This window comes from Abramis brama, assembly GCF_963993115.1.
Source record: "Abramis brama genome assembly, chromosome: 7".
Lineage (NCBI taxonomy): Eukaryota > Metazoa > Chordata > Actinopteri > Cypriniformes > Leuciscidae > Abramis > Abramis brama.
The window spans coordinates 22,141,047-22,285,225 of record NC_139969.1 but is presented as its reverse complement, the minus strand read 5'-3'; the positions used below and the strand labels follow the sequence as shown (position 1 = coordinate 22,285,225).

Here is a 144,179-nt window from a genome sequence, read left to right as displayed (position 1 = left end):
AACCACAATAATGCCAAATTCTGTAATTTTATTTATTTATATGATTTTATTTACATTTTTTGCACTACTTTTCTAGTCTAAACTTTTCCACAGTATCCCCTTATCACTCCCTTGTGGCCCCCTGGGGGTCTCCGGCCCCAGTTTGAAAACCTCTGGATTAGACTGTCATGGGGTCCAACAGGATATAGTCATTTTCACGTCTGCTGTGTTATCATGGTTACCATCACTGTCTTGATATAAATGATCATCTATGATAAAAGTTTTATTTTTCTTCCACCATAATGTAGCTACTCCAAAAAAGCTCAAATGGTTTGTAAAATTGTTTATTCTTTTGATAAATGGCATTTTGCAATATTTTATTCTATATAATGTACTTGAGTCTGAAAATGTATAGGTTAAGTGGTTCAAAAATAAATATATGAAAGTATCCTCAATTTAATGACTAATTCAAGGCTTTGTAATCATTAGATGGCTTCAAATTATTTTATTTTTTAATGTTTGTGAAGTAAATTAGACGATACTGCTGAGACAAAAGAGAGCTGCATTTGAACACGAACTAAAACCTTTATCACTTTAAATTACATATTTAAAAATGTGAGTTTTGAAGTGTATTTAACAGAAATGTTAAAAGCGAGTGGTAAGTGTGGGGGGGCGTGTCTGTTGTCAGGGGTCATGTGACCATGTATAGTCATGTCACTAGTATAAATCCTCTATCAGACACGTAGCCAACTGCTTCTCTCCCAGCGTTTCTAACAGTGGACTTGCATCCGGTTCGGTCTAGCTGTTACATGAGTCATGGCAGGTAGGCAACATTATGGACGTCACATATCGTCAATGCCGGTAAAATGAAGTAAATTACAGTTGTGTTTGCGCAAGTTAAAAGCTGTTTGGGCATGCAGTCCTAACCACGCGCTGCTTCTGAGGTCGCAGGACTCGTTGGATATTAGAGCTTACATTTCATTTCAGCATTGTGTAGACTGCGTTGTCCTGTAATATTTGCCGATGTAAACAGTTTAGTGTCTACTATATTGCGTAAATGGCCTATTCGCCTCTCGTACGCAGTATGCGTGCAGCCGTTGGCCTGTCATGCAGGAAGAGCTGCCGTTAGTTTGTCACTTCTATCCCGGGTGAGTTCAGTATGACCGTACAGAGAGTAGGCTATCGATCACACAGCGAATATACGGTGCTAAAAGAGCGTTTTCCCTCGCTCGGATGTAACGTTATTGCAATCAGTTTATCTAACGTGCGCTAGTGCATAAGTTGTCTTTAAATTAACGCTAACATTAACTTGTTGTTGTGCAATAGTCATTGGCCATCTGTTCAAAATACAAAACGAGTGCAGCGACGCGACATATAATTCCACCTCAGCTCAAAACGTCCTGTTATCTTCCAGCTCCACTCCGGGTTTTGTGGTTTCTAGTGATGGAAGTCATGAAAACATGTACGCTGTGACTTTCAAAATCCGTTTTAGTCCGCATCCTCACATTTGCTGGTCTGAAAAAATCGAGTTCTTTATCAAGAGGAGTGATAAAAACAAAGTCCCAGTGCTATATCAGCCCTCTTGGATCAATGACGCTTGGCCAATCAAAGGATTTTAACTGTTGTATTCATCTTTTTCAATGCAAGACTTCCGATTCATTAAGGTTGAAATTAAATAAAAACGGAAGTCTTTTTTTTTCTTCTTTTTTTTTAATGGCGTCCTGCGGTATTTATACATAATTTATCCATGATGCACGTCATTATTTAACTCACATACCCTTGTAATCTTTAATCAAAATAACTTTCCTCTCTCCTTTCCTCTCCTCTGGTGTTGTTTACGGGCTCGAGGGCGGGACGACCTGTCATGAGAACACTAGCAAACTACAATGATCCAATCAATTGGACAAAATCAAGTCTCACCCTAATTTTTTTTTTTCTTGTTCGAGAAACCATTTCATTCGGACATATGAAAGCTTGTTTCTGCCACTGAATAAAAAAAAATTTAAAAAGGTAATTGCGACTTTATGACTTTTTCCCCCCATAAATGCAGAATATAAATTTGCAATTCTTTTTCCCCCTCAGAATTGTAGTTTATATAACTTGCAGTTGCGAGTTTATCTCACTGACAATTCTGAGAAAAGTCAGTAAAATAAGTGAGTAAAAAAGTCAGAATCGCGAGCAGACAAATGCTCAGAATTGTAAATTGTGAGGGGGGAAAATGTCAGAATTGTGAGATGAAAAAGTCGATATTATATATTTTGTCTTATTCCGAGGCAGAAACTAGCTTCAGTACAGATATGTCACAATAATGAGGAAAAGAATCGCAAATTCCGTTTCATGACGACTTTAAGTAACACAAAGCATAACAAAGCACAGTAAATGGTAAAACTATTTAGGCTACGATGATTTATAATAAATTAAAATAATATAACAAATACTAGTTTGCATTAAGCAGCATAACAGACCGGTTTGTACAGTTAAGACAAATTAATTTGCCAGGCTGCCTTTGTCAGACACTTCCAAGTTAAAAATGGCTGCACCCACTCTTTAGTTTTAAAATAAGGTTGATAATGGCTATTTTTTTTAATATGCAATATAAAGAAATTACATATGAGAATGCGTAAGTGATGGTAATGATTGTGTTTTTGTTTAATGTAGACCAGGCTTTTGTCACCCTTGCTACAACTGACAACTATGCCAAAGGAGCATTGGTACTTGGCAAGTCCTTGAGGAACCACAACACATCGAGGAAACTAGTGGCCATGATTGGCCCCCATGTCTCAGAACCCTCCAGGTAGAGTGTTTGCTGTGTTTTTTAGCACAGCACAAGTAAATGGGTTTTCAACTGCTTTGCTTTGTCCACAGTGCAGAGTGTTATCTATAGATCCGTCAACCTCACTTTGTGCTCTGTGTGCTACATTTCAGAGCAGTGCTTCGTAAAGTCTATGATGAGGTCAGGCTGGTGGATGTGCTGGACAGTGGGGATACTGCACACTTGGCCATGATGAAGAGGCCTGACCTGGGCGTCACCTTCACCAAACTTCACTGCTGGACTCTTACAGAATACTCAAAATGCGTGTTTATGGATGCAGATACTCTAGTGAGTGCTGCTTCTCAGTGCTGGTAGTGATGTTTTCATGAAGTCTTTGAGGGTTTTTTAACAGTGTTCCCTCTTGTCGCCAGGTTTTGTCTAACATAGATGAGTTATTTGAGAGAGAGGAGCTCTCTGCTGCACCTGATCCCGGCTGGCCTGATTGCTTCAACTCTGGTGTGTTCGTCTTCCGGCCCTCCAATGAGACGTATGGGAAGCTTCTCACCGCCTGCTCAGAGAGTGGCAGCTTTGATGGTGAGTGACGCTCTTTAGTCTTGTTATATTTATTGAAGAAGCTATGGGGGGTGTTTTAATATTCCTGGACTTAAATTGAGGTTTGTAAAATAAGCTTTACCATATATTTAGGAATTCATTAGAAAAAAATGGTCCCACTCCTCCAGCACAACTTGTAGGCTATACGATATTTAAACCTTGGTCTGTGAAAGTTGTGCAAACTTGAGCTCAACATGGCAATGACTGAGTTCTTTATCAGTCATGTAGGCTGAACACAAGGTGGCTCTGTGATTTTTCTTTTTTTTGGGTGCACCACTCCACCTGAGGGAGTTATTCCTAAACTCGGTGTGGGATGAAGTAAACAAAGGCCTCTTATACGAGAGACTCCTACTAGACCTTTGTGAAATCACTTTTGGTTGTGCTTTTGACTCTCAGGAATAGGGATGTCAGTTTTCACAAATTCCCATGATCGATTGTCGTTTCAATTAACGATCAATTTATCGATTAATCGTTAGCCTTAATACTGCAATTTGTGTCCACTGCAGTGGCATATAGCCAACAGCATGACAGGGTCTGCAAATGCAGCTCAAAACGAGATGTTCCTCACCAAATGAATGAGGTGGGTTTTTAATATAAATAAAGGGCTAGTAGGATTGTAAAATGTTTCGATGTGATTGATCATTTAATTCAATGACTTATTTAATAATCAAATATAACGACTAATACAACGTGTCACCAACGCCGCCTCAGAAGCATGCTTGTTAGAATGTGTACGCTCTTCCTGGGACAACGCGTTGAAAACGGTAGCTAAACCCAATGAATTCACAACGATTTAATAAGTGTTCTCATGTTATGTAATATGACAGTCCCAATCATAGTTATTATTAGTAGTGCATTGCTAATTGAGCTGCGTGCTGAATGAATACCGGTAAAATGGAGCACTTTGCTAGCGTGTTATTTAACTCAAAGAAACGCATCCTATATGAGATTAATCAGATATATACAAAATAAACATGATATTATAAATTATATCTGCACAAAATGACGCAAATGCACAAGTGAACTTGAACTAAGTTACGTGCGTGCCATTCAGAATGATGTGTTGTGGACGCGCTCTTCCTGGAGCAACGCAATGAAACATGGTAACTAAACCCAAATAATTCACAATGTTTTATTACAATATTGTTCTCTTTATAATGTTATATAATATGACAATCCCGTCATTATTAGTCGTGCATTGCCGTTTGAGCTGCGCACGCTGAAGCTGATCACGCTTTACTACAGCGTTAATTCTTTACCAAATGCATCCTATATGAGATAAATCAGATATGGATAGGCCTACATAAAATAAACACAATATTACAACTTGCATTTGCACAAAACAAAAGGCTGCGACTGCACACCAAAACTTATAGTCATGATGAAGGTGTAAAATGGTCCCAAACATAACTATTTGCGTTCGCTTTACATGTTTTGCGGTTGAGCTGCACGCACGCCCATGAACCTGCTTAATTGACGATCGATAAGTTTTATCGATTAAATGTATTATCGACAATTAATCGATCATCGATTAATTGTTAACTTCCCTACTCAGGAACCCTCAGAGTTTATACCTGATTACATGATATATCATGATATACCTGATAAACCTCAATCCCAGTGCATTTATGTGGCAAACTATTGAAGATGCTGTATTTGTCACTTTGTCAATGTTTCTGTGCTTTGATGTCTAACCCAAATTAATGGTTTGCTCTTTATTTAGAGACCTAATCTTGAACAAAGAAATGAGCCTCAGAAGTTATCAGCAGGCCTCTGTTTTGAAGGTCTTGGAGGCTGTCATATTTCTGTTTTATCGCAGTCACTCTGCTTTTAAAAACACAATTGCATCATGTTTTTATCTCTCTATGTATATATAGCACAACATACAGACTCAGAGGGTTCTTGTAGTGTGATTGATTAGTCCCAGTAACAGTGCCTAACAGCCTATGGCTCCTCATCAGAACTCATATTTTCAGATTTTCTGAGATGTTCACCTAAAAAAAGAAATTTGTTGTTCCAAACCCATATAACTTTCATTTGTCTTTGAAACACAAATGAGGATGGTTTTTAATGAACCATGAGAGAATTGTCTCACCATTGAAAGTCCATGGCATGTAACTGAAACGTTTGATGCTTCAAAAAGTTCATGAAGAGATTGTAAAAGGGGGAAAAAAGGTATGAATCAAGCAGTTTAATCCAAGCAAGCATGCTTGAGCTTCTGTTTATCATATTTTATGTGCATTGATCAATTTTTACATGTAAATAAAAACCTTAGTTAAATCTGTTCATTATATAAAGTGGTCTTGTCAGTAGACTTGGATTAAACCACTCAATTCATATGGATTCTTTAAGGTTTCATTAAAAATGTCTTCATTTGTGTTTTGCAGAGAAATTAAAGTTCTAAGAGTTTGGAATGACGTGAGGGGATTGAACTATCCTTTTTTTTTTTTTACATGTTCTCAGTCATAGTCATGTATAGGACATCATGTGCTTTTCATATGTAACATGAGTCTCATGTTCACTGATAATCTGAGGTCAGCTGTACTGAGGTCACTTTTCTTTGCTGACATGCCTGTTGAGAAACCAAGTAACAAGGTTAAGCAAACAGCAAAGCAAGTGTCTCTTGAAGCAATCTTCTAATTGCTTCATCTATTTGGGGAATATTACAACATTCTGTAAATATTTTTTCATACTTTTCACAGTGGAGCGCCTGAACCGTTGCCTAGACTTGAGGACTGTGCCATTTCTTATTCGTTTTGTTTGTCTTGTTTTCATCAGGTGGGGATCAGGGTGTTCTCAACAGCTTCTTCAGTGATTGGGCCACGGCAGATATTTCAAAACACCTTCCTTTCATCTACAACCTCAGCAGCATCGCCATCTACACCTATCTCCCAGCATTCAAGCAGTGAGTGAGATTTAACATGCTAGAATTCTCAAAGGGTTTTGGAAGTTTGTGTTCGAGCAGATGGGTTACTTAGTTCTTCACGTTGCCTTCATTTGTTCTCTATTTTTAATTTATGAATGTTAGGGTTGCTTGCAGATGTTAAGTATTTGTAATTAGCTGTGCCAAGGTCAAACTAAAACCCAATCACACAGCAACATTGAAACACAGCACCAGAAATCCTTTCTGTTCCTGGCCTTGCACTTCAACTTCCTCCAAATACATTCTGCCCTCCAAAAATAGTGGGGCTATTTTAGGGTCTATACACAGAGCCGAAATGTCATTTTGAATAGTTTGTTACATGATCTTTTTTCCACTAGCAACACATTCTGTTATCTGGTTAGTCAGGCTCCCATTAGGATCAAATTTAAATGCACAGTTTGTACCTATATACCACAAACTGACAAAGATCTTAACATACCCATGATGACTAACATTTGGCTTTATTAAAATAAGTTTAGGAGGCAATTTTTAGCAACATTAAATTAGTGCGTTGAACAAATGTGTATTATAACTGGCAGGTCCCTCTTTAGCACTTCCGGTTGGCCAGAGTTTGGGATTTCCGAATCCTTGTCATTTTGCCGGTTGCGATCTGATCATTCCTTATTCCCTTAGATACGGCCATGATGCCAAAGTTGTTCATTTCCTTGGCAAAGTCAAACCGTGGGATTACAGTTATGACACCACAAGCAAAAAAATAAAGGGACAGTCCCAGGATGCTTCTGACATGCACCCCAACTACTTGATGCAATGGTGGGAGCTTTTCTGTTCTTCAGTATTGCCCCTCATGAAGGAGGAATATGGTGACCAGATCTTCCTTTCCGGATGCACAGAGGTAAGCTCCGCTGCTGAGACTGGCACAGTGATCATTGTATAGACAGTTTTTGGCCAGTATTGTGATTTAACGTAAAAAAAAAAAAAGGAATTAATTTATATCCATTTGGAATTGATTGGATTGTATACGTGAATGAATGCTGCTTATTACATTTTTATAAGATTATAAAGACTAACTTGATACACTGAGACAATTTCTTTTAAACGTTGCTTTCTGTTGGTCAACACCATAAATTCACATGACCAACAGAAACGCATTGCAAATTCTGAGTGGAGAAATCTTTTTCCTTGTGAGAAATTCCTGATTGCATGAATTCCTATTCAAATATTTGATTTTGCCTGTGAACATTTGATAAACAGTAAATGTGAATGCATCCTGAGACTAAGAATGCGCTTTTTAAAAATTATTTATTTTTTTTGCTTTAAACTTCTAACTCTAAACGCCTTATGTAGTTTCACTTCACTACATTTGCTTTCTCCTACTGTGCAGGAAAGAAATAATGAAGCAATCCAATTTTTATGCAGAATTGTTATGCTAATTATCATATTTTAAAATCATCTGATTTGTTCTACTGAGTTTGTTGTTTGCTCAGTAGTGCCACTGCCATATATTACTAAAGTTATTAAATCCTTTATCTGTTATAACGTTACTGATGTTATTTTATAGCCTTTAGACATTTTTAAATTTATTTACTTTATTGTTTGTGATTTTTGCTTTCTTTTTCCCCCCTCAGGGTGATATTCACGATGATGTGGCTGAGATGCACATATCCCATCATCCCCCTCCACCTCAGATGTCGTCTCAGGAGCGGAAACAGAAGTGGGAACAGGGCCAAGCTGACTACATGGGACTGGACTCTTTTGACAACATAGAGAAAAGGCTAGATTCTTTCCTAAAGTGAAAGGTGCTTAGGAACAGATCATCAGATCTAGTTTTGTACTTTGTAGAGGACATGAAATAACATTAAAAAAAAAAAACCTCCTATGATTTTTATACCTGTCCAGATCATCTATGCAGCTCAACTACTCAATCTCTTACACAGTGTGATTGCGACACTTATTCGAATGAGACAGTATGATTTCGACACTTATTCGAAAGACACAGTATGTCACTTGCCTCATTTCCAGAGGAGACGGACACAATTCAGGCATTGTTTCTGATTTCACTGAACAAGACACTAGTTATATTTTTATTATCCAAAATCCTATAATATAGTCTTGTACCGTTCAGGTTTTACCTCTTTCATTTGCCCTTCATGTGTTTGTGAAGATCAGAAACATTTGTTGGAAAAGAGAAACGAACAGCAAACAAAACGATACTAAACCTTGTCAGTGACTTCAGCATCCCAGATATACTGAACACCACTCCAAATTCAATTTTAATCATCTAATGACCGCCTTTGCAATGATATTGTTTACAAGACACATTGTGTGCTGCCAACTCTCTTAAGTCGTCATTACTGGCTCGTTACACTTCAACTCTTATTGTATGAACCAATGTCACTCCGCTCTTGTCTACTGAGCAGTCACTCACTGTAGCAGGGAAAAGGTACAAGGGTTTTGCTACACCTAGTTACTACTGTTAATGCTGTAGCTGTTGATAACTAGTTTGTAACTTTCCTGTAACTCTGCCCTCGCTTGTAACACCTGAAATAAAGAACTAGTAACAATTCCTTATTTACTGTGGTTAAAACCAGTGTATGCACAAAGAAAGACTGCTTAGTGTTTATTGCAATGAAACTTGTTGGAACAACCATACAGACATTGTATAGATAAAGTGAATTTGGGGAAAACAACCTTACTGAACAATTTGCAAAAGAGTAAAAAAACGTGCTGTTTTTAATAAAGTAAATAATCTGAAATGAACAGACTGCAGTAAAGTTTAGGTAAAACTAAATCTCCATGAGGGTTCGGATCTCATCTATCCGTGCCTGTTTAAGGTTCTGTGTGTTTTTCCCTCCGAAAGCTTTCTCCACAAGCTCCTGCTTCTTCTTCTGAATCTTCACCATGTTCTCCTCCACGGAGTCTTTCACAATAAACTAAACACAACAGAAGACAACAAAAGTTGTTTCATTTATCAACTTTTTTTTTAACTTTCTTGACCTTTCAAAGCACACTCAAACACTGATTACCTAATATAAACCTAATAGCTGGATAATCTTTCTAGTTTATGTAAACTAGGAATTTATCAAGTTGATGCTTTAGTACTTTATTCCTGTCTGATTGAAAGTGGAATGTAGATTATTATCAAAATGTCACTCAGCTTTTGTCAATCCAAACTTACAATTTGGCCTCAGAATTCTAGACGATACTTGATTTATTTTTTTATTACAACAGACCTCTGTTGTGAAATGTGGATTTCACTTACTGTCATATTACACACCAATGAATATCAGTCAGTTATTTAATGAAAATTACACTAGTCTCACAAACTGGTTTATGGTTCATTTTGAATCTTGTATAACTGAAAAATAACTGTTCAATGTCATTAAAATAATCAATTAAGAGAATGGTCTGATTCAAGCTACTAACTCACTTGAGAAAATTTTGGGAATCTTTTAGTAATTTGTTAAGGAACTGGTTCATGAGTCTAATCAGGCTTGACCACTCACTGTGTCTATCAGTATGTGCAACAAAAAAAATAACATGCTTAAAGGGACAGTGGTTGCACTTTATAGACTGTTCCACATGTACATACTATGTACTTATTATAGCAATTACAATAACTAGGTACTAACCCTGAACCTAACCTTAACCTGTGTCGTTACCGTATATTACCCGTGCTTTCTTAGATAAGTCCACTGTAAGTACACGTACTGTAAAAAAAAAAAAGGATAACTGGGATTGTTCACAAAAAATGTTTACTCGCCCTCATGTCATTACAAACTTGTATGACTTACTTCTGTGAAACATAAGAGAAGATACTAAGAGAAATGTCTCTGGTGTTCTTTCTTTTCTTTTTTCTTTCATCTATACAATAGAAGTCAATGGTCTGCAAAACTGTTTGGTTACCAACATTCTTCAAAATATCATCTTTTGTGTTCTGCAGAAGAAAGTCAGTCATACAGGTTTGGAGTGGGAGAGAAATGACAATATACATGTTAGGGTGAACCATCCCTTTGTTCAGGAAACATCACACTCTAAAGATGTAACAATCCTCTCCAACTGTAAAACTATTTTTTTTAATTCTTGATTGTTTTAATTTTTTTATAAACCAAAATTGTGACCATTGTAGTCAATCTGGAGCCCTCATTGTTAGCCTCAACGTTATGAACTAATAAGGATTGTGTTCATCATGTTGTTGCATTTGTCGGCACTGTCTGTTACCACTGAGAAAAACGTCAGGCGTGCAATAATAGCAACTGGGATCAGTCGCTAACATTCCTCTGTGTGCTTGCCATGGCACAAACCATAGACTGTACCTTAGTGATCACCACATCTCTGCTCTGGCCCAGTCTATGACATCTGTCAACACACTGGTCTTCTGCTGCAGGATTCCAGGCCTGAACAAACAGTAGAATAAAGACAAACAAATGAGTGTGTAAGCCTCTATTCATTCCCCATTATAGATCCATTGACACAGAATCAAACCTCACTGCCACCTAGTGGCTAACACTATCCTGGGGATTTCAACTCACAGGATCCATCAGAAAGACGTGGGAAGCAGCGGTTAGATTAAGCCCAACTCCTCCAGCTTTGAGTGACAGTAACATGATGGTTGGGCTTCCTGGAGAGGAGTCTTGAAAGTCCTGAATGGCCTTTGCTCGGGTCTTCTGATTCATTGAGCCATCCAGGCGAGTGAAAGAGAATCCATATTCTCTGCAGATAGCAGCATCGTCAGCACACTAAACCACTAATGGCTACCTATTTTTTTCAGTATAGTGGAGTTTTTAGTAGCCTCAGGAATGAAAACTGTACCTCAAGGGAAGCTCTAAAACATCCAGAAACCTGGTAAACTGAGAGACCACAAGACTCTTCACAGTGGGGTCTTCATTGCGAAGCTTCAACAGGTTGCTCATCAAAGCATCAACCTGCATAAAGAAAAGCACTTTATTCAAACATGGCTGCTCACATGACCAACACAAAAGACTCTTTAATCGCTGAAGAAACTTAAGTGTTAATGTTTGCTCAGGACAGTGATTTTGTGTGCCTTTCTGAAGCATTTTCCCTTCTTATTTATTTATATTTATTTAACCAAAAAAGCTAAATGATGCCCATTGTTTGTCCACTGAATCTATATGAAATTATTATTATTATATTTTATATTATTTTATTTTTTTTAATGTTTTTAAAATTAGTCTTATGCTCACCAAAGCGGTTTATTAGATCAAAAATAAAATTAAGAGTAATATTGTGAACTGTTTTCTATTTGAATATGTAGTAAAATTTCATTTATTCCTGTGATGGCAAAGCTGAATTTCCCATCTTCAGTGTCACATGATCCTTCAGAAATCATTCTAATATGCTGATTTGGTACATTTATATGAATTATTTGAAAACAGTAGAGTGCGCGAGACTTTTAAAGTATACTCCTTTGGCCGTGAGCATTGAAAGATGCGTAGTGGACTTTGTTTTCAAGTGCTCAAGTCACTCGCACATACACTGCTGTACGCGCACGGACACAAAAATTGGGATGTCCGCGGACGGCCGAAGTATACTTAGGGCTTTAGTAGCAGGTAAACTCAACAAACACAATTGTAAAGTCCCCTTTGAGCTACATCCAATTTCAGATTGACCAAAACAGCCTAAGATGCATAAATGTTAAGGTTACTTTGGAACTTGATTGCCAATTCTCCCCAGTTGCTGATCGAGCCTCCACTTCCTCTCCAGGATACTCCACCAGTTCTTTAGTCTTGATCTGAGCACGACACAGGGGACATCTGGCCTGCTCCTGAGAGACAGGAACAATCAGTATGCAGAAATAACATCCAATAAAGGAGACTTCAGCAAACCTCTGAGATGCTGAAGTAATGCTGACCTTCTCCGAGCGGATGACCTCACAGATGCAGGGCCTGCAGTACACATGAGCGCAGTAGGTGATGACAGGCTGCCGCAGGGAGTCTAGACAGATGGCGCACTCTTCGTCCGAGCCAGAGTTCAGCACCAATGTGATCTTATTGATGAGGCGCTCCCGCAGCTCACCGGGGGTCCCAAGATCACCTAACACACATCCAAAACATTTGTTCCCCGAAAGACAACTGATTCTTCACAACACAACTGATTAGGCTGCTGCTGTGGCATTGTAGTTAAAGCTTTAAATTATTTTTAATGTAAGGTATGTTTTATTTATTAAGTGTAATTTATTTTAATTTAATGATATTTAATTGAATGTAATCAGCGACTGTCTAAACTCTAATTTATACCTGCCACTGTGTATTTGCTCACAAGACTGGGGTGACAGCAGCACTGCCTCAGACGGACCAGGATGGCCAGCACGTCGGCGTAGTTCGTCATGACCGTTCCTTCTTGGAAATACCTGTAAAGACAAATGGTTTCTGTTATCGGACTTTAAACCTATGTAATATTGATGCTCTTTAAATCTGTAGCAAAAGTGTGCCCACCTGCCGACGATGTTCCTGCCCTCCCTCTTGACCTGTTCATACTCCTCCCTCTCCTCCTCAGAGAGAGTCACATGCTGCACAAACACTCTCCGTTCGGGTAACTGCACCAGCGCGCGCCCAGCCACTTTACTGTTCTTGGTGCGCCTCAGTGTGATGCCCTTCACCAGTGCTTGCAAGTTCCTGATAACAGTTATACGATATAGAAGTTCATTCAATTCAATGCACTGAAAGTGTGATTTGGGACACAGCTATTAACATACTTTAGTCCAAATCTGTCACCCATGGTCACAGGTCTCTGAATGATTCTGTTCCACCACTCCTTCACATCAAAAGGCTTCAGCTTCAAAAAGGACAGCAGCATGTACAGATCCTTCAGGGAGTTCTGAATGGGAGTTCCTGAAGGTAAAAATATGCATGATTGACGTGGACTTCATAGGCATTAAGATTAATGATCTGTCCTTTTGATGATATTCACAGGTGATGAGGTAACGCAAATGAACGCACCAGACAGGATCCACCTGCGCTCTGACTGGAGCCCCAGCACAGCTTTGCTCTGAAGAGCACTAGGGTTTCTGATGACGTGACCTTCATCCAGCACCACCCTCAGCCAGTTCACTTTGTGCAGAGGACTGCTGGCTTTATTCTGCAGGCAGGGTCAAAGTTCATTTTTTTATTTCACCATTTGTCCAAGTTTTTTAGAGTGTCTACTTACACCAGTCTTGTTGACAGAGGCTATTTACACTAACTCCACCAACTAGTGTTTAGTTTAGCCACACAAAATGACAAAGGAAATGAAGCCAGTAACTGGGACAGTGTCGTGAAGAGTAACGGCCACTTCACACTGAATGCGCAAGCAGAGTGGAGGCAGCACAGAAGCTGTGCATATGCAGAGCATTGTGCTTTCACACTGGCCGCTGCTTGTGTTTGTGTGCTGCAAAAACAGACGAGCATCGTTCATTCTGTCACCTTTCAGGTGTTCTCTGACGACCACTGTCTGTCACGTGCTTTGATTTATGACGGGCAGCATACTCTGCTGCGATGCGGGAATAAATTCCAGTCCCAATCAGCACGTTTGTTTTAAATAAAACATATAAAAATATTCAAAAAGTGGAAATAAAGTGCCTAATTTGTATTCAATAGTAGGAATAAAGTGTTTAACATGTATTTAATAGGCTTACATTTTAAGTGCAGCCCATATTGTTGCCATGGCTCTCTTTCTAGAACTTCAAAGACACTTTTTCTGAGGAGCAGATCCAATATGGAAGGATATAATGATTTTAATGAATATACACTGAATATGTTATTACTGCATACCATTTTAAAATGTCCTACAATTAGGGATGTCCCGATCAGGTTTTTTTGCCCTCGAGTCCGAGTCATTTGATTTTGAGTATCTACCGATACCGAGTCCCGATCCGATACTTCTATAATACATAAAAAAGAATAAAGAAGAGCGAAAAAACAGACCCAGGATGTTCCTTATTTTTTATTTAATTCACCTCATTTTAACATTCAACAACTCTGTTAACAAACAGAGCACTTCTGTGAGGTAGCTTGAACAATCAAGTAATAAATAACATAAATTCTTCACTTTTGGACTTTAGTGCAACAGTAAATATAAAAAAAAGTCTAATATATAAACAAATAGCACCTCAACTTAAAATACCCGGCAGGCATGTAAACAAATAAAAAATAAAAGTGCCACAGTGTTTGCAAAGCCAAGACAGCATGAGAACTGACTGCGCATGCGCAAACCTACGTAAACTACGTTCTATGGACCAAAGAGGCACTGCTAACCTCTGCCTCAATGGCCATGGCCTTGAATTTCCTGCATGAAACAATGGTTTTAGGAGCAAACAATGGCAAAATGAGTATATTATATGTGTATTCCTGAAAATGTTTGTTACAAAAATTAATATTTGGAATAAAATAAATGCAATTAATAATGTGGTGAATTAATAAAGTTCTTGGAATTAATAAATGTAATGTCAACATTTCCTTTGGTGAGGCACTGCCTACCCTGCCTACCCTGCCTACCCTGACCGCACATCCCTGCTCCGAGTCCTGATCGGGAGGTAACGTCCGATTCCGATCGAGTCTGAAAACACGTGATCGGGCCCGATTTCCGATCACGTGATCGGATCGGGACATCCCTACCTACAATACAATACCAAGGTGTAAATAGCATCTGCCACTATTTGCACTAAGTAGCATCTAACTACTATTTCACACAATAAAAAATATTTTCACAATGTAAATACCATCTAACTTAGTGACTTCCAGCATGGCTCAGCAGCGTCATGTAATGACAATGTCTAAGCAGCAAGAACAGCAGGACTGTGTTTTAAATCCACCCACCCCAAAATCAGATGAAAGCACACTGTATGTTGTGAGAACCACATCTTGCCCAGACAGAAGGCCAACAGATCGGCTGCGCTCAGGACCGTAGTACAGGTACACTTTTAATGTGACATCAGCTCGAATATGTTGCTCAAACTGGTCCTGCACGCATATGAAGCACAAATGAGATCAATGCGAGTTAAATATTTTCCTTAAATTTTTCATAAAAACAGATTTTCAACACTCACCAGCCAGTTGCTAAGGACAGACAGGGGACATAAAATCAAAGTGGCTCTGGCCCCTGACCCCCCGCCGGCTCCAGATGGGCCCTTACCAGTGCCTACAACCCACACAAAGCAGATTGATTCCTGTAAAACTCTCTCATTCCATAATAAACAAACGGAAGAAATGGTCATTAATGTTACACCCACCAGAACTCTTCTTCGCACTCTTTTTTGCTGGCACAGCCTGTGAGGAAGTGCACTCCAGAGCGGCAGCGAAGTCCACATCATCCAGCAGAACCGCTCCTGTGTATTAGAGAGTGAGAACAAAGTCAGTTGACACTGAAAATATATCTAACAAATCTGCCTTTCAGTTTACATGAAAAACATGAAAAAAAACAGGAAGCAAGCATACCTTTCTTAGAGTTGGCAGACTTTTTAGCAGTTTTCTTTGTGGTTTTTGCTATAGGAAACACAAATCAACGATTATTATAAACATTTACATTTATGTATTTGGCAAACACTTTTATGCAAAGTGACACACTACTGTTTAACAATTTGGGGTCAGCAAGATTTCTTTTTTGGAAAGAATTAAGAAAATATGCATTAAATTGACTCTTGAAAAAGACTCATATTGTTTAAAAAAACAAAAACAAAAAAACAACAACTGCAGTTCTTAATAATCAAAGAATCCTGAAAAAAAAAAAAAAAAAAAAAAGATCACGATAGCAGCACAACTGTTTTCAACATTGATAATAAGAATAGTTATATGTTACTTGAGCACCAAACAGCATATTAGAATGATTTCATTCATCATGTGACACTGAAGACTGGAGTGGACAGCTTTGCTTTCACAGAAATAAATGACATTTTAAATTGTAGTAATATTTCACAATATTTCTGTTTTACTGTATTTCTGATCAAATAAATGGATCCTTGGTGAGCATAAGAGACTTCTTTCAAAAATATAAAAAAAAATCTCACCGACCACAGACATTTGTACATGCATCAGGACTTAAAAGAGAAACTAACCTTTCTTCTGAGGTGCATCTTCATCAATGGTGTCAGCAGTGGCACTGTTAGCATGCAGTCTTTTCAATGGAGACGACCCCACTGGTTCCCCTGACTCTTCAGGGTCTCCACTTTTCTCTGTAAATAAAAAATATATATAAAATGTGTGTATCTGTGTGTCGGTATTCTACAACAAATGTAACTTCTTCACTTCAGAATGGATTGCAGTTTTACAAATTTGTGACATTTTTTACCTTTTAAGGCTGCTTTCTTTCTGGTAGCAGAAGGCATGGATGATCCTTCCTGAAAAGTTGTATTTTTGATATGTTCATGATTAAATTCTGGCTGCAATACATGCAAGGTCACAGTAATCAGTTAAATTTGTTATATCAACAAAACTTCATTTACACACACATGCTTTATTTGTTTAAGACATTTTCATCTGCGTCTTACACATTGTTCCAGTGGTAGGGGTTTCCCATTGTGGAAATTAGAGACTATCAAGGCAATGGTGGTGAGGGTTTTGCCCTGAAACACAGCATAAAAGTTCTGAGCACTAGTAGGGCTTATATTGAGCACTAAAAGAACAAGTCTAAGATCATCTCACCAGCCCCATGTCATCAGCCAAAATCCCACCAAGCACTTTCTCAGGCCTCTCCTTCACTGCAAAGTTAGTGAGAACGTTAAAGTAAAGGCCATTCTTCTCCTCCCAGAACGGGGGCAGATCGTTGCTGTTTTCACGAGAGGTCATCCATGAGAGTGCCTGCTTTTGATGTGGGAGTAGAGGAGTGAACACTGCCTGTACGGACAGACATTAACAGAGACATCTGTAAGTGACTGATGGATGAGATTGACAGTAAAAAAACCAGCTGTGTTCTTTCAATCTGTGCTCACCTCTGCTGGCTCCATTTCTCTGGTTTTATCCTCCATCAAATCGTCAAAGAGCTTGTCAAAGGCATTTTTCAGCTGATATGATGTAACAAAAATGTAATTATTAGCCATTTCATTGAAGTTAAACAAACTTGGTTTGGTTTATGGTAGTTCTCAGCTGGTGTGTTGCAGCACTGTTTGGTCATAAACGGCATGCTAAAATAATAATAAATAATGCTAAATAAATACTAAATGCAACTAACCATATAAATGGGTATGGCTAAAACAGAACAATAAACAGACTTATTGCCTATTAAAAGGAAAGACAAAAAGCTTCCCATATTATGGCATTAACAGGTGTGCACCTGATAAAACTAAATTATGCATTGAAAAAAGTATGATACATACTACATTAAATAAACTTGTAATAAGAATAATTATGGTTATTTGTAATTTATTTCTTTTTTTTAAAATGTAATTTTTTTTTTTTATGTTTGATTATACAGACATTTTTGTTAGTACTGTGTTTGGTGTAAAAAACAACAACAACAAAAAAAGTTAAGAACCACTGATCTAGATTTTAACATACTAAAGCATACTAGACAAATAATAATAATTTATTTTGACATCTTATAGCCAACATCTGTAAAACAGACACTTAATATTCAACATTATTATTAATCTGCCTGCATTGACACCACTGTATTATAACTGAACTGAGCTGAGCTGGACAATGACATCACTGTTTTATCTAGAGTGGCTGTATAGATAAATGAGCTAAATTAATAACTAATGATATTTACAACAGAAATGAATCAACACTGAACTTACTTAAGCTGGACAATGACACTATTTTCTTCTAGAGCTGCTGTACAACCGAAACAAAACTTGTTGCATAATTTTCCTGTTATCACTGTAAAGCTGTATTATATCTTTTTACAAAACAAACTGTATTGTACAAAGCGCTATAGAAATAAATGTGACTTTACGAAATTTACCTCTTCTACAGTCAAAGGAATGGCAGATATTTTTGAGGACAATCCATGCAGATCTCTACGCAAAGATGTTTGGGTAGCACCTCCTAAGAGAATAAGACAAATAATGTCAATCATATAAGCATTATGTATTCACCAAAGAACATTAACTAGTGAATAAATAATGGCATCAATACACTGTCAGTAAAAAAAAGAAAAAAAAGAAAAAAAAGAAACACCTTTCAAGTCAGAGCCAAGTCTGAAACCATAGCGTGTCATCAGATTATGCACAGCTTCTCGCTTCTCCTCTTTGCCCCAGAACGTGAGGATCACAGGCATTGTGAATTTATTAGTATTCCCAAAGGGCACAACCCTATTAAGAGATCAAACACAAAAGACATCTGTTGCAATCAATTTGCAATAAAAAAAATCAGTTGCATATTTAATACAAATTACTTCAAAAATATTTTTTAGAAAAGAAGAAACTACAGTACCCTTCCACCCTCGCCAAGTTGTTGTCCATAATGTAGGCCATTGGGGCTGCCAGCTCTTTCTTGATGTGCCCCACCTGACTGCCATACACATTGGCAACCATCACTGCATTTCGGTCATAGGGATTCTGTGGCTCTCTCACCAAAGACACCATCTCTCCTTTATTGACCTACAGCATACGTCACAATCACACAATATTCCTGTTATTAAAGGTGAACTAAGTAACTTTTTTACCTTAACTGAACAGCTTCAGAGTCATTGGAATGGTTATATTACTTATTTCGGGTTGAATGGTGGTCGTTTCGCACCCCCCTGGTGCCCATGAGCGGAAAATCCGCACTTGCAACTTTGAGTCGGCGGGCCGCCGGCCGTCGCATCAGGAAGTATCGCGTGATATCAGGTCTCGCGATGTAAACAATTGCTTTACGGCCAAAAGAAATCTGCTAAAATGCTGTCATTATTGCGCTCCCTCACGCTGTTCGAACCCGAATGAAGAAGACGTTTTAAAGAATGTCCCATCTGCTTTGATGTCGTTGATCTGCTAGCCTCTGGTGTCTGAGAATCACCAACGAGTTTTTACAACAGTGTTGTCAAATATCTATTCCGAAGCTGTGGGGGGAGCTCTAGAGAGAAACCTGCGAGCAAAAAGCGAGAATACAGCGAAGAAATCCGGAAACTACTAAGCCCTGCTTTAAACGAGATTGAATGAACCTAATAGAATTATTCTGTATTTTGAATAATAAAACCACTAGAGGGCAATATACACTGTGTGGTGGAACAGGTGTGAGATGACCTGTTCCTGTCAGGTGATAAGGGCGGCAAAGGAATTAAGCAGGTACAGATGGCGGGAAAATACAGTTCATGGCGAAGATATACAACTATGTTGTACTGCAGTAAATAATACTGCATTCTTGTATATTAGGTTAGTATTAAACAGCAACAGGAAAATGCTTTTTCTGATGAGTTAAATGTGGAATACGGTCCTGTAGCAATACACTTAGAAACCCTATGTAGGCACACACACACACACACACACACACACACACACACACACACACACACACACAAGTATGTGTATATATATATATATATATATATATATATATATATATATATATATATATACACACGTGAAGATCCCTACCATTCCAGTGTAGTAGCGCAGACCAACAACTGAGCCTTGAATTGATCCAATCTGAACACTCTCCTCTGCCTCCAGGTCCTGCCCTCCATCTTCTGTTAGATTTGCAATTTCTTGGGATATGGTCACTGTGCCGCCGACATCCATGAAATCTATAAAAGCTGGTGTTGGGTGATAGGCATTATAATTAATGTTGGGCGTGACAACAATTGATTCAACACATTCGGAGGAGATATACCAGGTTTTAGTTTAGACTATAGTTTGCTAGGGACCATTATTAATCATATTCATTTCACAAATGTATTTGACATCTGCTGTTTTTCACCGTATCGCGGCGAGGCGCTGGTCGAGGGGTTGTGAGGGTGAGCACTTGTTGATTTGTTTGATGACTGCATGTCTGCGATCACAACACAAACAGGAAACGTCACTGAGTCAGGTCCTAACCAGAAAAACAAAGCGCCATTGTGTAATAAAGCAAATGTAAAGACATTGAATTGCATATAATGACACTTAATAGTGATATAAAAAATAAACTGATTAATCCAACTAGAATTAATTGTTCATAACAAGCGAACATGCTCTCGTGGATTAAGTTAAACTGTTCAGCTGCTGCAGGCCACACTCACCTCCCGTTTAAGACTCCAGTACGATAAAGGATTGCTGTATGTAAACTGATCCAAATCCAAATTCTACATGAGCAATGAATATTTCAGTACTTATAAGGGTTTATTTTAGTTCACTCGTCATTTGTTGACTACAAGTTGAGGTTTCAGGGACGCCTGTCAGTGGCGCGAGTGTTTTGAAACTGTACGCTTATTTCCGGCGCCAGATTCAGACTTCACGTCACTGTCACGTGAACCAACCAGCAAAGACTACCGAATGTCGTCACTACAAATCTTTTAAATATATATATGCTTTAGGCGTTTTAATCAAACAAAATAAGATTTCATCATCATTTCTAAAAAATAAATAAAAAATCTGATTAATAAAAAAACAAAACATGATTCTAAATATTTAGCGTAAAAGAGCCACAACATATTTTTGTTACTGTGGTTACTCTGGAAAAGTAACAGACTTTGTAGCTTGTATGTATTTTTGTGTACACCTCATAATTATATAGGCCTATATTGTAAGCACATTTTTTTATGAAATTACTGAAGGCATTAAATAAAAAGGACGAAAGTTCTATGCTTTATTTTTTAAATGTTACACTTATCAAGTCAATAAATGATAAGTAAAAGAAATCTAAAAGTTCACTGTGGAAGGAAGCATCATTCACAGTTTACAAATTGTTACAAATGACAAATTAGTGGTAAAAAAAAATGAGGAGGGCGGGGGAGGAAATGTAAATATAGTCTTGACCTCTGTAAAAACCCAATGTAGACTGAAGAGAAAGTTTTGGCACAGGCAAAAGAAGAACATAGCATGAGAATTCATGAAATCAATGCTGCAAATACAAATGTATCAGGTAAAAATGCTATCACACATGTGGTTTAAAGTTACTGTGTCCATTCTCTCACTGTCCTCTGAGGGGCTCGATCTTGATATTACTTGACTTGACTTGATATTAAATTAAACAAATTAAATGTAAAGGAAAAAAACCTGATTGCAGTGATATTTCATTCATTCTCCACTTTTTAAGTGTCTTGAATAATCACAAGAAGCCTATGAAAGTACATACATAAATGAAGTGAAGTGATTTTTTGGACTGCTGCACTGGAACAACTGTACAATTACAAAGATAGCTTATCTGATATTAACTGGAGTTTGCATTTAAAATAGCTGAATATCCCAAATTGGAGCAATGCTAAAGCAAACACATAGTACTGACACAATTGTAAATACACTAACATTTACATATAACCAAAGAAGTTTTCACACTTTCCCAATGCACAGTCAATATAGTTTCATGTTGTTGCTGATGGATGACAGAGTTAGATGTTGCTATTGTATAGGCTCAGTTTAATGCTTTAATCAGGTACAGTTTATCTCCCTGCTCACTGGTAAAAATGGGGGCCTTTTTGTAATGTTCCACCAAATCCTCAATGGAGCTGAACTTGCGCTGACCAATGCAGTAAAGTCCATCTTTTAGCTGCACCTTGAAATGCTTGTTCTTGTACACTGCCTTCAGAGAGATGGAGAAGTCGTTTGGCTGGAAAGTAAAAAATGAAATGTTTGTTCATAACAAAGCACAAACTAAATAAAAAAAGTACTTAAATAAATAAATAAACATGCAAAAAGGCTAAATTAAATTTCTACCACCAGAAGCTGGTAATATATAAATTATATTAATTCAAAAAACAACATAGATGTTTGGACACAGTTTCAATTGAATTCAATTACCGTAGACTCGCTGTCCCTGATGAGGAAGTCACCATCCGCACCCCTCTGGTTCAAGACCATCTCAGCCTGGTGCCGTGTCAGTTTCCCATAGTACCATTGTTTTCCTGCAAACTTTCCGTCCATAGAGGGCTTAATGTCATAGTTTGAAGTAGGTGGTCCTGAATTCCCCAGTTCTTTGTGTGTTTTCTGTACAACTGTAACATAGTTCTTGGGCACTAAACCCACTTGCCCATTTTCTTTTTTACACCTCCACCATTCAGGGTCGTTCTCAGGTTTCTCCAACACATCCATAAGTTCATCCTTGTTGAAATTCAGCTCCTCGACATTGCCGGAGCTGAAATGATAAAGTGCCTGTACAGTCTGCAGAACCTGAGAGCTGTTGTTATTGTGCCCCACTGATGCCAGTTTATCTTTGAGAGAGCTAGTGGAATCGTCCCTCATTGTCCTGTCCACATCCTCTGTGACATAATTGGAGGGAAACCACCCAGAAAGGCCATTATAGGTTCCTCGCCACCAACCGTCGCTGCACTTCTCCGTGACGATGACTCTTGTGCCCTTCACCAAAGAGAGCTCGTCCTCCCGCTCCGCGGTGTAGTTGAACTTCACCAGTGCGGGCAGGTTGAGGTCATACAGTCGCTCATCGCTGTCATATTTCTCTGAGCTGGAGGGCAAATCTCGCACACAGCCTTTCTGCTTCACCTTCCCAATCCCTGCAGTCATAGAAACTGTTAATATGAGCATATGGACAATGCTTTTTTTTTACTGTTTTTTGAAAAATGTGCTATTATGAAACTTAACTAATGATACTAGAATATTGGTTTCTTACAATTGCAAACTGACATTATTTATCTTTATAATGTGCCACATATGATCACATTTAAACAAGACTTTTTTTCTTGTTTCAACACCTTGAAATTAAACCCGAAGCTCATAAAAGCAATAAAAATGTTCTACCATTCAAAAGTTTGCAGTTGGTAAGATATTTTTTAATGTTTTTAAAAAATATATCTTATGCTTACCAAAGCTTCATTAATTTGATCAGAAATACAGTAATACTGTGAAATATTATTACAATTTAAAATAACCATTTTCTATTTGAATATATGTTAAAATATAATTTATTCCTGTAATGCAAAGCTGAATTTTCAGCATCATTACTCCAGTCTTCAGTGTCAAATTTATCCTTCAGAAATCATTCTAATATGCTGATTTTTGCTGCTCAATAAACATTTTTTTATTATCATCCATGTTGTAACAAATGTATTGGTTATTTATTTATTACTTTTTTTCAGGATTCTTTGATGAATAGAATTTTTTTTTAAAACAGACATTTTTTGTAATATTATAAACGTCTTTAATGTTTATCAATTTAATGCATCCTTGCAGAATAAAAGTATTAACTTCTTTATTTTAAAAAAAAATCTTACTGAGCCCACAATTTTGAATGGTAATTTAGTACATCAGAGTGAATATAGGTGAAGTCTGACAGTTACGATTAATCCCAATTATCCATGTGAATTTTCTTAAATGGTTAAAATCATTACTAAATTCAAAAAATAGTTAAGCATTTGGGTTTCAAGTTGATGATCTCACACTAAGGGCCGTGACATAGTCACTGGCGGGAAAAACCATAAGGAAAATTACATAGAGGTAGGGTGGATTGCCCTAATGTGGGACACTGCCTAATGTGGGACACCTAATGTCTAGTGTTTGTAGGTCCCCCATAAATACATGAATGACAGTGAAACTATGGGTTAGACAAAGCTGTGGTGTCATGTGATCAAAATCACATGACCTATCAAATGTCCAATCATATTTGAGGGTGGAGCAATCATCAAACAGGAGGCACCTTGTGTGAAGACCATCCGAAGGCCATTGACATAGAGTTTTAACAAGTTAAAAGCTGCAGATTTTCTCAGACGACTTGCAATAAGAGCACTAATATGTCTATAATTTATCTTATGAATGAGTTATCTGAATTTTCTCTTTTGATTTGATTAGGATACATCCTGGGTTTTTTAAAATGGTATTGGGTGTGGATTTAATGTTTTGGTTACACATCGCAATATGTCACAGAAGTCTGAAGTGCAAAAAATGTCCCACATTAGGGCAATTCACCCTACATTTGTTCATATAAACACATAAAAGTTTATTTACAGAAAATCCGAAAATTTCCCACTTTTTCCCAAAAGTCCCACTTTTGGTTCACTGGAACAATAACAGTGTTACTGTTGCACAATCACAGACCAGCTGACAGCCAAGTGTTCCAGACTTCATATCTGCACATAATTAGACTAATAATGTAAATATTGACTAACTGACATGTTTTTGACATGTGACAGGTTTACCATCTCGCATAAACTGTTTTACATGACTAATAAATCAAATCAGGAAAATACACCCTTATCCCAAAAGAGAGAAATTCCAATTTAATGATTTGGCAATGAAACATCAGTTTAACATACTCATTTCTGGGCCTGAATCCACGGAGTCTGTGTGTCTACACAAATGCTAAAATGCACACCCAGCACTATCAACATCTCCTTCTCCTTTCAGAAAAATGTGGATCATAATATAGATGGGAAATGACACAGAACTCTGCAGAAAAAAAAATTCACTACCGTACTAAAAGGCCGGAATCGCTAAGTTTATGTTTTTCAAGGAACTGATACTTGTTCACCAAGGATGCATTAAATTAAATTAACATATTCAGCTGAAGTTTCATCTGCTTTCTGCAGTGCTTCCCACAGGTGTTCCCATAGGCTTTTTTAGGGCATTTCTCACTGGCCTTGCAATCGAATTGTTCCCACAACAGCACACCTTCTTATTTATTTATTAAGTTTCAGATTCCACTTTATCTGTGAAACTCTGCCTTAAGGCCAGCAGCTTCCCAGAGGCTTCTCTTCTTCACTGTTGCTGATGAAACTGATATTTGACATGTACTTTTCAATGAAGTTGCCAGCTGAGCACCAATGAGGGGGGCTGTTTCTCAAACTAGAGACTCTGTGTACTTCTCATCTTGTTGTGCAGCAGGGCTGTCCACTTCTCTTTGTACTGGTTGGATCCAGTTTGCTCTCTTCTTTCAAGAGAGTATAGTTCATGGAAAAGTCTTCAGAAGAACAAGAGGCTGATAAGTTTCTAGAGAAATGTGTTTTCTTTTTTCCCATTGTTGAAGCCAAAATTGGACTTCAAAAATGTGACTGTCCTTAAAGGGATAGTTCACCCCAAAATGAAAATTCTGTCATTTATTACTCACCCTTATCGCTCAAAACCCATAAGACATGCGTGTTCAAACAACAAAGTCTGCTCCTGCGTTAACACAACACGCATGCGTCGTTGTGCTCTCGTGAACTTGCGTTAGAGGTTAATAGCCTACTTTGTAAATAATGTGATAAATTATGTTGTTGTTTTTTTGCCAAGACATAGCACTCCTGTCCAAAGACAAGTCTTTGCCAAGACATGTCACACAGACATAGCGCTTCTTAAATTTGAGGTTAAACCACCATACTTTTATGATGTCTTATACCTTTCTGGGGCTTGAAAGTGGTAGTTGCGTAGCTGTCAATGGAGGGACAGAAAGCTCTCAGATTCCATTAAAAAGATCATCATTTGTGTTCCGAAGATGAACTAAAGTCTTATGTGTTTTCAACGACATGAGGGGGTGAGTAATTAATGACAGAATTGTCATTTTTGGGCGAACTAACCCTTTAATACTACAGCAACTAAAGACATTGTATTTTACACACGTTGTAGCACAATCATTTTCAACTGTGCTAATAATAAGAAAGTTATCTTGAGTGCCAGTAAAATTATACATGAATAAATTTTAAATTATATTAAAAAAAAAAAAAAAAAAAACATTCAAAATTTATAAATGTAGCTATAGTGTACATTTTAAATTCTATTTTACATGTTGTAAAAATACATTTTAATAAAAAAAAAAAAAAATACTACTGTTAATTCAAACAGTCAAAATAATTAGATAAATTAAATGGCACTTTGGATAACAGACGTATTATTTCTTTTTTTCTATTTTACATTTAAAATTGTCATAATGATCCCAAACTTTTAAATAGGCTTTTAGCTGAAACATATTGGTGGTGTATGTAAATGGCATTTTTTTTTATGTAAATGGAATTTAATGTAAACAACACAAATTATCTTCAGATGCAATTCTTTACTATAGACTCAATCATCAACTTTTAATAAAATATCTATTATTCACTAAGAAGATCCATTCATGGGAGTTATAAACTTATTGGAATGTCCAAAAAAAAATAAAAAATGGCTAAACAAAAATATGTCCCCTCCAAATGAAAAGGAAATAAATTTTTTGCCCATCCATGAACATCAACAGGAAGAAAAAACGGAAGAGTGATAGAAGAGCTTCCTGTAAAAAACACCAGAACAAAAAAAAGGGCAGAGTGTTGTAACGTAGGCTAAAACAGCCTCGTGATCCAGTTAACTCATTCATATGTGTGGAATTACAGAGCTCATCTGCTCCATCAAAATCAAACTTTCCAAACTCATCCGTAACAGTCGTTGTATTCCAAATAACCATGGAAACATAAAAGTCACCGGCATAAAATTGGAGGGAAACAAGTTGTCAGTGATAAACCACTATTATGATCAATGTGATGCAACTGTTTTGAGAAGTAAAACCATCACGCGGATGTGTGGAAAAGCCAATAAAGTTGAAATTTTATTTCAATGGAAATTCCAGGCAACAGCAATGAAGGCATTACTGTCTTTATGACGTGACTCAAGGATGGAGCTTAAGGCACTGTGTCCTGTCTGCTTTTGTTTCATTTCCTCTGACAGTCAGAATAACGGCAGCTCAGCTTTCCAGTCAATTTCCCAGTTTTCCACATGCGGGAAAATATTCAAAAGCAGAGATAAGGCAGAATTCTTCCTAAAGTAAAAACCTTGGCATCACAGGTATATATTAAAACATAATTGAGACTGTCATAAAGTCTTCAGTTCTTCAGAGTTCAACCCAAAAGCTGAACAGAGATTTAATGTATATAGGGTTTGTAACGAGTTTGTATACGTCTGACAAAGTTTGCATGTGGCTTTTTGTGCAATTTCATAATTTTCCCCATGAAACACAACTGAACGTCTTGAATTGACCTAATTTTTCTGTCATCTGCCCTCAACACTGAATGAGATCTCTTTCTCAGCTCAGGTTTTTGATAAAGCTGAGTGTGATTATCAATGTAATGTGACCCGTGGCAAGCTGCTTTCTCATATCCACGACAGGAACCGAGCGAACGCAGCCAAATCACCCTGCCTTTGTTTCTGTTCGGGCTGAGCTCACTCCACTAATGACATCATAAGACAAATAGCCTCTTCACAAACAGATGTAGCGTCCAAGAACTGTCAGCAAAGGTAGCGCCGTTAATTCTCAGAGTGGCGCAATACACGCATCCATACTAATATAAACCCGTGATGAACTTTAGCATGTGTTTCTGTTCACTTTTGACCTCACAGCTGCTCTGTCCTTTTCTTTCTCATTTCAACCGACAATATTTTGTTTTGTGGCTAATTTTCCGCAACAGATTTTTGAATGCAAAATTACACAAATAGCACTTGAGACATTTTCTCTTTGTGCAGGAATCGGTCACGCCTCCGTTTGGTACAATAGGCTCTCTGAACTTCCACGGCATACTAATGCACAGAGAGAGAAAGAGAGGCAGACACAGAGAGCAAGAAAGAGAGCTGGCAGGAGGCCATCAGAGAAGCCTGACGTTTTTTCCCTCTTCTCCCGAACTTTCCCGAAAAGTCCGGCTATTCAAAAGTGAGCAGATAAAACAAGTGCAAAAAAAGAGAAAAGCAAATAAGGAGTCTCATTTGTTGAAGTGTTCTGTCCCGTCGCTACTGTTCTTTTGTCCTGCAGATCCGCTTGCTTCACTCTGCCAAGTCACGACACCCCACTGTCTTGTCCACTGTAATGTGGGGAATAAAACACTGAAATGCTGAATGTGTTACAAAGGGGAAGAAGAACGTAATGAGAGAGAAAGAAACCCAGAGTCAAAGGCCTCAATTATTCATTGCCTCACATCCTTCTGTTTTCCTGCACTAGAAATCTGCGTTGAATTAGACAGCTTCCGGCCGCCTTCACAGAGCAGCTCAAGTTGACAGTAGAGGAGGTTGAGGGGGCCTGCATGGGTTTCTGCTTTGATTTTTGTTTTTTAAGACTGTCCAAGTTACCCTGAAGAGCCTGCTGCTATTTCCTCCCTCTCTTATGGCCAGTTTTATAGAAAAAAGAAAGTATTTGAAGTACCTGGGTGTAGCCTAACTGCCCTTTAAAATGTATGTCAATGAGCTTGCTGTTGTGCGTATAATATGAGTGATTCATCTTGGTTTACAACCAAGAGCACAAACCAAAAACCAAAAGGTCATTAAGCACTAAACTCCCAATAATTTTTTTAAAATCTTAATATAAAAGAAGAGAAACACATTCAAAATTATCACAAACTGAACAATATTTCTGAAGAGTCTTTGAAACCCACTTTCAGCTGATCTTTACCCACAAAGAAGACAAGACAAACACAAGGACAGTTACACAGGACTGACAACATAAGTATATAACTTAAAAATCACATAAAGTATGAAGAAACTCGCAGAAATTGTTCTTTCTTCTGAGATTAAGTTAATTTGTCAACAGTACATGCAGGGCAATGGCAACAACTTTGTTAAGCTAAAGTGATATACTTAAGTGGAAAAGATTATAAATATGTACTCACGAAAGAAGTGTTTAAAAAGGTTAGCCATATCCATTCCCAGCTCTGTGAGCAGCACCCCTTCCTCACACACTACCGCTCTCTCTTTCTCTCTCTGTAACAGAGCAGCAGCTATTCCATGAGAACTTCCTGAAAGTCCAGAGTTATTGACAGAGGACTCTCCACCCCACACACATGACTGTCCTTAACCAATGGCTGTCAAGAGGTCCTTTCTGTGGACTCTAGTGGCTGGATGGACCTCAAACACTTACAGGGTCTTCTGCGGAAACTAACATAACAACACTGTAAAACATTTCCACCTATTTCAACTTAAAAACTTAAGTTCAGTTGCTGCATTAAATTTTTAAGAATAATCAAATTGTCTGTATAGTCATTTAATCTTAAATTATATTAAACTGGTTAAACTGAGTTGAATCTCGTATAACTTGAACTCATAACTAGATGAGTTAAAGTAATGTTGTGATGACTTTTTGATCATATAATTTTTTTTACAGCGTATAATTAGTTTACGAACAGAGTGCATGCTCTGGTGAGTCACAAAACATGTAACAATTATATTCTAATTTTGTATGCATGCATATAAACACACACACACACACACACACACACGCGCGCACACACACACACACACACACACACACACACACACACACACACACACACACATATATGTATATATATATATATATATACTCTAGCTTGTTTCCTAGTCTAGCTTTCTAATAAACTTGGCATTGTACACTATGAATATTGTTGGCTTTGTAACAAATTGCTTATGCTTCTCTATTGTAAGGTGCTTTGGATAAAAGCGGCTACTAAAGGCATAAATGTAACTGAAATAAAGACTGATACATATTCTATATTTACAGATTTAGCAGACTTATAGTGCATTCAAGGTATAACTCAGTACAGAAACTAATATTTACATGCATCTTTACACAGCTGAGTTAAGGCTGCTCTGTGGCTGCTTAAAATTCTGTGTAAAGATGCAATGCAGCATAAAAGCCAGACTAAATTATGCCTGCTCTGACCCACCTCAGCCCCTTGTATGACAGTTTGCTGTTAAAATTGTTGTGTAAATGCCTTTATGCCACCTCTGAGCAGCATTAAACAGTCTGTGTAAAGACACCTAATTGCCACTTCAGAAGCGCTTCTTTGCCACCTTTGCAGTGTACATTTGGCATAATTCTTGTTACTTACCCACTTTATGTTCCTGATTACCTTGCTAGCTACTGTAGTTACCTCATCCAAGTCAATCTCCAGTCATAACGTCATCCAAGTTATCTTCTAGTCATCCCTTGTCTCAGCGTTGTTCCTTCGTGTGTGTGTGTGTGTTCCAGTGATTCTGTAAGACAAAGACTCAAAGTCAACAATATAGTCTAATCTGCTAATGATCTCAAGTATCATCTCTTGTTTGTGCATTGTGTTACTGCCATATCTGCAAACAAAACTACCTGTTTGAGTTTTACCTCAGTTCTGGTGCTTTCAAGCCTGAGCATGACAAAATGAAGCTGAAACAAAATATAAATATTAGATGGAAAAACTGACTAGAAATGTTGCATTGGCAACTAACTGAAATAGGTTTAAGTTGAAGCATTACAATTACTAAGTGGAAATAAAAGAAAACTGAAATAAAAATACATAAAACTTAAATAGTAATATTTAAAAAAAACAATAATAATGAGAAAAGTACACAAATTAATTATCAAATTAAATGTATATACATTTATACTATATTATATAGCCTATATTTATATATATGCTGACTGTTGTATACCTTTGTGGTATACCTTGGTATACCTTGTATACCTTTGTGTAACTCTTTTTACAATACACATTCCAAATCAGCCTTACAGAAAATAGAAAAGGGGGTTTTAATGTAGGCCTATATATGTAATTTTGTTGACATTTTGTATGATAAACAGTTGTATTGTGATGATATTGTGTTAGGTGGTCAACACTGTTGTTAAAAATGTAGTTCATGACGCAAAACCAGTTGAGTTCTAATGATCTATAGATTGGTGAGTGAATCTAATGCTTTACATGGGCTGTACTTCAGTTTATTGACCTAATGTGGGTTTTCATGGGTTATTCAGTCCCCCAGTGGTACAATAATGTGTGTACTGTGAATAAACTACACTGAACATGAACAAGTTCTCACAGCTCTCTCAACTCTCCGGCTGTACAAGAGCTGTCATCTGTTTACAAACCTGCAGAGCTATTGTGAAAGAGAGGCTGTCAAATGCACCTCTGGAGCACCTGGTCCAGTGGACAGAGCTGTAATTGAAGGGAATGAGGTCACAGTTATGGAGCCGAATTGCTTCCTGAGGGGTGTGAGAAGGTTCAGTGACTGAAAAAAGGAACAGGCACAGCATGCTATAAGCAGCATCCATAATATGAAAAACAGACATAAAGAGGCAGAGATCCAGATAGAGAGCGAGAGAGAAAATAAAGATTCAAGATAACTCTCGCCAAATATGGAAACCCATTTCTAACATTTAATAAAATAAAACCATGCTTTGGTAAATCATGATTATGACATAAAAATTATAAGATACTAAAGCCCATATTATAGGCTACATCTATTCAATAGTACCCTATGTGTGATGTAAAGTTCGTCATCAACCTATTTTTATCGTGATAACTTGATAACTGGAGATAAATAGTGCTGACACTAGACGAGGTGATGAAACTTTCCAGTGTGCATGTGATCGGCTGTGTTCTATCAAATGTGTTCTTTTAAAATGGGTTCTATCAAATGGGTTCTTTTAAAATGGATTCTATCAAATGGGTTCTTCCGAATGGGTTCTTCCAAATGGATTATATCAAATAGATTCTGTAATGGGTTCTTTCAAATGTGTTCTATCAAATGTGTTCTATCAAATGGGTTCCATCAAATGGGTTCCATCAAATGTGTTCTATCAAATGGGTTCTTTCAAATGGGTTCTATCAAATGAGTTCTTTCAAATGGGTTCTATCAAATGGGTTCTTTCAAATGCGTTCTATCAAATGGGTTCTATAATGAGTTCTTTTGAATGTGTTTTATTAAATGTGTTCTATCCAATGGGTTCGATAATGGGTTCTTTCAACTGGGTTCTACCAAATGGGTTCAATAATGGTTTCTTTCTAATGTGTTTTATTAAATGGGTTCTATCAAATGGGTTCTATAAATGGGTTCTATCAAATGGGTTCTTTCACATGGAGTATACTTTGAAAGGCTACACATCTTGAAATGCTAAGTATACTTTAAATTGAGATAAAAGTTGAAATTCTGAAATAAAAAATAAAAATAATAAGATAAAATTAATTCTGAGATAAATATGAGATATATTATATATGCAACATTATTTTTTATGCAATAATTATGTCATATTTATGACAATATAATTATAGTATCATAATTTTACTCACAGATTATTTATCTCATAATTTCAACTTTTTGTCTTAATTTTGACTATTTGTCGTAATTGTGTCTGTCATAGTTTCGACTTATAATTATTACTTGTAAGTCATAATTATGATTTCATGATTAGACAATGATGAGATGTGTTGAACATGCAGCACTGGAAAATAAACCTCACTTTCACTTTGTTTTTCATTGCAGCTTGAAAGGAAGGATAACAGAGCCCACATAAAAGCACAAACACTTCAGTGCTTGTGACTCATCCAAAACCTACAAATGCAGGCCAGCTGTTTACTACAGGATTCGCCTGCAGCTGCCCTGCACTGGAAACGAGAGCCAACATGCTGAGCTTCATTACATGGATTTCATGCAACAGACAAATAAATAACGGAATAACAAATAAACAGCCAAGCATTCCAAAACATTTGTTAAATATACATTCTTTATTTTAAAACCAAAAACACAGGCTAAGTGACAAAATACAATACCTTTTAAGCTCTCTTGCCATGATACTGGTCCCATAAGTAATACCTCTTTTCTAATGTTAACCAAAAACGTAACCTTTTAAGTGCACCTATTATGTTTTTTTGGAATATTACCTTTCTTGCAGTGTGTAATATAGCTGTCTGTCTGTGAATGTAAACAGTCTGCAAAAAAGTCGAAAGTGCACAATAAAAAAGTTGTCTTTTAAAAGAAAGACTCAACTCTAAACGAGTCGTCAGGAATTTGAATCCCACTGTGTTACGGCTACATGTTGTCCGCCCACCCTCAAACACTGTAGATTTGTCGTATGATTAACATCATCTCAAGAAGATTGTCATATCCGCTGTGAAAGTAAATTTGCTTTATTTTCACTTCTATTTTCACTTCCAAATGATGACGCTGCAAAGAATCAGTGGTTAAAATGTATTTTTTAATGATACCACAGCAGTACAACTACAATCCCAATATTTTGCTGCTGGCAGCAAGCACCCTGAAGCTTATGTTTATGGACATACACTTGTTAATGATGATGGTGAGGAATTACATCTCATAATGTACCTCAAAATGAGTAGCGTACGACTGAGATACGCCCTGCTCAAGTCGTCCGCGATGGAGGTTCGGGCTGAATAACTAGTTCTTCCAATGTCTCATCATCTGACTCATGCTCGTATTGATGGTAAAATCGACACCATAGTTATTGTCTTTACAATGTGTACAATTGCTGAGCTTTAGGAAGCCTCCGGAGATGAAATTCAGTTATGGTAATGGGACTTTTGTTTCCCACAGGCGCTGTAAGCAGTTGACCAATCGTAACAGACTGGGCCGCCTGGCCAATCAGAGCAGAGTAGCTCGCGGAAAATAGGGATTTAGAGAGACTGAATCTACGGACTAGTCTTTTGAGAATCATTGAAAAATGTGGTGATGTACAATGTATATTATGAGATGTTTTTATTTTATTTATTTTTTACCTTTGATGCAGCATGCAAACCTGTTGTAGGAGACCTCCTAAACAAAATTAGGAACCTTTAACCTCTCACACAGCCAGACATTTGATGATCGGCATAAAGCCTGGTCCAGTCTGCTGCTTATTTTATCCAGGAACTGCATAGAGAGGATGAGACTGCCGGACCAATATTAAAAGCAACCAATCACAGTTTGTTGATAGCAATAAAAGACCATTGCAGAAAAAAAAGTGCAGAGTCAGTCTGTGATCAGAAAACATTGATGAAATTGTGTACAAATGATAAATAAACATAATTTACAAATTATGCACATGAAGTCAGGGCTGCTGCCATATATGTCTTATAGGCTCCACCTCAATAACAACAAATATTCTCATTTAACGGCTGGGTCATTGCATCACTTCAACTTCTGACACCAGTGAGGGAGAGCAATCTTAAGAGTGAAAAGTTTCTATTACCAACTATCAGAAAAAACAGGAACATCTAATCAATGTGGTTAGCCAAGTATAAACCAAACCATGTGTGCGCTTTCTCAAACACTGAGGCCTCCTTCCTCACAACACTGAACTTCCGTTTTCAGAAGCAGTGTTAGACACGTCTCACAGAGCGGGTGACATCCATAGAGACATGAGTTTATGGGACAAAACAGACCGAAATGAGTTCAGGAACGTGAGAGTTTGGGGATATCCAAAGCTATAAAGACAAAACTGCCTGTATGAGATATATGACATGTGAGACTTCACAGTAAAACCCTCTCACTTCAGGTTTACACATCCTGTTTTAGTTCTCCCTTCCTCTGCGGATCATAAAGTTGCATATTCAGATTATTTTCAGGAGACCTGAAAATCATCTGGTACGTCTGGAGGCTGGAAAGACCTTGATTTGAGAAGAATTTTTTTTAAATTATATTTCTAGCAAAGCTATTTTACTTTATTCATTTAATTTAATTTATTATTTTTTTATTTTTTTATCTTTAATGTATACCATGAGATAGTAGAGGTAGTGCTAATGATTATTGTTTTACTAAGTTCAAACACATTATAGGCTCTTTTAGATATGTTCTGATGAACATGTTTTCAAGCTCTGTGTTTTTTTTTTAGAATCAGGCAACTCTTAAGAATTAAAAGTCCATCTGAGTGATGTTGTGAGAAGAAGTCCACTGAGCAAGCGACCACATCTGCAACTTATGAGACCTCTGAGCAATCCCTTTGGACAATCAGAGAGCTAAACTCCAGCACACGCTCAGGTTTCAGTGAGCCATTCTTTGAAGCAGCAGTGAGAACACCGACTGTCATAGATCCTTGATCCAGACTTGTTTATTTCTCAGGGGAGACAATAAATGCTTGCACATGATGTTATGGGATAAAATTTAGCTCTGTGTTGAAGATAACAGTAAAGCTACAAATCTAAGCCTACAAATTTCAATGTGCTGACATTATTTTAATTTGCTTGCTATGACAATATGAGTGCACACTGAGATGATGTCATACAGTCCACAGATAAAATGACATATATAAATGTGTATGACATACTTTGTACTGCCATTATGTATTGGCTTCAGTAAATAAAACCTTTTAAAATTGAAACTTAATCAATAAAATGTAATTAAATGAAAAATATATTTTATTTATAAAAAATGTTATGTATGCATTTTATCATTTTTGAATCTATTAAAATATAAATTCACCACTTTCATCCGGTTTTTAATGTAATTATTCGGCCCATTCCTCCCACCTTGTGGACACTGTGGAAAATTCCTATAAAACGTTCAAAACAAGGACAAAAAGGTTGTGTTAGAACTTTTGTTTTCTTTTTACAGCTTAGCGAAAAGTGTTAGATTCTCATAAAAGGCACACTGAAATCAATACATGCTTTTATTAAAGAGAAAACAAATCATTGCAAATATTTCAGTTTGAAACAGTACACTGTTTGCTCTTATTTTTAAAGACACAATAGGGACATTCTCAGATTTGAGTGACGTTACTCTTGTTTCTGGAAAAAAAAGTTGTAAATGACATAATTATTATGAACAATGTTTGCATATATCATGCATTGGCTTTTTCATCCGCAGAAAATGAGTGTTTTCAACCCAGGCACGGTGCTTTTGTGATGTTACATGATCTGCTACAGAGACAATGCAAACATTTGGCTTTAACCTCAAATATGAGAATTCTAACTCCTTGCCAAAACATATAGGCTAACAGTTTTTCCCAATGGTTTACACACCAAAATTGGAACTTAAAACGCATTCACCAAAACCTGAATGCACCAAATCCCTGAATCATGTCTGCAAAATTGCAGGCAAAGTCCCTGCTTTACCCTCAGTTTTCAATTCTATATCACACTGTTTTCAAAACACTACACACAGTTCTCTATATTTGGCACAACATTCCAAATCTCTTTAGTTCCTTTGGAAAGCAACACCAATCACAATGCCAAGCTCTTTGCACCAATTGGCAAGACCAGTTCTTCACTGGTGTAAGAGCAGTTGCTAAATTATTCAATTAGAAATCTGAGCTTTGGTGCACTAAAAAGACACAGATGAGCTTTTCTTTTTTCGGAGGAAACTGGAAGTCAGTGGTGATGGAGGAGCTAGAGGTGAAGAAGTGAGAGTAGGAGGATGAGGAAAGACGGTTGTCTCTGATAAGTTCAGAGGGGGGTGGACCAGAGCAGCCTAAGTATGTTGTGATCTGGGACAACATGCATTTCCACCAGACTGCTCTGGTCTTCAACTGGCCACCCACGGTTCTGTTATAACATATTCATCATTCCTAAACCTAGAGTTGTTTTTATTTTTTGTTGTTTTTTTGTTGTTTGTTTATTTTTATGGCATGATGATGGAAAGTTTACAACTGCCTCGTATGCATGCCTCCTCTCAAGAGACTGGAGAATGCATGTGGTGAGGTTGTTGCGAAGGCTTTTGGCAGTTGGATCCATCACTCAGGTACTTTGACCAGACCAAAATGGGAGACAGGATGCAGCCTTATTTCTTTTTTCTGACATTTTTGCATGTTTTGTGTGTGTGTGTGTGTGTGTTTAAAGTTTTGAAAAAATGAGCCACTTTCATTTTTAACTTTTGTACAGAAAACCCTTTATCTTACTGTTTTATACAGTTTTCTCCAGGGTATGAAAAGTGTTACAAAAAGTGTTCAAATACTATTAAAGTAAAGTGTTTGGTACTGTATTGCATTTGTGTGTTTTACGTATATTTGAGTAGGAATTACTGTATATTACTGTATATTACGTATATTACTGTAGCAATCCTTCCATTATGGGATTTCATAAGTGTTTTCTGTTGAGCACATCAGTGTGTTGTTGGTTGGTAGACAAATCTCTTATATGATGTGTGTGTGTGTGTGTGTGTGTGTGTGTGTGTGTGTGTGTGTGTGGTATTCCCATACATTATGGGGACCAAATGTCCTCACATATTAATACCAGTAAATTCTGACCTGATAGGGAACTTTTTTTGGTCCCCATGAAGAAAACAGCTTATAAATCATATTTGTTTGGAAAATCTAAGAATGTTTTCTGTGATGGATAGGTTTAGGGGATAGAATATACTTGTACAGTATAATTATTATACATTTTTTTAAACATTTTGGAAAGGGACAAAACTGTTGAATGCAGTTTGCTTTTGCTAGATATTTGTAGAGTTTTGCATTTTGTGTTTTGTGTAGACGTTTGGGGAAATGTGCCAAAGATTCAGTAAACGTGTGTAAATAATTGGAAAAATTTGTATTAATACATTGGTGAAAACTTTTGAGATCTGAGTAGAACTCTAGAGTGAATAAGTGCATGACTCCAGCAGTGTGTTTCAATATTCCTCCTTAAACTGGAAATTATGACATCCTATGCCATGAGAAAAGCTCTGGCAGACACCAGCCTGAATCACTGTTGCCAAAACAGATTTGATTCACTCACTTTTAGGCTGTGCCAAAAAGTGTTGCTCCACTTCTCAGGGTCAAATGAGCACTATATACCAACAGGGGGCACTCTTGACCAAGTCAACATGGAAAATAGTGCATATGAAAGTATCCCGCGTTCTCATTGCAGCTCCTCTGCACAGACATTTATTTGGATGCACATAACCAAATATGTTTGACATGATAATTACTTAATAATGGGCAATAAAAATCAACAACCTCTTTGAGCGTCACATAATACAGCAGTCAAAGACAACTTCACAATGGCACTTCATCAATAGACACAAACTTCACATGGATTTTTTTTTCTCAGACATTCACGATAACCTCAACCACAGGTGGGAAGCATTAATTCAAGGCCTGAAAAATCAAACTCCACAAAAATATTTATAAAACAACAACTTTGTAATTGTTTCACTTTATCGGTGAATCGAGGATCTCTTCGTACTCCTGTCTTTTGCTCTTGCCCACCCAGTAAAGCTTTACGGCCGTCAGCACGACAACACTGATGATGATGATGACGCCCCCGATGATGTCATACACTGAAGGAACCATGTGGAGCACAATCAGCTGCAGAAGCATTGCCACAACAATTTCCATATGCTGCACGGTGCTAACCAGTGCGGGATGGAACTTGTTGAGGGCGTAATATACCCCCAGGAACGCCACGGTGGAGCAGACGCAGATGCCGATTAGATACCCCCACGTCTCTCCGTCCAGTGGAATGATGGGCTCCTGCAGGATGAACATAGTTGACACTCCCCACACCGTTCCAGTCCAGCCGAAAGTGAAAAGCGCTGTCCACATGCTCACCTTCTCTTTGATGGCACGATATATGATCATGGACAAGGCCGCCATTAAGCCTGCCATCACCGTCATGGTATAGCCGAAAGCCTCCTTCCAGAAACCCAGAGATCTGTGCTCACCTAAGATGTTGGGAATCATGACCAAGCAGAGGCCGAAGACGCTACTGACAACCGTCACCACATCCGTCATGCCTAGTCGCTCATCGATGAGTAAAAACGCCAGCATGGCGCTGAAGACCGTCGTGGTGGCCCTCCACATGATGGTGCCGTTGCTGGGCGGCACGATGGCAAATGAGGTATACGCACACGTGATGGAGATGACATTGCACACACCATAGAAGAAAAGACGCAGTCTGTAACCTTCGGGCCCGAAGGGAGGCTCCTGGTAGTAAAACACCACCGCAATGGACAACACCTGGATGACAGAGCGGATGAAGAGAAGCTCCAGCGACGGCACCCTAGAGCGGTCGGCAGCCAGGCGTGTGATGAGAGCCACACAGCCGTGGGCCAGAGCCGCCCCGAACAGAGCGGCCCACGTCATCCGTGAAGCGAACACGGAGGCCTCCCCGAAGCTCTGCAGCTGACCTCCGACCCCTTTGTCTTTTTGGTCTCCTGGCGGTTTGGACCGACTGTCAAGAGCACCGAAAAAAGTCCTGCCCGACTTGCTGTCAGTAAGGTTCTTTCTGTCTGAGGTCTCTTCGACAAATGAGCCAAAGTCTTCAAAAGATGGAGCGTCATCATAGCCCTCGTCTCCAGGCTGGGGGAAATGAGTGGCATATTTGACCGTCACTGTGTTCGGGTGGATTTTGACTCGCTTCTTCGAGCCAAGCAGATGCTTTGTTGGTGAATCCTCCATTTTCTTACAATACCAGCTGTCGTGTTGCTCCTGAATGTAAAGAGAAAGAATTGTATGCAAACTAAATACTTCAGAATTAATACTTAAGACAAGATGTACAGCTCAATATCTCAAGCAATGTTTTAAAATCAACAGAAATAGCACAAAGACTTCTCAAGCAAAGGTATCAATGGCATACAGTATGCGTCCTGGTATTTTTGGATCTGGATCGATTATCAATCTAACTTTGCCACAGCATGAAACCTAAGGCAAACTCTTTCTTTACAAAAACTGAGATTAGTTCATATTATATGCTTTTTAATTTTACATGCAGGTAAAATATTATTGCATATAAATAAATATGAATAATATTGTGAGATATTAATACAATTTAAAACAACTTTTTTCTATTTTAATATATTTTAAAATATAATTTATTCCTGTGACGGCAAAGCTGAATTTTCAGCATCATTACTCCAGTCTTCAGTGTTCAAAAATCATTCTAATGTACCCATTTGGTGCCTATAAGAAACATTTCTTATTATTATTGGTGTTATTTTGTATCAGAGTCAGAGTATCAGAGTGTCAGAGTATTTTCTAACATTATAAATGTCTTTTTTATCCCTTTGATCAATTTCATGTTTGTTTTTTTCTAAATAAAAGTTTTAATTTCTTTAAAAAAAAATTTATTTAACAGTGGTGTTTATATCAATATAGCCTACGTGCAACCTGTTTCTCAAAAACTGGTTCTGATGTGTTTTTCTCTAGCAGTTATTTTCCATGGTGGTGTCATCCACCTAGTTCATAACCACCGCAAATTATATTTTATGCTGTTTTTCGTTGGGCAAGTTTACAAATATATTCTAAATGTTAAGTAAGTAGGCTATACAGTTTATTAACAACAATATTCGTAGGTCAAAACAATGGTTTGATATTTTTTGTACATTGCCGTTTTGCTTTTCATTTCTGCTGTTGCATAATTGTTTTAGGCTACTTTTTACATTTTTGTTGTCAATTCTTTAAGGTATGCATCCATACCAGAAATAAACCTGAGAAATATTCCCTAGAGTAAAAAGTGTGACAACAAGCCCCGTTATGCCCTACAACTTAAGCTATTTTGAGGACATGGTCAATAATGACGCCTGCTTCGATGATGTCACATGACGCAGAAAGCAGCGGATGAAGCTGTCGAATGTGAGTGACATTTAGCAGAGAGGAATCGATTGAACTCCTGTTACTGATTTTATGAATGGAGCAGAAGGGACGCTGTGTCTAGTACTACACTGTATGTAGCCTATTCATGCTCCTCCTGTAATTCATACGGTAGCCTACCTACCGAACATACATGATGACTTACCTTTAATACCTAAAATTCCTTTTATATAAATCAATGTGACCATTTATAAGCAGGTGTGTCTTATATCTCTATTTAAAACCACCTGCGCAATGTCAAAGAAAATCGAAATCTTACCTGTCCTCTCAGATGCCTCTCGCAATTGAAGATCCGCGAATTAACGTATTACATCCAGCGATCATTGTTGTGCTTTTGAGGCAATATGTTTATTTTCCCCCATGTCTTTTCGTATGGAAATGTTTATAGATTTGTCTAAATGAATAACAGCAGGGCACCCCGCCTCCAGTCAGCTCGCAGTAGGTCTCACAGTGGCTTGTTTCTGGATTCTGAGATCTCAGTCGAGCTGCATGCATGGAATATGATGAGGAGCATTTGCTCTAAGCGTGCGTCATCATTCAGGAGGAGCGTGTCATTGACGCAGTACAACTTCACCTAACAGCATTTGAATCACTCTATCACTCTTGATAAGCCTATGAATGATGAATGATATTCTTTGACACGAATATCATATAGGCTGCATTAACAGAAATTAATAAATGCAAAAAACCTGAGTGAAAAACCTTTGTCCAAAACCTTATCTATTCGGTGAGCACTTAACCTCATCATAAAAAAATATCTACATTTCACTTTCCTTTAATTCCTCGCTATTCGTGCGTATAGCCTACTACTCTAAGCAATATCTGAAACTTCATATTTTGAGCTCTTATGTTTATTTGACTCTTCATGATGAATCGCTTGCTGTAGGCCTCAGTTGTAAGTCGCTTGGATAAAAGCGTCTGCGAAATGAATTAATGTAAATGTAAACTCATCAAGCGTATAGTTTTCAATGTTTATTTCGGAAGAGTCCCATAGTGGGTTCATTTATTTGTGAATTATTAATTCAATTTACAAACCTGATTTTTTTAGAGGTAGCCTAAGCAAAGATCACACTGAGTACAAAACCATGATTGACCAAAACCTCCATCCAGAATAACTGAGATCAGCTGGCATATATACATAATCAATTATCTGCAACAAGCTGCAATAGTATACACTCACTGTCCTATGACATAAAGCAAATAATTCTGTAGTATGCATTGCTGGGATATAGTCAGAATGACAGCCATGGCCACCATTCACTTATATAGAAAAAAGATGCAGTGAATGGTGGCTGTGACTGCCATTATTGTTTGCCTAACTTCTCCTTTTTTGTTCTATTGAAGAAAGAAAGACATAGAGGTTTGAAACAACATGAAGATGACAGGATTACAGCTTTTACACTTCTGTAGTATAGAAAATGAGAACCATACTGCCCTTTTCATCCATTTAAAACCTATACTTTCCAAATGTGATCAGGAGCCAAGAACCGCATCATTCATATTTCATGATATGATATGACCCCTGTAACTTGTGTAACTATAATGAGGGAGATCTCAGCATGTTTTGACCTCCCATCAGCTGGCTGATTATCTGACACAGCTTTGCAACCTTTATTTATTTTTTTATTTTATTTTTTTAAAAAGGTGTATAACCATTTATAACCATTCCGAGCATTATGTTATTATCACGTCCTGTTAGTGGAATTTTGCTTTTTCTCTTAAGCCTAACATTATTTCAAAGACTTTTTTTTTTATCTTAATGAAGCATTTAAAAATATATATTTTGACATTTTTGTCATGTCTTGAGTAAGTTTGTATTGCTCCTCTGTTTCTAATTAGACTCAGGCAGCTTTAATATTTATAATATAACAAGGGTGTGTGAAAATAGCAAGGCCCTGTTTCCATAGTAACTACACCGGAGAGTTCACCAGAAAATGCAGAGGACCAGCCATTTATCTTAAAGTGTGTTATTTTTCATGTTTAAATAGGCTGACTGTGAAGCTTCCTGAATAAACAACACATGGGCAATTTTCTACATGCTGTCAACATAGTCATCGAGACTCTCCTTCTGCTGTCATGCTGGGTTAATGAGGTTTTCTTGAGTCAGAGAAGAAGATACATCACATAGGCCTACGCTACGCACCTACTCATCAGCATTCAATTCTTATCGATTTCACTGATTTTTGGAGTGGATCAGGAAAATATTGCCTTTAGAGTCTCATTTTACATATAATGAATTATAAATGCATAAAGAAGACATGATTTTATGTGAGCTGCTGACAGCTCTGTCTGTTAGCGACCGTTTTCCTGTCATTGTGACAGATCAGTGAGCGTATCTAAACTCTTTTCCTCTCTGAGCTGGTGTGGAGAATGATGGATAAAACTCATTCCACAGACACAGAGAACAAAGCCAAGGCATCAGGGCCATTTTCCCTGTAGCACAGTAAAGGTGCTGGTGTCCTTTAAAGACACATTACTGGGTTAGTATTACACCGTGTCCTAACCAGATGCGATGTGATAAGATTCCAGCAACAAATAATTTGTCTGTCCACACTAGACGCGACGGGACTGCGAGATGCGTCAAAATCAACAAAACCCCCAGCCAATCAGAACAGCATGTGGCTGAGTGTCGCGGCAAGTGCACAGCACCAGAGAGTAATCTTGACGGCACTCGCAAGAAAATGGATGAGTAGGCTACATAATCAAATTAAAAAATATTACACCATTTAAACATTATTAAAAATACATAGGCTGAGTTACTAAAACAATCTTTGTCAAATAATACACTTGTTTGTTCACAGTTTGAACGTTCTTATTTCCATTTGTTTAATTTCAAGATCTGATGTGAATTATCCATTGTTGCTTTTACAGCTACAAAGCTGGGAGCACTAAATGATATTACTTGAAACTTACAGTCCCATGGGAAGAGGGGAACAGACCTTTGAAAGGAAGAGACGCCAAATACCAAGACCTTCTGCACGACTGTAGGGGGAAAGGATGGCAGGCTTGGCTGTTCCCGGTCGAGGTCGGCTGTGGAGGATTCCCTGCTTAAGTCAGTGTGGAGAATGCTCACTGCCATTGGAATGACAGGGAAGGAGAGGAAGGCAGCAGCTCGCAAGATGGGGTGGGCAGCGGAAAGAGCATCTTGCTGGTTTTGGAGCAGGAGGGAGGAGTTGAGCTGGAAGCCAGGAGGGGAAGATGGGTAGTGACCCACCATCGGGGAGGGTGTTGCGGATGAGGGTCCAAACACCCAATGAATGATGGGTACCGCCTGGTGACATCAACCCCTCCTGGCCAAAGCTACATTCACTTAAGGTGAATGAAGGTGAGAAGCATTTTCGGATGTATTTGTAATTTAGAAACTCTGGGCAACCAATGACTTCCAGGAAAGTCTGGGCGGCAACCGAGGAAGTTTGGTGATGCTGGAAAGACAGCTGACCTCCAGGAAAGACTGGTGTGGGTGTATGAGGTTAGCAACCTCATCCACAGCACTTGCAAGAGGGCACCAACTCAAGCTACGGAAAGTAATACAGAGCAATACCCCCAGAGTCTCCCGAGAGGGGGGGGGGGTGAGAGACTCAACAGGACAGACACATCTGTAATGGCCAGGGGGGCATTGGAAGTAAAGTGTCATTGCGGAAAGACCTGCAAGAACAAAAGAGGGCTTAAGATACACCAAAGCCGAACCAACTGTGTAAAAGAGGGGTCACATGAGCAGCGCACAGCGGTAACACCTGGTGAGACGCAGGAGAGCTCCAGACAGGAAGCACCGCAAAGTACTGGAGATCTCTCAGCACCTGTGTCACCTCAAGACCTCAGGAGGGACCCACCTGATGCCACCCCAGGGAGCCAACCCCACTCTGCAAGGGAATTAATTAAATGGCCCAAAATGAGCGATAACAAAGAGTGGTACCAACTAGACCAAGATCTCGACAAAGTGCTAGAAGCCACACTAGCAGAGACGGCTGAGCCATACTCTCACAATAATAACCTACAACATGGCAAGGCAGCGTTTTGGAATTAAGGAGAAGAAAATCAACATCAAGTCTGCACACCAGCCAAGCAGAAGAGAAAGGGAAATTCATCATCTGAGGGGAGAAATCAAGACTCTCACCAAGCAGTTTAAAAGAGCCCCTGCTGATGAAAGGGAAGGCATCAAGGACCTGATGAGTCAATTCCGGGAGCGCCTCTGCAGACTCCGAAAAGCAGAAAGCATTAGGAAGAAGAGGAAGGAACAATCTCACTGCAGAACAATCTCACTGCTAAGTGTAGAAGGCAAGATCTTCTTTTCGGTACTAGCCAAGAGGATGACCTTGTACATGAAAGAGAATGGATACATCAACACTGTTATCCAGAAAGGTGGAATTCCAGGCTTCTCTGGATGCCTGGAACACACCGGAGTTCTCAGTCAGATGATCCGTGAGGCTAAAGCCAGCAAGGGCAACCTGACTGTTGTGTGGCTGAATCTGGCCAATGCCTATGGATCAATCCCTCACGCCCTCATCCATGCAGCATTAGAACACTACCACATCCCGTAGCATATCAAGAGAATGATCACCAGCTACTTTGGTGGAATCCAGCTACAATTCAAGGCGGTCCATTTTACAACTCAGTGACAAAGCCTGGAAAAGGGTATCGTAACTGGCTGCACAATCTCCCCCATCCCCTTCGTCATGAGAATGAACCTCCTAATAACAGCTGCGGAGAAGGAAGCCTGGGGTCCAAAAATGGAGTCAGGCATCCGACAACCCCCAATAAGAGGTTACATGGACGACCTTACCGTGACGACCACAACCCATGTGGAGGCGAGGTGGGTGCTAACTGTTCTGGACCACATGGCAACGTGGGCCAGAATGAAGTTTAAGCCAAAGAAATCCAGGAGTTTGGTGATCAGGAACGGGAAGTTGACCAACAGATTCAAGCTATACATGTGCAAGGGGAAGTGATTCCATCGATAGAGGAGAATCCAATCAAGTGCTTCAGAAAGTGGTTCGATAACTCACTTAATGATGTTTTATTAACAAAGTTCGGGAGGAGCACGTTCAGATAATTAACGTGTGGAGAGCACTCAGCAATCAACGATAAGAGGTGTATATATATTCAGCAGTCTCACCTCAATTCATTGACAGTTTAGCAGCATCCCTCCACCACCCCTTCTACACACTTATAGTCCTAACCATTTACATACGGGGGTGGAGTACTCTGGGTTCGGGCTGAACTCCGAGCTCGGAGCCCTCGCCCCGGACAGCACGCCAAATACGCATTAAACTTTACTCCCTCTAATTGTATGTAAGTGTGAACTCGTGAACTGACAGGAACAACATAGCCAGTACAGAAAAGCAGATGGAGGAATGGCTGAGGAGGATTGAAAAATCAGGGCTCCCTGGGAAGTTTAAAGCTTGGCTCTATCAACACGGACTGTTGCCAAGACTCATGTGGCTGCTGACTGTGTATGAGGTCCCGATGACATGCGTTGAAGGAGTGGAGAGGAAGATCAAGTACCTCCGAAAGTGGTTGGGAATCCCTCCAAGCTTCACTGCAGTAGGCCTCTACATAAGATCAGGGCAGTTCCAACTTCCTCTGTCATCCATGGTTGAGGAATTCAAAGTTGCAAAGTGCAGAGTCGTAATGACATACAGAGACTCACAGGATGAACAAGTCAGACATGTAGGCATCATCACAAGATCAGGTCGCAAGTGGGCAGCTGATCCGTCTGCACAAGCTGAGAGCATGTTGAAGCTATCAAGTCTGCACACCAGCCAAGCAGAAGAGAAAGGGAAATTCATCATCTGAGGGGAGAAATCAAGACTCTCACCAAGCAGTTCAAAACAGCCCCTGCTGATGAAAGGGAAGGCATCAAGGACCTGATGAGTCAATTCCGGGAGCGCCTCTGCAGACTCCGAAAAGCAGAAAGCATTAGGAAGAAGAGGAAGGATAGGGAGAACAAAAGATCCTAGTTCACCAAATACCCCTTCCAGTTCACCAGAACACTGCTGAGTGAAGCAAAATCTGGAAGGTTGACCAGCCCCAGAGAAGATGTGGAGATGTTCTTGAGGGAGACCCACAATGACACCTCCAGAAACCAGGCCCTGGACGCCAACCCAAGCATCAACAGTATAAAGACCCCGGAAAAAGAGCTCAACATCAGTGAACCATCCTGGAAGGAAGTTCAAGAGGTGGTGAAGAAGGCCAGAACAGGGTCTGCCCCCGGCCCAAGCTGTATAAGAAATGTCCAATGCTCCTCCGGAGGCTGTGGAAGCTGTTCCAGAGGATCTGGAGAAAGGGTACCATTCCATCAGGCTGGAAGAAGGCAGAGGGCTGTTTCGTGCCAAAGGAAGAGAACTCCTCAACCATTGACCAATTCAGAACAATCTCACTGCTAAGTGTAGAAGGCAAGATCTTCTTTTCGGTACTAGCCAAGAGGATGACCTCGTACATGAAAGAGAATGGATACATCAACACTGTTATCCAGAAAGGTGGAATTCCAGGCTTCTCTGGATGCCTGGAACACACCGGAGTTCTCAGTCAGATGATCCGTGAGGCTAAAGCCAGCAAGGGCAACCTGACTGTTGTGTGGCTGAATCTGGCCAATGCCTATGGATCAATCCCTCACGCCCTCATCCATGCAGCATTAGAACACTACCACATCCCGTAGCATATCAAGAGAATGATCACCAGCTACTTTGGTGGAATCCAGCTACAATTCAAGGCGGTCCGGTGTAGCATGTTGAAGCTACGTGATATAATTGGAGTGCCATGCACAGGAAGACAGGGTCTTGGAACCTCCCATTTCCAACAGTGGAGGAAGGCAGGAACCAGTGAAAGAAGAGCCATGATTCAAGAGGAGGTACGGAACCTGGAAGAGGAAGGACGAAGGTCAAGGGCAGTGGACCATGCTTCCCAAGGAGCCTGGACCAAATGGGATCTTCCCAAGAGGAAGATTACCTGGGCAGACCTATGGAGACTGGAGCCGTTCCGCATCTCCTTCCTGCTGAGATCAATGTATGACACATTCCCAACCCCAACAAACTTGCACAAGTGGGGTATGAGAGAGGACCCATTGTGCAAGCTTTGTGGGGAGAGCGGCACCATGGCAAACATCCTGTCCGAGTGTAAAAAAGCACTCACCCAGGGAAGGTACAGGTGGCGCCACGACAGGGTGCTCATGACACTCGCCAACACCTTAGAGCAGGAGAGGAAAAAGAAATGCCAACCACTTTGGAAAACAACATCAATCCAGTTTGTAAGGGAGGAGGAAAAGCCACCAACCGCAGCAACAACAAGAACCAGTCTGCTACAAAAGGTCCAATCATGGAAAATGAAGGTCGACCTGGGAGGAAGGCTGCAGTTCCACAATTTGTCCAGACAACCCTGAGGCCGGATGTGGTACTGTGGTCTGAAGAGGGAAAAAAGATCATCCTCATAGAACTTACAGTCCCATGGGAAGAGGGGTGTGAACAGGCCTTTGAAAGGAAGAGCGCCAAATACCAAGACCTTCTGCACGACTGCAGGGCGAAAGAGGGGAAACAGATTGGCTGTTCCCGGTTGAGGTCGGCTGTAGAGGATTCCCTGCTCAGTCAGTGTGGAGAATGCTCACTGCCATTGGAATGACAGGGAAGGAGAGGAAGGCAGCAGCTCGCAGGATGGGGTGGGCAGCGGAAAGAGCCTCTTGCTGGTTATGGAGCCGGAAGCCAGGAGGGGAAGATGGGCAGTGACTTGGCCACCACTGCCGACCCACCATCGGGAGGGTGTTGCGGATAAGGGTCGAAACATCCAATGAACTGATGACATCAACCCCTCCTGGCCAAGGCTACATTCACTGAAGGTGAATGAAGGTGAGAAGCATTTTCGGATGTATTTGTAATTTATATTCAAAGTCACATTACACGCTTTTAACATTAAATAAAGAATATAAACAGTATAAACCTGAGATTATCATTGCCACACTTTGTGTTTGTTGTTCCAGCTGCGACATCGCAGAAAAATAGTAACCGTTTCTAAAGTAGAATCATCGCGTGTCGCTGTCACGGCTGGTTAGGACAAAAACTCTGATTAACATGGAAAAGATACCTTTTATCGCACGTCGCGTGTAGTTAAAACAAGGTGTTAACTTACAAAACTTATGCATATTATTTAAAATGTTCTTTCTTTAAACTGAATGTGTGTCAGGGTTCTGTTTTCCCTGTGCTTGTCATTTAACCCAGTTTCCCAGTGTGTCTGATTATTGATTCTATTCACCTGTCCTGTTAATTATCTAATTAATTCCTGTGTATTTACTTACTGTTTGGTTCTGTTCTTTGTCTGATGTCGTACGTTATGTTATCCATATTATTTGTACCTGTATTCTGTGTATTATCTGATTAATGCCTGTTTCGTGTATTCTTTGTGCGATAACTACAACACCCATGCGTTACAATGTGTTACTCTTAATTAAAAGTGTTTTAATTTTTGCCAGCCCCATATTTCAAGTTTTTCAAGTTTCATCGAAGATGAAAATGAAGTAAATTAAAATCATTTACTCAACCTCAAGTTGTTCCAAACCCGTGTGAATTTCTTTCTTCTGCTGAACACAAAAGATGATATTTGAAAGAATGTCAGTAACCAAACAGTTGATGGGCCCTTTTAACTTCCATAGTATTTTTTTCTCATGTGGTCAATGGCCATCGACTGTTTGGTTAACGACATTCTTCAAAATATCTTTTGTGTTCAGAAAGAAATTCATTCAGGGTTGGAACAACTTGATGGTGAGTAAATGACAGAATTTAAATTTTCATGTGAACTATACATTTAAGTGCCCATGGTATGTGTATCCCTGATGGGGAATTACTGTAGAATATTAATTTAGAGTTAGTCAAAATAAATGGGAATTATTATACACTTAGGGCGGTTGCTAGAGGGGAGTTAAAAAGCTGCTCATAATAAATAGACTAAATCTTCTCACTGTTATTATGAAAAAAATTAAATACATAACTCATTCCACTCAAGAATGCACAGGCAAATATTGATAGACTTATACAGGTAAGTGAAGCAGGAGGAACAATATAAACTACCATTTGACCGAAGAGGATATAGCAATTTCTTCTTTTATCCATTTCTATTCGGTCCTTTCAATATTTATAAACACTGATGCAAAAATCATTCTCTGTTTTATGCTTATTATCATAAGATATCATAAAATAAAACAAATTGAACATAAAGCTGATTTCATCAAGTCATATCAATCAGTATAATCAACAAACAACTGAAAACAAATTGCATATATAAAAATACTTAAAAGAGTTTAGATAGGGATACAAATATATCCTTGTTATTCCCAGTATATTCAGGGAATATTTCATGATATACATACATACATACAGATTGGCATGCAAACAAAGAGGATGAAGGTCCATTCTTCATACACAAAAGGAGCAGGTGTCATTATAAATCCAGAAGCTGCAGGCAGGATAAATCTGTCTTGTTGAATGAGGATGCTGAAATGCAGCTGGCATTCTATGTCATTGCAATCATTTATAGTGCTATATCTTTTCAGTGATAAGTGATGTTATTCTTGAACATAAGTTGCATCTTAGATTTTTGCAGATGTTTTTGAATAAAATCGTAGTTGTCACAGTTGAGTTCAAACTAAATAACACGATATTCATACACAGTTCAAATAGTGAAATATGAGCTCCTATCTGGTACAGCTGTTCTGTAGTGCGCCAGCATCAAGGCTTTTCAACAAGCCTGCTGTGCAACTCTTGAAAGAAACTGCCACATATCTCAGACTTAGTTATCTTGTCAGTTACAGACTTTTCCCCAATGCTACAGGAGCCGAAAAAAACGAACTAAGATGAACTACTGTCGTTCAGGACGTTCTGTTATTGATATAAAGACAATTATTATGTCTAATGGGATGCATTTTATATACCTTGATGTGCAATCAAAACATTTTAATATGTTTTTCCAAACAATTCCAGTGGACAAAACAATCAGAAAAAATTAGACATTGCAACCCATTGAACAGACTGCATGCAAGCCTCACAGCCTCGTTTTCATGAGTAATATCCTGAATGCAGTTTATTATCTTAACTGATAGACAGATGACAAAAGGTTTGTGTGATTTTACTGTAGACTTAGATGCCCTGGAAGCAGCTGGAGGCCTGCTGTCTGAGACACAAATGCAGTAAACATTTCTGGTAATTAAAATTGTTTGAGTTATTATTGAGTTATAAAAGTTATTTTAATAATTACAAACATGAATAAGTTGAAAATCCATTTAACTGACTGTATCAAAATGATGACAGTTGCCACAGTCATGTCCTTTTTAGTTTTATTGCCATGTTCTGTTGTTTTCAGTTCTCATTCGTTCATTAGTTGGTTCCTGATCACACATGTTCCTTCTTCCTATAATGATCTTTTCTTGTGTATTTAAGTTCTCAGTTTTCCTCAGTTCATTCATTGTCATTATATTGTGTCACGCATTTCGTCTGTTGGATTTACTGTTACAACGGTGTGAATTAAATTAATTAATTGTTGAATTCTCCATGTGGGTCAAAAGCACAGTTTTTAGGGGGATAAAGTTTAAAGGGGTGGTTGGTTATGATTTCACTTTTCTAACTTTAGTTAGTGTGTAATGTTGCTGTTTGAGTAAACAACATCTTCAAAGTTACAACACTCAAAGTTCAAAGCAAAGGAAGATATTTGCTTTTAAATAAATCATTTTTTAAGGACTACAACAAACGGCTGGTAGGGACTACACGAGATTCCTCCTGGGTTAGTGACATCACTTACCCTAAAATGTACATAAACCCCACCCCTGGGAACAGAGGAAGAGTTGTTATAGTACAGCACATTTGTGAGTCTGCTCAAGCTGTCGCATCCATCTTTTCACATAGCCTGGAAATCCAGACCTAAATCTAAAAGATTAATGGTCTGGCGTCAACTAATGAAAATCGCCCAGCTCGAGGGGCGGCACCAAGCGTGCATTTGAAAATTTCGCTGCAGCAATTGGATAACACTACGACCAATCACAACAATAAATCCCAGCTACCAGCGGAGCTAACCTTATTAGACATTCTCTGATTATACTCTTACCGTATCCGGTTGGCGAAACAGCAAAAACATCCTTGCAAAGGAACGATTCGAGCGGCGTCTTCTGTTCCTGTTTTAGATAAAAAGCCAAGTCTAACTCGTTCATTGTAGCGGTCAAAGCCGTTTCAAACAACTGGTATTCATCCATAGCCATCTTGCAATGTTTACTAATGACTTCGACGTCACAGCGCTGTCATCATCTGTTTAGCTCGCCTCTGGTCCGCCTATATCAGATAACCCGATGTGATTGGTGCAGCTCAGATCGAGGGGCATATTTAATGAGCATCATTATTCGACACCAGAGTATAACTCGCTGAGCAAATTCAACTTGTTCTCTCGCGAGAACTCTGGATTACCAGGGTACTTTTCACATGCAATACAGTAGGCTAAGTAACACAAATGCAATAGCATGTCACTCTGTAGGCATCTTACAACAGTTCCCACACAAGCGATTTTACATATTATCATGACAGAATATGCTAATCAAAGACTTGTAGATAATTAACTCCACATCAGCAACATAAATTCATCAACTAACCATTCGGAAACGTCCTGTTGCATTCTACATGTTGTCACTTCTTCTTGAGTCTCTCCATCATCGTCCGACTCCAGTTTAAACATAAAAGGCAGAACAGTTTCTGACATTTTAGCGTTTGTCTGCAAGGTAATCAGAGCTGCTAACACACACTCTTGAAGCTCTGCCCTCTGTGCCGGGAGCAGAAGCTCATTTGCATTTAAAGGGACACACACAAAATGACACGTTTTTGCTCACCCTCAAAAAGGGACAATTATAACATGCTGTAAAAAATAATCTGTGGGGTATTTTGAGCTAAACTTCACATACAAACGCTGGGGATATCAGAGACTTATTTTACATCTTGTGAAAAGGGGCATTATACCACCCCTATAAAACTAATTTTCATGCCAGGTTTATTTTGCGTAAGATAATGGTTTATCTAATATCCAATAGTTCTTTTTAGAAAACTGTTCTAATTCTTTGACAATAGTATAACAATAATGAAGCAGAGGAGTGATCTCATTGGAATGACTTTCAGAAAGATTTTCTCTAGATGAAGAATGAAAAAAAAAAAACAATCAATATCTATCCTACTTTAAAGAGCTCGAGCATTTCAAGCGGCAGAGGACATAACTGCAGTGCATGCTTATAATAAACATCATTCTGTGTTGGTTGGTGGGGGTGGGACATTGTGGGCCCCCCATACGCCCCTGCGGAAGCTACTATATTATTATTGTTAATGATCTTGATGTGAACGGGGCTTTAGGGTCTATGAAAGTTTCCAAGGATCCTATTTTTGCCTGCCTCTTGAGAAAATACGTCATACATCAAGTCCCAAGCAATTAATGGGAAGTGCTCCTTGACGACATGCTTGTAAGGCTGGAGGATAAGGGATGGAGCTTTAGTGCTCGGTTTGACCAGCCAATGATTAGCCATCATGATCATGAGTGTATATGGAGTTCCTAACCTCATTAATTTTTTATTGATGCAAGAGAGCGCAGACACCAACGAACAGGGAGGAAAAGCGAAAGAGCTGCTAAGGGAGCTCAGAGCAAGGTTACTGTGCTGTAAAAATAGAGATAAGCTGCTGGACATGAATGGTTGCTGTTAGCTGTCCTTGCTTCAAAGACATTTAGACATTGTGTGATTAAGGCTAAGGGGGTGACACTGTGTTGACAGCGTCATGCTGTATTGTTTTGCATGTGCCATCTTTTTTCTTATCGTGATGATGGCCCTGCAGAATTGTTAAACACAAAAACTGGAATCACAGATGCACATTTATGGACAGCTAAAGCAATAAATCCTTTATAACAATTCCTTTATAAGGCAGTGGCCTTTTCCCCTTGACATTAAATTGTACATATAAATGTTCTATGGACATATAATGACAATATAGCAAAAAAAAGCACAATATTTTTAATCCATACAGCTGTGAAAGAGGTGGTCAGGATGAAAAACTGCTTCAGAGGCTGTTACTGCAACAATAGGTCTTCAGATATTAGCTGTTCAGAGAAAATGCTTTAAAGATTTATCAGAGTAGAGACGTGTGCGACCTGTAGATGTTAAACTTATCAAACACTCAGACAACCGTGCATGTTCACTGCTTTCTGATCATTCTGCCTCAGTGCAAATGTCCTGCTCTGCTTGTTCGAGATGGCAGAAAGCATGTGTTACCGGTTTCAAATATATAGTAACAGCAGTAACAAAAAGATTATTTTTGTTTTACAGGGGTTCACTACTTTCACCTCTTGATGTCAGCCTGGAAAACAGAATCAGTTGATTAGTGAGAGAAAGAGCGAACCGCCATCTTCAGATCCAAATCTCAATATGAGAGAAAATATGTCAATAAAGTTTTCTTCATATATCAGTGTTCCTCTTTAAAACTCACATTCACAAAATACTGTCTTTGCAAAAATAAACATCACTCTCTTTAAAGTGCAATAATAATTGAAATAATATCACAAGGATAAATCATGCTTGTAGCTATATAGTTATATATATTTATGGTTATTTGTTTTCTATTAAAATTCAGAAATGCATCATCTCACTAATGCAATTATGTGAATTAAACACTCTCTGGCTGTAAATGAATATTTAAATGACTTCAGAGTCACAACATGAATAATACACATATGGAAAACTGTTCAACTCATTGTTAAACACAGATCAGACAGCTAACTGCTGCTGTAACTTCAGTATTAAATCTCTTTTAAGTTTTAAACAACATATCTCTCTTCTATTAACATTTACAGAATATTTATAACATGTCAGGATACCCAAAAACTCGAAATAAAGCCTTACTAGAGAGTGAGGACACTAATACACCGTCTCCCACATTCAGAGTCTCAATACACTCGCGTGTAACAGCCGCGAGCGCCATTGTTTACACAAGCTTTCTCCCGCGATTATAAACGCGGCTCTCTCACTCGGCTTTACACATCAAACATTCAATAACAAAATCATCACAGTTATAATACATCTCTTACACTTTAGGAGGAAACAGTCCTTATTGTCTTTTTTTATTTACGGAGTACGAACCTGGAAAACAGAATCAGTTGATTAGTGAGAGAAAGAGCGAACCGCCATCTTCAGATCCAAATCTCAATATGAGAGAAAATATGTCAATATGTCTGTCACTTTAGGCGGCGCGGTGCAACAATACTCGCACTTTGGTTCCGGTTTCTTTGGTTCCCCCCTAATTCATTTTGTTCAATACAATAAAAGTTGCGATTCTAATGAATGCTTTCAGATATTATAATGACATATATATATCATATAAAATATTAATTGTGTTACCACATAAAGGTGTATCACACACTCCCCAACAAATAAAAGTGGCTCCTGACACAAGATATTCTGAACAAATTCACTCAGAACACACACTTTTTTTTCTTTTTTTTTTAACACAAAATATTTCAAATATTTCAACTCTTAATTAATGTATCCTATCTGTCTAATAAGGTGTGTGCTAGATATCATTGGAGTATAGAATGTATGTATGTATGTAATTGTCTTTCATGGCTTCTCATCCACAGTGAGCTGGGTACACTACAGGTAGGTACGGATATGGTGGCATGGACAGGGGTTGGAAGTGGTGGAGGTATGGTCTACTGAGACACTGGTAAGTACGCGGTACTTGCTGGATTTCAACTGCGCTCACAGTGGGCTGTGGGTGATAAGCGGGTTGACCCAGGGATGGGTAAGTAAACACACATTTCGGCCGTCTCTCTCTCATAGACTGTCTCAGTGGAACCTGGTGTTCAGGCTGTGGTGTGGGGACGTTCTCTTGATGGACAGCATACAGTTCCTCTTGAACAGTTCCAGGTTGCTGTTGCTCCACACCCTGTTCATCCTCACTGGATGTCTCCTGTCCCTCGTCTCTAACACTCTCCCTGTCCTGTTCAGGTTCTGCATAACTCATTTCTCCCAGGTGTGTCTCACTCTGGTCGGATCTGTTTTGGCAGTCAGGATTCACATGCGGCACAGGTAAGTAACTCCCAGCTCTTAGCTTTTCCATCGGCATTCGCAACCAGTAACGAGGCACGCTTTCCTCTTCCTCAGGGTCACTTAATTCTGGGTCCTGTGTCTCGTGTATGGGTTTTGGGATGTCTGAAGCTCTCTTCTTTCGCTTTTGTGACTCAGCTGTGTTGGTCGTCGGGTTCTGAGGTGGCTCTACAGGTAGATCGTTGACTTGCAACAGGAGGTTCCTGTGTAGAGTGCGAACTGGTCGGCCTCCCGCCTCTGGGCTTACTTTGTAGACAGGATTATCTCCAACCTGTTCTCTCACAATGTAGATAATCTGCTCCCAGTACGGTCTAAGCTTTCCAGGCCCCCCCCGTTCACTCAGATTGCGTACCAGGACTCTGTCCCCAGGCTGAAGAACAACACCTCTGCTTCGTTTATCATAGTATGTCTTGCCTTTAGAGCTGGACTTTCGACTGTTTGAGTCTGCTATTCTGTATGCCTCCACCATTTTTCCTGCCCATTTCTCAGCATATCCTTTTGGTCCATTCGTTTCAGCTCCCTTATCTGTTATGAGACCGAAGAGGATGTCCACTGGTAGACGAGGATGTCGGCCATACAGCAAATAGTGTGGGGAGAAACCTGTGGCCTCGTGCCTTGTACAATTGTATGCCTGGAGTACATGGGGTAGGTGGTCTTTCCAATTCTCTTTCTCTTTCTCTCCCAAGGTGCGGAGCATCTGCAACAACGTGCGATTGAACCTTTCTGCAGGATTGCCCTGGGGGTGATACGGAGAAGTTCTTGAGTGGGCGACACCAGCTAAGTGCCTGAGAGTTCTGAAGAGTTCATTCTCAAACTCCCGACCCTGGTCATGGTGTAGTTTGGCCGGGTACCCGAATCTGGGAATGAAATCATTGAAAAGTCTGTCAGCAGCCGTCTTGCCAGCCTTGTTCCTGGTGGGGTAAGCTTGTGCAAATCGGGTAAAGTGATCAACCACAACCAGGATATACTCGTATCCACCTCGGCAGGCTTCCAGGTGAAGGAAATCGATACACACCAACTCAAGGGGCGAATTTGATGTAATACTTCCCATTGGTGCTCTTTCATGTGTGGCTGGCTTCTTCTGCTTAATGCAAGAGCACTTTCTGGTCACATACTCCTCTATATCCCTTTTCATGAAAGGCCAGTAGAACCGCTCCCTCGCTAGGGTCAGAACTTTTTCAACGCCAACATGGCACATGTTGTTATGCAGCTGGGTGAGTACTGTTCGTTTGTAGGTGGCGGGCAGGACCAGTTGTTGTCGACCTGCACTCTTCCTGTAGAGAAGGTCATTCTCTATGTGTAATCTGCTCCACTCTCTTAACAGCCTCCTTGCGTGTGTGTCCATTCTCTCTTTGTCATCCTCTGTTGGTGGTGTGTCGTTTTCCTTCAGCGCCATCACTTTCCCAATAGCGGGGTCTTTTCTTTGTTCCCTCACAAGCTCATCATGACTGACTTCCGGCAGAGTCTCAACTTGAGATTGGCTTTCGGATGTTAGGTTGAGGGCTGCCACCCAGGCCACGTCTCCTTGTTGTGCTCTCTGGCTTCCTTCCCATACAGCACATACCGCCTCCTCCGATATCTCTTCCGAACACCCAGCCATGAAGGTGTCAATGTCCAGTGGGCAACGTGATAAGGTGTCGGCATCGATGTTGGTTTTGCCTGGCCGGTATTTGATATCAAAGTTGAAATCGGCCAGTTGCCCCACCCACCGGTGACCAACTGCGTTCAGTTTGGCAGAACTCAGGATGTATGTGAGGGGATTATTGTCCGTGAAGACGGTGAAATGTGGAGCGTAGAATAAGTAGTCACGGAACTTCTCACATATTGCCCACTTCAATGCGAGAAATTCTAGCTTTCCGCTGTGTAGGTGATAATTTTGTTCCGCTGATGTTAGCGTGCGTGATCCGTACCCAATCACCCTCATCTTCCCATCCTGGTTCTGATAAAGAACTGCACCGAGACCTTTTTGGGAGGCATCTGTGTGGAGTGTAAAGGGGCAGTTGAAATCTGGATACGCCAGCACTGGGGGTTTGGTCAGCCGGTCCACCAGGTGTTCAAGGATCTGTTGGTGTTGCATCTTCCACTCTACTGGAGTACGGGAGGACTGCTGATTGCCTTTTGTTTTTCCTCTTGACGGTTTGGTTGGAGGGGTGCTGGGCTTTGACTGGAGCAGGTCATACAGGGGCTTGGCTATACGTGAGAAATCCTGCACGTATGTCCGATAGTAGCTCAGAAATCCAAGCAACTGCCTGACGTCCCCAACTGTCTGTGGAGTCTTGTCTTTCAGGGCCCGCACTGCTTCAAGGTCTTTGGGGTCCATTTTGACTCCTTCCGCTGACACCAGCCGGCCAACATACCGGACCTCCTTGCGGAAGAGCTCGCATTTCTCCGGCTTCAGCTTTACCCCATGTTGTTGCAAGGCTTGGAGGACTCTGCGTAGCACCTCCACATGCTCATCAAACGACCTGGAGAAGCACAACACGTCGTCAAGGTAAGGGATGCAGCATTCATCTCTCAGTGTGTCAAGCATACTTTCCATGCTCCTTTGAAAAGCCGCTGGGGCATTCGATAGCCCAAAGGGTATTCGAACCCACTCATAGAGCCCCCACGGAGTTATGAATGCGGTCAGGTACCTTGATCCTTCAGCAATAAAGCCTTGGTGGTAGGCTTTGCCCTGATCGAGGATCGAAAACCAGGCATATCCCCCCAGGGAGTCAGTGAGGTCCTGAATTCTGGGAAGAGGGTGACGGTCCGGCACGGTTTTGTTGTTGAGGAGACGATAGTCGACACACAGGCGTAAGGACCCATCCTTCTTTCTCACACAGATGACAGGAGCTGAATAAGGTGACTGGGACTTCACGATCCACCCTTTAACCAACAGCTCCTGGATGTACTCCTTCACTTCCCTGTAGAGCGGTTTTGGGATGGATGCATAGGCCCTCTGAACTGGGATGTCATCCTTAGTCCTGATCTCCATCTGTAGGGAGGGGATGCACCCTATGTCGTCACTGTCACGAGCAAATGCTCCACATTCCTCGTAGAGCACTTCCTTGACTGCCTGTTGATGTTCAGGGCTGAGGTGACTGATATCAACAGGAGGAAGCCAGGACTCAGGTGGAGAGGTGCTGGGAGAAACGACAGCCTTGACCTCGACCGATGTCATCTTTCTTGGCGTGGGATCAGCCTGATGTGACTCTGGTGCATCAGCCTCAATGACCTTGATAATGTTTTGGATGGTTCCTAGAGTGGTTCTCCTCGGCAGGGTGATCTCATGCTTTGAGTGATTGGAGATGGGCACCTTAACATAAGGTCGTCGGGTGTTATTAATTTCCAAGAGGCCTTCTCCTACACTCAACTGCTCTAAGATAGCGCTTCCTTCTGTTGGTTCATATAGAACAATGGGGTTCGAGACATCAAAGTTTGGTGGTACTCTACACCATACATGGACTGTTCTGCCAGGGGGAATGATGGAATGGTCTTGGCCCACTCTTATAGTGACTGGATCACAGTATGTTTTAGGAGGCACCTGGATGGAATTTACAAGGGCCTCCACCTGTTCCTCCTCTATTCCGAAGGCACTGCGGAGAAGACTGACCACTGTTGCAACTGCATCGCCTGAGGACTCTTTCCTTCTGATGATCTCCTGGAGTACATTGGCTCCTAGAAGGGGCTGGGGCAATGGCAGCGGGCTGACCAGGAAAGGGGCCTGTATAGTTATATTTGGGTCTTCATTCCCGGCAAGATTAACTGTGAGCTCAACCCATCCAGTGTAAGGGACAGCATGGCCAGTGACTGCATAGACGCCAAGTTCTTCCTCTAAAAGCTCAGAAAGAGGTCTCAAGATGTGAGTAGGAATGTGAGTGTCAATCCATTGTTGGTCAATTATGCTCACTTGTGAGCCTGAATCAAACAAGACTGTAGCTGGGTACCCGCCAATCAAACATTTCAGCAGACTTTTTTTTCCAATTAGGGGTGCTTTGCAGGCGATGTTACTCTGGCTGGTCAATACATGTGAATTTTGCTGTTTGTTTTGCTTGGGGTGTCTTGTTATTTGTTTGTTATTTGTTAATGTTTGGGACTGAAGCTGCTCACCGGTCTCTGGGCGTCCCTCGACAAAGACCGAGCTCCGTTTCCCTGCACCCTGACTCGTTGAAGGCACCCCACTGCTCTGTGTCCTGCCTCTCCACACACAAAGCAATGGTTACACTCCTGCACATTCTGTTCTGTACATTTCGGACATCGAGATGTTCTTCCTCTCACCTGGACTATAGATTGTCCCAGCTGTGGTTGGAGAGGTCTGTTAGAGGTTGGCTGAGAAGGAGGGTAAGGCAATCGAGTATTTTCTGTCTGCTGCTCCATCAAAGAAGCCACCATGCGTGTCAGGGTCTCTACCTGAGAACTGAGCTGTTGTATTGTCTGGCGATTTTCATTGTCTGATGGTTTATCTCGTGCCTTGTTGTTGTTGTTAAGGTCTCCCGTCTCAACCTTGGCGCTGTGTGCTTGGGTCACCTTTTGTCGGGTGGGTTGGCCCAGTCGGCGCTGGTGCTCATTCTCATCACTTAGTATTTTCATGACCTGGCGAAGGATTTCCTCGTCCGTGACTTGACTGTTTGAAATTAGAGGTCTTAGTCTCTGTCGGAGGTCAGCGTGTTTTGTCCCAAAGCCCTGGTAGATGGTATGGAGGAACACTTCCTGGATGGTCTTGGGATCATATGAAATGTCTGCACTGGCCTGTCGGGACTGGAAAAGGATTTTCTGCTTGAGCCCAATCATGCGGTAGAGAAACTGCTGTGGTGATTCTTGGTCTGATTGCCTGGCGCACATTAATTCCTGGAACATCTCAGTCGTTGCTTTCTCTCCGAGGTGGGACCTGAGGAAGCCTTTGAGTTCAGATACTGTAATTGAGTATTTGTTTACAAGCATATCTTTAAAAGCTCCTGGTTTGATGATCCTCAACACCCCTCTCACCACTTCTGCTTCAGCAAAGCCCTCTTTCACTCCCTCGTCGATTTGTTTACTGATGTTATTGTAATTTAAATCAGAGTTCTGATCCCCAACCTGACCACCATGTACTTTAAAGTCTCTGCGCTGCAGGTAAGAAAGGTCTTTCAGTAGTACTGGTCTCTCTGAGTTCATCGATGGCATGTAGTGTAACTCTGATTCACCCTGGTGGAAGTAAGTTGTGGGTGATGTGGTCACTGTACATTCTTGTTGTCTCAGTTTCTCACCCAGCTCTTCATAGACTTTTCTCAGTTCTTCTAATGACTGTGTTGTTGTATTGGTATGCGTGCTAGAGTGAGGTTGTGTTTGCATAGCGGTACTGTTAGGGTGAGAATGAAGTTGTGATGTAGGGTTTGGGACTGTAGTGGATGGACTTAAACTAGGTGTAACGTGTGTGCTACCATCACTCAATGTACCCACTGGAAAATTCACAGGATCATCAGCATTAATTACTCTACCTATCAAATCATTTAAAACCAACAACTGACCCATACCCTCATCCTCCAGTCCTAGCAAGGTATCAGATTGCATGTAAGAGACTACATACTCCATGCAGCTTTCTTCATCATTCGCATTCAACTCTTCTTCATTTTTACTGTTGTTAATTGCAATGTCTTTTGCAACCTGATAGATGTCGTTGCTTGAGAGTCTGAATAGTTGTTTCTTGATGGCCCACACTAATTCTTTACGAGCTGACGACATGGTGTATAGTTCTGATGTCCCCTTGTGGTTTGTGAGTTCAGTAAATCAACGATGTAGTGTTTTAATAAGTGGCGTGTGTGTGTGTGTGTGTGTGTGTGTGCGCGCGTGTCGACCTCCAGATCACAAATGAGATCTCTGATGCTGGCGTGCGATGACCACTGGATCAGCGCGTAGCCCTCCGGACAGTAGCGTGCGCTGGCCCCACGGCAAGTAGCGTGCGCTGGCCTCAGGATCAGCAGTGCGGCTCCCAAGCGAGACGGAGATCCCTTCTCTCTTTGACCTCCCTCCTCGGACACCCACGGGTTGGCTCCTGGCCTGCAGCAGCGTCTTGTCACCTTGGTCGCGTGGTTCTTGTATCTCTGGATCTGCTCCCCCAATGGTTGTGATGAGGAGAGATCCCGGACGAGCCCCCACAGTTTGTTACCGGTTTCAAATATATAGTAACAGCAGTAACAAAAAGATTATTTTTGTTTTACAGGGGTTCACTACTTTCACCTCTTGATGTCAGCCTGGAAAACAGAATCAGTTGATTAGTGAGAGAAAGAGCGAACCGCCATCTTCAGATCCAAATCTCAATATGAGAGAAAATATGTCAATAAAGTTTTCTTCATATATCAGTGTTCCTCTTTAAAACTCACATTCACAAAATACTGTCTTTGCAAAAATAAACATCACTCTCTTTAAAGTGCAATAATAATTGAAATAATATCACAAGGATAAATCATGCTTGTAGCTATATAGTTATATATATTTATGGTTATTTGTTTTCTATTAAAATTCAGAAATGCATCATCTCACTAATGCAATTATGTGAATTAAACACTCTCTGGCTGTAAATGAATATTTAAATGACTTCAGAGTCACAACATGAATAATACACATATGGAAAACTGTTCAACTCATTGTTAAACACAGATCAGACAGCTAACTGCTGCTGTAACTTCAGTATTAAATCTCTTTTAAGTTTTAAACAACATATCTCTCTTCTATTAACATTTACAGAATATTTATAACATGTCAGGATACCCAAAAACTCGAAATAAAGCCTTACTAGAGAGTGAGGACACTAATACACCGTCTCCCACATTCAGAGTCTCAATACACTCGCGTGTAACAGCCGCGAGCGCCATTGTTTACACAAGCTTTCTCCCGCGATTATAAACGCGGCTCTCTCACTCGGCTTTACACATCAAACATTCAATAACAAAATCATCACAGTTATAATACATCTCTTACACTTTAGGAGGAAACAGTCCTTATTGTCTTTTTTTATTTACGGAGTACGAACCTGGAAAACAGAATCAGTTGATTAGTGAGAGAAAGAGCGAACCGCCATCTTCAGATCCAAATCTCAATATGAGAGAAAATATGTCAATATGTCTGTCACTTTAGGCGGCGCGGTGCAACAATACTCGCACTTTGGTTCCGGTTTCTTTGGTTCCCCCCTAATTCATTTTGTTCAATACAATAAAAGTTGCGATTCTAATGAATGCTTTCAGATATTATAATGACATATATATATCATATAAAATATTAATTGTGTTACCACATAAAGGTGTATCACACATGCATGATTAACCATTAAAAAGCATTAAAATTGATTGAGCAATCAGGCAGTTACTCATGGCAATAGGCTGTGCTGAAAAACTGCTAGCACTTTATTTTACAGTCCTGTTCTCCATGTACATACTACATATTTATTATAGTAATAACAATAACCGGATAATAAGCCTGAACCTACCCCTAAACCTAACCTTAACCCATGTAGTTACCTTATATTATCCAGTACTTCCTTAAGTACACTGTAAGTACATGTTTAAGTGTACGTACAATAAAGTGCAACCGAAAAACTTGCCACATCACTTCCATGATATATATATATATATATATATATATATATATATATATATATATATATATATATATATATATATGTGTGTGTGTGTGTGTGTGTGTGTGTAGACATTCCTATTCTAAACGTTGAATTGACGTGTGCTACATTCTGAATCGCAGTATAGAGAGTATGACTCACTTATGACAGCATGTAAAATATGATTTTAATAGCTCATCACTGACCCGTGAGTCAGGTAAAATTGTTACTTTTCATTCCACCTACCATTGCTCCCTCCCACTGATTATGTCCCAGAGGAAAGGAAGCAGGGGATAAGCCATCTTCAAGGACTTTTGGCCAGGGTAATTACATCCCTTATGTCAAGTTGCTATGGAGACAAAGAGGAGAGCAGCAATCAGTGCAAACATAGACTGTGTCTGCTAAGAATGGCTTTGTTTGAACTTTGGCATCTGATTATAACTGAGAAACAATTATTTAGCTGTGAAATATCTTGTGTGATGACATAGCATGGATTTAACGTTTACATACAGCAGTGAAATGTTTTTTAAGCTGCAAATAATGACATACAATGAGAGAAAAATACAACGCTTTAAACAGTTAATGGCCCTAATTTGTCTTTCCACTTGTAAACGTCCAGGTTTTTATGGCCTGCAAGTGGAGTCAGAAATATCGTATTTATGAGTTCCGACCACATGAATGACCAAGCGAGTTGTATTTACAAGTGGTTGTATTTGCATAGTTGTTACATCGGACGGGGAGTGTTGATGCGAAAAAATCACTAAAGCATTTTTAATGAATGATTTAGAAAAAAAAAATTCTAATTATTATAAATATTCTGTGATTTATTTCAATAATATTTTACTTACAGCTTTTAGACAAAAAAGTAAAGTTAATCACCAACCTTATACGATTTACTTTTTGCAAAATATATTTTTACACACACGCACACACACACACACACACACACACACACGTTTATATATATATAGCCTATATATGAGCTATAAAAATGAAAACGATATAAAATATAAATCGAATAATACAAATAAACCTTTTATGACTTCTACTTATCACTAAACATCGGTGCTGGCATGGATGATTCCCACTGGAAGGCACTTGCTGCTACCAAGAGTCTCTTTATTCCTCTCTGTTTCTCAAAAGGAGGAAGGTGTCTGTGACATATTTATCTCCTTTGACCATGTGGGATGTCTGCAGGGTTAGTGCTCAGTGGAAAGACTGTGATAGTGAAGTACATTGATTGCTCTTTGAACTTTACACAGACGTTATGACAGAAGCCCAATGAATCACAAAATAGCCTATCATCTTTGAAGATGGCATGATATAAAAATGATACAAAAATGTTTTTGCTTTTAGCCCATGTCTTGTCTATTAGGCAAAATATTGTTGTTAGCAAGATCTCAAATACACTCAAAACTACGAAGCATGAGATCTTTGGATATAAAGTGGTTGTTTGGGAGTGTGTGTTCAGCGACAGAAGCCATGTGTGTCACCAGCTCTGTTTTCATCACTGAGTCATTCTTTCCACCCCTGGTCTCATTTCCATTTCCATCATTCTTCTCTTGGGAGAAGAATGAGGCCTAGTGAATTCTCTTTTGTCCTGCTCATAAATCTAGAGTCAGCTAATTGGGTTAGAGCATCTCGAATCCATCAGCGTAACAAAAGCCACCGCTGGGGAGAGATGCTATAGTGTACAGAAACAACACTGGGTCTAATTTGATGATAAAACCAGTTGGGGGAGGGAACAGGAGGCCTTGAACAGGAAATACAACTGGAAAGAGTGTGCTTGTAGATGGGTAAAAAAGCGCTCTCATTGGTCTGGGGTGTTTGTGAGGAGAAAGCTGGCCTGATTTTTATCAGCCTCACAAATGAATGTCATATCCAGTATTGTTCTGTCTCCAGGTATACTCTTAAGAAAAATGGTTCTAAACAGTACCAAATTAGGGTTCTTCAGCTTGTAACAATAGCAGAACCCTTTTTGGTGCTGAATAGAACCCTTTTTATAAGGTTCCATAAAGAACCATGCTTTGAAATTGCTATATAGGGCCTTAATGGTGTTATAAATAACATTTTCAACGATATTTATTTTCATTAATATTAGTATCTTCATATTAATATTACTATGATTAATATTATTTTTAATAAATTATTTATTAACATTGTTTTTTTTAGCCCTCTATCTGTCTGGTCTTATATCTTGTTGCTTCTGTTTGGGTTTTACATTAAAAAACATGCATGTTGTGTCAATTAGGTACTTTTATTTTTTATTGACATGGCAGATTTTTGCAAAAAATACAGTGCTCTAACAACAGAGGTTAGCTGAATACATTAATAAATAACAATTGACATTGAACATGATTTAGATGTAATGAAGACTAAGTTCTAGTGAAATATATTCATAATCCCCTATTCATTATATGTGTGTATTCTGAGTGGCAGTTTCTCTCTGCAGATGATGAGATTATGGTACGGGACAGCATCTGAAATACACAGTTGAGTTTAGCTTTACATTGTGTCTCTTCCATTTATTCATGAAGGCCAAAATTAGGAAAATGGACAGAATGAGCCCTTTACCATGTTAAAAGGAAAAAAAGTCATATAAAGTCATGGTATAGCTTTAATGTTTTTTTGTGACTGGGTATGTTTAGGCATAAAATCATGAAAAAAAAAAATCAAACAATATGGATCATAAATTCCATATCTCTGTTTCTTTCTTTGTGGAGAAGAGAAGACGAGTATCCTTTAACTGAACAGAGCTGCTCACACTTACATGTTCTGTAAAGTTAAAAAGAGAAAAATACATTATTGTTACAATTTTTAAAGTTATAATTTATAGACATATTAAGAAAGAAATCATTTACCTGTTGAGAGAAGAAAATTATAAACGCAACACTTTTTTTTGCCCCCATTTTTCATGAGCTGATCTCAAAGATCTAAGACTTTTTCTATGTACACAAAAGGCCTATTTCTCTCAAATATTGTTCACAAATCTGTCTAAATCTGTGTTAGTGAGCACTTCTCCTTTGCCGAGATAATCCATCCACCTCACAGGTGTGGCATATCAAGATGCTGATTAGACAGCATGATTATGGCACAGGTGTGCCTTAGGCTGGCCACAATAAAAGGCCACTCTAAAATGTGCAGTTTTATCACACAGCACAATGCCACAGATGTTGCAAGTTTTGAGGGAGCGTGCAATTGGCATTCTGACTGCAGGAATGTCCACCAGAGCTGTTGCCCGTGAATTGAATGTTCATTTCTCTACCATAAGCCATCTCCAAAGGCGTTTCAGAGAATTTGGCAGTACATCCAACCGGCCTCACAACCGCAGACCACGTGTAACCACACCAGCCCAGGACCTCCACATCCAGCATCTTCACCTCCAAGATTGTCTAAAACCAGCCATCCGGACAGCTGCTGTTTGCATAACCAAAGAATTTCTGCACAAACTGTCAGAAACCGTCTCAGGGAAGCTCATTTGCATGCTCGTCGTCCTCATCGGGGTCTCGACCTGACTGCAGTTCGTTGTCGTAACTGACTTGAGTGGGCAAATGCTCACATTCGATGGCGTCTGGCACTTTGGAGAGGTGTTCTCTTCACGGATGAATCCCGGTTTTCACTGTACAGGGCAGATGGCAGACAGCGTGTATGGCGTTGTGTGTGTTTTAGCGGTTTGTTGATGTCAGCGTTGTGGATCGAGTGGCCCATGGTGACGGTGGGGTTATGGTATGGGCAGACATTCCACAGGCCACAATGAACAACCTGATCAACTCTATGCGAAGGAGATGTGTTGCACTGCGTGAGGCAAATGGTGGTCACACCAGATACTGACGTTTTCGGACCCCCCCCCCGGACCCCCCGGACCCCCCCGGACCCCCCCAATACAGTAAAACTGCACATTTTAGAGTGGCCTTTTATTGTGGTCAGCCTAAGGCACACCTGTGCAATAATCATGCTGTCTAATCAGCATCTTGATATGCCACACCTGTGAGGTGGATGGATTATCTCTGCAAAGGAGAAGTGCTCACTAATACAGATTTAGACAGATTTGTGAACAATATTTGAGAGAAATAGGCCTTTTGTGTACATAGAAAAAGTCTTAGATCTTTTGAGTTCAGCTTATGAAAAATGGGGGCAAAAACAAAAGTGTTGCATTTATAATTTTGTTCAGTGTATGTTGACAGTAGCTGATAGCTGAGCTCCAGAAAATCAGTAATGAGGAGGTTTTGACAGAATAAAGAACCCTAAACTCTATCACAAAGAACCATTTCAGCATACAAAGGATTCTTCAGGACGATACGGTATAAATAAAACTGTCACTGTGTGTAAAGAACCTTTAAAGAACCATCTTTTTTAGAATGTAGTCTTTATCATCTGCAGTGTAAATAGTGTGAAACAGCAAATAGAGTGGGTTGGTTGTTAGCAGCTTTAGCCCGGTGTCGGATATCTCTGCAGTGTGAGCTGTGAGGTCTGCATTGTGGGATTTATCTCTTCGATTAGGATCTGTCCCCACATAGCTTGTGACTCTGCTGCAGCCTATAATAGCTCCTAATATAAAACTGATGCACTCACCGGCGACCAGGCGAGGTGAAACACATTCCCTTTTAATGCCTGAGCAGGGGAGAGGCAGGGAGATGAGGCATGAAGGAGATATACACCGTACGCTCCTTAAACATGTTAGCACCGTTCCAGGCGAGCTCTCACTGACTTTAAGTGATTCAGAGAAATCATTAAACCAGTAGACACCATCTGGCATACTTTATCTATCTATCTGTCCATCCATCCATCTGAAATATACTACTACTGAATTTGACCAAAGAGTCCAGGAGGGTGGAGGAGCAGAGGCAGACCAGGGGAGGGATGGAAGGCCAGGCCCATGAAGGGGAAGAGAATCTAGATCATGGCCTGGACTCTGAAGTGGTAGCGGGCCTGGGTCGTGGAGCACTGGCGGGCCAAGCTCCGCATCCGCTGGAGCTTGGTAGCTATAGCTCCCCCCAAAAAAATCTCCTGGGAAAACTGGGCAGTCATGATGTGAAGGTGAGCCGACCGCGACGGCTGGAGGCTCTGGCGTGGCGGCTGTGACATTAACAGGCTCTGGCTTGGCAGGCATGACTTGAACAGGCTCTGGTGTAGAGGGTACTTTGGGATGGCAAAACCCACAGTAAATGAAGAGCAAGTCAGGATTAAAGCATAGTCTATATTGACCCAAAGTCCCTGGGAAATTGCTCTCAGGCATAAGGTAACTTAGAAAGTAATTAAGTCCATGGCGAAAAATGTCCTTTATGGCAACCTCATTAAAGTCCCCCACATGGCAAAGCTCACAAAACTCTTCAACATAATCCTCAATAGGACGGTTACCTTGACAGAGGCAAACTAGGGACTGCCGGGTTCATTTTGGGGGTCTTCTGTGGGGGTTCATGATTCCACTGGAGGCGAGCTTGATGAACCCAAGTGCAGTATTTATTTAACATAAATTGTGTACAAAATAAACAAAGACTTGACTAAGCATGACTTGACTTGACTTGACATAAACTTACACTCACCAAACAGTGGTTACCATACCATATATATATATTTTTTTGGTAACACTTTACAATAAGGTTCCTTTATTAAACATTAGTAAATGTATTAACTAACATGAACTAACAATGAGCAATACATTTACTACTGTTTTTGTTAATCTTTGTTAATGTTAGTTAATCAAAATAAAGCTGTTCATTGTTTGTTCATGTTAGTTCACAGTGCATTACCTAATGTTAACAAGATTTTAATAAAGTATTAGTAAATGTTGAAATTAACATTAACAAAGATGAACAAATGCTGTATAAGTGCAGTTCATTATTAGTTAATGTTAACTAATGTAGTTAACTAATGAACCTTATTGTAAAGTGTTACCTTTTTTTTATTGGTATCAGTTAATATTAGATATGCTCATTTCAAATACTTACACATTTAAATAACATTTAAAACACCCCTGTCATCTTTTAACAAAGTTAAAAAAATCTAATGGTTTAATTCAAATGTAATCAATTTTATCTATTTTTTATAATGCACGTAAATAATGTTGTGATGCCTAAATTGGCTGGTAGTATTTAAAATGATTAATTTTATTTCGTTATACTGTTATAATATTATAAAAATGTTATACTATCTAAAAAACAAAACAAAAAAACATTTATTTTATTTCTGGTTAAAAACAGAAATGGTAAAAGTGGGTAACAGTTTATTTTACAGTGTCCTTGTTACATAATTTACATGTACTTACCATAGTAATAGCAGTAAATTATGCATAATTACATGCAACTAACCCTCAACCAAATCCTAATCCTACCCTAACCCTATAGTAAGTACATGTAGTTGCTTAATATTACTCAGTACTTAAATATATAATTACACAATGACACCTTAAAATAAAGTGTAACCAAAAAGTGTATATAATTTTAATCTGTTTCTGTCTGAATTGTTTGTCTCTATCAAATGTACCCAGATCTGAGCTATACAGCATATTTAAATTTTATTTTATTTTATTTATTGATTTATTTGAATAGGGACTGTAACAAAATAAAAAAAATAAAACATGGTTCCGAGCTGAAAAATATGCATTGCATAAAGAGGATAGCATGCTAATTTGCATCTCAGGTCTCTAAAAAGGCTTTTCTAAGAAAAATAAATAAATAAATAAATACCAGCCCTGCTTAGCTAGGTGAAACGTGTTACTAGATGTAGTAGGCTACATACATACAAATACAGTACATACCTAAATATCTCTAAAAAACATATTTTAAGGATACTTCCAACCCTGGAAACATGAATAAATGATTTAAACAATAATTAAGTAAATTTACATAATGTTTTAATATTAATATTTTTATGACAAGTAGCCTACTACAAACTAAACTACTACGAGAACTTTTTAAAATGAGAGTATTGTGCCTATTGCATTATCAAACAAAATGTGAATATACTATAAATGTTTTTTTGTTTGTTTTTTATTGTTTCACACACATTATATTATATATTTGATGTCTCAATTGTGTGTAGGAAAATAGCACAGAAACAGCAAATCAAGAAAATAACATGTCATCCCAATTTGTTTGGCACAGCATCTGTGGTGGTCTGACAGGTTGTTTTCATTGTGATTTTGGTCTTTCTCTTAATTTTGAATGACTCATCAGCCCTGCAACAAGACGAGAGGCCAGCGTGGACCAGACCACAGCTCTACAGGCCATCTCAGTGTGAAGACCACCCACATACATTACACTCCAATCCCCTGGTGCAATTACACAAAGATCAATACAGATTAGTCAATTACTGAAGACTGAGAGCTTTATTATTTTATGTTGTTTTTTCGAATAAATGGAAATGTGTAGAAGAGCAAAGAAAGCCAGCCGACAAGATTCAAATAAAGTGCCTCTATTATACTATTTTAAAGGTTCCTATGAGGTCTCCTACAACAGGTTGACATGCATTAAAAGTAAAAAAAAAAAACACTTTAATTTTCTCATAATATACATGGCAGATCACCACATTGTGCATTATGCAAATGTACCTTCTAGTGACGTAGAACCGTAAAGGATTCTAATAAAAACCACTCGTAAAGGCGGTTCAGAGTCGATTCTTTCTTTTGGGAGAAACTTTATTTAGTTAATAGGGGCACTTTAATGCAATCAGAAATAAAGAGAGAAATAGGCCTTAAAAAGGAAGTAGGCTAAAACATGACCATACTTAATGATAAAAACCAACTGACCATTCACTGGGATATGCAATGCTATTGAACACAAATTTATTTTGAAAGTTAAAAGGAATACAAATCATTATAATACATATTAGAATAACTGTATTAAGTTCAAAGAAAGGATAGCAGGAGTTTACAATTTATGGAGCTCCTGATACAGCACTTAGAAGAAAGAACAAAACAGAACCAAATTAAAGAAAAGAAAAGAAGAAAAAAATAGGAGGGGGAGAGGGTCTTAGTCTAATAGCCTAGCATAAACAAGTCCAAAGCGGAAAGAAGTTTCAGGGCATTTCTGTCATACATCCATTGAAGAGATTTTACAAATAGCTTCAAATCATTGTTCCATCCATTTATAGAGCTCCTGAAACATCAATCACACAATGAAATAGGCTATTATGCTATATCAATAATGTTGACCAATTATGTTTTATCATTCTATAGTTTAAACGCCAATAGTCATGAATAACTCGTCTTTCATGAGAAGAAACACATTAGCACCAAAATCGTGCTAATTTAGCGTATAAACAGCAGACATGCTTGTCCTTGTTTATATGAGGGTCTCTCCTCCTCCCCCTGCCGCCCGCCGAGTCTCGGCTACTCTCGGCTGTGTCCGCCAGAGGGCGCTCGGGCTCCGGTGTCAACACGCGCCATTCGATTGTGGAAAATGCCACCAGATGGCGGTTTAGGATTGCTGCTCTTCTGAAAGGCGCGGTTCCTTCTCCTGGTCCAATTTTCAATTAAAAAATCCATATTTAGCAAAACTTTTATCGAATTCCGAATAGCGGGAACGCCGACCTTTACGACCATGAGCACCCCAGGTGAGTTGTATGCGTTTTTGTGCCGTTAGTGGCGTGTGAAGGGTAGCGGGTCTGGAGATTAAAGATGGAGGACAGCGAGGCTGGTGGGGGATGGGCGGCTTCTCCTCTGCTCTCACACTGACTGCATCTCCTCAGGCCAGATCCACACACCCGCAGCCGAGCTCTGGCTGCTCGTCTGCGGCTCTGTGAGCACACACGGCTCGGTCATGAAGACACGGGCTTATTTTCTTAAGTGTAATTGAGCTCATATGTGTCTGCAGAGCTGTCTCGGGTTTGTCGCCGACAGAGAGCTCATTATATAATGATCACTTTATGGCACTGATTGCTGCGGGCTCGAGTAACGTAGATACTGGTTTGTTTCTCAAGTTTTTTTCTTAGGATATAATGAATGTCCCGTTATTTGATCTGTCAAAGCCAAGAAATTATTACAGACTTGTCAACAGCAGCCTTAAAATGTAATCTGGTGTGCCTGAGTCATGATAATAAGATTAATCCCAGGGTAAGAGACGGTGTGAGGAGAGAAGGACAGGTGTAATACTGTTGCTATAATAGAGGAATATAACGTGAGAGACTTTAGTGGGTAAATATGTGTGAGGGGGGAGGGGTTGAGTTTTCACCTTTGTTTTTTTTCGTCTGTACTTTCTCAGACTGAAGGAAGATCACACTAGTAGTGAAACTTCACAGTCAGCCCACACATCACCTGTGTTATTACAGTTATTTCTCTGTTTGACTCAGCATGTCAACTTGGCTAGTGAGGAAACTGACTTCTAAATGATTTTAAAGGCCCTTTGGTAAATGTGTTGTGGCTGAAATGTAATATTTGGGAGCAGTTATCCTCCTCAAAGTTCAGCTTCATCTCATAAACACAGAAACACTCCCAAATCTCCGGTTCAAGATGTTTGTGTCCACTGGTTTATGTTATACATGCATAGCAATTCCCAGATTTATTTTATTGTAGATTTTTTTGCTGAGAAAGGTTTATTGGCTTTCCTGGGAGGTAGTGAAATACAGTGTTTTATTGCTATAGTTTCATTACTTCAAATAAATCCAAAATAATACATTTTAGATGAAAATATTACAATAAAAAACATAAATTATATATTAATTAGAAATGGTGCCTTGGGAACTAAGTTGCAGTATTAAAGTTACTAAAACTGAAATCAAATAAAATTGAACTAAATAGAAGCTAAATAAAAAACTTCTAAAAATAAAATAAAATGTGAGTTGAAAATATAAAAATTAAAGCTAATTAAAAATAATAATAAATACTATAACAGTGTAAATATAATACTAATATAACACTGGTTTGATGATGGAAAAAATATGGAAATTAGTAAAATCTTAAAAATCCACTGAAAATCCACAGAAGTTATACAGATTTAAATATGAACAGAAAAGTCATTGGATACATAACATAATAATAATTAAAATCATAAAACATGTCTTGGAAAATATTTTTTCTACTTTTGTTTCTTATGTTTAGCTTTAAAATATGAGAATTTTCATGATATAATATATATATATATATATATATATATATATATATATATATATATATATATATTGAAAGGCTGAAATACTGTTGGTCAAAAGGTGTGGGAACCCTGAGTGTTATTCTGAAAGTACAAAGGATTGAAATGTAAGCCTATATTTAGCTCGATAACCTCATTGTCTGGTAATTGTTGTCCTGTGATTATCAAAACAACAACTTCACATTCTTGCATTTTCAAGCCAGACAGCCCTGGAAAGATTTGTGTCAGTTACTTTGGCTTTATTCTGGTCAAGGGCGTAGATTTGGTTTGAACATTGGGGGGGTTGAAGTTTGGGTCTGCATATTTTTCATGTGATCATGGTATAAATATTGGGGGGGTTGTAATGCATAGATTTAAATATTGGGGGGGTTATCTCCCCCCCAACCCCCCCACAAACTACGCCCCTGATTCTGGTTATATTTACTGATCATTCTTATTATACAGTCCTACAGTTTTACATTAAATCGTGAATTTTATGATTTCATGCAGTATTCACTGGACTGCAATGTTAAGACCTTATGCTGTGGCCTCTTTACAGTCTTAAAGGTCCATATTGTAATATTGCTGTAATTTTGAAGTGTGTCCCGCAAAGCGTTGCACTTCGGGACACGCAGCGGTCAGGAAAACCACTCGCTGACTTTTTCTGTGATGTGCAAATAATGTAACCCTTTTTTTTATGCAGAGTTACCCAAAGGAAATCAGCACGAGCACGTAGCACATCCTGTGGTTGAAAGTGTGGGCTTTAAAAAACCATCTGGAGAAAACTGACTCCAGTTCAGTTTGTGAAATGTGTAGCCTACCTGACTGACAAGAGACTTTTAAAACAAGCCAACCATGTACTTGCTTTCCTACTTTTCCTAATGGATTGAAAGTATAAAATCCTGCTATGCAAAGCTGAAAGGTGTTGAGTACCCCGTTACGTTCAGGCAGTGATCACATCAATGAGAACAAGATCTGTGATGTAGTTTAGAAACGTTTAACAGTGGCTCACCAAGTCCTTCAGCAGCCAAAACCTGTTCTGTGTCCACATCTCCATTTGTTTACTACTCCTCACAACACAATCATTATGACATCTTCCTTTTTAAGAGTAAGTTAGAAGGCATGTGTGTACTTGTACATGTCTTTCTTATAATTGCAATTGTGCTTGTTCAGAATGATCTGTTTGACATCAACAGGGTTTACTTTAGTGTCATGCCAGGCATGCAGAAAAGGCCAACACTGTCTGTATGTTATCTATTCTATATAAACCAGATGAGTCTGACATTAGTGCATGTATATAAATCATTTATAAATCATGCTTACTGTTACACTTACTGTTATGATATAAGTGGACATTTTGTGTTGGATCCTATTTCTGATCTTTAGCTCATTTATACATACTAGTCTTGATACAAAATTAATAATGACATAGGCTACCCTCTACTTTTGGAGGGTTAAAAGTTTCAGCTTCTTTTCATCAGTACATGACATTTTACCAGATCCATTATAATATTGCCTTATCTTTGCTGAAGGATTGCTGTACATCTGGGCTTTTATTCATGCAAAATGATAAACACAAAATTAGCTTTACCCAAGTTTATTTTGAATGGCTTTTGAGTCATTCACTTGGCACGGTGCAGCAGATTGCTCGCTACAGTTAATCAAGTGTCTTTGTCAGGCCTGAGGCCAAAAACTGTCTCATGAAAAGGGTGAATGAGCTGGAAGGTTCAGTCTGTTGATGCTAAAATTATATTAACATGCGAAAGAGGCTCTTTTACTATGAAGTATCTGCTTTGATTTACTTGTATACCCCTTTCACACAGAGAGTTGATCCCAGAAAATTGCCATATAATTGCTAAAGTGCCTTCCGTGTGAATGCAAACACATCCTGGGATCAGTCCTGTGCGAACAAAAGGCAGGACCAATGCCGGAAAGGGTGTGTTGTAGTGATGACACTGAAGCAGAGATAGTTTGTCAGCTTAGTGGAACGGTACACAATGTGCTAGTTTATGATTGAATCAGAAAAAAAAATGGTTTCTTGAGAGAGAAATTGCAGATCATAAGCAAACTTAGACGCTGTAGAGAAATTACTGGTCTGAACGCACCATAGACTGTAAAAAAAGATGGACGACACCAATCTCTCCCATTGGTGAAAAGTGAAGCCACCTAAGTCCTAATATGGCGCTGACATCTTGCACAGATTTGGGACCTGATTCTGTGCAGTGGTGAACGTGGGACCCGAGTCTGTTCAGTAGTGAGGGTGGAGTGCCTCACTCCCGCAGAAAGTTTACTGTGTGAAATAAAGTTATGAACATGTAGAAATTAAAGATGAAGCTCCAATCTCCTTCCGAAAATCCCCCCAAAAAGTCTGTTGGTGCCTCGGTGACTACTTCGTTTAGAGAAGCTGTCAATCATGACGTCACATTCCCGTTTTTATAGCATCAAATAACTAACTAAGACCAAACTAACACTTAAAACTTACACCAGCGTGATAAAAACGACCTAAAATGACAGAAAATTGTATTTGAAGTGTAGTTTAATTGTTTAGTTTCCATCGCGTCCCATTAGACTACATGAAGAGGGCGGGGTTTATGACCTATACTGGGACCAACCACCTGGGGGGCGATCGAGACACTTTGGCTTCACTTTTCAGGAGTTGTGCGACACGCTTGGGAACGCACGCACAGATTCTGGAAAATCACTGGCAGTGTGAATGAACCGAAATCCAAACGAACACATGATCAGTGTATTTTCTGGAATCTCTGTGTGAAAGGGCCTTTAGGATTTTCATCAGTTTTTGTCAGGTTGGGGCAAATTCAATCGTAGTTGGTAGATTAGGCTACAAAACAAGGTGTTTAACCAGACATGGCGAAACTCAAATTAAGTCAATTGCTTGAAAACCTAATAATTCTGACATTAGTTTTCATCATTGAACTTTATCAATCTCGAATTTTAACATCGGCTCAAAAAACTGATGGATAGTCATAAATGGTTTAAAAACTGGTATGAATTTTACTATATAAATATTGAAAAGGTACTTGTTTATGTCACTTTATTTAGGTTATCATATGTTATTGTCATAATGGCTTTTATAATGAAGATAAAAAGTTGCCAGGGTAAAATATTGACATAAATGTATTTAAAAAAAGTTGAAATTATGAAAGGCATGGTCAAATTTTCTACGATACTTTTAATAATGCCATCATATAACAAAAGAGGAAAACTGAATATTAGTTTTAATAAAGTTTAATAATGAGTCATAAAATTGGCCATAGTCTAAAACCCACCCTCGTTTTAGCAGTAACTGCTCCCCCCGTCAGCCGTGGGTCTGTAGCAGATCTGTGAGATTACCAATTATATCACCTGACATCTTCAGTTTGTCAGCAGACTGCTCCGATACGTCTACAGTACAGATATGTGATTATCTTCTCTGCCGATGTTACCCTCAAAACAGACGTGAATGGTCCTTTGTGTTCAGTGAAAGAATGTGATTGAAGCTTGTTAATGTGCAGCAGTTCTTGGAGTAAGACGGCTCCATGCTGAGTCTCTCCTCCCTCTCCTTCAGTCTCCATTTTGAGAGCGCCTGCAGCGGGGCGGCCATGACTGCTGCTGCAGTGACACCAACACAAAAGCACTCTGCCTGTCCCATTCAACTGCATGTGACCAGCGCAAACTCACTACTGTGGGGATGAAAGTGCTTTTGCTGTTGTTTAGGTTGCTGTCTGTGAAGGATTTAATGGTATTGTCTTCTGGTGAAACACATTTGCCAGCCTCTAGTGAAGCTCCCAGTGGATCTGTCTCATCAGTTATTACTGCAGTTTCTCACACATTCAGCACCAGCTGCTGGTGTGTATGTGTGCGCGTAACCTTAGAGAATGCGAAATGTCTTTCTCAGTCTTCAGGACCTTCTCTTTTTCACAGTTAATTTGTGTGAAAACAGTGTTTGGTGTCTCTGCTGAACAAACCCTCCAGAATAATGTCACGTCTCAAACTAAGCCACAGCTGCATTCACACACCCCACATTGTAAAGTGATTTTACACTAGAGTCAACAGTCTGCCTCTGTTTATCAGGTTTGATGTGCATTATTTTATTCATTTTATTAGTTGTACCAGGGTTTTGTATATGGATGGTATCAGCAAGGATATCTAGATCACTACATATCATATTATTATTTATAGGCTTAAATCAGGGTTCACCAATCTCGGTCCTGGAGGGCCGCTGTCCTGCAGAGTTTAGCTCCAACCAGCTCCAGCACACCTGTTTGAAAGTTTCTAGTATGCCTAGTGAGACCTTGATTAGCTGGTTCAGGTGTGTTTAATTGGGGTTGGAGCTAAACTCTGCAGGACAGCGGCCCTCCAGGACCGAGATTGGTGAACCCTGGCTTAAATAGTAAAACCATGCTGGATAATCACTACCACGGTCAAATTATATTATGGTTAAGTAGCCTAAACACACGTAAAAACTATACACGCACACACCTTCATAAAGAAACTGCCATAATTTTATAACAAAAATTAATTACCCACCTAATTAATGAAATACAATTTAAACAGGCCTAACTATATTCTTAGTACCAGTGGTTAGAAGATAACTGAAAAGTTTTGTGTAAGCCAGGGGTTTTCAAACTTTTTGGAGTCAGGGACCCCTTATAGGGTAGAATTTTTTTCCAAGGACCCCCACATAATTATAACAGTGATTAAACCCTAAGTTAATGTGTGAGAGAGAGAGAGTAATTAACATAATATGCTTGATTTATTGGTGCAAACAGTCCCTATAATAAATGTAGTTTTTAATAATAGGCTACAGCTCAATTTTATTATTTACCATATTTTCCAGAAGTTGCATCGGTGGAAGTCGCATTTTATTATTAGATTAAAAAATAATGTAAAATACTGGTAGGCCTAAATAAAACGAAACGTTAACAAACTCTAAATATTGTAAACATGTATTTTACCTCTCCTCACTCTAAATCCTTTCAATTTAATGGCTTTTAAACCTTTTGAATACCAAGACTAACAAACTTATTTAAGGTGAAACTGAAACTGCATTGCTTCAATGAACGAGTCGTTAGTTGCTATTTATCATGTATAGAAGGCTTTGTACTTCTCCCGTGTCCCAATAGCCACTCAAAATAGCATCCGTCACATACTCAAAAAAAGTGTTGGAATAACACCACGGCATGCTCACGCTGAGTGACACAACTTACATGTACAACGGGCAAATTAAATAACTTTTCTATGTTTCTATGAAAATGTTCACCTGAGATTTGGAACCAAATCAAAAAATGATTTTTATAATGATTTTACACTGAGATTGGTATTGGTATATTAGTAAAATCTGTTGACTTTAGCAAATTAGCAATCTTTGTTATATTATTTGCAATTGGTGACAATTTGCATACCTGTAACTCAAAGAGTTTTAAATATATCTTTATATCCTTTTAAATTTTAATCTTTACAAACTGTTGGTATCTTATTTTGAAAGGCTGTATATGGTTCATTTGCAGAGATAGAGGGATTTCAATGTGGCTCCATGAGTAAATTGTACACATTTTAAGGGGTCAAAACCAAATGTAGGTCACTTTGCAAACAGCTGATACTTTTTTTTAAGAGGAATGTCTGAAGAACAAATTGTTGAAACTAGTAATGTAGCTTGTTTCCCTCTATGAAAATAATTGCATAGAATATACCTGTAACTCTAGGGCCTGGTTTCACAGACAAGGCTTAGATTTAGCCAGGATTAGATCTTAGTTCAATTAGGACATCTAAGTAGATTTTATAAATGTGCCTTAGGAAAAAATAATAATACTGGCGTGGAAGGTGTGCATCTTGAGACAAAACAATGGCACTGACATATTTTAAGATATGTCAGGGCAAGTTGCTTTCAGTTAAAACAGCTCAAACATGCATTTTAGTCTGAGACTATTCTTAAGCCTTGTCTGTAAAACTGGGGGTGAAAGTATTAAAGATATCTTAATATTTATATTCTGGTTCCTAATGGTCCTTGCACACTGAGTCCAAAATTTTCCGTATGCATTTTTTTTAGTGCTGGGCAACGCGATTAATCACATCCAAAATAAAAGTTTGTGTTTACATAATATATGTGTGTGTGTGTATAATTATTTTGTATATATAAAAACACACATATGCATATATTTAAGAAATATTTGCCTGTACATACTGTATATATATTTATACTTCATTCATATGACATATACATATAAATATTTTATATGTAAATAACACATAGTTTCCCAGCACTAGTTTTTTCATATTTGTCATTTAGTGGCTCTGAATTGTCAAAACACCTCTCAAAATGCTTGCTACAGATGCCAAAAACACAGAAATTTTTTTTATGCCAGACGAAAGTTGCGGAGGCAGTGTGTAAATGTGATTGACACAACGTGAGGTCGTATTTATTTTTTTAACGAGCGGAAATTTCGGACTCAGTGTGCAATGACCTTAAGAAATGTTTAATTTGGAATCGTCATTTTTAAGGCCCTATCAATCTCAGGGATATTGGGATCCCAATGCAGCTCCACATCCAAATTGTTTATTTGACCCATTTTCAATGATTAAATGTTAACTGTGGGTAATGTATGAGCAGTGTAAAACATTAAATAAGATAACCCTGGATTCCCATTTAGCCGGGGTTTAGAATTACCCAGGGTGAAGCCCTTAAATGTTTAAAAGTTTGAGGTATTATCACTGATTCCACCAAATATGCCCCTTAGCAGTGGACACCACTCGATCTATGACTAATGCTTCACATATAATAACAATAGGAAATAAACGGAGCAATTCCGATATGGTCCTCACACCATCGGTGCTCGAACCCTAATTATAATACTTAAACAATCTTGGTTTATTGATGTGAATACAATGTGTGGTGAGATCAAACACACTTTCCTAGGAAGCATGAAACTTGTTCTTAACATGTAGTTACGAGACTGCATATTTGAAATCTTGCTAGCTTCAGAAGCTGTTAAAAAAGATATATATATATTCTTCCAAATATCTCTGAAATTGAATCAAATATAGAAACATATGAAAAGACTACTGCAAGTTAATGTGCCACAACTTGACCATTTCAGTGTATTTTTGGCACTCAGTTTTGATGAAAGGAAGCAAGCTACATTTTTAGTTTCAACATTATTTATTCTTCAGACATTCCCCTTTAATTACAATAACAAGTATCAGCTGTATGCAGAGCGACCCACATTTGGTTTTTGACCATTGAAAATGGGTAATATTCAACAATTTGGACATGGAGCCGCATTGAGATGCCCAGATCTCTAGGATTGAACTAGGACCCTAAAAATTAACACCTCACACAAGAAACATTAGCTAAGAACCAGAATGTAAAATCATATTGAGATATCTTTAATGCTTCTTGAGTTACAAGCATGCAAACATTGGGAAGTTATTATGTTACTCAGACAGGTATGTTTTATGCAGTTGTATAAAAAAAGAAAGAAAGGGAAACAAGTTTCAACATTATTTGTTCTTTAAGTTTAGATTTTCCTACAAACTATCATATGCATGGAAAGTGACCCATATTTTGTTTTTGACCATTGATAATGTGTACAATGTAACAATTTATTCTTTGAGCCCTATTGAGATTCTAATATCTCTGGGATTAAATCATAGAACCTTCATAATATAGATACCAAAAGAAAAGTTTTAGAACCAAAATCTAAAAGGATATCTTTAATACTTCTTGAGTTACAGACATACAAACTTTATGGAAAAAAACCCATAAGAAGTGCTTTTGCCCATTTTTGAACTGTTACCATTAGCATATAATGCAACAAACATGGCTAAAGTCAACAGATTTTACAAATAGACCTACCAATCACTGTAAAAATAAAAATCTTTCTAAAATAATTGTTACCCCCATTCATCCCCTTAAATGATATGGATGAATATTTGAGGACACTATTTTTGTTTGTCTTTTTTAAAATTGAAAAAATTTGAGCAGAAATTCTGGGAAGTTTCCCGAAATTTGGTTGATTTGACACGGAATGACCCATGTTTGTACACTATTGTTTCTATTTTATCCTGCAGCAATTCAGATTTAGGAGAGCCCATAGGACACACCGAGCAGTTTTTCTGCCTGTGAGCTTTTCCTCCTGCTGCTCTGTATTGTTTAGCATGAAGGAAGATTATAGCGAGCCCAGCGTTCAGGGTTAATCCTCTAGACTTCCCATCAGTGGAGTAAGATCCCTTATGATTAAGGGCTTCTCACGTCCCCTGGGCCCAGTCATCTGCTGTTTTAAGCACCTTATCTCATTACTGTGCAGTATTGTGTCTGTGAGATTTAGATGTTACACAGAATTGCTGCTACAGACAGTGCTCCTTCATAGTTCCATAGTGCAGTTAAATACTTAAAAATGTATGAATGTCATTGCATTAGACTTGAAACCAAGTGGCTTCTGCAAACACAGGATGCTAGACTATTCTCAGCAACTATTTTTACCTTTTTGAGCAAATTGCATTTCATCATTATCAAATTGTTCAAATGTAATATGTAAGTTACTAGGGCCCTATGATTTCCGTGATGCGGAAAACGCGGACGGAATCACGGAATTTACACATGAAAACGGAATTCTCTTATACGCACGGAATTTGCACGGAATAAAACAACAAACGTAGAAAGGTCTCTACCTAAACCCAGAGCCATATAGAGAGACATCTGTCAATACAGTTAATATACAGGGATGCAAACAGCGCGCTTTTCAGTATGCGCGCAAGCTTGAACCACTAGTGTTTCTTGCTGCGTATATTTACTGTCTATGGCAGGGGTCTCCGTGGCCTGATTGAATTTGGAGGTAACTAGCTCGTCAAGCGGCCGTTCACATGTCGTGTCTTTTGCGCGCTCAAGTTCGTTATTTCAAATGTAGGCGCGCGGCAAGCGCGCTCATAATTGAAGCGACGCGCTCATTTTTTCCAGGCGCAGCGAGATTAAAACACCTCAACTTTTCAGAATGCCGCAAGCGCACCGCAGTTCATGAGGCAAGAACCAACATATCAGCTTCACCCTTTCCGTAACAACATTGAAAGCTCAGTCAACATAAAGGATGGGGGTACACCACAAACACTACGGGTGTTTTTCTCTTCTCCGTAAATAAATCTTGTAGCAGAGCTACAGCAAGCGTTTTTCGGTGGTGGAAATCTATTAGCTACTAAAACTTCTTTGTCATTGTGGAGAGCGCAGAGCATGGTTGCATAGCAACGACAGACGCCACGGGAAAATCGGACCGAATTTTACTATTAATAATAAAAGATAAGCTAATATGCATTGTATTTGTAAATGTAAGTATCATTGTAAATGTTTATCTTTTTTGACTCATTCTTTTTATAAAAATGATTTAAAGGCTTAAATATGCAAGGTTTATCTTTTTATAAAACATTCTTTGTGAAAAATGATTTAAAAGCTAATTTAATCTTTAATTTAATACTCATCAATCCTACCTTGTAACTGTTATTTTTGGCCAGAGATTTGTTGAAGGTTTGGCTGAATTTTGAAGAATTTTGAATGTGCTTTGCTGAATATATTAACAGTTTAAATAAAAAAGCTGAATTGTGAGTTTAAGTAAATTTTTAAAGGTCAATACTGCTTAGAAGTGAAAAGAAAACAAGAAAAATCCAAAAATCCGAAAGGGCTAAAAAAAAAAAAAAAAAAAACGAATTTGAAAAAAAAAAAAAACGGAATTTGAGAAAAAATAAAACGGATTTCATAGGGCCCTATATCTACTTCCATCCATGAAACTTTGTGTTGAGCCAAGAAGTCAATACATTTAGATGCAACTTTTTTTTGTTCTGAAAAATGTGTTTGTACTACATTTCATTACTATAAAACTATTAAATATGAAAAAATGACACAAGAAAGTGTATCTGTAAAAATTTAATTAATGTATTTTTTCAATTGTGGCTATTTTGGGGGGCACTGTATGAAGATATTATGATTGCCTGTCTGTAATACAGTTAATATGTCTGGATTGGTTTTGTCTTAATATCTAGTGTGACTGACATATTGAGCATGGTTATTATAATAGTTAAGTAAAACTATAAGATATTTGTTACTTGAAATAAAAATATAATTCACTGAAATAAAATTGAGAAAAAAACGATAATAATATCTCAATACTAAAATAACACTATATTGAGCAAGCAGGCTATTTCAACTCTAACTGGTTCCTATTTTCGTCCTTAGCTTTTCTGTTTCTGTCTGTCTGTCTGTCTGTGTGTTTGCTTAAGATTGCAATTCTTAAAAAGTCTCTCTGCTCAGCCATCATCCCCTCACCTGACATTCCTCTCCCGCAGGTGAATGGCCTCTTTGTAGCGTACGTCTCAGAGCCGCGGTCGTGACGATGGCTTGTCTCAACAAAGCTCTTTTGTTAACACTGACGGCACTCGGCTGGTTATGTGCAGACTAAGGCTTTTACTTAATCATGTTCCGTATGTTCTGTATGCTCTGGGCTCTTTCCTGCGAACGAGACGGGGTCTTGAAATATGTGTGATTTAAGGAGAGCAGATGGTATTACAGACTGTGGTGAACAAATCAACAGTGAACTCAAGCTGCTGCCTTACACAGATCCGGTTTCATTATTGTGTTTTGTCATGTAATGTAGTTCTCCTGCTCTGTAAGGCAGAAAGTCTCCACTTATCCAGTCAAACAAATCATACGTTTTGACAAAAATACTAGCCTAGTGCTTTTTGCAACTGCACCTTTTTACGTGTATAACCTTGATATCTTGCACTGTCATTATCTTGTTTTTCTCCCTCTGCAGGACAGATGGGAATTTTAGTAATCATGAAAATGAGTGTAATTTCTGTGCCACTAACAAACAGTATTGCAAATAATCAGTTTTACTATGTTTTTTTTTTAAATGCCCATATTAGCCTTCATTTAATTTTCATTATTATGTCTGGTAATGGTGGACCAACAATCTGCAAGAGAGTCTTTCATGTAGTTTATGTACAGTATGTCAGAGATGAGGAAAACTAAAAAGCCTTAATGTGTGATCGTACAGCTTTGAAGAAATCCTCATTTCTCTTCAGAGACATCTGTTTCTGTAACCTAGAATGTCATTTCACCCTCTTATTCTGCCCGGTGTCACATTAAGAGGCGATCAGTTTAGCCTGTTCACCAGTCTCCCATCAGCCTCCATTGATTTACTCTTAATAGGGTTTCTGCCCTTGACTGAATGGAGGGAGAGTCATTCAGCTAATGTCTTCACATTTTGAACGTGGCTGTGATGTCTAGATCTCAAAGTGCCTGCCAAAGCATTTGTTCTTTCGTGAAAAATGTATGTTTATTAAAGTTAACATGAAACCCCATTTTACTGTGATGTAGGCCTAACTGTTGTTAATGCTGTAAAATGTATTCTTCCATTTCAACTGTATTCTTAATTTTCATTAAAGATTACAAAATATACGGCAACCAAAAAGGAAAGTAATTATTTTCTTGGCTTTAAAGGCAAATATATGGTTAAGTTGTTAAACAACGCATATTTCAAGGGAAAATTTTGTAAATATGCATCCACCGAAATTAAAATTCTGGGCCGAAACCGAAAATTCTGGATGCTCTTGGTCGAAAACCAAAACCGAAAATGCTTTAATAAATTTATTTATTTCTTATTTTAAATTAGCTTATTTTTGTATAATTGTATTAATATTAGACTAAAAAAAAAAAAAAAAATTCTTAATGATACTGAATTAAAAAAATACAAGCCAATATATAATGCCTTGTATTACAAGCTAATTACAAGCATAGATAAATACAGTATAACAAAGTTACAAATAAAAAGTCAGGTCTAACTGTAGTGTATTTAGGTTCAGACATGTAAAATAACACTATAGTGTTCACTGTATAAATTAAATAGATTTGTCTTTGTTAAAGCTGTGTTTTGTTGTTTGATTAACATGAATGACTTGGCAGCAGGTATTTATAGGCTGCTGTCACTTTAAGACCGAATGCACGGATCCAATATAATGATACACATCCAATTTCTTTCTCAACTCTTTATGTTCACTTAAGACATAACTGACTGTGTTTACGAGAATACTTGCCGAGACTGGTATTTTGGCATAATTATTATCGTGTATGTTCAAGTGCACAGAGAATCAAAAGAGGAATCAATTCTGATTTCATTCTGAAACTCGTATCTCTGTGTGTGTGTGTGTGTGTGCGCGCCCTTCGGGTGTGTGCAGCTATGCTGTGTGCACACAGATAACAGCGCGCGAGTACCAAATGGATGGTGAAACGTAGCAATTATTTCGCAAAACATGCCGAACCGCGGGGCCTGGTCCGTACGGATCAACTACGATCCGTTTAACCCTTACCAATATTGAGTGAAGCGTCACACAGCTCAGTGATAACAGCTAAAGTGATAGTGAAAACTAATCGCTGAACACTGAGGGGTGGGGCGGCATTTTCGGCTCATATTTTCAGCCGTTTTTCTCTTTCGGCCAAAAAAATGCCATTTTCGGCGGTCAAAATTTCGGTGCATCCCTTAATATAAACAATAAAATCTCACAGTGATTAAACCTACAAACCTAATGGACCAATTGCACATTTCCAGGGTTATCTGAAGCGGTCATAGTTGTGTAAACATCTATAGTGGTGAACGGGAGATGACAGCAAATTCAATTTTTGTATTCCCATTTGCTCCAATGGCAAAATAAAAAATCAGTGGCATTTCCATTACTCTCTAAAAGAGGGAAAATATCGAGAGATTGATTACAGCAGTCAGAAGAGAGAATGATGTGAAATTTGCCATCACTTCCTCAGCCGTTAAATTTGAAACACCCTCACAGCAACTTTTATTAGTCTTTGTAATTAACTGTCAAGGTAATATAACAAAGTATAGCATTACAAATGTATACTACATTTTTCAAAAATGCATATATAAAAGAACTTTACTGGATTTTCAAGGTTGATAACTGTGGAAACGTGTCATCACAGTCTGAAAAGGGTCCATTATCCAGATGGTTTTTGGGGCACATGTCACAGCAGGTCATCCACCCTGTTCTACAGCTCTGCTGATGTACTGTTGGGCTTCATCCCAATATGTTTTCTTTAAGAGCTGATGTTTTTATTCCAGTGCATTCTGGCTACATCTGACAAGTAGGCCTACAGCTTCTTGATAATTTAACAGCTGTCTGATACTGCACAAAAAAGCTGCTCAATAAATCAAGCAGTACATGAATAGGTAAATATGTTGTCTTTTTCTTTTCTAACTGTATAATATAACCATGTGCAGGTCTATATATAGATTTTGCGCTTTTCTAATATGATACAGCATTTTACTAATTTTATTATAACAATTTAAGTGAACATTTTCAAAATGTCTTTTGTTATGTCCCCATTTTTCTTTAATTGCTTCAGGATTGAAACTGCATGAACTCCACAAGTTTGTGTCAAACCTGAAGATCATGTTTTTCAGCAGATGATCCGCAGCATCTTGTGTGTCAAGGGAAGCAGAACCGTCTGTACAGTCACATCATCAGTGTCACAAATTTTTAGGGATGCATGATATTGGATTTTTGCCGTTATCTGACATGCCGATATTTTTCAACTCATTTTGGCCGATGCCGATACCATTATACATATCTTTTTTTCCTCTCTCCAGTGCAGGAATTCTAAATGAACTATTTTTCATTTAATTTCAGTCAACACGTGAAGCGCGGGTGGCATGACTTCAGTTGAAGAATGGCACCTTTAGCTTTAGACTAAAATTCTTTTAGAGCTCTTTGGATTCAGGTTATTTTCATCATCTGTTTAAAAAGAATAAATACAGATTAATAAAAAAATATTTTTTATAATTAAAGATTTTTATTCGTCATGTAGGCTGTAGCTTCTGACAATTAAATCAAATCAGACTCATGAATTTATGACATTACTGCTTGCTTTATTCAGAAACAGAAGTAACTTAATGTTATTTTTGTATTATACTTCTCATTTGATTAGTCTAACAACAGCGGACCCCTAAATAAATAAAACTCCATACATGGCGGGCACTAGGACCTGGGGGAGGCTGCTGCTGCAGAGACACTGCTTGCACTAGTGACTGTTGATGGGTGTATCGCCCCTTTCAAGGAAAGTCTGTTCACTCGGCAGCCATATTTGCTAGCCTCTGGACTATTTCGGGTATTCAAGACTAAGTCCTATCTATTTGAATAGGGAAATCCTTAAAGGGGTGATGAACTGAGAAATCAAATTTTCCTTGAGCTTTTGACATACAAGAGGTCATTATACTATAAGAATATTCTGTAAGTTTCAGAACTGAAAACTTCCTTGTTAGTCCAATAAAAGCTTTTATTGACACCAGGCACAGCGAACGACAGGTTTTTCAAAGTGGGGATCTATGACGTCAAAGGGTATCAAGCAAGAAGATCAACGCCTACTTCAACACTGCCTGTTTAGCCCCGCCCACCGATTCACACATTAAATGTAACTCATTATAATATGCAAAACTGTTATCCAATCATAGCAGTGGGTGTTTGCTTCCAAGTCTTCAATGCGGCACGCCCATAAAAACCGAGCGTTTCAACGACTTTATCAATCAGCGATTGGCCCTTTTATTTTGAAGGCGGGACTTAATCCGCCATGTTGGGCATTGCACTTTCTCCCATTTATAAATAATATGAGTACACTTTCTTTGTATATCTAAAGTCTTTGGTATCACACACAGGATGTGCTCGGTGCGATGATTACATTCTGACGTTGTTCCAATAATCTTGATTATTGTGACCTAGAAATTGTGCAAAATCGTAAATGCCTCTTTTTCATTTCAGCTCATTTTTTTTTTTTTTGTTATGCATTGTTAAAAATTCTTAAACTTTTTTTTATCCCAGATTTGTAATGTGGTCTCAGTGCTGTATAGTGTATTAACTAGTGTTTTGCTGTGGTCTTTTGAAGCTGGGTTAGGTGTTAGGCCAGTCTTCTCATGCAGTGCAGCCTTGATGTACAGCTGTATAATGTATACATTTCATGGATTCACTGTGAAAAGCCCTCGAACTCGCGTCCTTGTGCGATCCACCTCCTCAAAGACTGTAGTAAGAGTGTTTGCCCGGAGTGACTGAATGAACTTTTCTTTCTGGGTGCATCACATTACATGTAAGTTGACTGTAAGTGGATGTTATTTAATTAAAAAACGCCTCCTTGTGTAATCTTAAAGTAATTCTTCCTGAATCAGTCGATATTTGTTAAAGCACACATAGTGTCTCTCACATGTGTGTGTCGTTTGTGGCTGCTGGATTAATAGCTCCGTTGTGTTTGTGTGTGTGTGTGTGTGTGTGTGCGCCCGTGCACACGCACAAGTGTGAGTGAGAGGTTTAGTAGTAGTAGTAGTTGCCAGGGATGTGAACGTGCTCCACGCATGCGCGTGTTGCTTTTACTGTAAAACACTTAACATGCATGACATGTATTCCAGAAGGCAGGCATTACCATGGCAACCCTTGTAGGTCATAAGCTGCAGGTTTGATTTGATTGGCTGAATGAAGCAAGCGCACACGGGAGAGATCAGTCAGTGGCAAGGACTGTTTATCTACAGGATGTCCTTTTGGATCTACTCTACTTATCTGATTTCTCTTTTCAGCTTTTTATCCTGAGAAGCAATAAGAATTGTTCTGGCTTTCCGTATTAAAACATGCTCCAAGTTTCATATTTATTTTGAGAATTGGGATTGGCTTTGATGTGTCTGAACTTCAGTACTGGATGCTGTTTTAGTTTGTGTGTTTGTGTAAAGTCAGATAAGATCATCTTCTGATTTTTCATATGTGTGTTACTTGCAGTTTTCACCCTAATCACAATATGGGTGGGTGCCATGACCAATATGTTATATCACGGTATGATGGGTCATTTATTTCACAGTAATGGTATATCACAGTTATTTTGTTTATCACAATATCACAGTTAGTTTGTTTGTTTGTTTATTTATTTAATTTAGGCTATTTATTATAATCCATGTACTTTCTTTTTATGTTTAGATTATTCATAACATATTTAAATTAATACTTTTCAGCAAGGATGCATAAAAGTGTACATTCTTTTACATTGTCACAAAAGATTTATCTTACAAATGAATGTTTTCTAAACACAAAGAACATGTTTTCATAATAATTTATAATAATGATAAGAAATGTTTCTTGGGCACCAGATCAGCATATTAGAATGATTTTTGAAGGATCATGTGACGCTGAAGACTGGAGTAATGATGCTGAAAATTCAGCTTTGTATCACACAGGAATAAATTACATTTTAAAACAAATAGAAAACAGTTATTTGAAATTGTATTGTAAATAACATTTTACAGTATTACTGGTTTGCTGTATTGTTGATCAAATAACTAGCCTTGGTGAGCTTCTTTTAAAAACATACAAAACAATCACACTTAATGACTTCACATTTAATATTTTACAACTTGGGTAAAATATGATTTCTTTTGTGCTGTAGATTCAGCAGTAGTGGCCTAGAACACTGGTGCAGAAAACACTGTAATTATTGAGTTACTAACAAAAGACAGTTAAGCTAGTATTGTAAAATGAATAGTGTGTCAGAAGCAGTACATTTGATTTACATTTGATTTACATTTGATAAATCAACGTCATGCAGCCGTACATTAATGCTGCATGACGTTGATTTATTGGCAACTGTAAACAACTAACCTCTTGCAATGTGCCTAACACACACCCCTCATTCATAAAAGTGTGCCTGTTGACACATTTCTAATGTCACATGGCACACATGCACCCACTCAGTGTTTTTTATATCACAGTATAAAAATTGAAAATTGGTGTCTTGTAGGATTTTGTTAAATACAATTGAATAAAATAAGTCATGAACAATGTCTCCTCTTGATGAAAAATGTGTCTTTTGTAATTCAGAGGAGAAATCTGACATGATCGCAGCATGAGACTAAATTTATTCAGTCACATTTTTCATTTTACATCTTGGTCTGTTGAATGGCTATAAAACATCACTGCAAATAATTAATCCTTGCGGAGTAAGACAATGTCACGTAATGTTTTGTGGCCCATAGCTGCCACATACATATTTTCCACTTCATTATGTCACAATAAGGAGATGGTATGTCATTAAAACAATATATTTTCTTGTAATAACGCGATGTTAGCCTATGTCGTTAAAACATAATTTTTCTTGTTATAATGATATATTATATAGTTAAAACTACATATATGTACGTGACGTGACAATGCGGGACTTTATCACAGTCCGTGCGCTTGTCGTCACATGCGGCTTCGATAGCGTAATCAAATTTCTGCCTGCATTAGCCTACTGTCAATAGATAGTTGCCAGTTTTAAAAAGAAAAGTAAACTAACTTGGTTGAACTTGACAATAAACATTAGTATTTCAAAAGGTTTCTTTAGCTTTACACAATACCCTACAGTGTGTGTAATCTTCCATTTTTATGGTGCAACGTGAATGAGGCGATTGCCAGCGCTGCCGTTGTTGCCAAAGTCATAAGATAAATGAGGATCTGCACGCTGCCAGAGGAATAATTGGAATACACTCTTATAGATTTATTTTTAATGTTATGTTTTTATTATGATTCATCCCTAATCTGTCTAAAATATAATGCTATCCAATCATTGCACCCAAAGCCTGAGGTTTTGAATAGTTTAAGATGATCAAACTAGATATTTTGGGCTGGAAATGCTTCCTTATTCGAAACACTTCAGTTTGATTTAACACTTGATGATTGTATCGGAAAGTAACATTATCATCGTCTAATTTGTGGAGTCTTTACTCATAATTGATGTTTTATGGGATGCATAACCTTGTCTAATTGTAATACTGTGTAATTTTATATGTTGTTTGTAATCCATTCTTGCATTTCTTTAATAAAAACAGATGGTCAGACTTTGAAGTATTGTGCACACACAAGGCTTGTGCACGCCCCTTTAAATAATGACGGATGTGTCGGAAAATAACATGACAGAATTTTCCTTTGTTTCATTATACCCGACTAATGCAACTGTGGTTGGTGTGTTTTGATGAACAGTAATCACAACACACCAGTGCTTTCGGTACTGCCATTGATTCAGGCTACAACAGAATTTATTTTACTATACTATTTGAAGCTATTTGAAGAACGTGTTGTGGACTTTGATAAGGGCCTATTTCCCAAGTTGTCACGTTTTAACGATATACTATCTCGTTATAAGGGGAAAGCATAAAGTTTTTATGACATATTATTATTATTATTATTATTATTATTATTATTATTACGATAAAATATGTTTTAATGACACATTATACCGTTATTAGGAAAAAAACATATCAGTTTAATGACATAACATCTTATTACGAAAAATATGGTGTTTTAACAAGAAAAATTACTTTCTAATGAGAAAAATGACGCTTTAGCGACATAGCATCTCGTTATTCCGAGAAAATATGTTTAAATGACATAACGTCTTGTTATTATGATAAAAAAAATAGCAGTTAAATGACATATCTTGTTCTTACAAGAAAATATATTTAAACTACGTATCTCATTATCACTACATACTTGAGTGGAAAAAATATGGCAGCAATGTACCACCGTAACATTTACCTCAGGAAAGCAATTAATGACCTTAAAGGGGTCATATGATGGTTCTAAAAAGAACATTATTTTGTGTATTTGGTTTAATGCAATGTGTTAAATTATTTTACACATACTGTACATTATTGTTGCTCCTCTATGCCCCGCCTTTCTGAAACGCGTCGATTTTCACAAAGCTCATCGTTCTGAAAAGCGCGGTGTGCTTTGATTGGCCAGTGATCCAGTGCATTGTGATTGGCCCAAAAACCTTAAACGTGTGACAAATGTCAGCACTACCTTATCAATTCGAGCCCGAATCTGATCCAGAAAATGCAGATGACCAAGCTGATCGATCAACTTTGCCAGCGCGACTGGACCAGATCGTATCAGATTGGTAAGGTTTTATTTCATTGGGGACATAATTACTGATTATAATGACTTATACTGTCTTTTTACGTGTTGCGCCGCGCGATGGGTGTGTATGTAATCATAAAACTAGGTCTGCATTTGTGATCGTAGAAACGACAAGCAAGCACTACTCTATACTGCTCAAAACTCGCATTTGAATTGTCAGTAGCAAATTCTTAAAATAGGAAAACATACTTACAGGCTGTGTGAGTCAGAAGTGCCAGAATGTACATGCAAATATGGAATTGCTTTTTAGAATCAGCCTTTGTGCAAAGCTGGCCTTGTAGCTACTCTCCCAGGTTCTGGAAACAGTCCTCCAAAAAATGTGCAACACACAATCGAAAATTTTAGTTGTACTGTTCTGGAACAGTGTTGTAAATAAAGCTTAAGCACTGTTTTCTAATTGTGTCCTCTTTTGGAAGGCCAAACAAAGTAGTTTGGCTTTCGCAACAAAAAACACAGCGTCTCCACGACATGGCGGCGCTGGCGCAACAATAATACAGCGAGAATAAAAGTTCCGCCTTCTTTCTTTGCGTATACATTTGGGAGGTGTTATGAAACTCTGCCCCCACATACTGACGTAGTTTTGCGGGGGCGAGTTTAAACGAAGCGTTTTAGGAAGGCGTGGCTGAGCCTTAACTTTTACAAAGAATATCTCTTTAGGTTTGACACTTTGAGCTTTGTAACTCTGCAGATCTTATACTTGCACTAACAGCTACATAACACACTAAAGAAAAAGGAAAACATGAAATCGCATCATATGACCCCTTTAAACTCGTTAGCTAGAAAAATTTACTTTAGAGTGGAGCATTTTGCTAAATATATATACACTTTTACATATTCATTATATACGTAGCATATATTTTTTTTTACTGTTTTACTTCAATATTTAATGTATGTTTGAATACATTGATATTTCAAAAAACGATGTGGAGTTGAACCATAATTATGTACGTTAGTATTATATTTTATAAAAAAAAATTGTAATTTGTGTTTGTATAAAAATCAGTTAATTTTAACCTTCAATGTTATAGTAGTGTAGTACCAACTGACTCCTGTAGTTTACAGCATTAGTAATTTTCTGTGGACCTTATATATATATATACCTAAATGAATTGATATCAAATCGATTTGTAAGCTTGTGAGTCGAATCATGAAATTTGTGTCAATGCCCAGCTGATCTGATCTGTTTGGGTTCACACTTCACACCTGTGTGTTTTTTGTATAATGTATTTTTTTTTTATCACCATCAAGATTTTAGGTTAAAATGTATACAGGAAAGTATAATTGTTGGGTCCTGTAACAGTCATAAATGGGCTGTTAATTGGTCTCCAAAAGAATTATGAAGAACTTGTGGTTAAGTATAAATGCTTCACTCCACATTCATGCTGTTTACGCATGGCTTAATGCAAAGTAGGCTACTCTAGTTTCACTTTGTTTTAACATTCATATATTTTTGGCTGTTACAGGGTTGGGCTCCATGGAAGTGTGAATAATGTTGGACACAAAAACATTATTGCATAATATTTATCTCTAATATTATATAATATAATGTAATATCATTATATAATATTGTTTTGAATAGAAAGTGGATTAAGACTATAAAGAGGATCAAAATCAATAATTATTTGAAATATGTTTATTTATTTATTTATTTATTTATTAGTTTATTTCATAATAAAATATTTAAAACATTATCCATACTATCCCTGTGCAATATTTGTTTACTCTGTTTAGTGTGAAGTAATGTAGGTGGATGTTTTAATGCTGATGCTCACAGCTTTCAGTTGTCTGAATGTGTATGCATTATTTTGATGGCTTGAGCTGAACCCTGGCAGTGATAAAATGTCCCGTTTATGTCATTTTAAGTGCTGCTTGACTTCGCAGCTGGATGGTTCCTGTAATGAAACAAGTGTGCGGCTTGGAAAGAACCGATATTGGAATATCTTGTGGAAATTTAGCATCTTGAAAACAGCATCTGTGAACAGCGAACATGTTCCCACCGCCTAAAATCAGACTGCTAGGAATGCATTGGTGTTAGTGGTTATTACATAATGATGTTATATTCATAATTGTCATTGTGTTACGGTTGGTGCTTAATGTAATATTTGAAACTGTTTTTTTGCATTTGCATTTGTTTTTGTAATGTTGGACTAAACATGCTGCTTAATGTGTCCACTGTTATTTTTGCACTGGTTTTCAAATCTTTTTCATTCAAAACCATCTGAAAGGAGAAAATTATCAGAAGAGGAAGATGATTTTATTTAATCTTGACATGTTCTAGCTCTAATTTCTGCTTTGTCATGCCATCTGCAGGATTGTCAGACATTTTTAAACAGAACCATTTCCTGGAGCCGTATTACTCTAGAGACGTTCTCAGGTTGTGCAGCTTTATTGGAGACCAGACCAGCCCGAAACAGTTGTTTCGCTCAAAACACACTGTTTTACTGCTCGATGTGTCTTTAGAGGCTTGTTTTGGGCCAGTGCATTTGTTACAGGCCATTATGGATTAAAACGCAGCCGATGGTCAATAATATTGTCTCGGCTCAGCTTGGCAGCCGTCCTGGGTTGGCAGCCGGTGACTGAAGAGCAAACAGTAACACGCTGCAAAACTCTGACATAGTTTGTTTGCATCCCTTTGAGAATGGTGCACAATTTCTGCTCTGCCCTCAAACCACCAATGTAATTTAATAATAATCTGTTTGAGTAATAAGCAATTATGATGTGCCCTGGCAAGACTTCCTTAACGGTTCAAATGCTTACAGATCAAAAATAGCACTGAAGAGAGACTCACCAGCTTCACTACAAAAAAAAGTATATTGTTTGTTTTTCCACTAAAATTGTCAGACATTCTTAAAACAACATTCTAGTTTGCAGACAATATATCTTACATTTATTTTTCTTTCTCCATTGCCAGCAGGGTAATGGCTTGGTCACATTACTGACATTTTGGTGAAAAGGTCCATTGTCTATTGTCAAAAGTGCAGCAATCCAAGCAGCTCTCTGTTGTCTGTCAAATTTACGTGACTAGCTTCGGCCCTATTGCAAAATCTGTGTAGGGAACTATTTAACGCTCACGTGAAATTGAAATTACTGGATTTGTCCCACACAAATTCTTTAGCAATAAATAACCTTAAATAACCTTAAGCAAAATCAACTTTAATTTAGAATATTTTCCCTGGAATGATATTTTTGTCTCAAGTTAATTGATTGATTTTTTTTTTTTGGTCAATATTTTATTTTATTGGCTTTTATCTACCTTTCAAATAGTAAATTTGAAAATGTACTATTGTAAGTGAAAGTATCTGAGTTATTCCTTAAATTAAGCCATCAAAGTAGGACCAAAATCACAATGGGTTGTCCTGTTTTTGTGTTACAGGTACTGTGAGTTTACTGAGACTGACTGCATGTATATGATACTGTGAGTGACACAAGGACCGGATGCTCCGATCGATCAGCCGCAAACCATCGGCCGATAATCACATTCTATGACTTGATCGAGAGTCACTAAATTTGGCTGATCTCATGAACTGATCGCAATTTAATGACTTAAAACCGTAAAAAGTTGCCTCCGACACGCATGTAAACAGTGTGCAGATGCGGCTTTTGCGCAACGTTCTGCTTTGTAACTTTGCAAAATATTTGTAAACCATAGTAAATCACACATCTTTATTTAGAGCAGTTTGTCTCGATTCAAACGAGCCCACTCACAAAATAGCGTGTACTGTGTAGATCTTGAGAAAATCATCATGGATTATCATGACATGCTGTGTGGCTAAAGCTACAGGACTTCCGGGATCCAGTCACGTGTGTCGCCATTATGACGCAGTGTTTTCCAACATCATTTGAAAGTTCAACCAATGGAAACTGGATCTTGGGAATGGTGAAGGGACAATGTGTACCAAGCGGCAACCTTACGGTCTCTCTCTTGAATCCAACACGGAACTGCAATTCATCGACTGGCTGCTAGAGACAGGCTCCAAAAGAGAGTCAAGAGAGTCCCAAATACTCCCCATGTTAATATGCCCAACTTTACAGCAGAAAAAAGCATGTTTACAGCCTGGTACAAAAAGTGGTTTTGGGCTAATTTTACCCTTCATTACAACTGTGAGGGGGGTGAACTGTTTTATAACTCCTTTTTTAACTTAATAAATCCGTTTAAATTATATTAAGCCTTAAAGTTCTGCATAATTAAGGGCGTGGTCATTTGAGTGACAGGTGGATTGTCACTGCTGTCACTACTAGCCGTTTGTCTGCTGTCTGTTAGCCGCCACGTCACCTCAGCTGATCCCACCTCTGCCCATTTTCAATTATCCAGGAGTGACGCACGTTGAAGCGCTGCCAAGATGGCGACGGCCGGCTCCGCCCACTTTGGGCTTCAAAAAATGCTATTCAGAAACCTACGGGTGAAGTCACGGACACTACGGCCATATTTTTTTTTACAGTCTATGGTCAAGACCAATCGGACATTGTTTTATAACTGAAGCGTGCTCTGATTGGATTGATCGCTCACAATGTAAGGTCTAGATTTACTGTGCACCATAATCAAAAATTAACCCGAACTTGATTTTATGACCTGTCATATTTACTTTCTAATAGCCGTCATGTCAAGCATGAATAACAACAAAATAAATCAATAAATTGCATCCCTGTTTTCTGGGGTTTTCTCAGCAGTGTTGTAACTTAAGAACCTCCAAACATGATCTATTTGAGACTATGTACTTGATGATAACTTGTTTTTGTTACTAAAACTAAGCCATTACTTTTAAAGTCCAACTGAAATCAAAATTGACCCTATTTACTTTGTTAGCGCATATTACTAGTCTTATGGTGAACAATTAATCCGTGCAAGTTAAAACACAGAAAAAAATTGTTTGTCGTCGTAATCTTTAATCAAAGTCTGAAAAGTTACTTCCGGTCTGGAATGGCGTCCCTTCTCTGATGACGTAGGTTTGAGGACTTGGTTTGGGAAACGCTTAACCACTCCCCTCAAATCGTTAGTCTGTAATGAGTGAGAGATGGAGAGGAGGAGCGCTAGAGTAAAACCCTGCTCTCTGTTCAATATTCCGTTTCACTGGGAAATACGTCACAGCACTGGAGAAAAGACGTTTGCAACTTCCGGTTCACGCGGACTTTAAGGATGCCACTCATTTAAAGAGTTTGACAATCATTAAAAATACATAGGGTATATTAAAAGTACATTAGGGTATAAGGGGTTAAAAGTGGCAGCCAACAGAGGGTCACTTATATCCACTTTTTATAAAGCTTGAATGATCAGGATCGTTATCGGCCGATCATGATGAAAAGAAATAGGCAGTCGATATCGGCTGCAAAACTCCTGATCGGGGCATCCCTCTGCGCTTTTTATTTCGGTTAATTCAGTGTCCGTACATTTGACCAACTTATCAGTCTGTTTCATCAAAACCTGCAGCTCAAGTTTACCACTCTTCTAAACTAACGGGGTAGAAGGTTGAGAGATTTTTTTAAATGTATTTTATGGTTTATTAGGTTGAGGGAGGAAGGGGAAGGATTGCTCGCAAGGTCTGTGAGAGCTGTGAAACAAAGGTGATTAAATCAGAGAAGACAGATCTTGGGGGAAAAAAAGCACTATTTTTCCTCAGTAGTGCTCATTAATCATATCTCCACACCACTGGAGAATAAGAGGGAGAGAGAGAAACTGTAGAAGCAAACGACATTACCTGCTTTTTTAGATTTTTGAAGAATCTTTTCACGCTTTATGCCAAAAAAGGCATTAGGCTAATTCTCGAAAACCTTTAAAAAATTTCTTCCACTGAAATGCATTACATTTTTGGGTGAACTGTCCCTTTAAGAAAGGCATCGTTCATGTTCAGTACATTTAGAGATTCAGATTTTCGTCTGTTAATCGCTACATATTTATTTGTGATATATTAATTTTGACCATAACTGTTCTACTCATTCGTGTTCTCTGCTTCTCTTGCTCTGTTGTTCTATTTTCTGTTGTTTTGGCAATAGGAAGCAATTTTGTTATGCCAATAACTCACTTGAGCGAAGGAGAGAATGAAGGTCGGTCTCGACTGAATTAGCTGTTTCAATTCTGTTCCAATGAGGAACAGATGAAGGTCGTCTGTTTACACCCACGTTATTAATGTTTTCATGCTGTAACTTTTTGCTAGCTGTTTTTTCTTTTTTCCCTTCAAGAAATTCTCATGGTGTAGGTGTAAAGATTTTATTTTAGCCCAAACACTCTGACAGCCTCTCATTTTAGATGATGTTATATTTATTAAATATATATTTGTAGGACTTGGTGATGTGTATTGACTCATGTTTGAATTCATTAACACCAAATAAAATAAAGCCACAGATTCACTGAATCACTTCCAGAAACAACACTGATAAGCTCTCCAACACCTTTATTTAGACTTTGATCACTCATCCCTCCGCACAGCGGACTCAAACCAAAGCCACAATCTGGAAAATAGCTGTTTTGTTCTAGCTGGTGCATTGCTCCTTTTTTTTTTTCGGATTAGTGTATTATGGACTGTTTGTTAGCTGATACACCCTGTTTACAACCTGAAAATTAGAGTGATACCGGTATAATAACGTGCATTTCAGTGTAAGAAATCAACTTACTTAATTCTGTGGAACACAGATGAAATGTCTTTTTCTTTTTTGTCTATACATTTGGAATACATTGAAATCAATGGGCTCCAATATTATTTGCTTCCCAACATTTTTCAAAAGATCTTGTGTACTTTGACAGAATTTTCATTTTTGGATGAACTATAGTTTTAATTAGGGAGTAGTGATGGCCGTTTTGGTAAATTTGTCTTGAGGACAGATAAATCATCGTAGATACATTTATAATATCACACCAATTATGCTTAATCCAACAACATATAAACATTAATCAGGTCTTTAAATTGTAAATTTTTTGCACAGTTGCTCAGTTTTTCTCTGGACTTAAAGGCCTTTATTGGTTGTTTTGGCATTTTATTTAGTGTGGACATCTTCCATCATGCCTTTTTTTTTCTGCGCTTTTTAAGATTTTAAGATGGCATTTAAAAAAAGTGTAAGATAGAGCTGCACGATTAATCATTAAAAGGTCGCAATTTCTATTCAAACTATCTAAATGTCAGCGATTCGGCTTTGTCTATTAAACTTTTGATAAGGGCGATCACAGCTAACATTTAAATCAGCGTTGGTTGTCTTGAAGTATGAAACAGCTTCACACTTTTCAACCACACGGTATCTTTATTTCTGTTTTACAATAATTCATGATCTGAGAATATTGATCTCTATTTAAAAAATAAATAAATTGTGATTCTCAATTTATCCAGAATCATGTAGCTCTAGTTTAAGACACCTCAATATGCCTCCATTCAGTTGGACTTCATCTTGCCTTAACAATGTGTATGCGGAAGAACGTGTTGTGTTTGTGTGTAGACTCTAAGGGTATGTTTAATGAAAATGTTTTTCCTTTGCGTTTTCCGTGTACAGATGACAACAATGTCAAAACGATCCCCGTTCACACGGATCTGTGAAAACGACCAGAAGCAACGTATTGTACATGCCAGGCCAGTAGATGGCGATGTCGCTTTGTAAAGAAAAACTACGCGGCTATAGACTGAACATTTGCGTTTTGTAGTTTAGAGACAATAACGGTATTGTTTTCAAAGGTTTACATTTTCCAGCCCTTAAAACGCCATTGTCATGTAAATGAACGGCCAAAATGCATAAAAAGTTTTCTGTTTTTATTCGAAAACAGTGTCATGTAAACAGTCCCGAAAACAGTGGATTTTAACCAGGAGCCCGGGCCTACTATGGGGTCTTCCAAACTTCCGAGAAGAGCTGCTGTCATTCTTAAAACTATATAAATTTTGTTCTATTAACATAATCTAAATTTAAATGCTAAAAAAAACACTAAAAATAAAAGCTGTACAACAGTAAACCATATCTGAAAAATAACTAATGAAATTAAAATGAGAACATTAAAATTGTAGCTTTTTTTCATCAGTGTTCCATATGTACAAGTTGAGGAGAAAAAAGTCAGTTTTCATGATGAATCATTGCTGTCCCTTTCAATTACAATATGCAATATACTTTCACCTTTATGGTGGCATGTGTTCTTCTACAACCTATCTATAAAACCCATTACTAGATTGGCCTAGAATTGAATACTGTGAAATCTAATGTTACATAACGGAAATTATGAAGAATACGGGAATTAAAAGTGGAATTAACTACAGGGTTTAAAAAAAAACAGTGGCATTTTCACCTCAATGCCTGTTTATTTTCAGACACGTGTGTGTTGTTGTCTCAGTGTTACGGTGGTGTCAGCGAGGTGTAATGTGGCTGTGTGGTGAGCGTTTAACGGCAGTGGGGGAAGGGAGGTCATATTTAGAGCGCTCCCATGTGTTCACAACGCCACTGAGGACGAGGTTACAGGGTCAAATATCAACCAGATAGTTTTCCTACACTCTTTTACCTACATCTATACTGCTTTTTTCTTGTTAAAGCTCACATAATGCATAGCTTTGCCTCTCTACACAAGAGTTTTTGTCCTTGTGTCCTGACAGTTACTCAGTTTAACTTCACTGCAGACTCGCACCTGTAAAACCGAGTTCTCCAGGACACCTACAGCGTACAGCCATCTAGTGGCAGTCAAAAGAGGATAATATTCACCTCATCTTTACACCACTTTACACTCACATCCCCATCCTGTAGTGCATGTTTCAATGAGGTTTGTTTAAACTCATCATATAGTGATGGTCGGGATGAATATCTTGATTTATGCCATTTCACTTTCTTTTCCATTGTGACATTTCACCTTTCTTAGAGTACATATCTCTCTGTAAATCATTGGCACGGCCTGGTTTTCCTTTTGCATAACTGTGAGAGTTTTCTGCATCAAAGGGAGAGAGATATGGCAAACTAAAGAGAGTATTATGGTGTGAATCAAACTCGTGTGCATTTCCTCATCTGAGCATTAGTGAAGAACATTTTAATGAAAACTTTCTTAGCCTGCCCCCTACTGTTGCCCAAGAAGTGCTTTACATCCTCTGGAGTTCAGCATTCTGTTAGTGAGAGAAAACTCAGTCTAAAAGTGTGTTTATGATCAGTACTGTCTCTTACAGCCAACTGAACATTAATTAAATTTTTTATATGTTTGGAAATTCTCCATAAACACATTTTGTTATGCCATCAAAGAATCATTAAAGGTCAAGTACTTTATGGCTCATACTGCCCCTAGTGGTGATAGTTAACTTTAGTCAGAACAACATGCACATTCACACAAAAATGTAATCTTTTACTGGTTAACTGATGTTTTAAATGAAATGCTTATTATTTTGTATTAACAATCAGACAGAACCTTTTAGGCTTCTGTTGCTTTTGTGAGGCGAAAGCTTCATGCTAAATAAATCGGTTTAATTCACTTTTGCCCAGTCAGTGACAAATGAATTTAATATTTATCCCTTTAAAAAGATCAAACTGTTAATTTTATTAGAAAAGAGAATTCATACAATTATATCAAATATGGATTTTAATTTTTTAGTTTTATTTATTTGAAGCAGAATACATGTGTATAGCTCTTCCCTGTGGCTGTAGATTGACACCTCTGTTAATGATGTGCTGCTGCAGTTCATCAAATGACCAGTTGGTGTCGCTGTTTAGCCTTAATTTTACTTCATGTCCATATTACAACTCTTATAGAAGTTCTGCAAGGTTACAAACCCTGAACAATGTGTCAAGTTCATGGCTTTGACATCAATAAAATAGTGTTTAAGTAGCATTATTCACAGTATTTAAGTTTTTATGGAATATAAATCAATCACTCATTTTTAAATGAGAAATATTTCCTTTGTATAAAGTCATGAATTATGGAATCTAGATCTTGTTGGTGAAATAATATTTTATAAATAAAGTGCATGTTTTTCTAGTGCCTAAAGATCTGCTTTAACAAACAGATGTTTGAGGCTTTTTTTCCTTCTGTCTCCTGCAGGCTCAGAGTTGCAGTGTTAATACTGTCATCAGCACCTAAAGCACACTGAAAGAGCTCATCTCAGCAGAGCACTACACACACACACGCCAGACCTGTAACACGCCAGACCTGCCCCTCCATCATCATGATCACCTCAGAGCTGCCAGTGCTACAGTAAGTCCCCACTTCATTTACACTCAAACACTGGAGTTCACTTCAGCTACAACTAAAGTACATGTTCAGCTACAATGATTTCTCTTTCTCAAATAGTAAATTTCGGAAACATTTAGCCTAAAACATTGTGTCTGACCAACAACGTTTTAAGTGTTAATAAATTGTGATGTGCCATCTAAAACTATAATATATATATGTTTCTGTTTATTTTATGTGATTCAGTGAATATTTTATGCTTGACTAATCTTTTTAAGCTTAAAAACAAAATATAATGGCCCGGTTTCATAGACAGGGCTTAGATTAAACCAGAATTAAGCCTTAGTTCAGTTAGGGCATTTCAGTAGCTTTTATAAACGTGCCTTATAAAAAAAACATTACTGGTGTGCATCTTGAGACAAAACAATGGCACTGACATATTTTATGACATGTCAGTGCAATTTGCTTTCAGATAAAACAGCTCAAACATGCATTCTAGTCTAGTCCGGGGGAATGAGAGTTAAATGAGAGGGTAACTTTTGAACTTGGCACCTCTAAAGACTCAAATTATGTAATTGCATTTTCATTATGTAATTTAAAGTGACAGTTCACTATTGTTATGAAGGTAAATAAGTGGTGTGACAGGATCAAAACTCACAGACTCAAATTAATTATCCGGTTTTAATTCAAAATAATCACAATTGATCTTTTTGAATCAATTTCAATTTTTTTCTAAAAGTATTTTAAAGATAATTTTGCTGATTGGCTGTACTGACATTCTAATACAAAAATATACCATCATGAAGGGGTATTTTTAATTGATTTATATTTAATTAATATTAAATTCATTATTAGAATTAAGCTTGCAAAACTTAATAGCAGAATTTTGCATCAGATGTGGACACAAAGACTATTTCATTTCATGACTCATATGTTCAGAGTTCATGGTGTGTTGTTCTCACAGGGACTCCGGTGAGTCGGGTCAGGACACAGTGAGTCTCAGTATGAGCATGAGTGAGCTGGATGACCCTGGAGATGGAAAGACCAAGAAGAAGAGAGGAAGGCCTGCCAGACCACCTGTATGCCTCACACAAAAGCTGTTTTCTTGACTTACCACAGAAAAAATTAATATATTTAGCATTTTATGCAACTTAGCATTTTTATTCCCCCTGACTCCAGGCACCCAACAAGAAGCCTCGGAAGTCACCATCAGAAAAGGGCTTAATGGGAGCCCCACGGGGGCGGAAGGCCAATGGAATGGCTCCGCAGAATGGAGAGGGGGATCCCGTTACTCTGTTTGAAGTGGTCAAACAGGGAAAGAGCGCTATGCAGGTTTAAAACTCTTTAATTATAAGAGAAAACTGATCAACATGCAAATGAGCTTAAACTGGTTTTAGGTGCCTCATGTCTAATGAGTTATGATTACATTTCACCTCACAAAGAATGCAAATGACTTTTTTTAAATATCCCATCTGGGTTTGATTTATAAATAAATTATACATAATAAATGTCTTTCATTATTTACTGAGTAAAGTATGCTCCGTGCTCGAGATTTGAACGGTTTTAGTTAGTTTATAGAAATCACACAGAACAGAATGAATTATACTGTCAAATTAGATACATTTGTTTACAGTGTTAAATAATGTAATTGTGTTAAACTTGTACACTACTATTGAATAGTTATTTTTTTTAAAGATATTACTCATTTTATTCAGCAAAGCTACATTTAATTGATGAAAAGTTACAGTAAAGACATTTTGTAATGTTACAAGATTTCTTTTTAAAATAAATGCTGTTCTTTTGTATTTTCTGTTCATCCAAAAACAAATGTATTATAGTTTCCACAAAATATTAAGCAGCACAACTGTTTTAAACATTCGTAATAATAATAAATGTTTTTATTACCGAATCAGCATATTAGAATGATTTATGAAGGATCATGTGACACTAAAGACTGAAATAATTTCTGCTGAAAATTCAGCTTTTCATCACAGGAATAAATCACATTTTATAGTATTATTTAAATAGAAAACATTTGTTTGAAATTGTAATTATTTAAATGAGCATGAAATACCCAAACTTTTTAACAGTAGTGTATAATTAATTGCATGCATTAGCACATTAATTTAACAACTATAACTATAAAATATTAAACCGTGTGTAATTTTTCAGTGTTAAATGAAGAGTGAAATGTATAGCTGTTCTCCAAATGTTTCAGATCAGGAGCAGATGCTGGATATGTAACAGCTGGAGGTGTGCAGTTATTACAACCTCCATGTCAGACTCACTTAAGCCAGTTGTTCTGCTAAATAAGCAAGTGTTTAGCAGCTCGTCCGCTGTGTTTATGTAAATGGTGACACAGCTGTCCCTAAATCTTTCAGTCAGTCGTTGATGACTGGATCGAGTCGTACAAGCAGGACAGAGATATAGCACTTTTGGACCTTATCAACTTCTTCATCCAGTGCTCTGGTTGTAAAGGTACGAATAACTTATGTTATATAATAATGATATATTATTCATTCATAATAGTGATTACTGATCATCCTTCATTTCAGGCACTGTTAGAATCGAAATGTTTCGCAACATGCAGAATGCTGAAATCATCCGCAAAATGACAGAAGAGTTTGACGAGGTACCCTTTCTGCTGGATTTACAGAAGCTAGTGTAGTCGAACGACCTTTGAACTCCAGTCTGAGTAGGTCATTGTTTGTGTTTTAATGCAGGACAGTGGCGATTACCCCTTGACCATTTCTGGCCCTTTGTGGAAGAAGTTTCGCTACAACTTCTGTGAGTTCATCTGCGTCCTGATCCGTCAGTGCCAGTACAGCATCATATACGATGAGTACATGATGGACACGGTCATTTCTTTGCTCACGGGTCTGTCGGACTCACAGGTCCGAGCCTTCAGACACACAAGCACTCTAGCAGGTAAACCCAAATTTGTAATTAGAAGCAATTATAAATCTGTTTTCAACAAAAAATTCTGCCAAAATAAAAGTTCTATGATTTAAGAATCTGAACAAGGAAATGAAGACAGCCATGAATATTAGTATTTTACTCATTTTATTGTTGCTCTGAAAGATAGATGATATTATTATTGTTATTATTATTAAATATGTGTTTTTTTATTTTAGTTCAACAGTATTAATACTATAGCTATATATTTCTTAATTGGTTTAATTTTTGTAATTTAATGAAATAAAAATATTTTAATAATAATAAATGTTAAATAGGTCTAGTCATATTTAACGGGTTCCATAAAAACAACAGTGTGAAAGTGGCCTAAGACAACTGAAGTAGAGAGAAATATTTTTAAAAAATGAGTTTGCACACCTGTCCTCAGCCATGAAGCTCATGACAGCTCTGGTGAACGTGGCTCTGAACCTGAGCATTAACCAGGACAACACACAGAGACAGTACGAAGCTGAACGCAACAAAATGGCGGGAAAGAGAGCCACCGAGAAGCTTGAACTCCTACTCCATAAGAGGAAAGAGGTATTACACCTTAAGCTCTCCTGTCTTTTCATTTATAAACCCTTATTCCTTTTTTGTAGACTGTTAGATTATAACCAGGTCCACATGAAATCCAACGCACAGAACTTCAGAGAAAGATCTTCCACAGAATTTAAATGAAGACAGAAAATGTGAAAAGTCAGATTGTGTCAATATATGGTCCCTGCTGATCATTTGCTCATATGAACAAACTTTCTCACCAGCTTCAAGAAAACCAAGATGAAATCGAAAACATGATGAACTCGATCTTCAAGGGAATCTTTGTTCATCGTTATAGGTGATCAAAGTTGTATCTTCTCACAATAATAGCGTTCATGTAGCTGTGAGTGTCTGATCTCATCTTCTGTGTGACTGGCAGAGATGCAATAGCTGAAATCAGAGCGATTTGTATAGAGGAAATCGGTGTGTGGATGAAAATGTACAGCGATGCCTTCCTGAACGACAGCTACCTGAAGTACGTGGGCTGGACGTTACACGACCGGGTACGCCATATCCGAACACACAAAGAGCAGCACTTTTGCCCCTGTAATACTTCATTTTCTGTGTATTAACATCAGCATTCTCCATTTCAAGCAAGGTGAAGTACGCTTGAAGTGTTTGAAAGCCTTACAAAACCTCTACACAAACCGTGAACTGTTTCCAAAACTCGAGCTCTTCACAAACCGCTTCAAGGTAAGAACGCAGTTCAGGAGAGGTATTTCAATACTCTGAATGTCTTTATGACGATACAATCTCTTCACAGGATCGGATCGTGTCTATGACGCTGGATAAAGAGTATGATGTGGCTGTGGAAGCCATTAGACTGGTCACACTAATCCTTCAGTGAGTGAAGCTCAAGATGATATCAAATGCTGAACATAACTGCAGTCTGGATGCTTTCCTCCATTCAATGTTCTTCATTTGTTCAGGGGTAGCGAGGACGCGCTGTCTAATGAAGACTGTGAGAATGTCTATCATCTGGTGTACTCCGCTCACAGGCCTGTGGCAGTGGCTGCTGGGGATTTTCTACATCGAAAGTGAGCCAGCTTGCGTACTTTCTCTGTAAAATAAACTTGGCTTTTGTCTGATTATTTATTTATTTAATGTTTTATTTTATTTCATTTTAAATTTAATTAGTATGTATTATTTTATTTTTGTGTCCTCTTTCTATGCTGCGTCATGTGTAGGTTGTTCAGCAGACATGATCCTCAGGCGGAGGAGGCTCTGGCTAAACGCAGGGGCAGGAGCAGCCCAAACGGAAACCTCATTCGCATGCTAGTGCTCTTCTTTCTGGAGAGTGAGGTAAGGCCACACCTGATGATCAGCTGCTTATGATGAATTATGATTGGTTAACACAATATTTGTCTCCTGAGGTGTCACTAGAATTCAGCTAGTTTAGTTTATATTGGTCAGAATCTCTTGTATCAGAGCTCACACGGTGTACGTGTGTTTTGTGTTTCCAGCTGCATGAACATGCTGCCTATCTAGTGGACAGTTTGTGGGAGAGCTCTCAGGAGCTGTTGAAGGACTGGGAGTGCATGACCGAACTGCTGCTGGAGGAGCCAGTGCAGGGCGAGGAGGGTACGGTACCTGAGAGGGGTTTCACTACTGCACATAGTAGATCATAGTAGATTGAAAGCATAGTAGAGAGTAGGGCTAGTTGTCATAAAAGGCTTCATCCCAAAAACCTTTGCGTTTTCAAATGAAAGTCTAACTAGCCACGTTTCCATTACCCTTCAAATTGCGCAAATTCAAATTGCGAATTGAAAATACGCCCAATGGAATCACATACATTTCGCAAAAACTCCCATTTATCACAAAAAAAAAAAACGTTTTTACGCTCGCATGAGGTGGTTTTTCAGGCAATTCGAAAAAGAAATATTCTGACGTAGATGACGTGGTATGTTTCAACAGAATACAAGACAGAGTTCTTTATTAAATTCATATAAGACCAAAGAGTTACAGGAATAATGGATTCTAAACCTCAAATAATTGCCACAATCAAGACCTCGAAGCAGATAGGAGGGAGAAACACCCAGAAACTCCTCATATGTGCCACTCAAGTATAATAAGGGTCGTTCCTTACCATTAATGCTTTGAAAACACACATACATCTCCTTCGATTAATAATAATGGCTAGTGCAGTGGCTGGGATATAGTACATAAGCACACCAACGTCCGTTACCATGGTTTTTGGAATGATTTTACTTATCGCGAGAGGAAAAAATTAAGTTTTAGTTGCATAACATTGGTTAATGGAAACGCCGTCATTTCGCAATAGTTTTTTGTCGACATTTAGAAAAAATCGCAAAAGTTTTGCGCAAATCTGTAATGGAAACGTGCCTACTGTTTATGTTGGTTTTAAAGACAGTTCAAAACTCTTGTCATTATTTGTTTTATGTTACATAATTGGTTCACTGTTTAAATTTAAACATCCTATTAATTATTGGCTTTACAGATAATGACACGTTCCATTGTGACGACTTACACTGTGTAGTGTGAAAACATGCTAAGCTACATGTTTCATGAACTCTATCTTTTTTAACTAGGCAGTAAATGTTCTCTTCTTGGCTTTTTTGAAGCTGAAATTTGATGATATACACTACCTTTCAAAATGTAATTTTTTTAAATAAATTAATACTTTTATTTAGCAAGGATGCATTAAATTGAACTTGTTATTCATCAAAGAATCCTTAAAAAAAGTGTCAAAAATATTATAGCAGCACAACTGTTTTTGACATTGATAGTAATAATAAATGTTTCTTGAACACCAAATCAACATATTAAAATGATTTCTGAAGGATCATGTGACACTGAAGACTAGAGTATTGATGCTGAAAATTCAGCTTTGCCATCACAATATTTTGAAATATAATAAAATATAAAAAAGTTTATTTGAACTATTTTAACATTGTTAACCTCACTGTTTTTACTGTATTTTATCCTTGGTGAGCAATGAGCATAAGAGACTTCTTTTGAAAATATTAAAACATTTTTACAGACCCTAATCATTTGAATGGTAGTGTATGTTGATGCAAAAAATCACTTTGAAAAATAAACTCACTCACCCTGAGAAATATTCACTAGAGTTAAAGGTGCCCATCATCCATATTATCTCTCCTATTTCGGAGCCATGTTTCGTGTCTGTGTAAAATGCACATATCTACCCTTATATTCTCCTAAATCGCCAAATATGTGCATGTGCACCATAAGCACGGCTCTATCTCTCTGATTCTCTGTTTGTCTTCAGTGTTGTCAGACAGGCAGGAGGGTTCGCTGATCGAGCTTACTGTCTGTACTATTCGTCAGGCTGCTGAGGCCCATCCTCCTGTGGGGAGAGGGACTGGGAAGAGGGTAAGACCTTTATCTCACAAGCATTTTATTATAAACCATTTTTGCCATCAGTGTTTAGTTTAGTCTGTCTTGTTGTATAGGTCTTGACTGCGAAGGAAAGGAAGATGCAGATTGATGACAAAAACAAATTAACAGAGCACTTCATCATGGCTCTTCCCATGTTACTCTCAAAAGTAGGATGAAAAGTCTTCTGTTTTCACGAAAAGTCTTCTGTTTTCATCATAAACGGCTCATTCATATGCTGATAAACACGTTTTCCACTCACAGTACCAGACAGATGCAGAGAAAGTAGCCAACCTCCTACAGATCCCGCAATACTTTGACCTGGATGTGTACAGTGCTGGGAGAATGGAGAAGGTAGGCTGTTTCTCCAGCTGGATCTCAATGAACGCTGGAATTTCATTCCCCGTTAGCTGATAGACTGAATTTGAATGTTCCAGCACTTGGACGCATTGCTCAAGCAGATCAAGTTTGTGGTGGAGAAGCACACGGACACGGAGGTGCTGGAGGCCTGCAGTAAGACCTACAGTATCCTGTGCAGTGAGGAGTACACCATCATGAACCGCGTTGACATCGCCCGCAGTCAGCTCATCGATGAACTAACCGACCGCTTCAACCACTCGGTGGAAGAGCTGCTGCAGGCGGTGAGGGCTCTGTGGAGGTGATGGACAGATTTAGAGAGATTGTTAAAGAATTAATTCAGTTACAAAAGATAATCAGAAAAATTACAAATCTGACGTTATTTAATCAGCCTCATGTCATCCGAAACTTTTATGCTGTTATTTTTTTAAATTGCAGCTCTTTTCCATACAGCAGTGGTTCATAGTGTAGTGACGACAGCTGAAAAGTGCATCAAAAATGTGTCATAAATAATATGATGGCTTTGTGTGAGGAACGGACTGAATTTTTTTCATTATTCACCGATTATTCACTGCAACCAAATGAGCAATTCAGTGAGTTGAACTCAACAGCTTTTTTGAGCTGGCTATGATCCAGTTCACAAATTTGACCGATCAACTCGAATTTCAACATGTATGGCTTCAGAAACCTTGGTAAAAATCATGAGTCTTATATATAGACTACTTTTATGGGGCTTTTTGATGTTTTTTTTGTACCATTTTTGGTGGTTGAAGGATTAGTTCACCCAAAAATGAAATTTCTGTCATTAATTACTCACCCTCATATCGTTCCAAAACCGTGAGACCTTCGTCCATCTTCGGAACACAAATTAAGATATTTTTGATGAAATCCGAGAGTTTTCTGTCCCTTCATAGACTGCAACATTATTACCACTTTCAGGCCAAGAAAGGTAGTAAAGACATCGTTAAAATAGTCCTTGTGACTACCGTGATGGAGTAATGATGTAGTGATGAACCGTAATGTTATGAAGCAACGAGTATACTTTTTGTGCGCAAAATCATTCCCTCTTTTAAAAACTCTGAGGCTGTTATTAGCTGAAGTAGAGTTGGTGAACGACCGTGTATGATTCTGAGATTTGTGTCAGGGTCGCTGATCAAACTGAATGTCTGCCTCATTTACAGGGGGAAGAGGCGGATGACGACGACATCTACAACGTTCTCTCCACTCTAAAGAGACTCACAGCCTTTCACAAGTACGCTGCTGTCTTGTTAAATTACGGTGAAAACGAAAGTTACTTCTGTCCACTTGGAGTCATTGAGTGCTAATTAACAAGCAATGTGTCCTTCTCATCTCTCCATCAGTGCTCATGACTTGACCAGATGGGATTTGTTTGGGAACTGCTACAGGTTGCTAAGGACGGGAATAGAGCAGGGCTCTATGCCAGAGCAGGTGCGTCTGTTGCAGATATGAGATGGAGGAATCTCATAAAGCCTGTCAAGAACGTTACATTTCAACACAATTAATTGCATTATGACATTAGTTTCATAACAGTTCTCAGTACTGTAGTTCTCAGTACTGTAATAAAAAAGCAGCATTATTTTATTTAAATTAAGTATCTATACATCGTGTTTAGTATTTATACATTGTGGAAGTTTTTGTTGCCTGTAATTTACAAAATTTTACAAAACAGTCTCAAAAATGGATGCTTTTTATTAGAGTATGGAGAATTGCACATTAAATATTGATTTATTTCAGAATATCTATCTATCTATCTATTTTCTGATTTTTTCCCCATTTGATTTTAGATTTATTTTTTCTCTCTCTCCGTGAGATTCACCCAGTTATTGAAGATTTTCTGGTGACTAATGCAGATTTCCTGTAGATCATGTTATGTCCTGAAGCTGAGTGTGTTTCATTGTGTGGTTTGTAGATAGCAGTGCAGGCTCTTCAGTGTTCTCATTACTCTATGCTGTGGCAGCTGGTGAAAATCACAGAGGGATCTCCATCCAAGGTCTGTGAGGCATCTATTTAATGCCTTATTATTTAGCAGGTGGTTTTGAATACAAACTGATTATTGCAGCTTTCAACCAAAAACAATTTTTCTGTTCGATTTCAGGATGATCTTCTTGCATTACGGAGGGTTGTCAAATCTTTTCTAGCTGTGTGCCAGCAGTGTTTATCAAACGTTAACACGCCAGTTAAAGAGCAGGTAAGCTAAAGACCTTCATCCTTTCATTCAGGAGCGATGTGCCTGTGCAAGAGTCATTCACCTGCCCCTTTCTTCCGCCCAGGCGTTCATGCTGTTATGCGACCTGCTGATGATCTTCAGTCACCAGCTCACCACAGGGGCCAGAGAGGGTCTGCAACCTCTGGTCTTCAATCCAGACAGCACCCTACAGAACGAGCTGCTCAACTTCATCCTAGACCATGTGTTTATTGACCAGGATGATGAGAATCAGAGCATAGGTGAGCCTACAGACAGTGTTAATGATGTGTTAAATTAAAAATTCAAAATATAATGTGTTTGTTGGAAAACATTTGCACGTGTGTGTGCACGTGCATGCGTATAGTTTGTGAATGAGACCCAGTGAATAAGATGGATGTATCCAATGGGATATCCGTCAGATACTGTGCAGATGTAAGAGGCTTTTCAATAATGTTTTGAAGTCTAGCTGATGCGTTTTCATGTTTTTTTTCATAGAGGGTGACGAGGAGGATGAAGCTAACAAGATTGAGGCCTTACACAAGAGGAGGAACCTTCTAGCTGCCTTCAGTAAACTCATCATTTATGATATAGTAGACATGCCAGCTGCTGCAGATATCTTCAAACACTACATGAAGGTAAGACAGCCAGTCATCACCTTACCTGACGTGTCCACTGGAGTGGAAGAAATCTTGTGGGGTTGTCTTTTATTTCTGCATCGCCAAATTATACATATACTTTTGTCCAATCACAATGATGAAAGCATTCAAAATTTTTATTAAAATCAAGCGTAGCATCAGATCTGGCAGGTCACGTTAGTCAAGCTCGCATCAGCTGACTCTCAGCTGATCCACGTCTACCTATAGGAATACGACGCCTATCACTGTATACATAAGCTCCTTATCTTAGTATTATCAGCAGCTATCGCGTTTCTCAGGAGATAATTACCCTCCTCCATCCCCAGCTCCTCTCGTCAGTCAGGATTGGCCCTGAATCAGACTAAAATTCTCTAATTATGTTGTACATTAGAATTAATTAATGATATCTGCAATACATTCATGTTGGTTCTGTTCTGTTTACCCTAAGGGGGGTTATTGTGCTCTCCCTGCTCTTATCCATGCTAGGCTGCATGGATGCACAGGGAGTTCTTGCCCAGAACAGAACCATACCGCCAATCTTAACTATATGCTAATTGTCAATCGTATTCGACGATAGTGGTCCTGACAGAACCTATTGTACTGATTTGCCGCTGTCTAGTGTTCTAGTGTTAAGTTGAACATCTCTTAACATCTGTTTTGTTAACCACAATCCCCCCACGCTGCTCACCTCCCATAGAAAATGAAGTGAAGGTGTCTGCTGTTCTCTGCTCCAGCGAACAGATATATTACTTAAACTGTTACGCCAACAAACATTCTGCTTTCTCTACTTGTAAATTACTTGCAGTACTACAACGATTATGGAGACATCATCAAGGAGACGCTAAGTAAGACCAGACAGACGGACAAAATACTGTGTGCCAAGACACTCATTCTGAGCTTACAGCAGGTGAGATGACAGCTTCCATTTTGAGGGATATTCTGGCATAAGATGAACATGATATTCGCATTATCATTTTAATCATATGATAATTGTAATAATCCTGTTGTTATTTCTGTTCTTCAGCTCTTTAATGAGCTGATCCAGGATCAGGGGCCTAACTTAGACAGGACCTCATCTCATGTGAGCGGCATTAAGGAATTGGCTCGTCGATTTGCCCTCACCTTTGGCTTGGACCAGATCAAAACCAGAGAAGCTGTGGCCACACTGCACAAGTAACTTCTGTTTCATGTTTGAATTATTACTCATCAAACACCAAATAAACCTCTTCTTTATTGTACCTCTCACAAATATTTTTGCTGTATTCAGAGATGGGATTGAGTTTGCCTTTAAGTATCAGAATCCTAAAGGACCGGAGTATCCCCCTCCGAATCTGGCCTTCCTTGAGGTTCTCTGTGAATTTTCTTCCAAACTACTTCGCCAAGACAAGAAAACAGTGTAAGTTGGTCTAAAGAGCGCTTTGTTTAAAATGTTTGTTTTTTTATGCTTATATGTTTGAGCGCTGCCTTGCTTTTAGTAATAGAGACTCTGACTGTGCATTAGAACATATCTTTCACTGAGTAAAATTTTCATTGAATGGAACCTTTGAGAACCTGAATAGAAACATTGTATTATAAGGTATTAAAAAAGAAAAACGTATAAAACTATAAAAGATATAGAATTCTTATATTATTTTAATTATACATGTCGTTTTTTTTGTGTTCTCTCTTTGCCTGTACAGGCACTCATTAATTATATAAATAATAAGAGAGAAATATGTGTGTGTGTGTATATATTTGGCTGCGCAACAGTATATGATCACGCTATCATTCATTCAAGTGCTATTAAACCATTCAAAAGACGCAAAAAAGATCTTAAAACTTTAATGTTACGATGCGATTAATTCGTTATTAATTGATTAATTAGATTAATTAATTGATTAACACTTCCCGTGCCCCTGACATAGTATATATGTTTGTGCCATTGTGTTTTCTCTTTGACTATACAGGCACTCGTATCTTGAAAAGTTCATGACAGAGCAGATGATGGAGAGACGGGAGGACATCTGGCTGCCGCTCATCTCCTACAGGAACTCTCTGTTGACGGGCGGAGATGAAGATCGCATGTCCATCACCAGCGGCAGCAGCAGCAGCAAAGCCGGCTCCATACGAAGCAAGAAGGGCCGTCCGCCCCTGCACAAGAAACGCATCGAGGGTGAGGATGCCAGTAGATGTAACCATACTAGTATAAGACGGGAGAACAGTGGGTTGGTTCAGTTGACTAAGATGCCTAAAAGTAAGCAGTCATGGGCTGTTTTGTGTGTGCTGTCGTGGTTCTGCAGAGGAGAGTGTGGAGGGCTCTTGGATGATGAGGAATGACACCCTACAGACCCCTGGAGCCCTGCAGACACCCCAGCTCACCTCCACCGTGCTCCGAGAGAACCCTCGACAAGCTGCTGAACTCCTCCCTGACCAGGACTCTGAGCCCGGGTCTGAATCCGACTATATTCATAAGTAAGTGACCAATCTTAAAATACACTACATGGTTAAAAGAATGCAGACACTTAAGCAACGCATCCATTTCATTTTTAAAACCATGAGCATTAATATGAAGTTATTCCACCATTTTGGCCATGCTGTGAATCTAATGTTGTTTTTAGTGTTATTTTAGTATTATTTATATACTATTATATTTTTTGATTAACTTTTATTTCGATTTTTTTAGTTTTAAGAGTTTTACATTTTAGTGCAAGTTTGTCATCTTATGTGCTTTTTAATTTTTATTATTTGATCAATATTTCTATTTAGCTTTATTTATTACTTAAAATTATTCTAATTCAGTTAGCTGCCAAAGCATTGTTTCTCATTTTAATATTTAAAAATTATTTTAGTTTACAATAACAACACTTGATTTATGTCAACTAGTATGTGCCACAGTATTATGTGGTTTTCCCCTTGATTAGTCCTCAGATGCAGATGTCCTGGCTTGGCCAGCAGAAGATGGACGAGGTCAACAGGAAGGAACGCACAGCCATGAACTACATGAAGGCCCGTAGCGGAGGAGTACGACAGACTGTGTACGTGGAGAAACGCGTGTGGGATGTTAAACAAAGGAGGAAAGTGCTGTAGTAAATGTTACTTTGATTTCTCTACTCTAGACGCGGTCTCATGGAGGACGACGCAGAGCCCATCTTTGAGGATGTCATGATGTCGTCTCGAGGACAGCTGGAAGACATGAGTGAGGAATTTGAGGACACCATGGTCATTGATCTGGTAAGGTTCAAGCTGATGACTCCACAATGACACACACAGACTATCCCGAGGGACATGTTTAAGTCCGCTTCACACTTCTAAGAGCCCTCCAAAAATTAACCCCTGGTAAATCATCTATATCATGAGACATTAGCAATTTGTATTTTGCTTACAAATGACCGTCAGTGGATAAAGACTCTCTTTCCACCATAATGGTGTAGTTACATTGCCCAGCACTTATAGATGATACTACTAAGTGTCTCAGAATACTTGTGTAATTAAATATAGAAACAAAAGTGTTAATTACATTGTCTTAAATCCTGTGCAGCCTCCATCCAGGAACAGGCGGGAGAGAGCCGAGCTAAGACCGGACTTCTTTGACTCTGCAGCCATGATTGAGGACGAGTCGGTAAGAACGAGTCGCTATTTGCTAAAGCTTTCAAATCATTATTCTTCAAGATAAAACCAAACATTGCATTATGGCTTAGTGTGATTATCAAATCGCAAAGGCTTTAATTCAACTAAATAAATATATATGATGCACGTTTCAGCATGGCACAGCATGTTTCCCATGATCCGATGTTTTCAGCGGCAAGTAAATGCCGCTCCACACAAATTCTTTCTCTGCGAGCGCCACATCACAGTAACGTGCATTCGAAAACGCAACGAACCAACCATTTTCCCAAATTTCTATTGAGAATCGTTTTTTAAAAATATGTTGTCAACAAAAGAGAAGCTTTAAGGTTTAACATTTGAAAGCAAAGAAATTTTGCAATTTTACAGCTGAACTATATTTTACAGCAAAATATTACAATGGTAATATTTATTTTAATATTATCATTTAGTAATAATAATATATTATTTATTCGATTTATAATATAGTCACACTGATATATAATCACAAAATGTTGCCAAATCGTGCAGCCCTACAGACAAAAAAACTTTTTTAAATCACAATTTATCTCAGAAAAAGCACAATGAAAAATTTCCCCAAATCATGCAGTCCCAATTATCACCTGATTATTATTATATATATATATTTTTTTTTTGTCAGGGTTTCACGATGCCCATGTTTTGAGGTGCCACAACAGCTGGAAAAAGAGCTTTGCCATCAAGAGACATGAAAGAGACATTCACAAAGGAGCGGAAGCACTGGTGATGAGGTTGAGTGATTCTGGAGCGAACTCTCCACTCTTTTATCAGACGTCACAGAGAAGCTTTTATTCATCCACAGATTATTTTAACAGTCCAATCAGGTCACATATGGTGAATTGTTCTGTCAAACAGGTTCTTCATAAGCTCATCTGAATCGCACTGGATGGGATTTACATCATGGTACAGATCTATCATGTAAGAATGTACGGTCCCATATGTTCAAGATGTACATATTTGTGTTTATCCATCCTACTATGTAGATGCCCTGTACAGTTAGATTATGAAGTTGTTTTTAATATCAGGTCAACGAACTTATTCTTCCACCAAAAAAAAGCAGTATTAAACATTGGTAAATCTTCAATCGGTCTAATTTACATATAAATAACACTTAACAGTTTTCAATAGGCATAATTATGGTAAATGACAAAGGAAGGTGAGAAAAGAGTGTTAAAAATGCAGTTAATATTGTCAGAGAGCCAAAAAATCTCTGTGTGTGACACAGTTGTCCTGAAGGGGGCGTTACATGTTGTGTATTTTGGCTTTCAGAAACATTTGAATGGTCAGTATTTTATTTCCAGTAGATTTAGGTGAGGTTTATTTGTGTGAAATGTCTATACGGCAGGGTTTTCATCAGTTACTCTTGTCCGGATCAAACAGCAGATGCTGTTGTGCCGTGTTTGAGCGAGGCCCGTTCAAGTATTGCCTCTGTTGAAGTGCTCTATGGTCCTGTGCTCTCATAAAGTGAAATGTTATACTGTCAAGAACACGAGTTTCCCATGATCGTCATTACTCCCCACCCTGAGCCCCGGTTAGTTTTGCTAGTGTACCTGTAAATTGTACATTTTCAATATAAAATGGTTTTCTTTTGTACGACCTAGAAATGATGTACCACTTTCCCTTTTAATGGAAAACTGTTCTAAAACTTTTCTTCAGTGAACTTATGGAAAACTCACTTTTTCAGAAAATAAATAAATATGTAATCATGAACCGTGGGAGTGTTTTATTGACTTGAGAATGTTTAAATAACGACATAATGCATACGAGTGGGAATAAGGCACAAGGAACCATGTGTAAAAACATGATATTCTCTCCAGTCTAACCACAGTTGTGAAATGCTATAAAATTAGTGTTGAGATTTATAAGGGAATGTTAGCGTGTTTTTTCCAGGGGTTGGTCTGTTTCTTGCTGGCGAGCACCTCCAGATCTCTACAGATCCTCTTGCGTGTGGTTGAGGGCTGAATGATATCATCCACAAAGCCTGTGAAACACATTCAATGTTATACACACATGTAGCAGGAGAACCGAGCACATCTGTATGTATTGCAGTGATGACAAACCTCACTGGTACTGTGAAGATTAATGTATATTGTGTCTGTTAATAATAAAAATGTTCTGTGCACCTCTGACAGCAGCGGGAAAGGGATTGGCAAACTTCTCCACATATTCAGCTTCAGCCTTGGCTTGATTCTCCTTTCCTCTGAAGATGATCTGAACTGCACCCTTAAAAATGAAATGATGTATTATGTAGCACATTACATAAATATAGGGTTTCACACTTTATTCACATCTATTTTCATGATTTGTCCAGTTATTACGAATCTTTAAAAAATTCAATTGTCAAATTTGGAGCCGAAGAAATACCTATGCAGTAAAAACAATAGTTTTCTGTTGTAATATATTTCAAAAATGTAATTTATTCAAAGCTGAATTTGTCAGCATCACATGATCCTTCAGAAATTATTCTAATATGCTGATTTGCTGCAAAAAAACAGATTTCTTATCAATGTTAAAAACAGTTTTTGTGGATTCTTTGATGAATATAAATTTTAATATTTCACAATTACTGTTTATCGTCTTTTGATCAAATAAATGCTGTTGAGCATAAGATATTTTTTAAAAGCGTATAAAATCTTAATTATTCCAAACTTTTGACTGATTCAGTGAGCAAAATATTGTGGAGATACCACTGATAATATGTCTCAATTATTATTTTCAATTCATTTGAAATAGAAATATGTTGTAACATACATGTCTTTACAGTCACTTTTGATCAATTTAATGCATCCTTAAACTCTTACTGCCCCCCCCAAAAAAAATAATATTATATGGCTAATTCATTATAGGAATATCAATGAGCATCATTGTTGCTTTAGCGTCACTAATGAACACCCAGCAGAAATATTTATAGTTTGTACTTTAAACAGTCAACATATGATATGATCTGTGCTATCCAAACTCTGAGTCAGCAGCACCTGTTACTCAACTCACAGCTTGAGCCTCCAGCTTAGAAATGAAACGAGTAGAAGGGACATTCACAAGCAGCTTAATCACTAAAGAGAGCCAAGCATAGTGATCATTGCTGCTGTAAGAGTATATCTGGGCTGAAGCTCTCTGAACGCTCTCATGTCCATCTGATACTCCTCTGCACTGGTTACAGGATAAAGAATTTCTTAAATCTAGCTTCTTGGACAAATCTATTTATATATATATAGCCCACAAAATATTTAGCCATCCTGAGATTTAAATACAGCTCAATGGTAGGTTTGGCTTTAAGCTCTTAAATGCACTGGAAAGCCCCATAATTCACCCACAATGCCTATTATGCAAGTGCATTGGCCATGACACTTGTTTCAGCTCATTAGTCTTCAGTTTTACCTTTGCACCCATCACTGCGACCTCAGCGGATGGCCAGGCATAGTTGACGTCTCCTCTCAAATGTTTGGAACTCATCACATCATAAGCACCTCCATATGCCTGAAGACAGGACACACAGGATTCAGCAGACAAGCTAGTTAGAACCATCCACACACACAAGCATCATTCTGCCTCCTACCTTCCTAGTGATGACAGTGATTTTTGGAACTGTGGCCTCGGCAAAAGCATACAGCAGTTTGGCTCCGTGTCTGATGATGCCTCCGTACTCTTGAGCTGTGCCTGTGGAAACACGGAACGTTTCTGTCAGTATTTTATTTAAAAAGGGAAATGCATGTTGGCGATTTAGGCTACAATGATTTCGAGGTTAGGATAATATAAAGTCTCCAGACACCTGGCAGGAATCCAGGCACATCCACAAATGTGATGATGGGAATGTTGAAGGCGTCACAGAAACGAACAAAGCGAGCCCCTTTAACAGATGAATTTATGTCCAAACAGCCTAAAATATACAAGAAAAAAAGGACATAAATAATGTGAAATGTATGTTTATATAATATGTAAGAATATTTTACATGTAATATCCGCTACTGTTCAGAAGTTTTAAAAGAAGTCTCTTTTGCTCACCAAGGCTGCATTTATTTGATTGAAAATGTAGTAAAACAGTAATATTGTGAAATATTATTACAACTTCAAATAACTGCTTTCTCTTGTAATATAATTTAAAATGTAATTTATTCCTGTAATGGCAAAGCTGAATGTTAAGCATCATTACTCCAGTCTTCAGTGTCACATGATCATTCAGAAATCATTCTAATATGTTGATTTGCTGCTCAAGAAACATTTGTTGAAAACAATTGTGCTACTTAATATTTTTGCGGAAACCATGGTCATTTTTTTTCAGGATTTTTTGATGAATTGAAATTGAAATAGTTCAAATTTTTTTTTTTTAACAATGTAAAAGAATTTACTTTTGATCAATTTAAAGTGTGAATAAAAGTATAAAATAAAAGTACAAAATAAAAGAATCACCCACCAGATGCCACTTTTGGCTGGTTTCCCACTATGCCTACAGTCCGACCATTCATCCTGGCAAATCCCACCACAATATTTTTGGCGTAGCTGGGCATAATCTCAAAGAATTCTCTCTCGTCTACTATCTGTAAGAGTGAAGTGACAATCATAAGCACTACCTGATGAGTTTTTGCATGACTTTTTGAATTGTTTGTTCACTAAAGATGCACATACACCATGAACGATGTCCAGCATGTCATAAGCTTTAGTGGTTTCAAAAGGAACGACAGTGTCCAAACCAGGAACCAGCCGGTCGCTGAAGAAAACAAATCGACATGATAGCAGCAGACTGACAAAAGCTGGTCAAGATAAGTTGATAAAGAAAGAATTATTTTACAAAAACAGTTTCTCACCGAGGATCGTGGCACTCAATGACTGGAGATGGATCTTTGTTGCTCAGTGGGAGAAAGTTGAAAAAGTCTCGCAAGTTCAGAAGGGCATCAATGTCATTCTCAAAGGCCCGATGAGCAACACCTGAAAGAAAACAAAAAGCTCTTTATATTACAAGAAAGCCAAGATAATCTTTAGTCAGATTAGAGAACAAATACTTTTAAAAAAAACTGTTCAAACGCCAAAAACAACTTGATAAAACACATTCTGATGTATTCACAGACTAAATGGATAGACCTACCCGACACAGTGGTGTGGGTTTTTGCTCCACCTAGCTCCTCCTGGGTAACATCCTCGTTTGTTACAGATTTCACCACATCTGGGCCTGTGATAAAAAGGTAGGAGGTGTCCTGCAAACACAGGTTCAAGTTTTTCATTATAAATTGGTGTGCCAGCAGGGACCTGATTCTAAAATTAAATATACACAATAAATCTGAATTCAAATGCAATATGCATTTATACTCTAAACTTTTCTTTTCTTACCTTTACCATGAAGGTAAAGTCTGTCAGAGCAGGCGAGTACACGGCACCACCTGCACACGGGCCCATGATGAGAGAGATCTGAGGAACTACACCTGAGGCCATCACATTCCGCTGAAGAGCAAATACCATTGTGCAGAGTTAGTCCTGGAATATATGTCCGCTACCATTCAAACGTTTGGGGTCAGTATGATTTTTTTATTCATATTTTTATTCAGCAAGGAGGCATTAAATTGATCAAAAGTGGAAGTAAAGACATTTATGCTACAAAAAAAAATAATTTTTTTTTAAATAAACACTGTTCTCATGAACTTTCTATTCATCAAAGAAACCTGACAAACAAAAATATTAAGCAGCTGTTTTTGACACTGATAATAATAAGAAATGTTTCTTGAGCAGCAAAATCACCATATTAGATTGATTTCTGAAGGATCATGTGACACTGAAGACTGAAGTAATGATGCAGAAAATTCAGCTTCGCCTTCACAGGAATATATTACATTTTAAAATATGAAATATTTCAAAATTTTACTGTTTTACTGTATTTTTGATCAAATAAATGCAGCCTAGGTGAGCATAAGAGAACAGTAAAAAAATATATATTATCAAGCCCAAACTTTTGAATGGTAGTGTATGTATCAAATATATAGCTGTGGTCAGCTATTCAGTTTACCAAGAATATGTCAGCATATCCTGCAAGGGACTCGACGCCTTCCTGAATGCGGGCTCCACCAGAGTCATTGAGACCGATTACTGGGGCTCCGACCATCATAGCCTGGTCCATGATCTAGGAATTAAAACGCAGTGATTTAACTGTTTGACAGAATTGTGCCTATGCATTTTTTTTAAGACTTTAGTCAGATCCAAACCTGACCAGTCTCACCTTGCAGATCTTCTGAGCATGAGCCCCAGATAAACTCCCTCCGAACACGGTGAAGTCCTGTGGACAGAGGAGCATTTCACTCATGACAAGAGAATGGAGAGATTCAAATAAAACATTTTAATGTTGCAAACCTATGGTCAAAAGCTAGTATCATACCTGGCTGAAAACATAGACCAGTCTTCCATTGATTCTTCCCTGTCCGGTCACTACACTGTCTCCTGGGTACTGAAAACAAAGATCATGTGTCATTAGTGTCCTTCATCTACAAGTGTTAAAAATAACAATGGGTGATGCTAACATTTACTGTGCTGTTATAGACATCAAATCGTAACTAAAAATTTCTTCGTGAAATTTGAGCTGTCACCAAATCTCTTCTCCTTACTGTATTAGTAAATATGCACGTTTTAAAACATTTGAAATATATAACAATAAAAGCTGGCCTTTTTTATTACAGGTATATTTATTAGAAATGTATTAACACTTAAACCATTATAATTTCAAGACAATAATAAAGGCCCTCATATCTCAGCTGGCATGTACGTCTGTAATATAAATAAAATAGTTTGTTGACATACATCTTTTTTAGTGTAGCATTTTATTTTTAGAGTAGTATTTTAATTAATAATATGTTCATTTAACTCATTTTAAACAATTTATGGCTTATTGTGGGGGCCCTGGTTGAGAAGCACTGACTTAAAACTCTTTATATTTGGTTAAAAGGTTGTTTAAAGGTATTTTAAAAGCGTCCGTTTCATAGAATGACACAATGTTGCATTTGCATTCACTCGAGAGTAAAGACATTGAACGCTGTTGTTATTTCATAACTTATGACATGGAAAAATGTGAATATTTCTGCATTCAGTATGAAGTTTCTTTGACCTGCGAGGTGGAGGTGACATACCTTATTATGATCTGCCTCCATGCCGAAGTCCGAACAGCGATGCTCCACAAACATGTCATACTCCACGAACGAGTCCTGGTCCAGCAAGAGCTCCACTCTCTCTCTCGCTGTCAGTTTACCCTGCGCACAGGCATTACGCAGCTCTTCTCGGATTGTTGTGCTTTCACTTATGTCAACTGCATTCATTCTGCAGAAGGTTTTCATAACTTACCCTTTTGTGCTGTGCAGCTACCCTCAGCTGCCCTCCTCCTATAAGCGCTGCATTTCGCTTCTCCTCAATTCTCTCCTGCACAGACAGATGACCGACAGAATAGCATCTTGCATTTTGCAGTACTTTCGATTGGGTAATTGCTCCAGCGACTGCGCCGTACGGAATCTGACCTACACTTTTAAAAGAACATTTTAGGCCATGTAATAGTCCCAGACTACTTCTCATTAACGTGTAGGTCGCCATCACTGCTATACTGAGGACACAGCAGGACAGACGCTGTCGGAAACCCCTATCGGTGTCTTCAGCCAATCAGCAACAATCGCTTACTTTTCAGAACCAATTACTACTCGGTTAGCTAAGAGGGCGTGAGTGAGTGAGCCAATCACTGCAGAGGTCTGCGTTTTTAGGCGAACTTGATAGATGTAGTCCATATTAATGTCAACAATGATAAACTACAGTTCCCAACTGCTACCCAGCGGTAATGAGAATCGCATTTGAACAAATGTAACGTTAGATTCCTAAATGCATTTGAAAAAAATAAAGATGAATAAAGGCTAGATTCCTTAATGCATTTTAAAAGTGAAAGGTAAAGGACACCTCCCTCTATATGCAAATCTCTATTTTTCTCTTATTCGGTGAATCGTCTTTCTGTAGGCTACCTATTAAGCAAAGGAAAAAATAAAAGCAAAATTCTGCTGTAAAACCATTAAAACCATTGAAGATTTGATGATCCTAATTCCTCATTAAATACTACTTTTGAAGAAGATCTTCAATAGGGATGTCATTCACAAAAACTTTTTTTCTTTTTAGTATAAGTAGTCCAAAAGACAGATTAACCCCTTAGCTGTCACCCCCCTTTTTGAGAATGGACATTAAAATGCACTATTCAAGCTTAAATGGTTGTAATTCAAGAATGCTTTGGAGTATAGACCCAAGTTTGGTCTTGTTTTAAAGGTAAAAAATAGCAGATTATTGCTGAAAGCACTTCAAAAAATTAAATTATGAAAAAGTTATGGAAGTTTAAATTTACATTAAATCAAATATAATTTATTTTATATTTTTATTTTATATAAAATATATATTTTACAAAATATGTTTTACAAAAAAATTACTATAAAATCAAAGTACTCTTAAAAGTGAGAGGCGTACAGGCAGAACTATCAAATAATAAATAAAGGAAATTGACAACATCATTATATTTTTATTGAGTATTGCTGAATGTTATGGCATTTTACGACGGACAGTAATGAATTATCTCAGTGTGTAACCAACCACAGAGCCGATTTATTTTTCTTAATTTATTGTATGTTTAATTATTTTTGCTCTACCTCTAGTTTCTTGTTTTTTAAGTGCTTTTTTGTGAGGTATGCATCCCCTGTAATCCTTGTTCAATAATAAAAAACAAAAAAAACACAGAGCCTCGTAGTAGCGTGTGCTTTATACAGTCTCACACTAGGGGGCAGTACTTACTGGAGGTCGTGTTTAATTCCCAGCGCTCTTTTACTCTTGTTTGGTATTGTTCCTCTCAGGATGCAAAAGTTAACAGAGGAATAATAAGCAACTGGCTCTAGCACGGGCTAATGTATGGGAATATTTTGCAGAGTAGGGAATTCAGTTGAATACTATATAAACAAATCGCTCAAACGGGAGTCTATCGCACGCGTTAGTGTGAGAAAAGCTCTCTTATTCAACAACCCGAAGAAAAGTGCAGTCTGTATTAGCTAGCTAACGTTAGCGAACTAGCAAGCAAGCGGACTGTGTGGTCTGTTCAGTTAAACTGTAAATAACCGCTGTGGTTGATAATTTCAAGGATCATACTTTTTGTGCAACGGATTTTTTGTCTTCTGTTTTTCCAATTGTTATTTGTGGACGGATTATTCGCAGAGCTCGTGCCGCCGACTCTAACGTTACACCTCGGGCCTGTTGTGTTTCTCTCTAAAATGCTGTTTATCGCCCAGTCCTTCATCTCTGTGTACTTTATCACAAACGTGCCGCGCTCTTCATATTGAGGTAACGTTAATCGGGATCTGACACTAATGGAAGTCAGACTATAGTCTGTGCTATACATCGCTTACAGCAGCCGGGCTGACCGACTCTGGGAGATCCTCTAAACATTGACATGTTAACAAGCAGACGACTCAAAGCCGCTCATCTGCTTGCGAGTCATGTCAAATTACACTCTTTGTTTGAGGCGTTGGGTCAAGCCTGGTTGATTGTGTTCTCCCAGTTATTCTGCTTTGGGAGTCAGTTCATCGGTCGCTTTCAGTAGCTGATCAGCCCGCTCCTCTTGTCCTGCTATTGACTGAAGTCGCTGAGATGAACCCGGTAAACGCCACCGCGCTGTACGTGTCGGCGTGTCGCTCTCTTCTGCAGTGCGACCCGAAGGATCCGGAGACATACGGAGGGCTGTTCAACGTCCTGCCTTTCTTTAGAGACTCCCTATCCTGCCTGGTCTGTGGTGAGTAACTTGCCTTTAAAACTAACGTTAAGCAATGTACGAGAGGCCGTGCTATGTTTTGGATATAGTCACGGCTAAATAACGTTGCATCACGGGCAGCGAAGTAACGTTAGCCGTTTCAGAATATACAGCGCAGACTCGAGTTTGTTATTGATTTTATTAAAGGGTTACTGCTTAATAAAAGTATTTCAAACATATTTTAAGCAAACTGAGTCGCGTTCTTCCACTAGAACATATAGTCCGTGGCATAATCATAGATATATTCATATCTATGGCCATGGGCACAACAACGTTGTTACGCAAAAAAAAAAAAAAAGAGAGAGAGCTCTTCTGTGGGTTCTGCGCAGTGATATGATGGAGAGCTGTAACAACCAATCAGCATCCAGGAACGCTTTGAGGGCTTCCAGGGCTTTTTCAGAGAGTCTGCTTGCTGCAGAGCCATGGGTGGAGCGTGAAGTCCAGCTCCCCCTCTGGTCCAACCACACCATAACCCTACCCATAACTATCCCTCCACCGATTAGATCCACAGGGGTGGGGCTGGACTTCGTCAAGCTCCACCCATGACGTCCAGAGTGGGGAGCTGGACGTCATTTGGCTCTGCAGTGAGCACCACATGGACTTCTTGGTTTATTATTTAAATGTCCCATTTTCCCCCCATTTATTTATTTAACTCTAAAAAGTTATTTTAAAGATTTATAGGTCATGAACCAAACCAACCTGTGACAAAGTGAATCACAACATTACAAACTTTGATTTAAAGCAAAAAAGTTTCAAGACTGCATACTTAACTGCTTTAATGAAGGAAAAATATATCAATCCCATGAATCACTTCGAATGATATAATCAAATTAAAAACAATGGAGAAATATAAGACTAATCAATTAAAGATTTATATATATAAATCTATCTATCTAGATATATAGGAGCATTGTTATATTAACAATCTATAGATAGATAGATTGATTCCCTGATTGGTGGAGATTTCTTTGCAGAATCATCATGGGTGATGTAGTTTTTCACAATGAATTCCAGCCGTTAAATAGAATCCTTTAAATATAAGTTGAAATAATGCGGTCTAATGGCTTCAACAAAAGCATTTACCATCGATTAACAACCTCATAGCTCCCAGGTCTGTCTTTAATGGTTTATAAGTTATCATTAAAAGTAAATTTCCCTGTGTAGAAAATTAATGGGATTTTTACTCGCATAACCCATCTGTTGCACTCTATAGAACGGAATATTACATGATGTTATTTTGTTATGCTCAATTGTTTTAAATGAATCTATTTTTTTCTTTTCATCTAGGAAATTTGCTTCAGGAGCCGCTTGCTCCAAAAGATTCCTCCTGCCAGCACTGTGTTTGCAAGGGTTGCAAAGGCAAGAAAATGCTATTGAAGCCATCCTGCAGCTGGTGTAAAGACTATGAGCAATTTGAGGAGAATAAACAGCTCCAGATTCTGATCGACTGCTACAGGAGTCTCTGCGAGTGTGTCTCGGTGTGCGTCATGACAGAGCAGAGTGCCTTGGGGGTCAAAGGTTACGCTGAGGTCAAGAAGATGCTGGAAGAGGTGTTGGGGGTGAAGCAGGAACAAGAAGAGTTTTGTTCTGTCAAAGACACTGCATATGTTCCTCATCTCAAAACGGAGACCGACTCAGAAAACTCTGCTGACATCAAACCGACTGTCTCTGACAAACCCTCTGAGCAGATCCCAGCTGAGCTAGAGGCCCCCGAGCCTGTCAGTGCCGACGAACCTCTGAGATCTAACTCAGAACTACACATGGGTACCGTCACTGTTAACGCTGTAAAGTGCAAAGTTAGTCAAGACGAAAGCGCTGAATCCGTGCACCTCAGTGCGGAGAACACGAGCATCCTAGAGGACCTTAAATCTGACATTAAGAGCAAGGAGGTGTCTTGTGAACTGACTAAATCAGCAGCAGAGCTATGTCAGCACTCACAAACCAGCGGCGCCCTTACGCCAGGACACCCTCCACAGCCTCAGACGGGCCTGACGTGCCTCGCCGCAGCCCACAGAAAAGTGCGCCTGAGCCGAAAGCGTTCTCGCTCTGAGAGTGACCGCGAGATGCTCCAACCTCTGCCCATCACCAGCCTCATCCAGGGGCCATCGGTAGCGGCCACAGCTCCGTCGAAAACAGCATTTGAACCGAAAGCACCCTCCCCGCCGCCTGTCGTGGTCACTAATGGAGGCGTTTTGAAGGTCAACAAGGCCATGCTGGATTCAACGAAAAATATCCAGATAAACACAGACCTGGCTAATAAGAAGGTTCAGGTCAAGTCTAAAGTGGCCGTCCCGAAGGCGAAGGGCAAGGCGAAGGACAGACTGCTCTCGGCTAGCGTGTTGCCCGGCCAGCCTCCTAAAGTGGTATACAAAAAGACACAAGAGAAAAAAGGCTGCAAGTGTGGACGAGCCACCCAGAATCCAAGTGTTCTTACCTGCAGGGGTCAAAGGTGCCCCTGCTACTCCAACCGTAAGGCCTGTTTGGACTGCATCTGCAGGGGCTGCCAGAACTCGTACATGGCCAACGGGGAGAAGAAGCTCGAGGCTTTTGCCGTGCCTGAAAAAGCCCTGGAGCAGACCAGGCTCACTCTCGGCATTAACCTCACCAGCATTTCGGTCAGAAACGCTGGCACGAACGCTGCTGGAGTCCTCAGCCTGTCCGCGGGCTCGCCCATGGCCTCTTTCCTCGCGTCCAGCGCCGATGAGGACCAGAGTTTTGAAGATGCTCTCGAGATGCATTTTGACTGTTGATGGCTGTCCTGCTACTGATTTCTCTCTTAACAGTGGTCGATTCGAACAGAAATTGTTTGCCAAAACTCTTGTCTGTGGTTTTTCATGTTCAACCTCTACCATCAAACACACGCACACACTGCTGTAATAGAAAGTTACTGTGAAGTTGAGCTTTATGGCATATTTTGTTTTTATTTTGAAGGAACTGTATGCCTCTGCATGACTGTTGTAATCACAATGAACTAAGGATCTGATAAACATCTGCTTTTTTTCTTTAAATGGTCGATGACCCAAACCTTAAAATGAATTTCACATTTATTTGTGATACATTTGTCTGCTTACACGTATGGCTCATTATAAACTCTCCCAAAGCTATTCAGTGATTAACATTTGTTTACATTGTCTTTTTTTTTCTTTTTTTTTTACATTTATTTTTAAATATATATAAATATGAATATATTGCATCTAAACATTCATTGAAGGTAAAATTATACACTGCTATCTGTAATGTAAAAAACTTTCTTATGGTGAAAAATGTAGCACTTAGTCCCAATAGTGTTAATGGGTTTAGACACCTTTTCTGGTTGCTGTAGTGATCAGTTCCTGTGTCATTTTGACTTTCATTTATAGGACAGGGATGTCCCATCAGGATATTGAATTATTTTATTTTTTTGTTCAGTAGATGGTTCCTTATTTTTTTTACAGAAAATAGTGCTATGTCACTTTTTATTCGTCATGTTCAAGCTTTGAAAGAAAGATGTTCAAATTCCACGTTTGTCAGCGGTTTTATAAGGATAATGAAGCACAAATATGTCATGACAGAAATGTTCCTCCAATTTTGAGAGTTGCTGATTTATTTTATCCTCACTATTGTTCATTGTTAGTTCAGACAGAGCTGGCTGTGTCATCAGTAGAAGATCTACAAAGATTTCTGAAACAAGTGAATGTAAGAGTGTTCAGTGTGTCACCTGAGAATGTATTCAAGGCAGTGATAATTTTAAAAGCAATATGAGAATCGAAATGAGAGAGAACCATCTTATAAACCCTTTCCCCACTCGAAGGCATCATATTTGTTTTGATGTAAACGAGTATTTCAAAATGTTCTGTTGTTTAAATGTATGCCTGAGCACCTTTTAGCACCCATTGATGCCTCTTTACTCTGATCCTGATTAGTTGTGTTTGTCTTGCAGTTGTGTTGTGATTCCTGTTTTAGGGACCAAAACTAGAAGTATGTGTTGAGAAAGGTCAGTGAACACATCTTTACTGTTACACTGCACCGTTTCATGTCTTATGTAATGAAGCAGGGTAGGCAGTGCTTCATCTGTGTCCTTAAATATGCTTGAAAACACTATCAGTAGGGCTTTGACCAAATAATGAAAATCTTCTTAGTTGAGTCTTGGATCTTAGTGGGATATTGTGTTGTATTTTCAAAACTTATAGTTTGGTAGCGTCGTTTTATTCCTCCCTTTGCTTTTCAATGGTCATTACTTGAACTCTCAGATTTTAGTTTATTGATTTTTTTTTATTATTATTATTATTACTGGAGAACCTCTTATTATTGCTGGTTTATTCACTGCCACAATGAAATAATGAAAATTGCAGAAAGCAACAAAAATAAATTATAGTTTTTTATTTCTTGTTTTTCAAAACGGTGTGTTGTGTCATGTGTTATGAAAGTTATGTCTAATGCAGCACAAATTATTTTCTATTTTGTTTAAGCCTAGCTTTGATGTACGTCATTTCAGCCGCTAGAGGGCAACATTGTTACTATATATTAATTCCAGTTTAATATTTAAATTATGAAATTATCCTTATACCCAACATATTTTCATGTTGACATTTTAATGTTTTTCCTTATAAATGTAGAGGTTAGAAGGACCTTGATTAGCACAATTATCCAAAAGGCGTAGAACTACGACTATATATTTACTTCCAACAAACTGCTTATGAAAGGAACATAAAACAGCAAACATAAATGCAGTTTTTCTCATCGTTATTCAATAATGTGAGAATATTTGAAACGCCACAATGTTGTGCTTTCTTGAATTACTAATGCAACTAGGCATAATATTTTTACATTTTTATTGCAGCTTCAATACAAGTTCCTACTTTATTCACTCAGTGTTTCACAGTAGAAATATGACTCAGTTAATTGCAGGTCTTTGGAGTGAAAGTCTAGCACAAATGTAATGAAATGTATGGTGATATATGACTTCTGTTTGGTGAATGCAGTAGTAAAGACGAAATGTAGGCTAAGTATAATTTGAATACTTTAACGTTCTGTACACCTACTTGTAGGCCCTATATTAATGATGTTAGTATATATATTTTCAAGAGAAATTCCATTGTCATTTGGTTCTTAGTACATTAGTTTAGAAAAATGCTTAAATGTGTTAGTCATTATTTGAAAGACATTATACAGTTTCAGTTTGTTGATTTACAATATATACCATGTCATGCTGCAAAAGAAAGCATCACAATGTGAAATGTGGAAATCCCTAATAATAGACGCATTTTAGACGTAGCCTAGCCTACGTCTTCTCACATTTAAGTCGAATACCTACAAATGTTCGTCAAGCCAAGCAACATAATTGTGCACTGCCCTTATTCCCACAGAGAAGTGTAAGGGCCAGAAAGCAAAGCTCACACAGCCATGGAAACCATCTTCGTAATGGTCATTAGTGACAGAGACCCCTGCCAGCTCCAGCCTGCGCGCATACATCATCCCATCATCCCTCAAAACATCGTGCTCGCCGGTCAGAATGTAAGCACGTGGCGCCTTGCGCAAAACCTCGTCGCTCGCCAGTAACGGAGCAGCTCTGGAATCCAATAATGCCGGTACGTCCTTTAAGATACTAGGAGAGCCAGTCAGCGGGAAAACAGGCTTATAATCTTTTATCACTCGTTTGGGGAGGAGATTGGTCCAGTTCAGCTTTGAACGATTCAAGGACAGCAGGCTTTGGTCTTGGGCTGTGTGTTTGTTCAGCATAATGGAGTGCATGAGGTCAGGGTCGGCGTCTAAGTACTCCAGCCAGAAACGAGCCATTAGCCTGCGATACAGGATGGGAACATTGTGGTTTTGTTGATAGGAAGCTGTGTTGAAGTCTAGCGCCTGGAGCACTGGGTAAATCAAGACCTGCAGTTTGAATTTCACAGAAGAACTGTTGTCTATTCCAATCTAGTGAGAGAAAACAAAAATGCAGGTTGATTACCGCAACCACAAAGGTTAACTGAACCAACAGTTTGTTACATTTAAAGGAAGCTGCTGCATTCACGACAAAACATGACGTTCTACTCGGAGCTGTTTACGAACTCGGAATTTGCTTTTCTATCAACACCAAAATGAATCTGCAGCGGTCACGTGGAACAAGTCAGAGTTCTCTGAAAATTCCGAGTTTACAAGTTGCAATTAAGAGTTCTACGAGGACGTGAACGCTTTTTACAGGTCCGAATCTTCTGACAACGCACCAATAGTTCACCTAAAAATAATATAATATAATCTAAAATATTTCTTCTTAAGTCACCCATATGTAGCCCATTTCCACCACATAGCCTACGAACAATGTCTAAATTATGAGATAGTAAGCCATAATTAAGAGATACAAAGTCATAATCAAGTCGAAATGATGATACAGCGTCAATTATTAGATACTGTCATTGTCATCATCGTGTTGAAATGATGATACAGCGTCAATTATGAGATAGTCGAAATTATGAGATACTGTCATAATTATGACATAAAAAGTCATAGTTATGGCAAATTTCTTGCCATAATTTTTAGTTTTTATGATCACGGTCTGAATGAATCCTTTCTTTTCAATAAATCTCTTGACTGAGTAAACAAAACTTGTTTACTCAGTCAAGAGATTTATTTCACTACTTCGATTCTCAGTGATCCAGTAACAGTGGTTAAAACATCAGATTAAAAAAAAAAAAAATTAATGAATTTTATGAAAAACAATATGCAAAGCTATCGTATGACTTTGGACATCATGAAATAAAGCTTATAAGTTTTATGGACAACAGTTATGATACTTGTGGTGTTTTTTTCAATTTCCGAAGCTTAAAGCTCCAGTCCCCGTTCATACGATCAGAACAATTATTTACATTTCCTCTGTGTTCCACAAAAGAAAGTCATACAGGTTTGGAACAACATGAGGGTGAGCAAACACTGACAGAATTTTCATGTCTGTATAAACTATCCCTTTAACAGACAATATGACCTAAAATGAGGGCAATAAAAGTGGAAGTGTACCCGCTGAGCCACTGCAGCGGCCAGGTTCCCTCCAGCACTGTCTCCACACACTGCCACTCGCTCTGGATCGACCGAGTACTTCGCCAGCACTTCAGGCTTCAGGAAGTGCTTAGCGGCCTGCACACACTCCTCATACTGCACTGGGAAGTGCACATCAGGAGCCATGCGATAACTGCACAAAATGAACACTCAGTGTGGCTGATCTAATCCATAGATGATTTTTCTCTTCCTATGAATGCGAGTATATACTCACTCCACCGTCACAACCACTGCATCCAGATCAGCTGCCATCTGTCTGCAGAGACTGTCATATGACCCCAACTCTGATGGCAGATAAGCAGTCACATGAAAACAAAACTCACACATAATCCCATGAATGTCAAAATAGGACAGAGGGATTCCTGCTACCTGATTTATCATGAAAAGTGTATAATGGTTAATAAAGTAACATTCGGACATACTTGGAGCACCCAAGGCCCATCCACCTCCGTGGATGAACATAACTGCTCTCCTCAGCTTTTCTTCCCGTCCAGGAGGGTGGTATACACGCACATGTACCCCATCAAACAGGATATCTTCAGCCTGGATCTCTTGGTTTGTGATCGGCACCAAACTCTCGAAATTGACTATGGCGGAGTTGATAACGTGGACACTATGGCTCAAACCCAGTGAGTGAGCAACATCTCCCTACAAAAACAACAAGGTCAGAAAACAGTGATCTGAACTAACCGTTCCCCTCATTATGGTTTTGAAATGCAGTTCACATGATATTTTTGGTGCATTGAAAAAGAGAGAAAAGTTCATGAAGACAGAGAATAGAGAACATTTCATTCTACCCTTGGGTATTATCTACAGTTGTGCCAAGTTGGTCAAAGTTCATCAAACAGGCAAATCAAGGTCACGTCTCTTCAAAAACAGATGCTCCTCTATTAATATCAAATACTGGATGTGTCTAAGTTTTATGCTAATTATTTTATATCATGCAGTATATATCAATAACCCTGAGATGTTATATACTAAAAGCAAAAATCATTAAATGAGGAATATATTCTGCTTAAATGTAATAGCAAAGCAGGTATAAACTTTTATTATTGTTGTTTTGATTCTGTTAAAAAGTCTTATTTTAGTTGAGAATGGAATATAGACATATTTCCAGCCAATCAGAATGTTCCTTTCCTTAATTCACCTGGTGGACTGTTTAAAGTGTGATACTTACCATACTCACAACTCCTCGAAATGTGGCATCCAGCACCATCAGTTTCCATTGTTCTGGGATTTCCCTAGGCAATGGGATGTAGATGTAATAGGCAACAGCAACGGCTAATAACAAGGTAAAACCGCAAAGCAACTTCATCATGAAGTGATGTCTCTCTGCCCTTCTCTCTGGAGCTATCAGGAGGTTAGACAATATAACATTGTGCAATTGTACAAATATTTTTTTTTTTGATGTTACTGTTACTTCCTGTGGATAATCCTACAGCATTCTGGGAAATGTAGTTTTGCATACTGTGCTTACAAAGTCAAGTCACATTTGTTTATATAGCACTTTTTACAATACAGATTGTTTCAAAGCAGCTTTACAGAGATAACAGGAAAATAATGCTACAAAGTTTGTTTCCAGTAGAAAATAGCATCACAGTCCAGTTTAAGTAAGTTCAGTGATGTTTCATTTTTGTTGTAAAAAAGTTATGTTATCATTTATATAGCCGTTCTGGAGAAAACCGTGATTAGTCATCATCCTGCTCAGTTCAGTTCTGGTGTCAATGCAGGCAGATCAATATTATTGTTGAATATTAAATTAAAATGAAAATTTAATGTCCCCAACTAAGCAAGACAAAAGCCAATGGCAACAAAGGTGAAAAAAGGTGAAATAGGCGACTACTAGGGTAGTGACAAAGTCCCCGTTTCACAGATGGGGTTTAGATTAAGCCAGGATTAGGCTTTAGTTCAATTAGGGCATGTAATTGGCTTTTATAAATGTGCCTAAAAAAAAAAAAAAGAAAAAAAAAAAAAGGTGTGTATCTTGAGACAAAACAATAGCAGTGAAATATTTTAAGATATGTCAGTGCAAGTTGCTTTCAGTTAAAACAGCTCAACAGTAATGCATATTAGTCTGGGACTATATTAAGCCTTGTCTGTGAAACCAGGGGTATGTGTATGTAATACCTTGTTTAATTCATATTCATTTTCACTAAGGAGGTAATTTAAATACATTTTTGATGAGGTCTTTGGGGGAAGAAGTTAGGCAAAAATCTATAGCAATTTCTTTTCATGCTTTTAATACAAACTTTATTTTTGAGATCAGCAATCCGGTTAAGACTATATATTTTTTTAATAAATGTTTAAGCTGATAATGTTCAGTGGCATTAGGTAAGTTTTACTCAGTTTGACTTCAGCAGTCATGTCAAATGTCCTCCACTAGGGGACATTATTGTTATGAGAAAAATATTCATACTGTATGACCACTTACATGTGATGTGATGATGATAAAGATAATTAGTTTGGTTAGACATATTTATATATTTTAATAAAAACAAAATATTAATAATTAATGTTAAAACATAATATCTACATAAATAAAAATCAAATATAAAATGTGTGTGAGTGTATATATAAATATCGCACTTTAATCTATAATCAAGCCAATTCATTTTGATTGATTTACATAATTGTGAGAATATTTTACAAAGCATTAACCAACGTAAAACCATCATTTTTTATTATTTACCATGTTTTACCATGGTAAATAAATATCTTTATTGACAGCACAACGTTGATGCTTAGTTTATAATAAAGTAGTAGTGTCCTGGAAAAGTGCTCTCACAAATGTATCTTATGTTGCATTTCATTACAGCTGACGAAATGGATTATGTCACAAAAATTACATATTTAGCATATACCAAGTGAGTAAGGTCTGTGTTGAGTAGAAAACCAGACAGGTTCTAATGGTAGGTTTGACGTTTACTATAATCTCTCCTCACCACAGTCCATGCATGCATTGCATGTGCGCTGAGCTCTTCTGTCGAAACCATCCCTAGCCATTCAGGATTTTTGTTACTTCTGTGCAGTGATTACTGTAATTGCAAAAAGACTGCGGCTAGCTCAGCGAGGACTGCCAATTCAGGGGGAAAAAGCAGCAAGGGTTTCTGTCATACATTTGTCTCTTTGGTCTTCATAACTGTTGTTTCTGCATTTTCTATCATCCCTCCACTCTTATTATAAGACAATTGCGGCTAGCAACTGTTTGTTTTTGCTGAATGACTTCGAACTTTGGAAATATCTACTGATTCTGAAGAGACGTCAAGGATGGAGTGACGTTGAACCGAAGAAGCTGTTAGTTGCCAAATTCGGCAAAACTAAACCAGAAAAAGTTCTCAGTAATTTACAGACAAACAGCACTGCTATAACTCTGAGATCATTTATGAAACCAGTTTTCTTTGGGATAGCTAGCATATGGCTAGCACTGAGAGTACTGTTAGCCTGTGGCAGCATCTATAGTAAATCAGAGAGATATGAAACATTGCTAAATGAAACCATCTGTTGTGTGAAAATAATTATAATGAGACCAAAAGTTTTATGACTACAGGATTATAGGAGGTTTTTAAAGCACTAAAAAGCAGAATGATGCTAAACACGTGCTCACTGGGTTTCAGTGGTCTTCACACCATGCTATCAAAGACATTTAATTTCAGAGTGATCATTCCTAAATCTAAAAAATGATAAAATAAAATTAGTTTGGTTTAACACTCAAAAGATCAGCTGGCTGCACCTATGTTGACATTTACGCATGAAAATGGGAATTTTCAATCTTCAACTCTGACAAAAGAAGACTGTTCTTACCTCTAACCTCTCAAACACAAAATGTCATGTGAAAATTCAGCTGTTACAGCTGGGCTTATTTCTTGTTGTTTGAGGTCGTTTCACTGCTCATCTTCGCTTTTGAGATGACATTTAAGTTATTTGCCCCACAAATGATCATGGGAGTCACTTCTCTGAAGGTGTGGACACATAGCTATGACTAACATGATGTTTACCTTGCTAGAAAAACCGGGTTATACAGCTTAATGTGGTCAGGCTGTTTTTTTGAACATGGAAACTGGTTATGGGTTCCAGCCAGTTTAGCCAAAGGGGTCTACCACCTTTAACCAGGTTGAGCTTGTTTAGACATTCATTATACCATAAATAACAAGCTAGAGACCACACTGTGCAGTTGTTATCTTAAGGTACCTGACCCAACCCTAAAAAACTTGTTTTGGTGTAACCATAATTATTCAGTCATATTCAAATCTATTTTAAACCTGGGAAAAAGAGAAAAGTGTAGAAGAAAGAACAAAATTATGAACAAAATTAGAACAAAATTATGTTTTGTTTAAAACAGAAAAAGAGTAAAATGAGTAAGAAATATTTCAGATTTATAATATTAAAGGGATAGTTCACCCAATAAGGGAAATTCTGTCATCATTTATTCACCCTCATGTTGTTCCAAACCTGTATGAATTTCTTTCTTCTGCTGAACACAAAAGAAGATATTTTGAAGAATATGGTTACCCCATATTCTATATACCAAATCTCCACAGGTTTGCAGTATTATAGAGCTATTGGATGGACCCGAGGCTCCTCTTACCAGAGGTAAATGCTGGATGTCTGGAGGCTTCATATCCCCGGTTCATACCATTACTGTCCTGTCCTCGGACAGGGTTGCAGGGTTCTTGCTGGTGAAAGGTATACAGCAAGGGGACAGTGACCTTTTCAGGCTGTTCTTTGGCTCCAAAATTTGCTCAGTGTTCACAGGTTGACTGAGCTAAATCAGATTTTGTGAGGTTAGTGTCAAGATCGCATAGACTGAAATGAGACATGGCATCTTGATACACAAACATCTTACAATGAAACTTGTTTTTAAATGACTGATATAAGAGTAGAATTAATGAATAATTTTCCACAAATTAAATCACATCTAAAGGTTTGAAAATCCTCTCTAATACCTTAAAAGCGTGGCAACATGATTTTCATGAATATATGTTTTATATATTTTTTTTATACTTGAAATATGTAATTAAATTATGAAAATGCATACATATTTTTTTAACAAAAAATAATCACATAATTGCATGACAATAAAATTTAAAAGGGTTGTTACACCCTTTCAGGGAGCAACACCTACACCCTGTATAACATCAATAGAAGAAACAACTGTATAAAGACTCTTGCTTTATAAGCTTTGATAATGGATAATGGCAAATCCATGGAAGACAAATCCAGGGAAACACCCATGAGAAGAGATGTGAGACAGCTAGAGAGAAAAAAAAAGCTCTGAATAATTCCCTTCACATGGTGTTACTTGGATCAGTAACACTCGGCCCTCTGAACAGCTTGTTGGAAAAAAAAACAAAAAAACAGGAGGCTTATTTCTCCATATGGGGCATCTTTTATACACCCTAAACGAGAGACTTGTCTTACTCACAATGACATCATCTCTCAGCATGTTCCTCTGGGCTGGAGTTGCACTGCTGGCCCCAATCAGCACAGAAACATCAGCCAGCCTTCATTTACTGCTGCTCCATCTGAGAGAAAAGAGAGGACAGATGAAGTCAGAGAAAGTCCTTAAAAGTCAAAAGACTCCTTTGTCCAGGCCCTTACTGTGCTAATCCAAAGCAGAGCGACTTTAATTAGTTTTTGAGATTAAAGTTCTTTGATACCCCTATCAGCTGCTTTGACAGAGTCACCAAGCTCTCGAGTCCCAGAGGAATAAAATATGCGATCCAAGCTCCACACAGAGGACCCATGAGTAAGGTCTTTTAAGGCTTTTAAGGATCTTTTAAGGCCTCACCAATGTTTAAAGGAATAGTTGACCCCCAAAATTTAAATTCTGTCATCATTTACTTTGCAAACATGACTTTCTTTCCTCTGGGAAATTCCAAAGGAGATGTTGAGCTGCTTTTCTAACTCCAAAAAGGTCACTATAAAAGTGTTATAAAATCTAGTCCATACATTTTCCAAGTCATATAATAATCACCAAAGACTGAAATTTGACTTGACTTAAAACTTTATTGTGTAATTTATTTTAGGAGCATGAAAGCATTTAACAGCAGCACTATGTTGAGATCCATACAGGCAGTTGTTTTGTCACACATGCAGACAGCTAGTTTCCATAGCACCAGGATTCTAGTAATTACGTGCGGAAATGAAGGAATCATGGACTATTTGACTGGAAATGGATTAGAGCTGTAAATTAATTCTGAAAATGAATTGCAAATCTTAAAATACCACATTATGTCATGGTTATGGATATTTAGCTCATTAAGAATGTACAAAATGTACCTGGAACCTTCATGTAGCAGCTTTAATTAAAGTTCTAAAAATGTAAACATATAAAGGAAGGAACAGAGCTCAGAGGATCATCTCAGAGAAATCCGAGCATGACACTGTCTTGAAAAATCTAAAAACATGTAGAAATAGCCCTCAGGCGTCACAACCAAGCCACGCTAACCTGCACCTGTCTTCTGATTCAAGTCATGACGAACTTGTACAAACAGGCATTTCATATTTGAATACAGATGTAGACTTGATGTATCCCATTCCCAACTCTTAACAAAAAGCCTTAAATATGGATAAAAACATTGCAAAGTGTTCACGTTTCTTAAATATGTTTTACAGATATTATGTTATGTACACACCTACACACGTCTGTAATGTTGAAATAAAAGGACAGTTCACGCTAAGATGAAAATTCATCAATTACTTTCCCTCATTTGGAAGACAATTTCTGCCACATAAGAAATGATTTGGTAATTCAAAATTATGACAGTTATGAGCTCCAGTCCAAACAGAGGACTCCTTTTTTTGGTCCCTACACTGTTTAAAGAAATAGTTGACCCCAGAAATCATATTTATGACAAATTATGAGAAAAAGTCCAAGTAAATAATAATTATGACAATTATGAGATAAAAAGTCATGATTATGACATTTGTCAAAATTTATATTTTATTTAATAATTTCACCTTTTTATGTCATAATTCTGAGTTTTTAACTTAAAATGACTTACTATATCAATTATCAACTATTCTACTTTTTGTCATTACTTTTTATGGCATACTATTTTTTAATAGTTATGACTCAGTAGTATGACTCAATTAGACACCTCTGACTTTTCACAAAACAGACATTTAAAAAATATATATGTTGTGTTTCACATAGTCATAATGGTTTGGGATGAAAGAAGAGTTTGTTTTAGGGCTTTGTTTTTGTTTTCTCCAATAAGTTTCACAATTCCATCTGAAAGTTCTGCAACTTTTTTGCAGAAAATATTCTTTCTTCTTATGTAATGCCAAGGAAACATCGCATTGTACACATTACGGAAGCTCTCCTGTGCACATCTGCTTTCATTTTTACCAGAGAGGGTGTTCCACCATCCCTACTACATCCGCAGTAGGCTGAGAACACACACACACACACACACACACACACACACACACACACAAATTGCTTTTGTTCTTCATCTCCGGCAAATAAAGAGGTATGCAGCTGACATTCCTGTCTCCGAAATCAACACGACAAGAGTTAGAACTTGCAGCTGTCGTCCAAATGTCTTACACGCACACGCATGTATAGGCTACTAGTTGAATGTTTACATTAATTACAGTGTTCATTTTTATTTCTTTGAAGTTAATGGGACTTGTATTAGACTTTTCATGTAAGTTAGTAAGCTAGGTTGTTAAAACATCTAATTTCTGACATAAAAGTCTGGTTTGTCAAAGTCAGGGAGGGTTGAGTGACAGGACATAAGGAGGGTACACAATGCCCTCCCTTGCACTTGGGCCTGTGCCATGCGGTGCCACAGTTGGAAGAGTTGCGCACAAAGGATTGTTTCATGGAAGTGAAGGTACGCTTATATAGTCATCCAGATCAGATTCCTGCAAATTCCACACCGACTCTCCCCTCGGCAAGCTGCCCTTAGATCCCTCCAGATCTACATGTAATCAAAGGCCTGATGGAAGAAGATACAGTGTACTACAGAGAAGATCTTTTACTTCAAAGCTGTTTTTGATGTCTTCATGTTGAACATGACATATTGATGAAACGCTCCATTCAAAAATGAACTATATGGGGTTAGACATTTCACGAACGGCACATAGCAACTGATTTGCATTAGAATGATGTGCCTGTTATCGCTATTAGAAACATCTTGACAGTCGTGTTGTGTATAAATGAACGGCTGTCGCAGGTTCTGACAGGATTGGAGCAGTTCTTTCTCTGCTATTGTTGTTATCTCCAATGCGGGATCAGAGCGATAGAGTCGAGAGATAAGAGTGATATTAGAGGGAGAGGACAGTGATAGTGAAAGCTGATGGTAATGATAGTGTGGGCTGATAAAAATCAGACAGAGATTGTTAGAGAAATGGACCACCAGCCGGGAGCGGTGATGGCTTGTTCCCCACTGTTGATGCTTCAAAAGTCAGGTACTGTGATCCCTTAAGACACCTCATTTCCAGTTTGCCCCTAGGATCATAATAGCATCACTAGCCCTCACTTTGAACCTCCTGTGAGACATACATGACAATAATTCCATTGTACCAGGGCCTCACTCTTCTGGAGGGGAGAGGAGTGATGCAAGGAGAGGGAAGAGTGTAGTCATATGCTGTGTTTTCTAGGCAGAATGGTGACGCTGGTGGTGGCTGAGGACAGAACAGGCAGCCTGCACAGTATTTATGGGTGCTGGAGCAAGAAGCAGCCTGGCTCAGAGCCTCACACACATCACTGCAGACATTCATCAACAGCCGAGAGAACGTCGCACCCTTCCTTCAGCTGACAACCGTTAGCGCTGCTAGATTTCACCATCTCGCTTTCCCTTTTATTGCTTCTGCTTTTTCTTAGCCCATGGTCATTCTCTCTTGTTTGCTTTATATCTCACTTTCTTTAGGATTTCCTGCATGTTTTTAATGGAATGTTTAAAAGACACTTAATACTATCGATTTGACTGCACTGACAGTATTGGATGAGAACAAAACTTGAACTGAATTGAGCTAGATGAGGACACTACTGTCTTCCACATAGCTGCTTTATAGCTGATTTAACTTTGTTTCATAAGTTTGCAACATCGACATTGGTATTAAATTCAATTGAATCAACACTGAACTGACATTTGCTGAATAACGACACTTTTGTCGAATAGAACCGAATAGAACTCATTTCATAACTGATGAACACATTGAACAGAATTGAATCAACACTGAACTGACACGAACTGAACACGATTCTCTTGTGTTTTGCTGCTTTAGGCAGAATTAGATTTTGTTTGACTTGACTTGATTGACTTTAAATATACACAGTCCAAAAGGTGCCTCAAATGAAATAGCTTCACTGGAAGTTTATCAGTCATTGCACACAAGTTGACAAAACTAAATGTGCAAAAAATAAAAGATTAGATAAAAGATTAAGATTTTAATTAAGAAAAAAAAAAAAATTGTATCTTTTCTTACATACAGTATATGTAATACGTTATTATTGGTATTAGTAGCTACAAAAGTCTAAGGCCCACTGAAGTACCTTGAAACAAGCAGCTCCTCCCCCTTTTTTTTTGAATAGCCAATAGCGTTTTGTTTATATCACAGCTCCGGCCAGATATATAGTGCAGTATGTGCCATTCACCATATAGAAAATAGTAATTGTGTGAACAAGTGATTGATTTCAGCAGCAGCTTCAGCGTCCATTTATAATGTAGGGGGCGGGACACTTCAGATTCTAGAGAGCATTTGATTAAAGTGCAGTGATGTCATCAAAATCGTTGATCCATATTGGCGGAAGTGAGAGACTGTAAGTTTTGAACATATATCTTATATCTTCTAAATGTGAATTTTGTCATTGTTTTGGAGCACACTAACTTATAGACAACCTTAAGGCTAACATATTCATACTTTAAGCCAAAAAACTTACATTTTAATTTCATGGGGACTTAAAAGGCCCATTCACATCAAGAACAATAGCATCCACACCAAGGAGCGATAATAGCAAGCTAAAGTCTTCTATGTTTTCTGACATTCTTGCCGTCACTGTTTACTCTGAGAAAACTGTCTTTGTATTGGTATTTCCATGCTTTATTGACTGTCTCGTGGGATTTATTTAGTTTGCAGCTTATTTAATGGCTCACAGAAATACAGGGAGATGTGATTCATCAGTTGTAAATGATCCCTTTGAGGTTTGTTGGCTGAAGTATTGTCTGAGTTGCCAACCCTGCTCTATAGAGCAGCAGCCCAAAACCATGAGATTTATGAGTTTGCACTCTAGTCTATAGTTCGGTCGCAGTGCACTTTATTTCAAAGAAGTATTTTAAAGAGTTTTGAATGTGGTCATTAGTTTCTGAACAGAATAGCAGCCTGAGGCCATTTTAGGTAAACCAAAAGGAGTCATGCTGGGATGTCACATAACCCACTTCCTGAAACAAGGCTCCTTTTCAGTTCATTTGTAAAAAGAGAAAATACTTCATAAGCTTACGCAGAAAAGCCATCAGTCAAACCAGGCAAAGGTGTGAAACTGACAGAGTGTAGACAGCTAGTGTTGATATGTGCTTTAGTTGTTGATGCTATTTTTAAACATATTATTATAGGACCCTTATATTTTGAGATATGATTGTTATTTTCAGTTCACGATTCTGTATATAGTTCTCAAAATGCCAGAGAAATTACGTATTACATAAATGTCATTTTGAAAAGGTCAAATAATGAAAACTGTAGCCATAGAAAGAATGTCTGTGCTCAGCTAAGCTAAGTCTTTCACACAAAAAGTGGATCTGCATCAGCATGACAGAACGAACACATCACCCTGTGCCATTTCGCGTCCAGCATTGCATTCTATTTCAGCTGCATGTTAACACTTCGGATCATCAGCTTTTTATACTTGGGATTTGCAGACAGTTCTGAAGCATGCTGTGCAAGTATAGGCTACTGTCCACCTCATGACTGCAACCCTCCAATGAGCCCAGACTTTCCAGTGAACTTAATAACACTGATACTGTCATGACAGAGGTTGGGGGAAAAATTTATGAATTAATGTCAATGTTTTATTAATGATATTCAAAGCCAGACTGTGGTAATACAAGAGGGAGCTACTGAAAATCAAACACTGGTACTTCACTCAACAGCAATTTTCATATGGAAAAAATTGTGTGCGTCTTAGTTTTTGGTTTTTCTACCGGGGCTCAATGTGGCTGTGGCTTTCAGGGCCACCAAGGCATTGGATCAAGAGTCTTTGATTAGGACTGTAGTTTCTGGACTCAGCATCTGGAAATACAGGCCGCTGTCATCTTGCAGACAACTAAAGCAGACACTTAATAAGTTATTCTGTATCCAGCAGGCCTAAGTCACCGTTATTCTTGGCTCAGACAGAATGAGGTGTACTATAAACCTTCTATGAATTGCCTCAGTACCGTATTTACAAATTCAAAATAATATTTTTTAATTTCAATGACCTCAAAATTTTAAGGCAACAAGGTACTTT

At 38.3% G+C, this 144,179-nt stretch overlaps 9 protein-coding genes across 12 annotated transcripts in view; 4 read left to right on the top strand and 5 right to left on the bottom strand.

Moving 5' to 3' along the window:
* agtr1 (angiotensin II receptor type 1) overlaps positions 1–434 on the top strand; it is a 3,987-nt gene extending 3,553 nt beyond the window's left edge. Inside the window, exon 2 of the mRNA XM_084121052.1 lies at positions 1–434. This exon is cut by the window's left edge and continues 1,724 nt beyond it. The gene's annotated coding sequence lies outside the window, so the exon portion shown is untranslated.
* Positions 435–665: 231 nt separating this feature from the next.
* Positions 666–8,790, top strand: gyg1a (glycogenin 1a). The gene is made up of 7 exons (XM_084121056.1): positions 666–802; positions 2,638–2,773; positions 2,905–3,079; positions 3,163–3,325; positions 6,122–6,248; positions 6,900–7,119; positions 7,853–8,790. The coding sequence occupies exons 1-7, from the start codon at positions 796–798 to the stop codon at positions 8,018–8,020; spliced, it is 996 nt and encodes a 331-aa protein (XP_083977182.1). The 5' UTR covers positions 666–795; the 3' UTR covers positions 8,021–8,790.
* Positions 8,791–8,831: 41 nt separating this feature from the next.
* On the bottom strand, positions 8,832–20,563 carry hltf (helicase-like transcription factor). 3 transcript variants are annotated; one of them, XM_084121046.1, is made up of 25 exons: positions 20,355–20,563; positions 20,054–20,167; positions 19,732–19,889; positions 18,590–18,756; positions 18,335–18,468; positions 18,120–18,202; positions 17,146–17,217; positions 16,859–17,050; positions 16,705–16,779; positions 16,506–16,596; positions 16,273–16,389; positions 15,656–15,703; positions 15,451–15,546; positions 15,268–15,359; positions 15,038–15,181; positions 13,184–13,322; positions 12,940–13,075; positions 12,680–12,859; positions 12,482–12,594; positions 12,097–12,278; positions 11,890–12,009; positions 11,037–11,149; positions 10,757–10,937; positions 10,541–10,621; positions 8,832–9,157 (listed from the first exon to the last, which is right to left on the bottom strand). In XM_084121046.1, the coding sequence occupies exons 2-25, from the start codon at positions 20,121–20,123 to the stop codon at positions 9,011–9,013; spliced, it is 2,931 nt and encodes a 976-aa protein (XP_083977172.1). In that variant the 5' UTR covers positions 20,124–20,167; positions 20,355–20,563; the 3' UTR covers positions 8,832–9,010. The 3 variants fall into 3 exon arrangements, with proteins under 3 accessions (XP_083977172.1, XP_083977174.1, XP_083977173.1); XM_084121048.1 differs by having other exon boundaries at positions 16,506–16,554; XM_084121047.1 differs by having other exon boundaries at positions 20,054–20,125; positions 20,355–20,494.
* A 343-nt stretch (positions 20,564–20,906) lies between these two features.
* Positions 20,907–28,944, bottom strand: nck1a (NCK adaptor protein 1a). Its single transcript, XM_084120778.1, has 3 exons — positions 28,818–28,944; positions 22,072–22,781; positions 20,907–21,880 (listed from the first exon to the last, which is right to left on the bottom strand). Exons 1-3 carry the CDS (start codon positions 28,849–28,851, stop codon positions 21,686–21,688), a joined length of 939 nt encoding a protein of 312 aa, XP_083976904.1. The 5' UTR covers positions 28,852–28,944; the 3' UTR covers positions 20,907–21,685.
* Positions 28,945–37,716: 8,772 nt separating this feature from the next.
* On the bottom strand, positions 37,717–40,942 carry slc35g2a (solute carrier family 35 member G2a). The gene is made up of 2 exons (XM_084119467.1): positions 40,698–40,942; positions 37,717–39,277 (listed from the first exon to the last, which is right to left on the bottom strand). The coding sequence occupies exon 2, from the start codon at positions 39,245–39,247 to the stop codon at positions 38,000–38,002; it is 1,248 nt and encodes a 415-aa protein (XP_083975593.1). The 5' UTR covers positions 39,248–39,277; positions 40,698–40,942; the 3' UTR covers positions 37,717–37,999.
* Positions 40,943–71,489: 30,547 nt separating this feature from the next.
* Positions 71,490–117,624, top strand: stag1a (STAG1 cohesin complex component a). 2 transcript variants are annotated; one of them, XM_084120504.1, is made up of 34 exons: positions 71,490–71,658; positions 102,118–102,270; positions 103,211–103,325; positions 103,426–103,578; positions 104,628–104,724; positions 104,802–104,878; positions 104,970–105,174; positions 105,590–105,741; positions 105,963–106,036; positions 106,118–106,241; positions 106,333–106,431; positions 106,502–106,581; positions 106,668–106,775; positions 106,926–107,040; positions 107,202–107,319; positions 108,989–109,092; positions 109,173–109,265; positions 109,360–109,449; positions 109,533–109,736; positions 110,634–110,704; positions 110,814–110,901; positions 111,383–111,463; positions 111,569–111,661; positions 111,744–111,918; positions 112,154–112,293; positions 113,099–113,200; positions 113,318–113,466; positions 113,561–113,689; positions 114,240–114,445; positions 114,573–114,744; positions 115,194–115,307; positions 115,389–115,503; positions 115,811–115,891; positions 116,537–117,624. In XM_084120504.1, the coding sequence occupies exons 2-34, from the start codon at positions 102,242–102,244 to the stop codon at positions 116,558–116,560; spliced, it is 3,777 nt and encodes a 1,258-aa protein (XP_083976630.1). In that variant the 5' UTR covers positions 71,490–71,658; positions 102,118–102,241; the 3' UTR covers positions 116,561–117,624. The 2 variants fall into 2 exon arrangements, 1 of the variants encoding a protein (XP_083976630.1); XR_014607195.1 differs by having other exon boundaries at positions 71,494–71,658; positions 114,535–114,744.
* On the bottom strand, positions 117,623–123,517 carry pccb (propionyl-CoA carboxylase subunit beta). The gene is made up of 15 exons (XM_084120505.1): positions 123,229–123,517; positions 123,018–123,137; positions 122,273–122,341; positions 122,117–122,173; positions 121,907–122,020; positions 121,237–121,347; positions 120,995–121,103; positions 120,717–120,837; positions 120,538–120,619; positions 120,326–120,449; positions 119,684–119,791; positions 119,471–119,571; positions 119,293–119,391; positions 118,038–118,137; positions 117,623–117,895 (listed from the first exon to the last, which is right to left on the bottom strand). Exons 1-15 carry the CDS (start codon positions 123,469–123,471, stop codon positions 117,774–117,776), a joined length of 1,680 nt encoding a protein of 559 aa, XP_083976631.1. The 5' UTR covers positions 123,472–123,517; the 3' UTR covers positions 117,623–117,773.
* Positions 123,518–124,730: 1,213 nt separating this feature from the next.
* On the top strand, positions 124,731–130,078 carry msl2a (MSL complex subunit 2a). The gene is made up of 2 exons (XM_084118894.1): positions 124,731–125,686; positions 126,992–130,078. The coding sequence occupies exons 1-2, from the start codon at positions 125,545–125,547 to the stop codon at positions 128,452–128,454; spliced, it is 1,605 nt and encodes a 534-aa protein (XP_083975020.1). The 5' UTR covers positions 124,731–125,544; the 3' UTR covers positions 128,455–130,078.
* nceh1a (neutral cholesterol ester hydrolase 1a) lies at positions 130,078–134,665 on the bottom strand. Its single transcript, XM_084118895.1, has 5 exons — positions 133,905–134,665; positions 133,150–133,375; positions 132,942–133,011; positions 132,689–132,860; positions 130,078–131,611 (listed from the first exon to the last, which is right to left on the bottom strand). The coding sequence occupies exons 1-5, from the start codon at positions 134,043–134,045 to the stop codon at positions 130,994–130,996; spliced, it is 1,227 nt and encodes a 408-aa protein (XP_083975021.1). The 5' UTR covers positions 134,046–134,665; the 3' UTR covers positions 130,078–130,993.
* Positions 134,666–144,179: the final 9,514 nt, after the last annotated feature.

Coding starts and splice junctions, on each gene's coding strand:
- slc35g2a (XM_084119467.1), bottom strand. CDS start 39,247: ATGGAGGATTCACCAACAAAGCATCTGCTTGGCTCGAAGAAGCGAGTC.
- nck1a (XM_084120778.1), bottom strand. CDS start 28,851: ATGGATATGGCTAACCTTTTTAAACACTTCTTTC. Junction 22,782..28,817: donor CCTTTTTAAACACTTCTTTC/GTGAGTACATAT, acceptor CTATGACTGCAG/GGATTGGGAAGGTGAAGCAG. Junction 21,881..22,071: donor TCAGGGACAGCGAGTCTACG/GTAATTGAATTC, acceptor TTTACTTTCCAG/CCAAACGACTTCTCCATCTC.
- msl2a (XM_084118894.1), top strand. CDS start 125,545: ATGAACCCGGTAAACGCCACCGCGCTGTACGTGTCGGCGTGTCGCTCT. Junction 125,687..126,991: donor CCTATCCTGCCTGGTCTGTG/GTGAGTAACTTG, acceptor CTTTTCATCTAG/GAAATTTGCTTCAGGAGCCG.
- nceh1a (XM_084118895.1), bottom strand. CDS start 134,045: ATGATGAAGTTGCTTTGCGGTTTTACCTTGTTATTAGCCGTTGCTGTT. Junction 133,012..133,149: donor ATGGGCCTTGGGTGCTCCAA/GTATGTCCGAAT, acceptor ATCTGCCATCAG/AGTTGGGGTCATATGACAGT. Junction 131,612..132,688: donor CCGCTGCAGTGGCTCAGCGG/GTACACTTCCAC, acceptor TTCTCTCACTAG/ATTGGAATAGACAACAGTTC.
- gyg1a (XM_084121056.1), top strand. Junction 3,080..3,162: donor TTATGGATGCAGATACTCTA/GTGAGTGCTGCT, acceptor TCTTGTCGCCAG/GTTTTGTCTAACATAGATGA. Junction 3,326..6,121: donor AGAGAGTGGCAGCTTTGATG/GTGAGTGACGCT, acceptor TGTTTTCATCAG/GTGGGGATCAGGGTGTTCTC.
- pccb (XM_084120505.1), bottom strand. CDS start 123,471: ATGGCGACCTACACGTTAATGAGAAGTAGTCTGGGACTATTACATGGC. Junction 120,838..120,994: donor AACCCACACCACTGTGTCGG/GTAGGTCTATCC, acceptor GTTTTCTTTCAG/GTGTTGCTCATCGGGCCTTT. Junction 117,896..118,037: donor CTTTCCCGCTGCTGTCAGAG/GTGCACAGAACA, acceptor TGTGTTTCACAG/GCTTTGTGGATGATATCATT.
- stag1a (XM_084120504.1), top strand. CDS start 102,242: ATGATCACCTCAGAGCTGCCAGTGCTACA. Junction 105,742..105,962: donor TACTCCATAAGAGGAAAGAG/GTATTACACCTT, acceptor CTTTCTCACCAG/CTTCAAGAAAACCAAGATGA. Junction 109,266..109,359: donor TTCCCATGTTACTCTCAAAA/GTAGGATGAAAA, acceptor TTCCACTCACAG/TACCAGACAGATGCAGAGAA.
- hltf (XM_084121046.1), bottom strand. CDS start 20,123: ATGCAGTCATCAAACAAATCAACAAGTGCTCACCCTCACAACCCCTCG. Junction 19,890..20,053: donor CAGCGCCTCGCCGCGATACG/GTGAAAAACAGC, acceptor ACCCAACACCAG/CTTTTATAGATTTCATGGAT. Junction 12,595..12,679: donor GGCAGGAACATCGTCGGCAG/GTGGGCACACTT, acceptor TTGTCTTTACAG/GTATTTCCAAGAAGGAACGG.